The 144,179-nt window shown below is 45.2% G+C and overlaps 2 protein-coding genes and 4 pseudogenes across 3 annotated transcripts in view; 3 read left to right on the plus strand and 3 right to left on the minus strand.

The window, feature by feature from the left end:
- FRMD4A (FERM domain containing 4A) overlaps nt 1-4,693 on the minus strand; it is a 370,337-nt gene extending 365,644 nt beyond the window's left edge. The window contains exon 1 of the mRNA XM_066633493.1: nt 4,627-4,693. Within this exon, the coding sequence (XP_066489590.1) occupies nt 4,627-4,689 (63 nt within the window). The 5' untranslated portion in view covers nt 4,690-4,693. The remainder of the gene's footprint in view (nt 1-4,626) is intronic.
- A 16,401-nt stretch (nt 4,694-21,094) lies between these two features.
- LOC136658218 (5S ribosomal RNA) lies at nt 21,095-21,211 on the plus strand (annotated as a pseudogene).
- A 10,858-nt stretch (nt 21,212-32,069) lies between these two features.
- On the minus strand, nt 32,070-32,183 carry LOC136658017 (5S ribosomal RNA; annotated as a pseudogene).
- A 218-nt stretch (nt 32,184-32,401) lies between these two features.
- LOC136657758 (5S ribosomal RNA) lies at nt 32,402-32,520 on the plus strand (annotated as a pseudogene).
- Nucleotides 32,521-44,226: 11,706 nt separating this feature from the next.
- Nucleotides 44,227-95,570, minus strand: FAM107B (family with sequence similarity 107 member B). Of its 2 annotated transcripts, none has more exons than XM_066634252.1 (4): nt 95,366-95,570; nt 57,037-57,220; nt 50,747-50,900; nt 44,227-44,863 (listed from the first exon to the last, which is right to left on the minus strand). In XM_066634252.1, the coding sequence occupies exons 2-4, from the start codon at nt 57,162-57,164 to the stop codon at nt 44,747-44,749; spliced, it is 399 nt and encodes a 132-aa protein (XP_066490349.1). In that variant the 5' UTR covers nt 57,165-57,220; nt 95,366-95,570; the 3' UTR covers nt 44,227-44,746. The 2 variants fall into 2 exon arrangements, with proteins under 2 accessions (XP_066490349.1, XP_066490350.1); XM_066634253.1 differs by lacking the exon at nt 95,366-95,570 and adding an exon at nt 70,532-70,590.
- Nucleotides 95,571-133,538: 37,968 nt separating this feature from the next.
- On the plus strand, nt 133,539-133,655 carry LOC136657987 (5S ribosomal RNA; annotated as a pseudogene).
- The last annotated feature ends 10,524 nt before the right edge of the window (nt 133,656-144,179 follow it).

Here is a 144,179-nt window from a genome sequence, read left to right on the forward strand (position 1 = left end):
AGTTACTGCATCAATTCAATGCCCCCTGAATTGTATCTGTGTCCATGGGGACCTGTCAGCAACTACACTTTTTAACAGGGATGGTAGTAGAGATGAATGCTTGGAGTCAAAATGATAAGTGCTGAACTTACAAAAGCAGACCGATAGCTCACCTTGCTGAAATACTTTCTCACATCGGTGGAGCTGGTTTTCCACTCTAGCCCACATGGCACTTTTGCTGTATAGCTGGAAAGAACCCAGTACATACTGCCTGCTGCTAAAGTCTCCTGTTGGACCACCCATCATTTAATGATGACAACAATTCAGCACATACAGTTTCAGTGCACATTTAGGGATAGACAGCAATCCCTTGCACTTTGGCCCAGTGAGGGATCAGAGCACGCAGGAGAGTCAAAAATGAGTGAATGTCAAAGCAGAGGTTTAACTAGCTTGCAAATTTATTTTGGCCAGCCAAAAAATGTAAATAACTACACTATATATGAAATTGGACAAAAGAGGAAAGCACATAGACAAAATCTGAAATGTGGTTATGATTGAAAACAGTTGAAAGAGCAAAGTGATGAAAGTCAAGCAGATGAAAGTCAAGTGGATGAAAGTCAAGGTATTGCTCTACATTAAATGCAAAAAGAAATGTCAGATGCTACCGCCACAACCCTGAAACATTTTACCACCAACTGCAATCAGAAATGGCACTCGAACACAACTAAGAATTAAAACACACTCATCAAAATAGTAGGAGAGAACTCTGCCAAACACACCCTGTTGATACTGTCCCCTGAGAAAGTGGGTGGCTGTTACCACTTCTCTGCGAAGTACAGTTGTGACAATGGCGTCCATGGGGGTTCCATTCCTGGAACCCCCAAGGATGCCAAAAACTGTGGATCAACAAATCTGTGTGTCAGGGCAAGCCAGACGTCCGACTGTGACCAGAGTTATGCTCTGGACACATCCAGAGGCCTCTGGAAGGCCTCAGAAAGGCACTTCCCCCCCCCTCCCTGAAAAACCAGAAGTGCCTTTCTAAGGCTTTCTGGATGCCTTAGAAGACATGCTGGGGCTCCAGGAGGTCTCACACAGCCTCCCTGGGCCTCAATGCAATTGGGGGACCAGCATCGAGTCAAACCTGTGGATGCAAAATCTGCGGATGTCAAGGTCTGACTTATAGTCATTTTTTCTCCAGCTCCACTATTCTACATGTATATAAGAAAACCAGTTCTCACCACGGCCGCTCCAGTCGTAATCAAGAAAGAAAATCCCAGGATGGCGCTATACAGATAAAGGCAGCAGAACCAGGAAACACTGACAGGGTCCAATCTTAAGGAAACCCAACCTCATGCAATCCTTTCGTTTCTCCCATAGAAACGAATGGTTGCTAAGCAGCCCTGCGCTGCACTTGGGGATCCTATTGCAGACCCCCTTGACACTGGGTGATGCGAGTCCCCTGTCAGTGAGAACCACATGAGATGAAACACTGCACCCTCCCAGGGGTCCTGGCAATATGCAAGTCCTCCTCCACTCACAGTTCCCCCCTCCCTGCTTCACCTAATGACCGGCATTTTCTAGTTGCTAAGAAACGGCTACCATGACACGAATAGCCCATTTTGCTATTAAAAGCCATCCCCCCAGACCTCTCCCTTGGGTTAAGAATAGGATGCCCAGATTGCAGGAGAGTGACAAGTATAAAGAAATTCTGCAAGCAAATCTCACTTTAAGATGAATTCTAGAAAACAGAGGAAGCTATTCTGAGATGCGCTGGAGCTTGATGGGAATGAGGAAGATAAACAGAAAATTCTGTTCGGTGTTTACATTATATTAGGAAAAGATTCACGGAGAGAAAGAATTAGGCAGAATTTCCTCTTAGTGGAAAGGTGCAGTCTTTCCAGAGAAAAGGGACCATGAGCTTCCCAGAAACAGATCTTAATCCTATTTACACCCCAGTTAATTTAAATTGATTCATAGCCTGGTTCCAAACAGGTTTACCAAGAAGAAAATCCTTCTGAATTTGATAAGCCATACTTTCTAGTAAGTAGGCTTCACATTGTAAGTAGGCAAGTGGACCCAGCATTGGTTAACTTGTGCATGCCCATAGCCCAATCCTATGCAGGGGAGCCTCTACTGGAGAAGGAACAGGGGCCACAAAGCAGCCAGCACCTCCTCCTCCAAGGAGAACCTCAAAGTGATTGCCTTGCGCCACTTGTGGTGCAAGGCAGTCACTTCCAGCTTCTCCCTCGAGGAGGAAGCAGTTACTCTGGAGGCTTCACTCCACCTGTTCTTTCTCCTGTTGAAGCTCCCCTTGAAAGAGAAGGAACGGAGGGAGCAAAGCTACCAGTGCCTTCTTGGTAACTAGGGTGGAACCTAAGGAGCAGTCATGTTCCCCCTTTGGCGTATCGCCGGGGACAGATGCCCCTCAGGCTTTGCCTTATGCCTCTGGATATAAAACAGCACCAATTTTGACTCTGGCAGTCTCACTCCTTCCTCTGGATCTTTACACAAAACAAGAAGCGTGGAGGGCACTGCAGCAACCTCAACACACCCTGCATTTCCTGCTTTGATTAAAGAGCCGCACAGAGGAAGGGGCTGGTAAGGAGATCTGTTCCATCTGCGGCAGGGCAGGATGTGGTACATGGGTGTCCGCCACTTCCTCTGTTCCATCCCCATTCCACTGTCCAGGACAGCGCAGCTCTAGCATGAACACACACACAGGCACTCGTGCCTACTTATGCACAAAGTTGTGCCTTATTGTCCAGGTACCGCTCTGGGCACACAGTTTTGTTGCATTTCCCACGTCAGTGTGATTTACTAAACAAAAATAGCAGGTTTTGTTATAGTAAATTGAGAAAGATAGCAGGAATCGAGTTAAATACATGCACAGTGCGGCCTCAGTATCCATGGGGGGTTCACTGCAGGACCCACCCACCCCCCATGGATTCCAAATTCCACTGATTTTAACCCTTTTCTGCCCAGCCCACAGGTATACATATTTGGTCCCAACATTGGGCAGAAATAGCTTTAACACCACAAAGAGGCCTGGCCAGAAAAAAAAAAAAAATTGGTGCCATTTAGAAGGTGTCAGCAGGAAGTCACACATGCCCCCCCCCCCCACACACCTCAGAAGACCTCCTGGACATGACTGGAAGACACTTATGGTCACATCTGGAAATCCTCCAAGGTCCTCTAGTGGTGGGGCTAGCACCCATGGTTAGTCAAATCCACATATGTATAGCCTGTGGATAAGGAGGGCCCACTGTATTTTAAAATTTTTTAATGTAAGCAAGAAAAAAACAAGTGTGTTCATACCCAATCTGCACATTTAAATGAATGGCCAAGCCATTTTCCAAACCCCACCAGTGCTTTGCCAGCCTTGCTCGAGTTCACCAAAATTTATGCCAGTTTTGAGGGCCAGAATGTGAAAGACAGGATTCTTTGGCAGACGATTAAACAGGCAAAAAACAGAACATTGCCTTAAAAAAAAAAAAAAAAAGAGAAGAATCAAAACAAGGAAGGAACAAACTGCAGTCTGCAAGATATGAAAAGGCACCAATAAATATAATCCAAACCATCAGTAAATTTAATAGAGTCTTTAGCAATAGACATAAAATGTGCTCTTCCCCGTTTGACCTTTGCTAACAACTCAGGATGTCATTATACGTTAAGGCTTCTCATCTCGGCTACAAATGCTGTGCTCCTTCCATTTCTAGCTCCAACAGAAAGAAGAGATCAATACACGTTGCACTCCTAGTTGCAGTCCTCCTCCCACATCCCCAACAAGGAGATTTAAACACTGCAGCACTGAAATTATGCCTGATGATAGGCACCAAAAAAAAAAAAAAAAAAGCAATAGAGAGAAATTTAGACCCCAATCCCTTAGGACATTCAAGGCTGTATTTTAATTAAAAGCAGAAAGTCACTCCCTTCCAGGATTCAGCCTCCACAGGTGGTATAAAATGCCTGCTTTTGATTTCATAGCAAATCTGCAGAACTTATTAAAGTGGGTCAGAGGCACATGTCAAGGAGAATACCTGGAATGCAGCAGACACTGCCCTTTGCTTTTCCCTCTACAGATGTACAGCTGATTCTGCATGGTCATTAGGTATTCCAGGGGATGGAGAAAGCACACAGCAGCCCATTCTCTGGTTGCTAACACAGCCATCCTTAAAGGCCCCATTAATTGTTAATGGGCCACATATGTAGGCAGGCAAGACACAGGCCCTGAGTGTTTGCTTACTGAATAATGCAGAGAATCTGGCACAAGCATAAGGAGCACAGAGGAGTGTATCCAAAGTGGTCGGACAGGAGTAATAATAATAAATACTAGTATACGTGATAGCTTTTTTTAAAAAAAGAAACCAAAGTATCCAAAATAGCAACAAGCAGAAGGCAACACATTTTTTAAACAGTTCAATTAGAACATTATCTCCATGCTTCAAAGTTGGTGTCAATATTTTAGCAGCAGATTTGGTTTGGGGGGGGGGGCACAGAAAAAATACCATCACATCACTGTCTTATCTATTTGTCAGAAGGTCTGCCTGCCCTGACAGACACACACACACACACACCCCATGCCAAAATAATCCACTGCCGTTCCACATTTTCTGCACCCAGAGCACCACACCGCATTAAGCCACTTACCATCAACAAGCTCAGAGCAGATTCGGGCACTCGCTGGGCAGCCATCGTCGCGTCCTCTTGCATGGAAATCTTTCCCCTGGATTCAATCAGCGTTTGGCCCTCCGTCAAGGGCAAAGCATCTGCTGGCACCTCCTGCAGTCTACAAACATAGAAATCCAGAATTAAGTTCAGAGGGGAAAAAATCTTGGAGAGAAGGAGGGAGAGCTTAAGGTATTTTTTTTGGGGGGGGGGAACCTCGAAAGGCAGGCGTGAGCTTGAGCTAGGCCAAATTTTACATTCAAGAGAAGAGGGATGAAATGGAGAGAGGAAAGATCAGATGAGAATCTTGCAGGATATTCCAAAAAAAAAAAAAAAAGGTACACAGCAGGAAAACACAGCATCTAAATGTAACACACACCTTACATATCAGTTTCAAAATAAAGGAATGCTGCAAAGCCTTCCACCTTGCTGTGGGAGAAATAGAATTAATTGCTTTTTACTGTCAAGAGAATAATCTCCATCATGGATCAAGATTCTAGAGCCCAGATTTCATTACTGCACTTCAGCTCTCCCACCTCCCCTCCCATCCTGCAGAAATAAGGCAAAAATACATCAGAACATAACGTACCACTTGCAAGGAAAGGTCTTCTCTCTTCCCCCCAGCAACGTGCTTCCCTATTTGGAAAGCAGGCATCTGAATAATCCAAGCATGAGCAATGACTGAGCAAAAGCAAGGAGAAACCAGCGCCTGCGAGCAACAATTACCTTTATTATATTTGAATGACAACTGGGGTCTGCGTTGACCCTTTTCACCTTACTGAAAGGGGAAGGGGAAAAAAAAAAAACAACTATTTCTCCTGGTCTCCAAATGGGCTCGGCTCCCCATGGAGCTAACACACTTACAAGGAACATGTAATTACACAGCTGCCCTGTTAGTCTTCTGATCACGCTGTCTGTACCGCATGTCTGCAGCAGACCAGCTTCCCCGTTCCCCTCTGACTCCTTTCCGCCTCTGTGGAGGGATGCAGGTTACTACATTCCCCTGTGATGCTGAGATGGGCAACGCACAGCTAATTGTGGGGACAGGAGTCCATTAAGGCACAAAGGCGAATTAGCCCAGATAATGGGCTCCTTATTTAAAAGAGTGGGTGTAAATGGAAAACCCAGCAATGGGATCTAAATGCAGCACCTGGTTTGGAAAGTTAGTCTGCCGATTCTTCATTTCAATTATTTATCTAAAAAATTGCTCATGTCAAACTGATTACATTTTCGAGCATCCCATCAGGGACATCTGTCTGGGCGTGGAAACACTGGGGCAGCAACCATGTATCCTCCTTCAAGCCTGACCTTGTAACAAAATCAGGTGAGACACACAAAGCTGTCATCTGCTATGATTGGCAGAATCTCTTAATGCCCTGCTACCCAGGATCCTTTTCAAATGGAGGTGCCAAGGATTTGAATCTGGGGTCTTCTGCATGCAAAACTAAGCTCTGCCTTTAAGCAACAGTCTCTCCCTGTGTGGGAGCAAAAAGCAGAACCCTCATCCAATCCTAGGCTTCCCCTCCAACTGATGCAGCCGTGCCAGAAAGGCTTGTACTGCATCCCGAAGAGGAAGTCCCAGAAGTCTCACCTGCAGTGGCATATCTAGGGTGTGACAAGTCTGGACAACTCTGAGGAGTTGACACAGTCATTGAGGAAAAGAGGAGAGCTCAAGCAGCATACAAGGCCTGCCCCAGTGAGCGCAACCTGCAGGTCCTCCGAGCTGCTCGCAGCAAAGTCCAGCAGGCTGCCGGGAGATGTGCTAACGACTACTGGCTCCAGCTCTGTTCCCAGATACAGATAGCAGCTGACACGGGCAACATCAAGGGGATGTATGACGGTATCAAGCAGGCCCTAGGTCCAACACAGAAGAAAATTGCCCCTCTGAAGTCTGCCGCAGGCAAGGTCATCCAGGATCGGGCGCAGAAGATGGAACGCTGGGTGCAGCACTACTCTGAGCTATATTCCAGAGAAAATGTAGTCACCGAAGAAGCGCTGAACAACATTGAGTGCCTGCCTGTGCTGGAGGAGCTTGACAGTGAACCAACCCTAGAAGAACTTCACGTGGCCCTGGACTCCCTTGCCTTTGGCAAGGCACCTGGAAAAGACAGCATCCCTGCTGAAGTCCTAAAGTGCTGCAAAGAGATCATCGTCACTGAGCTGCATGAAATCCTCTGTCTCTGCTGGAGAGAAGGTGGAGTACCTCAGGACATGAGGGATGCAAACATCGTCACACTGTACAAGAACAAAGGCGACAGGGGTGACTGCAACAACTACTGCAGCATCTCTCTCCTTAGTGTTGTAGGAAAGCTGTTTGCCCGAGTTGTACTAAAGAAGCTCCAGGTACTTGCAGAGAGCATTTATCCAGAATCACAGTGCGGATTCCGAGCCAACAGGTCCACCACTGATATGGTATTATCCCTTAGACAACTGCAGGAGAAATGCAGGGAACAACAACAGCCACTCTTTATAGCCTTCATAGATCTCACGAAGGCTTTCGACCTGGTCAGCAGGGATGGCCTGTTCAAAATTCTCCCCAAGATCGAATGTCCACCCAGGCTCCTCAGCATCATCAGGTCTTTCCCCAAGGACATAAAGGGCACTGTGGTCTTTGATGGCTCCACATCAGACCCCTTTGACATCCGAAGCAGAGTGAAGCAGGGCTGTGTTCTTGCACCAACCTTGTTTGGGATTTTCTTTGCTGTCCTGCGGAAGCATGCCTTTGGAACTGCAACAGAAGGCATCTATCTCCAGACCAGATCAGACGGAAAGCTCTTCAGAGCAAAGTCCAAAGTCCAGCTGAAATGTCTGCGTGACTTCCTCTTTGCAGACGATGCAGCTGTCACAACCCACTCTGCCAAAGATCTCCAGCAGCTCATGGACCATTTTAGCAAGGCCTGCCAAGATTTTGGACTGACGATCAGCCTGAAGAAAACACAGGTCATGGTTCAGGATGTGGACTCACCTCCCTGCATTACAATCTCTGCGCATGAACTGGAGGTTGTCCATGACTTTGTGTACCTTGGCTCAACCATCTCCGACACTCTTTCTCTCTCTTTTGCACCTTTTCCATTTCCACTATGTCCTTTTTGAGATGTGGTGACCAGAACTGGACACAATACTCCAGGTGTAGCCTTACCATTGATTTGTACAACGGCATTATAATATTAGCCGTTTTGTTCTCAATACCATTAAAACGTTAAAACATTTTTAACCATCGTTGTAAGCCGTCTTGGGTCCCTGTGGGCAGAAAGGCGGGATATAAATAAAGTTAATAATAATAATAATAAAATAACACTCACAAATAGACAGGCTGACACACATTTCGCTATCTTAAAAGTCAAATCTTTTCCTAGGTATATTTGAGCTGCTGATTCCTAAAATGGCATCTATTTTGCCCTATTACGTCTAGTTTCAGAGTTACAGCACAGTTTCATTACTGAATGGTTCAAGCAGCTTTCACACCCCAAACTCATATTAGACCACCATAAACTTTGAAAAAAAGTTTTTCTGACTCTGTTTTCAGGCCTGTGATATTGATCATGGAATCATAAAATTGCTAATAAACATGAACAGCAGTTGCATAAAAGAAACTTCTATCCCAGTGTATAATTAAAGCACACCACCACTTACATTGGCTTTAGAGAATAAAGAAATTTTAACTGTATAGTGAAAAAGGCTCAGTGGGCATCCTTGAGACTAGATAACAAATAACAGAATAGTTTTTTTTCTGTACATGTTCGGCTCATGAAAAGCAATCTGTAAAGAAGGGAAACTAACCTACAATATCCACTAGGGGGAGCTCTTAAGAGTTCATATGTGGGAAGAGGGATAGAAGCCATTAATGACAATGGAATTTGGATTCATGCAATTATATATATATAATTTGCTGCAACAGCAAACAGAAGAAGACCAGGGCAAACATTTTTAATACACCATCAAATCTGATTTTTGACTTCTAAAATTTCCATCCAAATTGTTGGGAGAAACAACCAAGACTTTATCAGCCGGAAAAAAAACACATGAAAGTGACAACATAAATTTGCAGAACCACAACAGGAAAATCATTGAGTACGGGGGAAATTAATCAAGTTTGAGTTGAGGAAAATGCAATGATAAAATTCTTATCAGTCACATTAATATAATATAAAGTTATTATTATAGGACACAAATTGTAGGGCTGGACTATCTACTGTACTTCATTAGTTCTCGGTTAATTACCTGCTTGATGTTGTCGTTTGGGAGTTGAACCTGGAAGATCCAGGTTCAAATACCTGCTCAGCTCTGAAGCTTTCTGGGTGACTATGGGCCAATCACTACCTCTCAGCTTCACCTATCTCACGGGGTTGTTGTGGGGTCAACAGGAGGGAAGGAACCATGTACACCACCCTGAGCTCCTCGGAGGAAGGGTGGCCAAAAAATGTAAAATGACTAAATACGTTTATATGACACTCTGAGACCTTGACTTGGCTTCCAAGGCACTACAAAAAAATTGTGGATTGTAGCCAGAACTTGTGTGAGCAAAAGCAACCTCACCCAAGAGAAATATTCTACCCAGGTCTCTCCACGGCAGCATCCTGTGACACTCAAAAGCCATTCCTGAGTGTCAACAGACCTTGGGAAACAGGGTCTGTGCAACGGAATGTAGGAGCCACAGGAGGAGATTATAATTCGTTGTACAAATCTATGGTAAGGCAACACCTGGAGTATTGTGTTCAGTTCTGGTCACCACATCTCAAAAAGAACATAGCGGAAATGGAAAAGGTGCAAAAGAGAGCGACTAAGATGATTACTGGGCTGGGGCACCTTCTTCATGAGGAAAGGCTACGGCGTTTGGGCCTCTTCAACCTAGAAAAGAGACGCCTGAGGGGGGACATGATTGAGACAAACTAAATGATGCATGGGAAGGATGAAGTGGATAGAGAGATGCTCTTCACACTCTCACATAACACCAGAACCAGGGGACATCCACTAAAATTGAGTGTTGGGAGGGTTAGGACAGACAAAAGAAAACATTTCTTTACTCAGCGTGTGGTTGGTCTGTGGAACTCCTTGCCGCAGGATGTGGTGATGGCATCTGGCCTGGATGCCTTTAAAAGGGGATTGGGCAATTTTCTGGAGGAAAAAGCCATCACAGGTTACAAGCCATGATGTGTATGTGCGACCTCCTGATTTTAGAAATGGGCTATGTCAGAATGCCAATGCAGGAGAGGGCATCAGAATGCAGGTCTCTTGTTGTCTTGTGTGCTCCCTGAGGCATTTGGTGGGCCGCTGTGAGATACAGGAAGCTGGACTAGATGGGCCTATGGCCTGATCCAGCGGGGCTGTTCTTATGTTCTTATGAAAATTTCTAAAAGTCAGGCAAAGGCACCTGAACAGAAGTTTTCTGTTGCTATATTTTTCCCCATGGAAAATGTTGTATTTCTAAAAATACATTGCTTCGTAAAATTTATTGGTTGCAAAGTGTATTGATACATTTTTAGTAAACTTGGGATGTTTCCAAGTTATAATTAAATTTTGAGGGGTTGACAATACAGTACATAGAAAATATAACAATCCCCAAGCTTTGAGTTTAATCTGAACGAGCTATTTTACCCACATTAAATAAGCTTTATTGATTTTTTTCCCCCTAATAAAATGTCAGTTAAATACTTTTGACTATGAGAAAAACTTGAGATTTATGGAGCACGTAACATGAGTATTCTAAACTCTTTAACTTTTTCTTACTAAACATAAGTCAAACATGTTAAATCCCTGTCGATTAACGGAAAAAAATCCAATTTAAACTATGATATAAACTTTGTAATCCCCGATGGGATTTTTCCTTCAGAAATCTGTCTAATTCCTTTTTAAAGGCATCTAGACCAGACACCATCCCCACATCTTGTGGCAAGGAGTTCCACAGACTAATTATACAATGGATCAAGAACTATTTCCTTTTGCCTGTTAGTGGATGTCCCCTGGTTCTGCTGCTGTGTGAGAGGGAAAAAAAACATCCCTCTATCCATGCTGTCAATCCCCTGCAAAATTATGTATGTTTCAATTATGTGTCCCCTCAGGTGTCTTTTTTCTGGACGAAAGAGCCCCAAATTTTGCAGCCTTTCCTCTTAACGGAGGTGCCCCAGCCCAGTGATCACTCTCTTCTGCACCTTTTCCAGTTCCTGTCTGTCCTGACTAAAGGGGACAGATTTTGTCTTTCTGTATCAGCTACTCATACTGGTAAATGTTGAGATTTTCACACCCAGACGCTCCAATTTCATAATATATTCCAGGCAACTAGACTGTGCTTTTCTATCTAAATATAGTTTAAAAGAATTTTTTTCCCCATAAGTGAGCAAAGTGCTTTGTTGGCAGAGTGCCATCTATATGAAAGTATGTATGAATTAATTAATTATGATAAATTAAAATTCAAGTGATTGCACTGTGTTTACACCATTTCCTATATTCTGCCGGGGGTTCACATAAAAGATAGAGGCATCCGGTAAAGTGCACAGCAAGAATGTATCAGTAATCAGACATAAATACGGTGGCTGATAATTTGAAAATTGCTTTATTAAAAAACACCCTGGAAAATGAACGGATGCCATGATGGATTGTCTCAACACTGAAAACAATTTGCAAGGCAATGACTATGTTTTACATATTTAACTATACTACGAGGCATTTAGTAGTGATCATACTATAACACAGTCTTTTTGTGGCAAATGTTTCCCTTTATTAATTTAAAGTAATGCCTTTTAAGTGGGGGCCCCTGGAGTAATTTCACTGTAGAGGTTGCCAGTTGAGCAATTCTGTCTACTGCTATGTCCATTCTCATAACGGGGCATTAGGCTGGGGAAACGCAACATGTTACTGCGGTTGCCATTGGGACACACCATTTTCCAAGCTGTCTGATAGCTTAAGAACATAAGAGCCCTGCCAGATCAGGCCAAAGACTCACCTGGTCCAGCTTCCTGTATCTCACAGTGGCCCACCGGGTACCTCAGAGACCATACAAGAAAGCAAGATGTCTGTATCCTGTTTCAATTCCCATGCAACTGGCATTCAGAGACTACTTCTAGAATCAGGAGGTTGCACATATCCATCGCAGCTTGTAACCTGTGATGGACCTTTCCTCCATCAATCTGTCCAACCCCCTTGTAGCAGCACAAGATGCTGCTTTGGGGAGCACCCAAGACTTTTGGGGGCCCTGGTGCTTGGTGGGAGACACACAAGACTGTATCTTGTTGCCTGAAGGAGAGTGTTAAAGCAGAAGCACTCTGAGGGTTTGAAAGTTAGAACTTGAGGAGCAAAGAGTTAGAGCAATGAAGACAACAGACACGTATAGAAGTGAGATGCAGAAAGAAGGCTTGATGCAGAAGGAAGGCTTCTTGGATTCAGCCTTCTCTGGCTTTTATTCCCTCTCAAACAATACACAACAGGCTGGGGTTTTCCATTCTCTGATCTTGTTTACAATACTAAACCATGAGTCAGAAGTCTGCGTAATAGGGAAATTTACAAGAGGATGCTGAGATTCACACTGGCTATAACTAGCCGGCTCTCTAGCTTAACTGCAATACACATTCCTGAGATATGATTCTGTTGTTCACAGCACTGGGTTCAGAATCATCACCAAGGCCAAGAGTTTGCTCTTGTCGCGCAGGCGCAGAATGTGTTCTGCTGTTGCCACATTTGCCAAGGCATCTCAAAACCTAGTGCTTGTGCATTCTATATTTACTACATCCCCTTTTAAAGGCATCACCACATCCTGTGGCAAGGAGTTCCACAGATTAATTACACACTGGGTCAAGAAATATTTCCTTTTGTCTGCTCTAACTCTCCTGACAGTTTTAGTGGATGTCCCCTGGTTCTATCCATCCCACTGTGCATCACTTTAATAATCCTTGCAGCACCTTGATTACAGCCATTGCTTGCAGGTAGTAGGCAGTTGTTAAATCATTCATCACAAGAACCCAGGACTGAGCTATACCCAGAAGATTAGCTTTGGAAAGATACTGTTTGGTCACATTGATCAAATTGCTTTAAGGCCAGCCCTGAATATCTGGCTCCTAGTTATCTACATTCCATTTTTAAATAGAAAAAATGCATTTACTCAAGCAGATGACTAAACCTGTCCAGAGTCAGGTGTACTACCTCAGCTTTTGTTTAGCGGGCCAATTTCTCAGGTAGCTTCTCTCAAAACAACCACTACCAGAGATCCCATATGCATTGCCTTCCAGACAAAAAGTCTGCTACCAGCTTTTCAAGGCAGGGATTCCCCTGTCACACCTCAATTTGTTCACCTGTCTGCAGAATCCTTCTCACCAAATGATTGACTGCTTCAGACTTTCTGCTGTGCCACTGCTCTACAAATCCTTACACCAGGGGGAGTCAACCTTTCAACTTCAGGGCTCCTGGACAATTGTGGAGGAGAGGGATTTCAGCAGGTGCAGCTTGTCATGATCAACTGCACCTGCTTAAATTCCCACCTCTGCACAAATGTCAGAGGTCCAGGAGCCCTAAAGTTGAAAGGCTGGCCAACCTGCCTTCTCATGTCATCCCACCTCCAATGCAGCCCTCCTGTATTTACTTTTAAAGCAGGGCTGGGCTAACTTTCAACTTTAGGACTCCTGGACCTTTGACAGTTGTGTAGGAGAGAGAATTTCAACAGTGCCACTTGTCACCCTGCAGTTTGCGAACATGCGTAAAGGAAGATAAATGTTTGAGGTCTTTTTTTTCCTGGATATTATTATAAAGAAATACAATTTTTCTTTCTACATCTCCTTCTTTTAATGTCTGGTAAACCTAGGTGGGTCCCACTAGAGCAGGGGTGCTCAATAGGTGGATCGCGATCTACCAGTAGATCGTGAGGCAAAATGAGTAGATTGCGGAGTGCCGACCCCCCCCTTTTCAGGTGCCTCTGGGAGGAAACGCCGGGAGTAAGGCCCATTGTACTCAATGGGGCTTACTCCCAGGTAAGTGTGGCTAGGATTGCAGCCTCACAGCCTAATCCTAGGCATGTCTACTCAGGAGTAAGTCCTATTATACTCAGTGGGGCTCAAGGTACACCAACATACATTGTACACATAAATGTTATATGTTATGATGGTGTGAACATTGTAAAAAAAACTCTGGTAGATCTCTGGGCCTTGCTGGGTTTCAAAGTAGCTCTCGAGCCAAAAAAGTGTGAGCACTCCTGCACTAGAGTGTCATTTTAAAAAGTGGGTCCTGGTGCTAGAAAGTTTGGGAACCACTGCATTATACAGAAGTTAATAACTTTAACTTTAATAACTATAAGGCGATGATGAAGCTTTGGGAAAATACCCTGAAGTATGTTCAACACCATTTCCCTTCCTTTTTTTTCCTTTTTAAATGAATTGTGTTTCTAGCATGCTAGAGGCATGCGAGCTACTTCACCTCTGGCTATTTTTTAGCCGAAAAATGAACACACCCTCAATGGCTGTGACAAGCCCCTTTCACGTAGGTCCTCGTCCAAGCCACAGGTTCCATTCTCCTGCTTTGTCTTGCACACAGGGAATAGAGCAATGCCCCATGTTTACCTGAGGGGTGGCAATATTATTGTTATGAGAGCACTGCAAAAAATATTTCATCTCCCTAATGTCCAGTTGGCTTGAGCAAGCCAGTTCCTTCTCCCTCCAGCCCTGCCTCCCACTCTGCTGCTGTTTTTTTCCTCCTTTTTCAAGTTTGCTTTTTAAAATTTTATTTTTAAATGGAGGAGCAATCCTCCACTTGCAGTCCAGCAATCCTCCACTTGCAGTCCAAAGCAATACAGCCCCAGAACAATTCTGCCACTCTTTATCTGCCGTACCTACTAGATTCAGATAAGGCCCGATTGTGAACACGGAAGATCCAGCTGGAAAAATAGCAGTCCTGTGGATTTCTGCATCTCCAGGATAAGTAGACTACAATCTGGCCCCAATGGTTCAGAATGTGTTTTTCCCAGTTTGAAGAGACTTCAGAGGAGCCTGTGACCTTTCCGAGCAGTTGGCAGAGGAAAACTGAAATGACTGCCTTTGAATGCCAGTTCAAATAGCACTCGCTGAATGAAATAGTGATAATTTCTTCTAAAATGTCAGATGCAGTTAAATCAATTCTGTACTATGGGCCGGAATTAGGATTTTGTTCATCTCTGGCACAGGTTCTCAATTTAGTTAATACACTTGGTGTCTCGTTTGCCACAAGCAGTGTTAATTGTGGTCCTTTTTCCTGGCATCCAAGTGGGTAGATGATGAAAATATCTTACACTTATTCTACCTGTCACACACATTTTTAAATATCATGCCTAGAGCCAGGCCTTATCAAATGTTTGCACAGAGCCCAATTAATAAAAATGGCACAGTTGAGGAGAATATGAAATGATGTTTTTATTAGATTACATTTATTTTAGGGTCTTGGTTTACCACCAAAAGCCTGTTATTCCTGTGGGACCAGAGCTCATGTGTTTTCCCTTCTGCAATAGTCAGATATAATTTAAAAGGGAATGCCAACCTCTGTGGAGAATTTCTTAGGCAGCCTATGAAATACTGTATTGGGGGCTGTGATTTATTATTCAATTCCAGATGCAGGCTTAAAATAAATGGGCTATAGAGCTGTGCAGTAAGTACAGTGTTTAGCTAGGAGCCCTTAGAATATTTTCACATCTGGCAAAGGAGGGTGTCATGGAGAGCACTAGGGCTAGAGAAAATCTCGGTTCAGTTTCTCTCAGTTTAGCCTACCTCACAGGGCTGCTGTGTGAAGGAATGGGTGGGAACTGACTGTGAGAAAAACAATTAATCAGGGACGTGTGGTGGGTGGGGAGGCACCAGAGTCCTTTGAAAAGCACTGTGTGAGGCCTGCAAGCACTCACAACCCACATGCTTTTGACAACTGAGCCACATAACCCAAACAGCTGCCCTAGAAACAGAGCTGTAGAACCTGGAAGAGTTTTTCAGCCATTTTCAGCCACTGTGCTCCAAACTCTTGTAGCCCACCTGGGGACCTTTCAGGGCACACCAATGTGCCGTGGCACACCAGTTGGACATTGCTGCTCTAGTTCCCCTCCCTCAAGTGCAGATCCTTCCCAGAACACCCAATAGAAGTGCCTTCCAGTTCACTTACTGTTTGCGTCTGTGCCTTCTAGTCAGTTCCAGGAGGAATTCTGGGGGGCCTGTGGAGGCCAAGGGAGTGGGTCGTGGGCCCGGTGCAACCCAGAAGGTGACAAGGTGGGTTGCGGTGCTCAAAGGTTTGGGAACCACTGGGCTTAGATGGATCAAGCATATGACTCAATACCATAAATGTTTACATGTTGAAATTCATTTCATTTCTCTTCTGCACCCTGTCCTATTTTTACAGCATTGGCATGTGGCACAAATAGTGCAACAGAGGTCGACCTGCTTCAGTGCGCTGTGAACCTCGAATTCTTTTCCCTCATGTCTTCTACTTTGTACAGAGCTGAGGGTATCATGAAACTGCCAAGATAATAGTAGACTCCCTTCTCTTTCTTTAAACTTTAATATTATTCTGCATGCCAGCAGTTAAAGATAAACCGATGCAGCCTATTTTAACTCTGCCTGGGGTAATAAGCTTAATGATGCATTAAATTAAAAAGACTTGAAAAATATGTATATTATATGGACCCAAGTACAGCACACACGTCAGGGAAAAATGCCTAAAATGCTATTTCACAGAGAACCAGTGAAGAAATATATTTTGATGCATGCAGGAAAGTTTCACAGAGCCACGTGAAGTTGCCGGTGAGTGAAGGGCAGCTATCAGTTTGAGCAGACATGCCCATTTATAGTTCTATCTTGGCTGAGCCTGCTGACCAGAAGAGTTTCATTAAGATGGGCAGGCCGTTACCATCTGTCCACGCTTAGTTTCCAAAGGCCAATTTAGGCCACAGGTCACCTTCAGGCCTTATCAATACTGGGCTGCTCATCCTGTGTTTGATGGATACATTCCCGACACCATCTTTGCCACACACCAGATTTCAGTTCCATCGCATGAAAAAGTATAGGATGCTGCTGGGATTAAAACAGCTAATCACTCTTGCCAGCAGCAAAAAAGCAGTGTTGTTCAGAACCTCAAAGTTTGCCTTTGACTCTTGTACTGAAATCAGGAGATTAGGTCTGAACAATTTGGGATCCAGCCCAACCCATCAGTTCAATATTGTGGCTTGCCAAGTGCTTAACCCCCTCCTTCCCCAGCCACCAATTCTTTCAATCCTAGACTGGTAGAAGAAGCAGATGTCTTCGCTACTGGGCTACTATACATGGCTGGAGGGCTTTTTTGACACCAGTGAGTCAAGTTGCACAGACCTACAGTGAATGCTTGGCACCTCTTTAAGGAAAATATTTCCTTTTTATGACATATGCTCCAATGGTTCTAATGCACCAGCGAGAATCCCTATTTTTGGTACATAAGCTTGCTGAATCAGGGTCAGACTACAAGTTATTTTATTTATTTAGAACAGTGGTTCACAAACTGTGGGTAAGGACCCACTGTTGGGTCACAAACTGATTTTTGGTGGGTCGCCAAAGGGAGATGGAAAGATCAGATAATTAATTGCCTCAAACCCTGAGGCTATTGAAAAATCAGATACAGTAGCTGCTAATTACCCTGCAAAGAGCTCAGCTCCTACAGTTTGCAAGGTAGCTGCTAACTGCCCTGCAAGGAACTGAGCTCCTGCAGTTTGCAAGCACATGCAAATAGATATAAAGTTTGAGGGTCTTTTTTCTGGTCATTATTACTTTTAAAAAGAATACATTTCTTCTTTGATCTCCTTTTTATAAAGTCTGGTAAAACTAGGTAGGGCCCAACAGAGTGTTGTTTTAAAAAGTGGGCCCTGCTGCTAAAAAGTTTAGGAACCACTGATTTAGAAGATTCTATACTGCATTTCGTCAAGCTAAAAATATGTATTTTAAACATATATTTGGGATTGGTATGCTTGTAAACAACAGATTGGGCCCTCTATGGGTCAGGACTGCAGAATGGTGTGCGTGTGTGTGTGTTTGGGGGGGGGGGTTAACTGTCTATACCTGCCACCATTTCAGTCCTGGCAGAGGGCAAGTCTACTTCCCCCTACAATCCCAATCTGAAACTCTCTCTCTCTCTCTCACTCTCTGTGGCATGGCTTGTAACCTGTGATGGACTTTTCCTCCATAAATCTGTCCAATTCCCTTTTATAGGCATCAAGGCTAGATGCCATCACCACATCATGTGACAAGGAGTTCCACAGATTAATTGGGGAAAGAAACATTTTCTTTGGTCTGTTCTAACTTTCCCACCACTCAACTTTAGTGGACATCTCCTGGTTCTAGTGTTGTGCGAGAGGGAAAAGAACATCCCACTATCCACTATAAGAACACAAGAAGAGCCCTGCTGGATCAAGCCAACCTACCAGGGTGGGTCCTTTGAAAAGCTTTGGCCCTTGGCCAGTGCCCAACCTGCCTGGCCCCTGATACCACTCTGGTGGTTAATCTATGACAAGTACAACCACAACCATTAACCATATTTAAACTGCTTTCGCATTTTTCCAAGATGAATGTTTTGCGGTCTGTTTTTTACTAACCACCATTGCTTCTGTAGCCATTAAATGACAAGCTATTGCAGAATAAGTAAGAGAAATCACAGGCAGAAATAGTAGGGAGAGAAAAGCTTTCAGCCATATGTTGTTGTGATGCTTACGTTTCCATTAGTCACATCTGCAGTAGCACAACCAGTGGGGGGGCAGAGCAGGAACCACACAATGAAAGTAGACCCTCCCATTTGCCTTTGGAGCCATTCCAGGCACTGACAGAAACACACATGGCTCCAGTGGATGGGGAAGCTTACAAATTGTGGCGCCCACAATACTTACCCTGCTGCCTCTCTCCAGCTACACTACTACATATGTGGGGGGGGGGGGAAGGTATGTGAAATGATGACGATCGTAGCAAAAATCTAAGTGTGCATCTTCACGGCAGCCTTGCGTGACATATGAGTTGGGGTGTCCCGGAACAACGCCTGCAGTAGGAACAAAATTCCTGCAAGTTCTTTCCGCCGACTCGTGGACATTCATTAGCGGTTTGCCAGCTGCCCAAGCAGACAAACTTCATTAACTCTCCTTCCGCATTTGGGAATGGAAAGACCTTGGGAGTAAATCGCTTTGACCGAATTGGCAATATTCAGCATGGTTTACGGATATGCTCCTGGGAAAGCCATGACTGAATACCTCAAAAATATGTTCATAAATAAAAATAGCCCATCAGGCCTCTCTCAGCAAACTCTCTGTGGTGCCAGCGGCGGTTTTCAAAAATTATGTCAGTAGAAGCAACTCTAGAGCTTTGGGGAAAAGATTTCTGCCTTTATTAACTGCCACTCAAGACCGAGAAAGTATAACTATGCATAGAAAACGTGTAATTATTCCTTAAAAAAAAAGACAGTTTTTAAAAAAATAAATGCTGCCAGAATTTGAACCCAAGAGGTTCTTCTTCGTGTGCCTGAAGCAAAATCATTCTTGCATTTCCACACCAGGTGATGGTTGCCTGATGGTGTCTTCGAAGATGCTTAATTGTGGAAAATTTCCCTTTGGTTAGAGTGAGAATCAGTCTGGTATTTAAGAGTTTTGTCACCAGGTGGTCTTGGATGGGGGGGGAGAAGAAGAACCCTTTTAGAAATCAGAAAGTTTTTTTCCCTGGCTTGCAATGTGTGTTCAAGCCACACACCCATCCACCCACGTTTGCATCTCCACATTGCCCCTGTGGAATTGAACTTTGGTTTGGAACCATGTACCGTACGTGACTGAAGTTTCTCGAATGCAAATACCTTGGTGCTGTGGCCTGAATACCAGATGCCCATACATTTCCAAGCACAATTCAAAGTGCGGTGCTGACCTATAAGGCCGTCAATGTTGGAGAAGGCCCTTTGGATTCGCGAATTCCACAATCTGCAAGTGCTGAGCCTACAGCTTGATAGAGGGCCTCCAGTATGTGACCGGAAGCCACTTCCATCTACATCCGGGAGGTGTTCTGAGGTGTAGGAAGGCCTGTGACCCACACCACAGACCTTTCCCAGTCTCAGAATATCTCCAGTCATGTTGCAGAGGTGTTCTGAGGAAATGGGGAGGTTTGTGGAGTGGGCCACAGGCCTCTGGAGGGCTCAGTGCAACCCTAACATGAGTAAGTGCAGTGCTTCCCCCATCTGCTGATCTCGGTATCCATGGAGGTTCCTGAAACTGATTCTCTATACTTGAAATATTATCTCCTCTTAAAGGAGCCTGCCCATTCCAAGAGGTAAACACAGGTGACCTTGCTGTGGCTCAGACAGCACCTTTTTCAAAGATCTGGGTGCCACTTTCCTGACCAATATGATACCTTTTCATTCACCAATTGCCTCCTTTCAGTGACATCCTGCCTCTGAGTTTGCACTTTATTGTGCACACTCAGTCCTAGATAACGGCAATAAGCCTTGAAGCTATTGATTCAGATGGAAAGATAATTAATGCAGAGAGAGCTTATTTTATTAATTACAAGAAGGCTATGCACTGCTTTCAGGGGCTTGCTCACAGGAAAAAGGAGGACACTTTTCCATGACACAAGGCTTAAAAAAAGAGGACATGTCCTGGAAAAGAGGACGTCTGGTCACTCTGTATACACTGAACATATTCAACATCTAACCACCCCTCTTCCTGACTCTTGTTCTAAGTCTGCTTTGCTAGCTACTGACCCCTGGACATGTTTTGCTCACAGGGACAAAACCATAAGGTGAAGCAACACTAAAAGGGTTAGAGATGAAGCCATAACTAAATCAAACTCATTCTTTCATAGTGGAAACTACTTTTTCCCCCCACATCTGAGACAGAGGTAGATGGGGCACCACTGGGCAAGTGCTGGAAAGTCTTGAACTGGCTCTGAAAAAGCTGCAATTGCTAGACTTGTCTTTTTTTCTTGCTCAAAGCATAGGGGCATTGTCCACCTTTGGATCTGGCCACACCATTTCTCAGAAACTCTGCGCACGTCTCGTGTATTTCTGCTTTCATGCATGTGGTACACACACACAGAAATTACTATTTAAATGTGGCAAATTTAAGCAGATAGAGAAGGGTATGAATAAACCCCGAGTCTTTGAATTAACCTAATTCTGGTAATGCCTTACATCAAAGGGGGAAAAATAATGGAAAAAATGCAACCATCCTAATTTCACGTTCCAGTTTAATGTGATGTACAGAATTGAGCATTTGTCCTTTGAAGTTCCTTTCTGCCAAGTCATGCAGAAAAAGGTCACGTGAAGCAAGCAGAGCAACTTTGTAAAACTAAGGCCTTGACTGCAAGAACCAAGAAGCTGATTATCTCTCCCTCTAGTATTATCTTTTTTCTTCATTTTTAGCTCTTGTACAGAAACTCCAAACCTGATTACTTAATCAGTACTTTCAATAGGACATCAGTGCATATTTAAGTACTTATTGAATAAAGGATGGCCTTATGCCTCTCATGGCAGCAACTGTTACCCTGCACATGCCCGACCTCATCTGATCTTGGAAGCTAAGCAGGGTCAGGCCTGGTCAGTACTTGGATGGGAGACCGCCTGAGAATACCGGGTGCTGTAGGCTTATACCATGGTCTTTCGAGACTGAAGGTTGCCAACCAAGTTTAGAATACACTGTATTGGCAACCTTCAGTCTCGAAAGACTATGGTATCGCGCTCTGAAAGGTGGTTCTGGCACAGCGTCTAGTGTGGCTGAAAAGGCCAATCCGGGAGTGACAATCCCTTCCACACCGGGAGCAAGTGCAGTCTGTCCCTGGTCTGTCTCCCTGGCTATGGGCCTTCCTTCTTTGCCTCTTAGCCTCAGACTGTTGGCAAAGTGTCTCTTCAAACTGGGAAAGGCCATGCTGCACAGCCTGCCTCCAAGCGGGCCGCTCAGAGGCCAGGGTTTCCCACATATTGAGGTCCATCCCTAAGGCCTTCAGATCCCTCTTGCAGATGTCCTTGTATCGCAGCTGTGGTCTACCTGTAGGGCGCTTTCCTTGCACGAGTTCTCCATAGAGGAGATCCTTTGGGATCCGGCCATCATCCATTCTCACAACATGACCGAGCCAACGCAGGCGTCTCTGTTTCAGCAGTGAATACATGCTAGGGATTCCAGCACGTTCCAGGACTGTGTTGTTTGGAACTTTGTCCTGCCAGGTGATGCCGAGGATGCATCGGAGGCAGCGCATGTGGAAAGCGCTCAGTTTCCTCTCCTGTTGTGAGCGAAGAGTCCATGACTCGCTGCAGTACAGAAGTGTACTCAGGACGCAAGCTCTGTAGACCTGGATCTTGGTATGTTCCGTCAGCTTCTTGTTGGACCAGACTCTCTTTGTGAGTCTGGAAAACGTGGTAGCTGCTTTACCGATGTGCTTGTTTAGCTCGGTATCGAGAGAATGAGTGTCGGAGATCGTTGAGCCAAGGTACACAAAGTCATGGACAACCTCCAGTTCATGCTCAGAGATTGTAATGCAGGGAGGTGAGTCCACATCCTGAACCATGACCTGTGTTTTCTTCAGGCTGATTGTCAGTCCAAAATCTTGGCAGGCCTTGCTAAAACGATCCATGAGCTGCTGGAGATCTTTGGCAGAGTGGGTAGTGACAGCTGCATCGTCAGCAAAGAGGAAGTCACGCAGACATTTCAGCTGGACTTTGGATTTTGCTCTCAGTCTGGAGAGGTTGAAGAGCTTTCCATCTGATCTGGTCCGGAGATAGATGCCTTCTGTTGCAGTTCCAAAGGCCTGCTTCAGCAGGACAGCGAAGAAAATCCCAAACAAGGTTGGTGCAAGAACACAGCCCTGCTTCACTCCGCTTCGGATGTCAAAAGGGTCTGATGTGGAGCCATCGAAGACAACAGTGCCTTTCATGTCCTTGTGGAAAGATCTGATGATGCTGAGGAGCCTGGGTGGACATCCAATCTTGGGGAGAATCTTGAAGAGGCCGTCTCTGCTGACCAGGTCGAAAGCCTTTGTGAGATCTATGAAGGCTATAAAGAGTGGCTGTCGTTGTTCCCTGCATTTCTCCTGCAGTTGTCTAAGGGAGAATACCATATCAGTGGTGGACCTGTTGGCTCGGAATCCACACTGCGATTCTGGATAGACGCTCTCTGCAAGTACCTGGAGCCTCTTTAGTACAACTCGGGCAAACAGCTTTCCTACAACGCTAAGGAGAGAGATGCCGCGGTAGTTGTTGCAGTCACCCCTGTCACCTTTGTTCTTGTACAGCGTGATGATGTTTGCATCCCTCATGTCTTGAGGTACTCCACCTTCTCTCCAGTAGAGACAAAGGATTTCATGCAGCTCAGTGACAATGATCTCTTTGCAGCACTTTAGGACTTCAGCAGGGATGCTGTCTTTTCCAGGTGCCTTGCCAAAGGCAAGGGAGTCCAGGGCCACGTGAAGTTCTTCTAGGGTTGGTTCACTGTCAAGCTCTTCCAGCACAGGCAGGCACTCAATGTTGTTCAGTGCTTCTTCGGTGACTACATTTTCTCTGGAATATAGCTCAGAGTAGTGCTGCACCCAGCGTTCCATCTGCTGCGCCCGATCCTGGATGACCTCGCCTGTGGCAGACTTCAGAGGGGCAATTTTCCTCTGTGTTGGACCTAGGGCCTGCTTGATACCATCATACATCCCCTTGATGTTGCCCGTGTCAGCTGCTATCTGTATCTCGGAACAGAGCTGGAGCCAGTAGTCGTTAGCACATCTCCTGGCAGTCTGTTGGACTTTGCTGCGAGCAGTTCGGAGGACCTGCAGGTTGCGCTCACTGGGACAGGCCTTGTATGCTGCTTGAGCTCTCCTCTTTTCCTCAATGACTGGTGTCAACTCCTCAGAGTGGGCTTCAAACCAGTCTGCCGCCTTGTTGGTCTTCTTGCCGAATATGGACAAGGCGGTGTTGTAAACGGTATTCACTGTTTGTAAACGGTATGAACTGTTATCAGCACCAACTCTAGCATTGAAATCGCCGAGGATGAACAATGGCTCTTTTACAGGGATTTTCTTGACAGTGGTGGCCAGGTCATCATAGAATTTGTCTTTGGCTTCTGCTGGAGACGACAGAGTCGGTGCATAAGCACTGATGAGAGTGATAGGTCCTGCTGATGACTGGAGCTGCAGGGACAAAATTCTTTCACTTCCCACAGTAGGTGGGATGATGGATTTCAGCAGGGTATTTCTGACCGCAAAGCCAACGCCATGTTCCCTGGTTTCGTTTGGTGGTTTTCCCTGCCAGAAAAATGAGAAATTTCTCTCCTTGACAGATCCGGAATCTGGCAGCCTAGTCTCTTGAAGGGCGACGATGTCCATCTGCAGTCTGCTCAGCTCCATGTCGATGACAGCTGTTTTGCGTGCGTCGTCTATTTCTTGCAGGTCATCAGAGAAGCCAGGTGTCATTGTCCTAACGTTCCAGGTGCCCAGCTTTAGGGCAGTAGTTTTCTGTTTTCTGTTGCATGGTGCAGAGTTGTCGATCCGCTTGTCGGTTTTCACCCTAAACCCCACGCACCCCATGAGGTTAACGGACCATGGCGAGGCAACACCTTACTGGCTGGGGACTGCCCAGCTTAAGGCGGGCGGTAGCTGCCCAATGAAATGCAATGATCTCTCCCACCGTCGGAAGCAGCCCCTGGCGTCATGCTCTACGCCAATCGAGCAAAGACTTATAACCAGTAAACTGCTGCTTCCCGTGTTGTGCCGACGCCGTATGGTAAAGTTGGAGTGTCCTCTCCAGTGCGCGAAGCCTGGGTAAAGAAGGTATGGAGGATAGGCTGTTACCCATGCAGCAAATCCGCCCTCTCCACGTCGCTGGAATGGTCCAATGGAAAGGCAGAAGCCAATACGGTTGGTTCCAGCGGCGTCGCAGGAGTTGCCAGAACGTGACTGTGTTCAGCCATGAACTGCCTCAGGGACTCCGGCTCCTGATTTTGCCTCGAGGTTGACTCCTGAAGCCTTTTCCAGAACTGGATGTAGCCACAAGGCAGTGGAGGTTTGAGGTCAGAGTTTCCTTCTCTAAGATAAGCTGCCTTCCTAGGCTGACGAGTCCCATCTACCCGGTGGCTGTTTAGTCGCCTCTTACGACAAGTACAGCCAAACTGAGGGCCTATTCTTAGCCCCCAGCCCCCAGGGTATTATTCTTAAATAATGGCGCACTGAATTGTATACACTAACATGCTAAATACACTAACATGCTAAAACTGATTAGACTTGGGCATTGGTTCCCGAAGTGTGAGTCGTGGCACACTCACAGGAGTGCTGTGGGATGTCCTCGGCGGCCCCTCCTAGCACTTCCCACAGGGGCCGGCATCTTGGGTCCTGCGAGATTTTTGTTATTATTTTAAAGAATAAGGTGAAGATTGAAAGAAAAAAAGTTTTGGAATATGCCTTGGGAGAGACTGGTCCTTCTGTGACAGTAATCCTGGGCACATTGGAAATTAGTTTTAAGACAGCAATTCTGCAATTTATTTCAGTCATCACATATAACTCCATGTTCCACCAGCAGGGATGCTTTAAAAAAATGCATTTTCATATGCTGTTTCAAACACTACCCAGAAGACAAATAAGCATTTCTGGTAAATAAATCACTCCTAGCTCTCCCACTGAACTGTGCTGCCATGCACCTATGCGTGAGTACATCTTTTCCCCACCTTCCTCTCCTGTTATATCACTGTTCTTAACCACATCTCTTGCCTCCTAAACTCATGCACTTCTCCTATTTTCTCACAGACCTCCTTGCCAAAATTTCAAACAGGGGGAAATCTCAGTCCTCTGCAGTAAATCAGTTGATTTGTACCAATTTTCCAAGAGCAAACTGGACTTTTTTTTATTCTGCAGCTGAACAATTCTGCAGATATATTTTAATTGCAAATTATGCTACTTGGGTTTATCCATCAACCATTTATTTCCCTCTTCCCAGGATCCACCGCTGTCAATTATACTGCTACATCTGAACATCCATCTCCCTATAATGTGTACTTTGATTTATTTAAGCAGGCCAGCATCCAGTTCAGTGTCTCTTGTGCTGCTGTGCAGATAAATTAAGTTATACTACACAAGGCGCAGGGAAAGGGGTGTGTAGAAAAATGAGTGGTATTCCAAACTGATAGGAAGAGGAGATCTTTTATATTTGAATGTACTGTAAGGCTATCCATCATTTGGGGAGCAAAAACAGAGGGTTCAGAGCCATATTTCAAAAGCATCTGGGAAAGCTGGCCTTAGGACCTGTGGGGGGCCCAGGTTCACAACCAAAGTCTGTAGAATCTTAGGGATAGAAATATAGTTTATTAGAGACCAGTGGTTCCCAAACTGTGGGTTGGGACCTAATTTTTGGTGAGCTGTAAAGTCCCAAGCAGAGCCTCCAATGAAAACACTGGTGATGGAAATAACCGCCTCAAGCCCTGAAGCTATTCAAAAGTCAGATAGCTGCTAAATGTCCTGCAAAGAGCTCCGCTCCTGCAGTTTGAAAGTTTGTGTAAATATAGGAAGATAAAATGTTTGAACATTTTTTTCCTGGTTGGCAGCAACTGTTACCCTGCACATGCCCGATCTTGGCTGATCTCAGAAACTAAGCAGGGTCAGGCCTGCTTAATACTTGGATGGGAGACCGCCTGGGAATACTGGGTGCTGTAGGCTTATACCATAGTCTTTCGAGACTGAAGGTTGACAACCATGTTTTTTCCTGGTTATTACTTGAAAATAAAATTCTTTCTAGATCTTTTTTTATAAAGTCTCATAAAGCTAGGTGGGTCCTGATAGAGTGACATTTTAAAAAGCGGGTCCGGTCCTGAAAAATTTGGGAACCACTGTTAGAGATTGTATATCTCTGTGATAGAATGGAAAGCAATCAAAAAGTGCATGCGAGTTAATGGCCCAAATGGAGCTAAGCACATTTTAATAGAAAACCGCCCAGAAGACTAGAATGCTGTAGCTTGGGGCCCCCTTAGGCACGGGGCCCAACTTCTGTGTCGATATTTAACAATAATTCAAGTTTATCAAGACGATGCCCTGGCTAGACTCTGTCTGTCTATGACAGATTATCAATTAGAACAACCATGTTTTCATTATTAATTGAAATATGCTCTCAAGCTGTTAAATCTCATGGTCCGGTGATCACGTTTGACCTACATATGGAACTGTGCACAGCGTAATAAAATTTTGCTCTGTCCCTGCAGTCCCCCTAATTAGTGGATGACTCATGTACCTTGTGTGCAGTACAGAACCATAATTCTTGTATACTGTATTCCCAGTGAGGAGGAAGCATCTTCAAGTGCTAGATATTGCTGCGAATTGGCAACTGGGCATCAGATTGCAAGAGGGGCTCCACACTCAAAGCAAGATCTCTGAATACTAACTAGAGTAAGAAACAGACGCCGTTTGTCCTGCGACAGCTATTGCTAAGACTATGGATTTGGCACAATTCTGCAGGAGCGGACAAAAGAAAGGGATAGTGGGTGCAGAATTTCCCAGGTAGCTCTGCTTTCCTTTTTTTTTTTTTAATGTTTTAAAGCAATTTCTAGTCCTTATGGCTATGAATATTGTTAAACAATACTTTTCAACACTTTTGAAAACACAATTTTTCAACACTTATACTTTTCAACAACAACAAAAAATTCACAAAATCAAGTTCACATAGCAAAATAAATGAGAAAAATTCTAAAGAGACTCACATTAATAACAATAAGAGGCCAATAGGCACTGTTTTATTGTGCTGTGATGAACAGGGACAATTGTGCACTCTCTGTCTCTACTAAATATTAAAACAGCCACCTCTCTTTTTATCGTTTGGGGCTAAGAAGCCTCTTTGTCCAGCTATAAGGGCATAATTTCATACTAGATTTTGTTTTCAGTATGAATTTTTTTTTTTTTAAACGACAACTACCACCACTACCAATGAATATGAAATTTGAGGTGCAGTAATAATGCTCTTGGTTTTCCAGTCCTCTAATCAATTGGGTATGACAGTCATTCCCTTTTCCCTTGAAATACGCCAGCTGTAACTTTTGATTTTCAACTGCAAACAGAAAAAGCCATTACAGGAATACTATTTGTGGGACGCATTTGTGCCGTCCGATTTTGGATTTCCGCACCTTAAATTTGTTTTCTGCTTCATCTCCTTCTTGTCTCTTGCTCTGCCCACTGTCAATAATATCCAAAACCAGCTGCCTACAGTCAGTCTTACATGATCTCATTGAAGGGTTACTGCAGGATTATCGTAATTTTTAATGTGCCTTGAGTGCTACTGTGAGAATTTTTTTTTAAAAAAATCAATGAATACGCAGGCATTTCACCCATATGGCTATGGTAACAGTGTGTTTGGTGCTCAAGCATATTTGATGGAAGTGTGAGTGTTTGATGCCTGGGACACCTTCAAATGCACCTTTTTTGATCTGAAAAGAAGATGCAGCATACCATGACAACTCTACCCTTTGGAGAATTCTGTCCATCTCAAAACCTGAGCCTCCAACTGTTTGCAAAAGAAGCAGCTCATCAAGGAAAGAGCTGAAGCTCAAAATTGCTAGATAACTCTGGAGCCGATATAGATCTGGCAGCCTTCCAGCTCACCTACTGAGTAAGTGTTTGAGAAATGACAAATGCAGGAAGGGGGTCAGAAACCATCGACAGCCACTCTTTACAGGTAAAGGAAAACCACGGCTCTCACTCCTGCTTAATTCACATCTCTTCAAGCATATGAGATCTCCTGCAGCTTCTTTTATAGGCTCCTTTTGTTCCTTTCCTCCCTCCCACCCGGTTATTCCATTCTGTTTGTTCTAAAATATTCAACAAGCAAACTCTAACTTCAGCATCAAGTGTTTTTGTTTTTGTTTTTTAATTTCCTGGCAAGAGGCTGGCTTCGCACAGGCAAGAACACTGGTGGTGGAATCTCTTCAAAGAGAGAGAGAGAAACTGAAATCCACTAAAAATAATGCAAACTGGCAGCTCTGATGATGCAAACCCAGGGAAGATCTTCCTCAAATTCTTCTTTTATCTCTGTAACTCAATTTTTCCATTCCTGTCAATTAGGATCCTTCTCTTCCCACACTCCCCCACACATTTTTCAGGTATCACAGCAGGTTGGCTGTAAGGGGGCACTGTCAGGTAATTTAAGCTGAATGATGCATCTGATTTAAGAGATTCAGAAGTGCTCCCTATCACCTGCAGGATAATCTCTCTTTTTTTTTTTTTAACTGTTGCTAGGCTTTTGGTGGTGACTCAGGCCTCACTTAAAATGAAGGGGTTGTTTGATCTACCTTTAAAGTACAAGCTCTGCTACCTCAAATGTTAGACTTCATGGTCCTAAAGGAAGCCACTTTTAGCAAAGCCTGCCAAGATTTTGGACTGACAATCAGCCTGAAGAAAACACAGGTCATGGTTCAGGATGTGGACTCACCTCCCTGCATTACAATCTCTGAGCATGAACTGGAGGTTGTCCATGTCTTTGTGTACCTTGGCTCAACGATCTCCGACACTCTTTCTCTCGATACCGAGTTAAACAAGCGCATCGGGAAAGCATCTACCACGTTTTCCAGACTCACAAAGAGAGTCTGGTCCAACAAGAAGCTGACGGAACATACCAAGATTCAGGTCTACAGAGCTTGTGTCCTGAGTACACTTCTGTACTGCAGCGAGTCATGGACTCTTCGCTCACAACAGGAGAGGAAACTGAATGCTTTCCACGTGCGCTGCCTCCGATGCATCCTCGGCATCACCTGGCAGGACAAAGTTCCAAACAACACAGTCCTGGAACGAGCCGGAATCCCTAGCATGTATGCACTGCTGAAATAGAGACGCCTGCGTTGGCTCGGTCATGTCATGAGAATGGATGATGGCCGGATCCCAAAGGATCTCCTTTATGGAGAACTCGTGCAAGGAAAGCGCCCTACAGGTAGACCACAGCTGTGATACAAGGACATCTGCAAGAGGGATCTGAAGGCCTTAGGAGTGGACCTCAACAAGTGGGAAACCCTGGCCTCTGAGCGGCCCGCTCGGAGGCAGGCTGTGCAGCATGGCCTTTCCCAGTTTGAAGAGACACTTGGCCAACAGACTGAGGCAAAGAGGCAAAGAAGGAAGGCCCACAGCCAGGGAGACAGACCAGGGACAGACTGCACTTGCTCCCGGTGTGGAAGGGATTGTCACTCCCGAATTGGCCTTTTCAGCCACACTAGACGCTGTTCCAGACCCACCTTTCAGAGCGCGATACCAGAGTCTTTCGAGACTGAAGGTTGCCAACAACAAAGGAAGCCACTGACATGATATGGTTTTTGTACAGATTGTATTTAGGAAGAGGTATTGCCTCTATTGAACTCAGCACAGCACACAGCATCTTTCCAGTGGAAGCTGCTGGTGTTTCTCTTGAGCTTTTTACCCCCTACTGTGAGCCTTCTTGGGACAGGCAACCATTTTCACATTCCATTTGTTATGGAAGCTACTTGGAGAACTTTGAAACATGGTCTATGGCCTGAAACATAGGTAGGAGCTATGGTCTGGAGGCTAAGCCATCACCTTGCATGTAAAAGCTCAGCAGGATCAGCTTAGGTTTCACCTTGGATGGAAGACCGGAGATCACTGGCTAGGGATGAAGCAATGAGGACGCTGGCAAGAAATGGATACCAGCCTGAGGTGCGTTTTGCAGCTACCTGTGAAAGCTTGGAAAGCACAAGAGCTGTGCAGCCAGGATGATGACTGCACGATGAAAGGAAACATCTGGAGAAATGGAAAAGCCCATGAGTTTCTTTCACAGAATAACACTTAGAAAAACCCCATTTGAAAAAAAGAGGGGTTTATGGTCAGCTTGCCTATTTAAACCATCTTGATTCTATGTGACTCAAGTCTATGAGTCTTTGAGAAAGGTGGCATACAAATACTGTAATCAATCAATCAATATATGAATATTCTAGCCACTTTTATGTAATTAACCACATGGAACTGATCAATATACTGACCACTGCTGTTAACAAAAGTAAGTAAAGTCGGCGATACGAACAAGATGCCTGAAGAAATTTGTGATCCAGATATTCTGTACCTTCTGCTTAGCATTTGCTAGGTGAAATACATCAAGCATGTGACTTGACTCAGACAGGTGCCAGACCAGCTCAGGATAAGGCAACTTTCGGTCAGCTCAGAAAACGCAACCATCATTTCATTGCTCAACTGCAAAGGCGAGCTTTAAAAAGACAAGGTTTTTCTACAGCTGAAAGGTCAGCGTCTAAACAGTAGCTAAGAAAAACAAACAATCCATCAGAATTGCCATCAAAATAATTTACTTTGGGAGAAAAAAAGCAATTGCTTAAACCCACATCCAAGATATCTCTTGCAATCTCATCCTGGGATTCCGTTCATCTGGCAGTAGTCATGTTATGATCTAACGTACCATCACCCCTCCTTCTGGAGGTACAGCTGCAGTTTCCTATTCCATAATACCAATTTGAAGGTCACACATTGCTGGTAGGCATAAAGTGAATTTAAGGAAAAAAACAAAAACAAAGCACCGGGCATTTAATATATTTGGAAGGAAATGGCTGCACTGAGGTTTTAGCCCCTGCATCTTTCTTCTGGTTTTTTAAAAGTTATTTTTGTTCTTTTCACATTAACTGGACGAACAAACTGGGAGCAGGTGAGATAGCGGATTCAGATCCAGCACTCTTTTCTCTTAGGGTCAATGCTTTAGTAGTGCAATGAACCAGATAATTAATAAAAAGTGGGACTTGCAAATGATTGAAATAATCAGTGGAATCAATCAGTTGGTGATTAATTCTAGTGGGTCCTCGGTATCCAAAGGGAATCCATTCCAGGACCCCATAGTTGGTTGGCAACCTTCAGTCTCAAAAGACTATGGTATAAGACCACTTGCGGCCCTCGAGGTCTCTTAATGCGGCCCTCAGGGAACCCCCAGTCTCCAATGAGCCTCTGGCCCTCCAGAGATTTGTTGAAGCCCGCACTGGCCCAACGCAACTTCTCTCAGCGTGACGGCGACTGTTTGACCTCTCATGTGAGCTGTGGGATGAGGGCTCCCTCCACTGCTTGCTCTTTCACATCTGTGATGCAGCAGCGGCAGCAAAGGAAAGGCCAGCCTTGCTTTGTGCAAGGCCTTTTATAGGCCTTGAGCTATTGCAAGACCTTCATTCGTTCATATAAGTTCATCTTTAATATATTCATTTATGTAAACTTATGTAAATTTATTCAAATTTTAAATGTAAATTAATTCTTTTTTCCCCCCAGCCCCCGACATAGTATCAGAGAGCTGATGTGGCCCTCCTGCCAAAAACTTTGGACACCCCTGGTATAAGCCTACAGCACCCGGTATTCCCAGGCAGTCTCCCATCCAAGTACTGACCAGGCCTGACTCTGCTTAGCTTCCGAGATCATGGTATAAGCCTACAGCACCCGGTATTCCCAGGCGGTCTCCCATCCAAGTACTAACCAGGCCTGACCCTGCTTAGCTTCCAAGATCATGGTATAAGCCTACAGCACCCGGTATTCCCAGGCGGTCTCCCATCCAAGTACTAACCAGGCCTGACCCTGCTTAGCTTCCGAGATCAGACGAGATCAGGCATGTGCAGGGTAACTGAATTCAGCAGATAATGAAATCTACTTAGGCACCACAATCCCTGCACTGCAGAACACCTCTAGATGCGACTGGAAGGAACTTGCTTTGTGCCAGCTAACCAGAAGTACCTTCGGATCGTGTCCAAGAAGTCCTCTGGGGCCCTCCAGCTGTGGGCTCTGCATCTGCAGATATTCAAATCCACGGCTGCCAAGCATGTGGATAAGGACGACTCACCATACATTGACTTTTTAACTTAGTTACCCTGCACATGCCCGATCTCGACTGATCTTGGAAGCTAAGCAGGGTCAGGCCTGGTTAGTACTTGGATGGGAGACCGCCTGGGAATACCAGGCGCTGTAGGCTTATGCCATAGTCTTTCGAGACTGAAGGTTGCCAACCATACATTGAATATTGCAGCCTTGCAATCTAGTTCATAACAGCTACTGCCCTCTGATTTTTGTTGCTTAACAATGTGCACACGGTTTTAAAAAACCATACTTTTTGGGACAAATCTCATCTCCATCTTCAGAAAATACTGGTTTAAACACTCAGCTGTGCTGGAATTCAGATTATGAAATGGAAACCCAAGAGAAAAGATATTTGGATTTTTGTTGTTGTTGTTGAAATGTTAATTGGTTTGAAAAGGTGCAATAAGGAACTTGCACCAAATCAGGGCTACATCATTGCATCAAAGCCCTGCACAGTTTGTTCTCCTTCTAAAGGTTCTAACTTGCCCAAGACAACCAACATCCTTATTGTACAAACCAGCATCTGTTTACACTAGTCAGATCTGTTCAGATTTTGCAGGCAAACCATATCTTTTCTTTCCTCCCTTGCCCCTCTTTAAAGTGAGCCTGGATTTCCTCCAGCTCACACTGGAAATCATTTTCCCTGCCAAGAACTGGCTCATTATCAAGCAAAGTTCCAAGATGAGGAGCAGTCAAATTCCATTTTTATTCAGAAAGACTGTAAGCAGTCTTGTGTAAAGCCCGTCCAACTCCATAGAAAAGTCGTTTCCAGGCTATTTTCTCTTACAGCAGCACAGATGCCAACTGTTTCATTAGAATTCTCTTCACGCTTTTTTTCTAGGAATCAGGCTTTGGGCAAGGAAAAGATACATAGAAAGAGGAAAGAGCTTATTCTAAAGACGATAAATCTTTTTCTTCACATTTTACTGCCCTTCACCAAGGTCAAGGAGCTCAGGGTGTTACAAGTGGCAACTCAGCTGCCTTTTAGTCTCACAACAACCCCGTGAGGTTGGCTAAGCTCAGAGATGGTGAGTGGCCCAAGGTCATCCAAGAAGTGCAAGGTCACTGTTTCTGAATCCTATCATCCTCGTCTAGGTACTCTAAACCAGCCATTCCCAACCTTTGCTTGGTTACAGCCACTTTGGACAGCAATTTTCAACCTTTTTCATCTCATGGCACACTGACTATGGCTGCAATCCTAACTTCGCTTTCCTGGGAGTAAGTCCCATTGAACACAATAGGACTTACGTCCGAGTAGACCTGCTTAGGATTGTGCCCTAAGTTTGTAAAAAAAAATGTATAACGTGCTTTGACAATTGACAAGACACACCATGCTGCCGGTGGGGGAGAAGGGTTCAAATCATCCATTGGACCTACTAATAAATGACCCTTCCCCAAATTCCTGAGACACACCTGCAGACCATTTGTGACACACAGGTGCTACAGCACACTGGTTGAAAACCGCTGCCTTAGGAGCATTTCTCAGTTTCCAGGGCCTCCCTGTCAAAGAAGGATACAACATGGACATCATTTATTTTTGAACACCAAGAAAACTTGAACCTTCCAACAAGCAGGGCTCCCCAGATTGCCATATGGATGCTCTAAACCAGGGGTCGGCAACCTTAAACACTCAAAGAGCCATTTGGACCCATTTTCCGGAGGAAAAAAAACCTAAGGAGCCACAAAACCCTTTTGACATCTAAAATGAAGATAACACTGCATATATAGTTTTTTTCCCCCCCCCCCACCTTTATGCTCTTATAGGTCCCATTTTTATAATGTAGCCCCCTCTTGTAGCTTTTAGTTAGTTTTGTCATACATTCTTGTCCTGTGTTTTCAGACACCTGGTCCTCTATGGTGTTTTGCCTGATTCCAAGGCCATTCTCTGCCTGGAGAATTATGCCCACTTTAAGCAAATTAGCTTCCCTTCTTTCCCCCAACAAATGACCCTGGTTCTGCCTTGCAGTCCTGCTGGACCCCACCTCCAGGGTAGCTCACCTGTTCAACCTGCAGAGGTCCTCTCTCCTGCCAGCAGCCTCCCACCACTACAGCAGACCCTGGGTCCTCAGCAGGTCTTGGGCACAGCAGCCACACACCAAACTCCAGTGTCTCCAGCAGTCCATTAGTCACAAAGTCAGTCAGAGCATCCAGGGCAGAGTCCAAAGTCAATAAGAAAAGTCACAGTCTTTTCATTCCAAAGATTCCAAAGTAAGTCAGTCAAATCAGTCAGAGTATCCAAGTCAATCAGCCCAGCCTCCCTCCAACCTGCACTTCTCCAACCCACACCCCCTTCCTCAGGTGCTCCTTATATCCCTGAGGGCCCTATTGCCTTCAAGTGGCTGCAGCTGTGCAGCACACTCTGCTGGATGCCCAGGCCTTACCCTTAAAGGGGCCACTGCTGACACCACATCTACCTCCTCGCTAGATCTTCCAGGATTCCAATACATATGGTGGTTATGACATCTGCTTATCTTACATGGATACTAAAGAATTCCTCCCACTTTCCAGAGGCACCCTGCTGGAAGGAAAAAAGGACACAGACTCCAGAGGTGGGGAAGAGAAGAAGCCAGAGCTGGGGGGGAGGTGGGGGGGACAACCACAGGCCAGCTTCTGCCCTGCCTGCCTGCCCTCCCTCCCTCACTCAGGCTGCAACCCTCTCCACACTATCCTGGGAGTAAGCCCCATTGGCTACAATGGGACTTCTGAGCAGACAAGTTGGTTGGAGCTCTCAGGCTGCAGTCCTCTCCACACTTTCCTGGGAGGAAGCCTCACTGACTACTTGTGAGTAGACCTGCATAGGAGGGGGCTGAGGCTGCAGCCCTCCACACCTTCCTGGGAGGAAGCCCCACTGACTACAGCAGGGCTTACTTGTGAGTAGACCTGCACAGGAGGAGGCTGAGGATACAGCCCTCCACACCTTCCTGGGAGTAGCCCAGGGACTACATCGGGGCTTACTCTGGAACAGAGCAGGCTTCAAGGCTGCCATCCCAGGCACCCTTTCCTGGGAGTAAGCTTCATCCGATGTAATGGGGCTTACAACTGAGTAGACATGCATAGGAGCAGGCTCCACAGCTGCAATCCCAGGCACCCTTTCCTGGGAGCAAGCTTCATCCACTGTAATGGGGCTTACTACTGAGTAGACATAAGAACATAAGAACAGCCCCACTGGATCAGGCCATAGGCCCATCTAGTCCAGTTTCCTGTATCTCACAGCAGCCCACCAAATGCCCCAGGGAGCACACCAGATAACAAGAGACCTCATCCTGGTGCCCTCCCCTACATCTGGCATTCTGACTTAACCCATTTCTAAAATCAGGAGGTTGCGCATACACATCATGGCTTGTACCCCATAATGGATTTTTCCTCCAGAAACTCATCCAATCCCCTTTTAAAGGCGTCTAGGCTAGACGCCAGCACCACATCCTGTGGCAAGGAGTTCCACAGACCAACCACACGCTGAGTAAAGAAATATTTTCTCTTGCCTGTTCTAACTCTCCCAATACTCAAGTTTAGTGGATGTCCCCTGGTTCTGGTGTTATGTGAGAGTGTAAAGAGCATCTCCCTATCCACTCTGTCCATCCCCTGCATCATTTTGTATGTCTCAATCATGCCCCCCCTCAGGCGTCTAGGCTGAAGAGGCCCAAACGCCGTAGCCTTTCCTCATAAGGAAGGTGCCCCAGCCCCAAAATCATCTTAGTCGCTCTCTTTTGCACCTTTTCCATTTCCACTATGTCTTTTTTGAGATGCGGCGGCCAGAACTGGACACAATACTCCAGGTGTGGCCTTACCATCGATTCGTACAACGGCATTATAATACTAGCCGATTTGTTAGGAAAAGCCTCTCCTTGCACTGAGTGGGGACCTGCTCAGGGAAAGGCGGGCTGCAAGGGCTGAGGAGGAAGGCGGCTCAGGATTGGCTGGTGGTCAGCCAGTGAAGGGCCCTGAGCCATTCCAACAGAGAAAGCCAGGAGCCTGCTGGATGCTGATTGGCTGAGCCTGCTGGAGAGTTGGGGAAGGGAAAAACAGGGACCTTAAGCCTGCAGAGCGGCAAAATTGAAAAGGGAAACCAATGTGGGGCGGGTGGGGGTGAAGGGAGAGGAGGGCAGTGAGCTCAGGGGGCGGAGGGAAGCAGCCTGCCCTCCCAGCACAGGTGCCTCCTGTTAACCCCTTTGCCACTTTCACCCGGAGGAGCCGCAGCAGACGGCTGAAAGAGCCACATGCGGCTCTAGAGCCACAGGTTGCCGACCCCTGCTCTAAACAACTGTATCGCATTGGCGCTTTACTATACTCACAAAGAGCATGCAGGCACAAACACAGAGTGCTAGACCTTAATTGACCAGACTTCAAAGTTAACATGTCCATGTCCAATAGATCTTTAAGTATAGACTCACACTAGGGAATGACCTGCAAAAATCAATGGACCCAAGTTATTACCTGGTCAACTAGTAACACCTTTCTGGTGGATAATTGCAACACATTAATGACAGGCCTGTTTTATTGTTTAAAGTCATGTACAAATCAATGGCAAGGCCACATCTGGACGCGTTCAGTTCTGGTCACCACAGCTCAAAGAGGATATAGTGGAACTGGAAAAGGTGCAGAAGAGAGTGAACAAAATTACTGGGCTGGGGCACCTCTCTTACAAGGAAAGGCTACAGTGTTTGGGGCTCTTCAGTCTAGAAAAGAGGCGCCTGAAAGGGGATATGATTGAGAAATACAAAATTATGCAGGGGATGGATAAAGTGGATAGGGGGTGCTGTTTTCCCTCTCCCACAACACCAGAACCAGGGGACATCCACTGAAATGGAGTGTCAGGAGAGTTAGAGCAGACCAAAGAAAATGTTTCTTTACCCATCATGTAATTAGTCTATGAAACTCCTTGCCACAGGATATGGCGATACTGGCATCATCTTCCTTGCACTTGGAATTCAGAGATAATCTACTTCTAAAACCAGGCGGTTGCACTTATCCACCACAGCTTGTAAACCTGTGATGCACTTTTCTGCCATCAATCTATCCAATGCCCTTTACAAGGCATCTGAACCTTTAGGTGCCATCATCACATCCTCTGGCAAGGAGTTCCACAGATTAATGACAAGCTGGTTAAAGATTTCCTTCCGTCTGTTCTAACTCTCCCAGCACTCAATTTTAGTGGATGTCATTGGGTAAGGGGGCAGCATTTGGGATGCTGCCTCAGTTGTCAGGAGGTTTGGGGCCAGGAAGCCAACTCACCTCTCCCTTGATCACTGCATCTAAAAGCTAAATTCTTTTTCTCCGGGTGGCAAACCAGGCAGCAACAGTTTCCAGTCATTTGAAAGCAACATAACCAGCTATGTGAGGAACACAATGCTCATGTTCTGTACTGTGTAATGGTACAATTAAGTAATGGCGAGATACACTATGATTGGCAAAGGAGAAAATGAAACTTGCCCACCTCCCATCCCCAGCGAAAGACTGGCCATTTTAGGACTCCAAGCTGTCACTAAGAGGCAGGTCTTGTAGGAGCACTTTGGAGCACTTTAACCTATGCAAAGCATTCTGAAACAAGCACAAGTCTTATTGGAAGCGCAATACTGCTGGTGTGAATCCAGGCAGACATCTTTTTCCTCGGAAAGCAGAACTGAAATGTTATTAATGCACCTTGAGAATAACAGGAAGGCTTTTCCCCAGATTCTGATTTACCTAGTAATTTGAAAGACACAAAAGAAGTAGTCTGTGGAGGGGGTGTTGGTGGGTGAAAAATCTCCTTTAGTGGTAACCTGGTTTTCCCTTCCCCTTTCATCTAAATCCCCAAACACAATCACAAATGGCTGTGCTCTCAGGGTTGGATTTTCTGGCCAGAACTAATGCAACATATTAAATAAGGAAAGCCTCCAGGAAGTTAAGCTCTTGAGAGGTTCTGCCGCCCTGAAGATTTCCTGAACAGGGAGGCAATTTTCTTTACACATAACTTTGGCTTCTATGGTAGAGACAAGCCTAAGGGCTTCACAATGCAGAACCACACTTGGAGCAAATTTGAATCATCCTCAAAAGTGAGGAAGCCTCCATAGATAAGGCCAGTGCAGGCACTTTGTGGTTTCAAATCTGTTTCATGCAACCCTCCAAAATCATTATGATTATAATGACACCTTTCACTTAAAAATGCTTCTAGCCTTCTGTATCTGCACGTCCCATATTTGGGGATTCAACCAACTGTGGATTGAAAACTTTTTTTAAAAAAAGTGGTGTGGGGGGAGGAGGGGGGCACAGCAGGCAGGAAAACAGGTTGTGCGCACTGCTGCTGTGGGAAGGCAGCGTCCACCACTCCGGCGCTATTTCTTGTCTCTCTGCTCTGGCTAGAGGTGCTCACATGGGTTGGTGGTCCCACCATGATGGGGCTGCTATAGGTCTGCTGCAGGGCCTTCTGTGCCAGCAGCCTGTACCAGGTGTCAGGAGTGAGGTGTGATGCTTCAGTCAATGAGATCTACGGCGGCTACCATAAGGTCTCCCTGTGGGTGCATCCTGACCACACCAGAACCAGGGGACATCCACTAAAATTGAGTGTTGGGAGAGTTAGAACAGACAAGAGAAAATATTTCTTTACTCAGCGTGTGGCTGTCCTGTGGAACTCCTTGCCACAGGATGTGGTGACGGCATCTGGCCTGGACGCCTTTAAAAGGGGATTGGACAAGTTTCTGGAGGAAAAATCTATTACAGGATACAAGCCATGATGTGTATGTGCAACCTCCTGACTTTAGAAATGGGCTATGTTGGAATGCCAGATGCAAGGGAGGGCACCAGGATGAGGTCTCTTGTTCTCTGGTGTGCTCCCTGGGGCATTTGGTGGGCCGCTGTGAGATACAGGAAGCTGGACTAGATGGGCCTATGGCCTGCTCCAGTGGGGCTGTTCTTATGTTCTTAACTACAATTCCCAGGAGGCCTTGCAGGTCTCTTGTTATCTGGTGTGCTCCCTGGGGCACTTGGTGGGCCGCTGTGAGATACAGGAAGCTGGACTAGATGGGCCTATGGCCTGATCCAGTGGGGCTGTTCTTATGTTCTTATGCCCTAGGTGAGAAGGAGGCCTCTTTATATAGTGTTTGTTATTATCCGTAGTTCTGGACACCTGCAGTAGGTCTTAGAGCATATCACCCATAAATATTGGGGGGGGGGGTAGAGAAGAAGACTACTGTATATTTGAATGAAGCAACAATTTATGATGTTGCTCTCAGCACCCTCCGTCCCAACAAAACCTCAGTCCTTTTTTTATAAAACATCTACATAGAAGTATGGGCTATCCAAATGGATTTGTGATGCTGTCTATGACAACCCCATAACTCCATGTATCTTAACATGGTTTTTGACAAATTTATATCACAGCAACCCATGATGATTCAATTGGGGGTGCGTCTTTTCACAGGAGAGGATCACCACCCTGGGATCCACCCCAATATATTCAATAATATCAACACTTATGCTGCAGCCCTAATCACGTTTTCTCAGAAGAAGCCCATACATCATCTGCATTCAAAATTAGCAAAAATAAATTGTAATTGTGATGCGATTGTGTGAGTAAACTTAGAAGAATCCAGAATGGCAGTTCTAGAAATAATTCCAAATTTTTCTTCTCTTTTCTTTTGTAAAGATCTAAATTGCTCAATTTTTTTAAAAAATGTCATTTAAGATTTCAGGGTAAAATTGTTCTTCAAAACTAAATTTGGGGGGAAACTTAGGAGACATAGCTGCTTTGCTAAACTAATTTGTCACTCAGTGAAACCTTGTGTCTGAATAAACAGACTATTTTAAAAGGTCAGTCAGTGTGACCTTGAACTGTTTTCTGCAAGACAGAAAAAACAGAATTCAATTTTCAGTGGACAAAGAGAAAACGTTAAATGCAGCAAAGGTCAATACACACCGTTGCATACTCCAAGCATGTAGTAGAATTTTATTAAGAATTAACTTTGGTTCTAAGAATTCCACCTTCATTTTTGTAACACTGTTTAGTCAAAACAAATAGGCAAGAGCAAATACAAAAAATATTAAATTATGAAAACAAATCCCATTAAGGCTCCCTTTTTTTAATATGTATATATGTACACTCAAACAAGTGAAGACAGAAGATTAAAAACACAGTTTAAAGAATGGGGAGGAAACAACTTGCTACCATAACCAGCTAAAACAAATAATTCTAAAAGAACCGACCAATTAAGAGACAAACGGTTTAAAAAAATAAAACAAGTCAGCCATTTTTAATCATGGTAGTTCAATTGAAATATTCAACAGTTTGTTTCAACCTTTTGGAAAGGTAAGATTTGTTAACTCAACAGAAACTTAGCCATGAGAGTCGTCATTCGCTGCTGTAAATAAAGTGTTTGACAATCTGTCAGATCCTGATGTTCAAAACAATCATTTGCCTGTCATACCAACACAAAACAAAATTCTGGATTCCTACATGAACAGAAGTCTGGGAGACTCCTTAGATGATGGGCTAAAAGTATGTTTACATTCTAAAAGTAGTTCAGTATTGCTACTTTCCCACCCCACCCCCAAGACTACTACTTATTGTATCTACAAAGCAGTTTGTTTCCCTTGGGCGCTATAGAAAACAGCTGTCCTTCCTTGCCTTGCAAGCCAATTGATCACACCATCCTTCACTGCGTTCAGCTAAAGTAGAGGTTCCCAGACTGTGCACTGAGACACCGTGGGGCATCACGAGGCGCTCACTGGGGCATTGCAGGGTGCCTGACAGCGAGACCAAACAGCAACCCTTCAAACAGCGGTAGGAGGTTCGGCTTGGTGGACAAGCTCTTATGACCAGCTTTTGCCCGCCTAATTAAGCCCTCCCACCTGCCCTGAGCCTCTCACCGCTATTTGTAGGGTCGCTCAAACATCTCCAACCCAGAAGTAACTGGCAAATACATCATGTCACGCATCATTGCCACTTCTGGGTTGGTTTGCAGCATGGAGGGCGTTGCAGCAGAGGTGAGTTTGGGAAGCGCTGAGCTAAAGGTCTGACCCAGAGCTCATTGCAATCTATGGGCTTCTCCTCATTATACTCAGAGGGCTTTGGGACCAAAGGTATCATTTCATTTTGGAGTGGTGATCCCAGGTGAAGACTCCCCTCCTTGCCTTAATAGCCACTGAAACAGAGGCCTGGTGTGGATTCCAGAAGTGTGTCTAGTTGTCTAAAATGGGGGGGGGGGTATATATCAGAGGGTGCATGAGAGAACACGCAGCAGTTGATAAAGGCTTTAAGGCAAGATTTTTTGGGGTGACTCCACCACCCCAAATCCTTGTATGCAGAAAACTTAAAATTACAAAGATGGAGAAGGTCAGTGGCAACTCCAATTGCAGTGCACATATGTGAACAATGAGTTATGTGAGACGTCTCCAACCTCAGCCTCCAGAATAAGGAGAGGAAAAGAAGAAACTAGAGTACTCTGGAATCTGCTTTGCCAAAACAGCTCCAAGAGCTCACAACCTCCAAACTGAAAACAACAAGTTTAACCCTTAAAGGTGATCAAACAATCCAACAGCATGGCTTTGTCAGTGGCCTTCATGTTTGCTCCCCTAAAAATTCACACCTCCTCATCAATACATCAGGGATAAATATGTTTGCTCAGGATTTAAATGAGAAGTGAATCATATCACAGCAAAACCTCCTTATCATTGACTGGGACCGATAATGCGACTGTATTCTCAAAAGAGCTGCTTGGGTAAGTGACAATTTGAAGAGCATTGTGCAAAAGACAAGACTGTTCATTGTCAAACGTTCTATCCCAAGACCAACACGGAAATTGTCTTTTCCAATATTCAGGGCCTGCAGCAAATGACAAAAACCATTACCTGCTAACATGGCTTGTGTTGGCATCAAGCATTTTGCTTGGATGCCATTACAGAGGAATGATTTATTTTTGCTCAGCATTCCAAAGCAAAAAATATGTACCTGATCCCATCTAAATGGGGATGTAAACAGCATTTAACTGCAGTGACTGATGCTTACGTGATCTATATTTGTAGTGATAGTCTTCCATATACCCATTTTGATTTTATTGTGGGCCGTTAGTACCCATGGGGGATCCATTTCAGGATCCCATGTGGATATCAAATTCAGCAGATAATTAAATCCAGGGTTGGGCCTTAGAAAGCCTCTGGATGCAACCTCAAGTCTCCGGTGTGAACCAGAAGTCCTCGGCGCAAACTGCAAGTGCCTCCTAGTCACATCTGGGAGGATCTCCAGGGCCCTCCAGCTGTAGGCTCAGCATCAGATACTGAAATTTGTGGATAAGGAGTACCCACTCTATTGAGAAGCTGGTTTGGCAGTGGTGGGTGTTGCTCACTTATTGGCATATCCAAAACATAGGAAACATTCACATGTCTCTCTTGGACACGGTCATATATGTGTACTAAAATTAAGACTACGCAGGTCAAAGTTAGGATGTTACCATTTTTAGGTGAACTTTCATATCCGGTTATGCGGATGTGTAAGGACTTCTGTGACTCATGCACAGACTTAAAGTGACCTGTCCTAGATTGTGTAGATCAACAACAACAGAAAGACCTCTTAAGGGCCTTGTCCAGACTGTCTTGCCATAACTGAGACAACCCTGTAGACTAGGGATTCTTGCAGAGCACTAAAAGGTCATTAAAAGATGCCTGAACCCAGCTGAAGAGTTGGTGGGTGAAATACTGGCGCAAGCTCAAGTTTAATCAGTTCCTAAGAAAGCCCATACAGTAGGCTTGCAAATTAGGACAGCTTTTCTCCCACCCCCTCTCCAAAACACAGTGGGTCATCGGTATCTGAGGGAGATCCAGTTTGCTGACCCTCCATGGATGCTGAAATCCACGGGGGTGGGGATGACAGTGCTGCAGTAACTTACCTGGAGGCCACGCTGGGCCCTCTGGAGATTGCACCAGCTTCCTAAGAACACCTCCCGAATGCAACCCAAAATTGCTGCTGTGAACTGGAAACGGCTTTAGGTCACATCTGGGAGGCCCTCTGAGGCACAAGCTTGTGGCATCCACGGATAAGGAGGGCCCACCATATTCATTTCTGTATCTGGACTGTGATAGTATTTCCACCAATTGAGAAGAGCCTGCCACAGAATAAAGCTTCTGAACAAGCGAGTGGGGGGGGGGGGTTACCCTTTTAAAGGAACTCCTAGATGAGTTAGGCAATGGAAATGATTACTTCTAGCATCTAAATCTCCCAGTCTGTAATCAAGCCTTTGCAGGCACTTACATTTTTTTTTTTACAGTAGCACAGATGCTTTACACTTTTGTTTTATTTATTTTTTCACTGCAGAAAGCACAAGCAAAGGCTGTGTGGTTCAAGGGCCAATTTTAGGCACGTCCAAGCCAGCCCAATTCTTGTACTTTGCATCTTCTTTGAAAAGCAGTTCCCCATGCATCACCACAAACCGCTTTGGAAAGTCACCACGGCTCTGAGAGCAAGATCTGATGGGGTGGCCACATGTGGCTGACAAGGACGACAGCCACATGTGTACAAGGAATTAACTGCACAGTCGTTTGGGTCCTGGTGAAAGCAAGCAAGACAACAGAATCAGAGAAAGACCGACTGCAATTCAGACCTTGCAAGTGCTTGTCACACAGGAGATGATATAATGTAGCACAGCTTTAAAAAGGCTGGTTGCAAGAAAGATCAGCCACTCATTTATGTGAATTTCAGTGCACATGTGCTTCGCTGTGAGCACAGTGGTGACTGATAACACCTTTTAGCTGCTCACTGGAAATGAAGTTTCCAGTGCCAAAATTCCTTCTTGGTGATGGTGGTGTGTGCAACTCTTAGGCCCAAGCGCCAAGCAGTGGACAAGATCAATCCAACTTCAGGTCTAAAGAAATATATATTAAAATCACAGGCTGGGGAAAAGTTCTGAAGCAGGGTTTCCACACACAGAATGCAATGAGAAGCTGGGTTTCAGAACACTTTGTTCTTCTGCATAGCAGAACGCCACAAAGTCAGAAAAAGGAAAAAAAAAAAAACAAACCCAAAAATTAAAACACACACTAGCCTGAGATGCCCACTAACCTTGGATCAGGAATAAGCAAGCAATTCAACGACTCAAATCACTTCCCTGGTCATGTGCTGTGGGGCAGGGCTTTCCACCGACAACAGGTTGCTTGCTTACACCCTGATCTCCATATTTTATTGGCGAGAGTTTCCTCTGTCTATTGTGCAGTCATTCATCCACACAGGTTCCAGAAATTGACCTCGTATTGAACACATTTTACACTTAGATGCCATTTTAGATTCCCTTTGCAGGGCAAGCAGGTGAAACCACCTGCAGAAGCCTGTCCCCAGCAACCATGGAGGGAACAGCTTCTCAAGTCTCTCCAAGGCTCTTCTAGGAATTTTGGGCATCTGTTGCTTCTTGAACTGTCCTCCTCAAGTTGCCTTTCACTTTGACAAATTCTGGTGCATTTTCTTGCTCTTCTTGAATCTTCTGTTTCTCCAGTTCAAGCTTAAAACAAAACAGATTTTTTGGTTTAATTTTTGCATTTGTATCTTATTAGTACAATCCTATGCCTGTCTACTTGGAAGTAAGCACCATTGTGTTCAATGGTGGGGGCTGGGGGATAAGATTAGGCCCTCAGTTTGGCTGTACTTGTCGTAAGAGGCGACTAAACAGCCACCGGGTAGATGGGACTCGTCAGCCTGGGAAGGCAGCTCATCTGAGAGAAGGAAAACTCTGATCCCAAACCTCCACTGCCTTGTGGCTACATCCAGTTATGGAAAAGGCCTCAGGAGTCAACCTCGAGGCAAAATCCGGAGCCGGAGTCGCTGAGGCAGTTCATGGCTGAACACAGTCACGTTCTGGCAACTCCTGCGACGCCGCTGGAACCAACCGTATTGGCCTCTGCCTTTCCACTGGACCATTTCAGCGACGTGGAGAGGGGGGATTTGCTGCATGGGTTTTGCTGTGTATAGCAATAGTATTATTTGTATTGGCAACCTTCAGTCTCGAAAGACTATGGTATCGCGCTCTGAAAGGTGGTTCTGGCACAGCGTCTAGTGTGGCTGAAAAGGCCAATCCGGGAGTGACAATCCCTTCCACACCGGGAGCAAGTGCAGTCTGTCCCTGGTCTGTCTCCCTGGCTATGGGCCTTCCTTCTTTGCCTCTTAGCCTCAGACTGTTGGCAAAGTGTCTCTTCAAACTGGGAAAGGCCATGCTGCACAGCCTGCCTCCAAGCGGGCCGCTCAGAGACCAGGGTTTCCCACTTGTTGAGGTCCATCCCTAAGGCCTTCAGATCCCTCTTGCAGATGTCCTTGTATCGCAGCTGTGGTCTACCTGTAGGGCGCTTTCCTTGCACGAGTTCTCCATAGAGGAGATCCTTTGGGATCCGGCCATCATCCATTCTCACGACATGACCAAGCCAACGCAGGCGTCTCTGTTTCAGCAGTGAATACATGCTAGGGATTCCAGCACGTTCCAGGACTGTGTTGTTTGGAACTTTGTCCTGCCAGGTGATGCCGAGGATGCGTCGGAGGCAGCGCATGTGGAAAGCGCTCAGTTTCCTCTCCTGTTGTGGGCGAAGAGTCCATGACTCGCTGCAGTACAGAAGTGTACTCAGGACGCAAGCTCTGTAGACCTGGATCTTGGTATGTTCCGTCAGCTTCTTGTTGGACCAGACTCTCTTTGTGAGTCTGGAAAACGTGGTAGCTGCTTTACCGATGCGCCTGTTTAGCTCGGCATCGAGAGAATGAGTGTCGGAGATCGTTGAGCCAAGGTACACAAAGTCATGGACAACCTCCAGTTCATGCTCAGAGATTGTAATGCAGGGAGGTGAGTCCACATCCTGAACCATGACCTGTGTTTTCTTCAGGCTGATTGTCAGTCCAAAATCTTGGCAGGCCTTGCTAAAACGATCCATGAGCTGCTGGAGATCTTTGGCAGAGTGGGTAGTGACAGCTGCATCGTCGGCAAAGAGGAAGTCACGCAGACATTTCAGCTGGACTTTGGATTTTGCTCTCAGTCTGGAGAGGTTGAAGAGCTTTCCGTCTGATCTGGTCCGGAGATAGATGCCTTCTGTTGCAGTTCCAAAGGCCTGCTTCAGCAGGACAGCGAAGAAAATCCCAAACAAGGTTGGTGCAAGAACACAGCCCTGCTTCACTCCGCTTCGGATGTCAAAAGGGTCTGATGTGGAGCCATCGAAGACAACAGTGCCCTTCATGTCCTTGTGGAAGGATCTGATGATGCTGAGGAGCCTGGGTGGACATCCAATCTTGGGGAGAATCTTGAAGAGGCCGTCTCTGCTGACCAGGTCGAAAGCCTTTGTGAGATCTATGAAGGCTATAAAGAGTGGCTGTCGTTGTTCCCTGCATTTCTCCTGCAGTTGTCTAAGGGAGAATACCATATCAGTGGTGGACCTGTTGGCTCGGAATCCACACTGCGATTCTGGATAGACGCTCTCTGCAAGTACCTGGAGCCTCTTTAGTACAACTCGGGCAAACAGCTTTCCTACAACGCTAAGGAGAGAGATGCCGCGGTAGTTGTTGCAGTCACCCCTGTCACCTTTGTTCTTGTACAGCGTGATGATGTTTGCATCCCTCATGTCTTGAGGTACTCCACCTTCTCTCCAGCAGAGACAGAGGATTTCATGCAGCTCAGTGACGATGATCTCTTTGCAGCATTTTAGGACTTCAGCAGGGATGCTGTCTTTTCCAGGTGCCTTGCCAAAGGCAAGGGAGTCCAGGGCCACGTGAAGTTCTTCTAGGGTTGGTTCACTGTCAAGCTCTTCCAGCACAGGCAGGCACTCAATGTTGTTCAGTGCTTCTTCGGTGACTACATTTTCTCTGGAATATAGCTCAGAGTAGTGCTGCACCCAGCGTTCCATCTGCTGCGCCCGATCCTGGATGACCTCGCCTGTGGCAGACTTCAGAGGGGCAATTTTCTTCTGTGTTGGACCTAGGGCCTGCTTGATACCATCATACATCCCCTTGATGTTGCCCGTGTCAGCTGCTATCTGTATCTCGGAACAGAGCTGGAGCCAGTAGTCGTTAGCACATCTCCTGGCAGTCTGTTGGACTTTGCTGCGAGCAGTTCGGAGGACCTGCAGGTTGCGCTCACTGGGACAGACCTTGTATGCTGCTTGAGCTCTCCTCTTTTCCTCAATGACTGGTGTCAACTCCTCAGAGTGGGCTTCAAACCAGTCTGCCGCCTTGTTGGTCTTCTTGCCGAATATGGACAAGGCGGTGTTGTAAACGGTATTCTTGAAATGTTCCCATCTGTTGGATGCGTTTGCGTCGGCCGGGCCTGGAAGAGATTCCTCAAGCGCTTGTGCAAATTCCTCCACTTTTCTCTGATCCCGGGTCTTGCTGGTATCAATGCGAGGTCTTCCTTCCTTTTTCGTGTGATACAGTCGCTTTGTTTGCAGTTTCACTCTGCTGCACACCAGGGAGTGGTCAGTGTCGCAGGCAGCACCATGATAACTGCGTGTGATCTTGATGCTGGGAAGGCTGGAGCGTCTGGTGAGGATCAGGTCGAGCTGGTGCCAGTGCTTTGATCTTGGATGTCTCCAAGAGACTCTATGTTGGGGCTTTGTGTTGAAGAATGTGTTGCTGACACAGAGACCGTGATGACAGCAAAACTCTAGCAGGCGTTGGCCATTTTCGTTCATCCTCCCAGTGCCAAACTGACCTAAGCAAGTGGGCCATGAACTGTTATCAGCACCAACTCTAGCATTGAAATCGCCGAGGATGAACAATGGCTCTTTTACAGGGATTTTCTTGACAGTGGTGGCCAGGTCATCATAGAATTTGTCTTTGGCTTCTGCTGGAGACGACAGAGTCGGTGCATAAGCACTGATGAGAGTGATAGGTCCTGCTGATGACTGGAGCTGCAGGGACAAAATTCTTTCACTTCCCACAGTAGGTGGGATGATGGATTTCAGCAGGGTATTTCTGACCGCAAAGCCAACGCCATGTTCCCTGGTTTCGTTTGGTGGTTTTCCCTGCCAGAAAAATGAGAAATTTCTCTCCTTGACAGATCCGGAATCTGGCAGCCTAGTCTCTTGAAGGGCGACGATGTCCATCTGCAGTCTGCTCAGCTCCATGTCGATGACAGCTGTTTTGCGTGCGTCGTCTATTTCTTGCAGGTCATCAGAGAAGCCAGGTGTCATTGTCCTAACGTTCCAGGTGCCCAGCTTTAGGGCAGTAGTTTTCTGTTTTCTGTTGCATGGTGCAGAGTTGTCGATCCGCTTGTCGGTTTTCACCCTAAACCCCACGCACCCCATGAGGTTAACGGACCGTGGCGAGGCAACACCTTACTGGCTGGGGACTGCCCAGCTTAAGGCGGGCGGTAGCTGCCCAATGAGATGCAATGATCTCTCCCACCGTCGGAAGCAGCCCCTGGCGTCATGCTCTACGCCAATCGAGCAAAGACTTATAACCGGTAAACTGCTGCTTCCCGTGTTGTGCCGACACCGTATGGCGAAGTTGGAGTGTCCTCTCCAGTGCGCGAAGCCTGGGTAAAGAAGGTATGGAGGATAGGCTGTTACCCATGCAGCAAATCCCCCCTCTCCACGTCGCTGGAATGGTCCAATGGAAAGGCAGAAGCCAATACGGTTGGTTCCAGCGGCGTCGCAGGAGTTGCCAGAACGTGACTGTGTTCAGCCATGAACTGCCTAAGGGACTCCGGCTCCTGATTTTGCCTCGAGGTTGACTCCTGAAGCCTTTTCCAAAACTGGATGTAGCCACAAGGCAGTGGAGGTTTGGGATCAGAGTTTCCTTCTCTTAGATGAGCTGCCATCCTAGGCTGACGAGTCCCATCTACCCGGTGGCTGTTTAGTCGCCTCTTACGACAAGTACAGCCAAACTGAGGGCCTATTCTTGGCCCCCAGCCCCCAGGGGTAATAGCAATAGTACTGAACCACTATTCAGAGTGTGATTCAGAGTGCTATTCAGAGCACTACGTAATAGTGCTGAACCACTATTCAGAGCGCGATACCATAGTCTTCCGAGACTGAAGGATGCCAACAAGTGTGTTCAATGGGGCTTACTTCCAGGGAAGTGTGTATAAGATTGCAGACTAACAGCCCAAACCTATCCACTTACTCCTATCCAATCCTATCCACTTACTCCTTTCCTGGGAGTAAGCCCCATTGATTCAAATGGGACTGACTTCTCAGTAGACATGAATAGGATTGGGCTGTAAGGTTGTCAGTCATGGCTGAGCACTACTGAAATCAGTGAGACAAATTGGACACAAATACCTTTTCCATTAATTTCATGGAACTTAGACATGGCTGACTGTCTTAGTTCTGGTCACTACATCTCAAAAAAGATATAGTGGAAATGGAAGAGGTGCAAAAGAGAGCGACTAAGATGATTACTGGGCTGGGGCACCTTCCTTATGAGGAAAGGCTATGGTGTTTGGGCCTCTTCAGTCTAGAAAGGAGGGGGCAGGAGGGGGGACATGATTGAGACATACAAAATTATGTAGGGGATGGACAGAGTGGATAGAGAGATGCTCTTTACACTCTCACATAACACCAGAACCAGGTGACATCCACGCATGTTGAGTGTTGGGAGAGTTAGGACAGACAAAAGAAAATATTTCTTTACTCAGCGTGTGGTTGGTCTGTGGAACTCCTTGCCACAGGATGTGGTGACGGCATCTGGCCTGGACGCCTTTAAAAGGGGATTGGACAAGTTTCTGGAGGAAAAATCCATTACGGGTTACAAGCCACGATGTGTATGTGCAACCTCCTGATTTTAGAAATGCGCTATGTCAGATGCAAGGGAGGGCACCAGGATGCAGGACTCTTGTTATCAGGTGTGCTCCCTGGGGCATTTGGTGGGGCCACTGTGAGATACAAGAAGCTGGACTAGATGGGCCTATGGCCTGATCCAGTGGGGCTGTTCTTATGTTCTTATGATACAATCCAAAAATCAAGAAAAGTAGTAAATGGTTCTTAAGTTAATGTTTCTTAGTTATATGCAGCAAATAGCAGGATCACCTTGGGAATGAACACATTATACTGTATAACACAGAAACTGTTTATGTTGAATTTTAATATTTCTTGTATAATATAGAGGCACTGATTCCAATGGTAATCTTTGTAAAGCTAGGTGAGTCCTGATAGAGTGCCATTTTCAAAAGTGGGTCCTGGCTAAAAAGTTTGAGAATCTCTGTGCTTAACAGCTATTGGCCACTTTATCATCTATGAATTTGCCCCTATAATGTTTGAATCTAGTATTGCCAATTGTTTTCAAAAGACAACTTTGGAACTAAAAATTAAACATTATACCTTCCTATATGGTATACAAAACTATGTTACACACACACCCCTTTTTAGGATTCCAATTTTTTTAAGCTTTTCTGTGGCCACCTATTCTTTCTTACCTGTTCTAATTTCTGCTGCCGTTTAAGTAGCTCAATTTCCAGGTCTGATTTCTTCTTCTGTGCCTCCTCTTCCTTCTGCTGTTTGATAACCTGGTCACGTTTCCGTCTTTCCATCACCTTTTGCAGCTCTGGCTTATTCTGGGGAGCGAGACCCCTTGCAATGAGAGGAGAAAAGAAAGTCTTAGCGGAGCTGTAGATCTATGATGGACCTATTGCTGCTATATTACTGGGGCAGCCAATGCTAGAAAGTCAATCTTAAACCACAAGTAGATTAGACCAGCATATGAAAAATACAGTTTGAATAGAAAAGTAGCACCCACTCCAGCCTCCCAAGACAGATGTGCCTACAAACATATCTGGCTACATTTCAGTGTCAAATAAAGTGGTCCTCATTTAAGAAAATTCCCCCCCCCATTACTTATATTTCAATGATTTTTCATTGTAGCTGCTTTTCTTAATAGGACTACTGGATCTCTATTTGTAATTGTTTTATGGGAGATTGCATGTCTTTAACTGTGATTTGTGCATCACTTTAGATATTTTGGAATAAAAATGCAATCAATGAATTAAAAAATAACTCGCTAATATGGACAATGTTGAAAAGGAAGCCTGGATGAAGTTCGATGGGCAATGCAGACAAACGGTGTGAGTTACACCCCAACAGATCTTTGTAAACCAGTCGTAGGCCAGAGCAATGTATAGATATGAAACAGCCACCAAAAACAGCATGACGGTTTCTCCAGCTTCTCTAATTTCCCTTTTACAGGACATCACTTTGGGTCTCTCCCAGAGAAGAAGCCGGAAATGAACAACATGACGCAAGGTATCAAATGACACACTGCAGAGAGGGGAGGGGAACATGACAGACACATCACTTTTGGCAGCAGCCTCACATCAGCCTGGCTGCACCATTGTTTCATCCCAGTCCAAAGCATGGCCTTATAATCTCAACGAGCCTGTCTACTTACAGGGAGGGAAGAGGGGTGGAGGAGCGTCAGTGGGCCCTCCTTAACTGCGGGTTCAGGACCCATGGATTTTACTCAACCAGGGTCCCGACCCATGTCAGGACAGCCTTCGCTATACCTCCTGGACATGACCAGAAGACTCTTCTGGTTGTGTCCGAGAGGCATTCTGAAGTGCAGGAAGGCTGCATGTGCTCTCCCCACACTTCAAAAGGCCTCAACTAGGCACTTCTGGTTTTCACCGAAAACTGGAAGTGCCTTTTAGAGGCCTTCTGTGGCCCAGGGAGGCCACGTGCAGCCTCCCCAGGCCTCAGAACAACTCCCAGATGCAACCAGGAGTTTCAGTCACATCCGTGAGGTCCTTGAGGCCCTCCCCACTGATTCCATTATCTGCAGATATTGGTATCTGTGGGGAGTCCAGGAATGGAACCCCTATGGCTACCAAGGGCCAACTGTAACAAGTTTTGCCTCTGCCAGTCCCATCCTATATAACAATGAGAAAAATTAGAAAAAACCTTTTTCACTGTCATTTTTTCCATGACTTATCCTGGATATGCTTGGTTTTTCTCCAATAGTGATTCCACAGAAACCATAACATTATACCCCAATATCATACATATTTCCACATAAACATACTCATCTTGCTACAAATCTAGTACTTTGTTGAACAGATTAATTCCTTTTGAAGCTACAGAACCATTTCCAATAATTTTATCCCCTACTCTCTTGCAAGTACAGTCTGTTTATACAGTTGACTAATTCTTCTTGAAATCATCCTAGAGCCAGGTTTCCCCTATTTATTTTAATATAGAGCCTATGAATGACTTGATAGATTATACCATATTTCAATTTCTGTCTGTTATGCTTCTAGGGAAATAAAATATTTAAACAGTACTTAAAATGCCGTTTCACTGAATTCCATAATATATGTATTACGTTTTGCAAATGTATTTAAATCTCCATCATGCCTACTTCATTTTGCTATTTTCATTTATTACACACAAAATACCAGTGACAGTGAGAATTCTAGAGTGTCACCTTTAACTACTGTGACAAGAGAAACCAGTCATCCGGGCAACAAATCCTCATACGCTCCTAAACTTAACAACGTTATTCACTACGGTCATGAGTTTGGTGACTGCCGCGTTAGAAGGCTGGTAATGATGAACCTGAAAGTGCCAGCTTGCCCAACATCTTTTTCTTACCATGTGCAAATTTTGTACTAGGGAGTGTGGTGTATTTAGGCCACGCAGAGTGCAATCCTATTTCGATGCAGTGCTGGCAAAGCGACTGCTGTGCAGGTGCAAGATGTCGCAAATGTGCTGAAAGGCATGTTTGCAGCACCTTGTGAATAGGCAGCACTGGTGGGGAGGCCTGCACTGCCCCACCCACACTGCGTCCAAATGGATGGCCACCAGTTGAGGGAAGAGTCCCGTCAGGTGGCAGAGAGGTGGCGGGAGGGTGGATTGGACATTTCTGGGCAGGGGGAGGGAAGAACCAATGGCCTGTACCATCAGGGATAGGCAAGTAGTGCCATGCCCTCTTCCCCCAAAGGTGCTTCCCCAGGACCCCCAGCAAGTGGGCACTGACTAAACAGCAGGTGTATCCATGCTGTGGATAAATCATCATCATAATAATACAGGTATTTATATACTGCCTTTCTTGGTCTTTATTCAAGACTTTATTCAAGGCGGTTTACATAGGCAGGCTAATTTAAATCCCCGGAGGGATTTTTACAATTGAAAGAAGGCTCTATCTTTCAAGAGCCACAACAAATTCAGATGTTTCGTTCTGATCTGGCCTCCATCCTGGCCTCCATCCTCCCACGCTCAGAGCAGATGGAAATAGCTCGGCTTCAGCTTGTCAGCTGCTTCAAGGTTGCACGGTGCCGGTGGCCTCGAACTGGCGACCTTGTGGATGTTATCTTCAGGCAAATGGAGGCTCTACCCTCTAGACCAGACCTCCTGCCCATGGATAGCCATGAAATATTGGGACCCTTGATTGTTGACAAAACCAGTTTCTGTGGCGTATTGATGGTTAGTGGCTTAGTAACTTAGTGCTCTAATCCTGCATAACACTAGATGGTGCTAGAGTGCAAGATCAGATGATGGCATGCAAATAATAACAGCCCTTTAATAGTGAGGGGGAAAAAAGTACTGTGGTCCATTTAGCCTCCAACAAAAGACACTTGTCACAATTATCTATGGCAAGTCAAGCTAGTTGTGGGAAGAGATATCAGAAACACTGTTTAGGTTAATCAACAGAGATGGCACTTTACAGAACAGGTGACAAAACAACTAAATCTGGTGTGCTGAAAAAAAAATTTAGTGGTTGGAGGCAGTACTGTAAACAAAGGGGGGGTGGCACAGATGCCACAATGTGCCATGTGAGATGGTGGAGCCATTCTAGGCAGTGACAGCAATGTTCTGGAGATGCCTAATCACCCTAAAGCCAGTCCAGTGGCAGGGCTGGGCTGGTAGAAGTCGTGCTGTGTACACCTCACCATCAGAGCCTGGTTACTCATCACAGCTGACTTATGGGGGGGGGGGGGACAGAATGTAGAAAGACTCTTCCCTTCTATTAACAGCAGTCTGGTTATTGGGGAGAAGAGGGGAGGAAGAGTTACTTATTGAGGAGCACTCAACAAGGCAGAAGGAGCAGTTTGTTTTAAAAAGAATGTACACAAGAAATGGAAAAAATAGATGTTTTTTCCATCTATTTTGGAGATGTTCAGCTCCAAAATTCTGCAATGTGCTTCTCAGTACATTGGTAGTCAACTTCTATTTCGATGAAAACTAAGAGGAAAAAAATTGAACACTCCGCTTTCCAGCAGTGCCTCTCTTTTACTGTAATTGTGATTAGCAGTAGATTTATTGTAATAATAGGATATCTTTGTCTGGGGGAAATGAACAGGTTCCTTGAAAGGCTTCACACTTTTGTGTAGATTTAGAGTTCAATACAGTTAAATCTGATAACAAGAAAGAACATTTAAAACTGACTTTAATTACATTTTCAGAGGTGGTAGCTGGAATTTGATGTTTAATTCCATTCATTAAAGTAGGGCACATCACACTGCCAACTTTCTCTGAATCCTCTGGCACGGAACACAAGTGTACTTTTCATACTCTTTTTGTAGAAATAATACTGTATGTACTTAAGTAAGGTATTTAGAAAGGTCTGAGACACTGGGGAGAGTAGCACTGCCCAGTTTGGAAAGCCTTCTGGTGACATGGACAGAAAGAAAAAGTAGCTTTGGTTATGAAAATTGGAAAATAATAATAGTAATTCACTTGTTCCAGGTATCAAATTACACATCATGCTTTACATGCTCTGCTCCCCAGAAAGCAATGGGGATTCTGCTTGCCAAGCGATGATGTGTCTTCAATTCAATCTCTTCAGAAGACAGAAACCAAAGTTTCCACCGTATCCCAGAGTGAAAATTCTGCCACGTCCTCCATGATAAGCATTGGCTATCTATGGACCAAACAGAATTTCAAAAGGTCACTGTATCGATTTCTATACCATACAACACTTAACTGAGACGTTGTTTACAGAACTGCCTGCTTTATGAAGAGATGACCTTTTAACAGGTATGGAAGCTTCACAGGCAAACTTTATTAAAGGTGCTTAAATTCTGGTTAAGGTCACTCTATGTGGCAGAGAAACGCCAACTGCCTTGCAAGGAGAAAACGGGAAAGCCACCAAAGGTAGAGTCACCACTGCCACTTCTGCCTATTGGTGCCTTAAACTGAACAGTCAGCACAATCTTAATGGTTGCTAGAGCCTGCGCTGCAACTGCTACGTACGCCTAAGCTGTCACAAATGTGCCCTACAGCATGTCACAACACTGTGGGAGTTAGTGGCGCCGGCAGGAAGGCCTGCACTGGTCCTGGTTATGAAGGAACACGTGCCATTGCTATTTTCAGATGTTTCTTTGCACCAGCAAAGCAGGACCTCTACCCATAGGGGAGAAGCGATTTGAGCTTCTCAACCACAGAGAAAGAAAAGAGGTGACTGTTTTCCGAAGGTTCTCCCCAATTGTTCTATGAGCTCATTGTCACAAGCCAGACTCCTCCATGGCATTCTTCAAGATGGAGTAATAAATGCCACACATATGAAACGCATGGATAAGTGGATAGAGGGATGTTCTTTTCCCTCTTGCACAGCAACCGACCCAGGGAACATCAACTAAAATTAACTGGCAGGAGAGTTAGAACAGACAAAAGGAAATATTTCTTTAACCAGCATTTTAATTAATCTGTGGAACTCCTTGCCACAGGATATGGTGACGGCATCTGGCCTGGATACCATTAAACAGATTTAAAGGGGACTGACCATCCATCTCGGGTTAGAAGTCATGATGGGTACAAGCACCTACTAGTTCTAGGAGTAGGCCAGCTCTGAATGCCAGGTGCCAGGGAGTAGCAAGAGGATGCAGGTCTCTTGTGTGCTCCCCGAGTCATCTGGTGGGCCACTGTGAGATGCAGGAAGCTGGACTAGATGGGCCTATGGCCTGATCCAGTGGGGCTGTTCTTATGTTCTTAACTACAATTCCCAGAATCCCTTGCAGGTCTCTTGTTATCTGGTGTGCACCCTGGGGCATTTGGTGGGCCGCTGTGAGATACAGGAAGCTGGACTAGGCGGGTCTTTGGCCTGATCCAGTGGGGCTCTTACCTGCACATTAATTCACGTACATTAATTCACCGGGTAGGTGGGACTCATCAGCCTGGGAAGGCAGCTCATCTGAGAGAAGGAAAACTCTGATCCCAAACCTCCACTGCCTTGTGGCTACATCCAGTTATGGGAAAGGCTTCAGGAGTCAACCGCGAGGCAAAATCCGGAGCCGGAGTCCCTGAGGCAGTTCATGGCTGAACACAGTCACGTCCTGGCAACTCCTGCGATGTTGCTGGAACCAACTGTATTGGCCTCTGCCTTTCCATTGGACCATTTCAGCGACGTGGAGAGGGGGGATTTGCTGCATGGTAACAGTCTATCCCCCATATCTACTTTACCCAGGCTTCGCACACTGAAGAGGACACTCTGTTCTAGAACCACCATTCAGAGCGTGATACCATAGTCTTCCGAGACTGAAGGATGCCAACAATTCACGTACATATTGTGTTCATACAAACAGCCTGTTCAGGTGATATTGCAACCTGCACGATAGTACTAGGGAGCAAGAAGAGCTGGGTGCTTATTTTGCCCCATCACGGCAATTACAATCTTGCAGGAGTGGTGGAACACCACCTGGACAGAACCAAAGTACGACAGACGTAGTATGAAAACAGAGCTTGTGTGCCAACTGGAGAAGTTCACCTTATTTCTTACCTTTTCTGATTCATGCGGAGCTCTCTGTGAAGGTCTTGATGATTGCGTGATGATTTTACAGGATTAATTAGCTTCTGTGGTCTAATTAGCTCTGGATTATCTTCGTCTATGTAGTCCGGTTCAGCCATGATGTTTCTCAGAATGAGAGAAGGCTCTCGGAGTTCAGAATCCTCAATTACGTTATCTGTAATGCACAGGAAACATTTGAGCTTAATCAGCTTTATGCAGCAACAACAGGGTTCTGCACTTTCACCCAACATGTAAAGTGGGTCACCACCCTCCAGTAAGGGAACCCCAGCCATCCCTGCCCAGACAAAGAGATGAGTGGAGATTGCTTCTGCTGTTCTCGGCAATCTCTGGCCAAGGTTGCCCTCCACCTGCATTCCCCTGCACAGGTCATCCATCAGGGCAACCAAGTGGTATCTGTTCAATGACCAGATGTGAAGCCAAACTGTAAAAAAAAAAAATCAAAACAATCTGTTCCTTCCAGAACCACCTGGAGGTGCAATCTCAAAGAGACAGAGGCCAAGGGGGGCTCAATATTGTGGATCCTTAAACAAGTGTAGCCAAATAATCTAGAGCTACTAGGACTAACATTGGTCAGGTCAGCAGTGGACAGATTAAGCTAAGCATTTAAAAGGATGCATCAGAATAGAAACAAAGAACAGAGCATTTTGCTTTTCAAACTTTTCAAGAACTCCCCAGAGTCCTGGCTCTCACACCCACACACACTACTTCCAGGCCACCCCGTTTCAGACCTCTTTTCCTGCAGCACACGCAGAATAGACTCTGCAGTAATCTTGACCTGAAGGCATCTGTTCCTGTGCCAGGATGATAACAGTGTGTTTACTGTTGAATCCAGTGTTCCTGTTCAGAGATGCTCTCATATGACCAGTGGGGGAAGCCAGGCCATACTGCAGACCTGGACTTATCCAGTTTAAATCTCACTTCTGCCACTTCAAGTCACTCCATCACAGTCTCAGCCAATTTTTTTTATTTTCCAAAAACAACTATAAACAAATACACATCACACAAAAAAACACACTTCACTACACAAAAAACACAAAAGGTGCAGGAAATCATATATCATTATCATATATCACTAAAACTAATAAATCATTACATATCTTGATCAATTCCTCTTCTAAATTTACCTCTTAATATCATTTTTCATTCATCATACATGTATCATATCATATCAAAGATAATATATATGTACTACCTATAAATCTAAATGCAAATCTATATGTACTACATATAAATCTAAATGATATCATATCAAATATATATATGTACTACATATACATCTAAATGCCCTATCATATATTTCTAAAACTTCATTTTCAACCAAGCATAAAAGGGTTTTTTCCCTTGCTCAATTTGTGTCGGTTTTCGTTGTTAATCCAAAACTTCTAAAGTCTGTCCATTTCCGTCACATTCATTATTTTCTCTATTAATTCATTTTTCATTAATCAACCAATTTATCTTATAGGATTTCTCTAAAGCAGCAATTTTCAACCTTTTCCACCTCATGGCACATCACAAGGGACTAAAAAAACTGGACCAAAACTGGTACTATCAGCCTAAACACTTTTGCTTCAAATGCCTTAAAGGTGCATCTCCAAAACCTTTAGTGGTCCAACAATCTTTCAGCGGCCCCATTCTGCGCCTTCCAAATTTTTTCCATCATTTAAAAATCACTGAAGCACAAAGCCAGCAAGGTTTGGCTGATGCAATATGCACATAGAGAAAGACTCATTTCAAAAGGTAAACATTTCATTGCACGGGTGTCTTTTGGAGATAAGCAGAATAAAAGTTTGCTAAAAGGACTACAAACTCGTCTTGGTTCAGTTTACAGGAGTGTTAGCATTCTAGACATTTCTGTATAAAACACAATTTATAACAACTCATTTAAATGGTTTATTTTTAGCAGAGGGATGGCATCTACATTGAAAAGCCAAGACTGCGGTGGAGTTTCATTTATGGGTATCTGGGGAATCTCACTCTGGTTTAATTATTAAGCTAAAAACACATCACTTTCCACATAAAAGACCAAGCATAACCCAAGTCTGTTGAGCCCGACCCCAAAATCTAACAAAAGCTAAGAGATAGACTGCTTTGTTTAAAAAGCAGTTAAACAACAGAACAGTAGGAACTGCTATGAAAAGCACATCACAGAAGTTCCATCTAAATAGATAGCTCTTCTCTTAGCATGCGTGTAGTGAGTATAGCAATCTATGCACAATTTCTTGAAAGTAAACCCCATAGAAGAAAACAGGACTTGCTTTTGAGTAAACATGCCCAGGATTGTACCAAAAGAGACTGATCTACACCAGTGGTATAGCTAAAGTATCTAGCACCCAGGGTCACAAAAAATTTAACACCCCCCCCCCATTTGTTCCCTTAACCTTGGGGCTGAATTGTAGCTGCACCAGTGCTAGAAAGCTGAATAGGATTGGGCTCTAAATCTGCAGGGGAGCCCACAACTGAATGTGCCTCTGTAAAATGTGTGGGAAACCTTCCGAGGTGCTGCAGAAAGACACTTTTTGCCATAAAATTGGGCTTAGCACCTGTGTTGAGTGAAATCTGTGGATGCCAAGACCACAGATAAGGAGAGCCCACTGTAGTCATGTGTGAACATTTTTATATGCTAAGTTGCAAGTTCTGGACAATGAGCAATGCCAACCCAGCAGTTCAGGGTAGAGACTGTCCATTACAGCTGCCAGACAGAAGCCGTAGGACAGCGCAAGCCTCTTTAATCACCAAGTATCTCTGCGCAATTACTGTTAATTATTGTTTGTCTGCTTTTTCAATGCAGCAATGAGCTTTTCTCACAATTCACCCATTTCTTGTAGAATTAATGGGAGATAGCCAGAAAGGCGAACTTTATGGGCTTTGGAAACTGACGTGCAATTAGGTTAGCCATGCCTGAAACATAAAATCCGAAGATTATCACCGAATGTTCTGTTGATTAGATAGTAGCAAGCGCGGTCAGCTGGGCACTCCGTTAGATCTAGGAAAAGTGGTAATTCCAGCAGTTAATGGAGTCATTAATTACTGAAGAGCAGGGGGCAAAGCCCTGTGTCTACTTGTACAGGAGGAAAAGGGAAAGATATTTATCTGAAGAGTGGACAAAGATCCAGCCCCAGATTATAGAAATGTCAAATTTAGAGTCCAATAACTGTTTCTCAGTTAGGAAGAACCATTTCGCTGTAGGTGATGGACATCGACAATCCCTACAGAATTCTTCAAAGCAGTGCTGGTGTTAATACCATTTAGCAATCAGGAAAGAGGAAACCTCATCTCACTCCAGGTACTTTTGCACCCTGTAGGCAGACAATGTTAGAAAATGCAAGAAGAATTGCACAAAGTGCCCTTGGAGAGTAACAAACAGAATAGACTTGTGCACACACATTTTCCAAAGTTATCATTTGCACAAGCTTGCTTGGCTCACCTACTCACCTCTAGCCTCAGTCACACACCACCTCACTCAGAGTCACAGAGGGAACAAAGATGACTTTGAGTACATGAAGACTGCATTGTCCTTATTAAGCTGCAACCACACAGTCATGTTTCCTTGCTGAGTGGGTGAGATGCAAGCCTGGAGAGACAGTGCTAACAGTGTGGTGCAGGGTTGCTGGCTTTAGCTAGATCTGTACTGTTAAGCATACAGTAGTCCCCCAGGTATTCACAGGTGATACGTTCCAAGATCGATCATGGAGGCCCGAAACCAAGGATAGTAGCACACCCTATATACAAGTCATTTTTCATTTATATATACTTATGATAAAGTTATTTTCATCCCACTGTGATAACAGGCAACGAATGCCAACGGTGAGAATGCTAGAGGCCAATTGGACATGAGTAAAGCACAGGTACAGAGGGGGGAGAGAGAGAGCGAGAGAGAGAGAGACAGACAGAGACAGAGAGAGAGAGACAGACAGAGACAGAGACAGAGAGAGACAAGCCATGAGCATTCCAGGGTGGGAAGGTTTCACCATGTTACGCAGAAGGGCATGCAAACTGAAACTTATGAATTGTTTATTTCTGGAATTTTCTATCTGATATTTTTGGGCTGCAGTAACAAGTGGGAAACCCTGGCCTCTGAGCGGCCCGCTTGGAGGCAGGCTGTGCAGCATGGCCTTTCCCAGTTTGAAGAGACACTTTGCCAACAGTCTGAGGCTAAGAGGCAAAGAAGGAAGGCCCATAGCCAGGGAGACAGACCAGGGACAGACTGCACTTGCTCCCGGTGTGGAAGGGATTGTCACTCCCGGATTGGCCTTTTCAGCCACACTAGACGCTGTGCCAGAACCACCTTTCAGAGCGCGATACCATAGTCTTTCGAGACCGAAGGTTGCCAATACAATAAACCACAGAAACTGAATCCACGGATACAGGGTACTTATAAACCAATTTTCAACCCGATAATGGCTTCAGCACAGCGGCTTGAGCAGCTGACTTATCAGGAAATACTTATTTCCATACAGCAAAAAGCTTCAGCTGCTCATTTGGAGGAACCAAGGAACTTGGAGGAACCAACAACGAATCGAGTTTGAGGCTCAAGAAGTGGTTTTTGTGGGTCCTGAGCAAAACTTGGAGGTGTATCCCCAAGGTCAGAGCCCTAATTAAACAGCATATCACTTCAGGGATGCAAGGTCTCTAAACTATATGCAATTATAAAATCCATCCATAACCAAGAGTGCCTCAAGCAAGCAATGGGATTTTTTAAATAATGCATAACAGAATATACAGTAATCAGCAACACAATAATAAGAACCACATAACCCCAAATGATTGCGCCCTGGGAAATAAACATAAGTAATTTGCATGAATATTGTTTCAAAGAAAGTAATTAGAAACTGATTAATATGCAAGCTCGAAGTCAAGTCTGTAGGGTGCACTGTTCAAATTCTCTTTTAGCAGCAACTTATTTCAGTGACAAGAAAACTGCAGAAATGGCATCCAAAGGATTATTTGGACAGTTCAAAAATTAGAGCAAAGGGGGATAAATCATCATTGGCCTTTGCCTCAATGGCATCTGTAGTATGAATTCAAGTTTTTCAAGGATGCTTTAGCACTTTGCTTCCATGAGTCACAACAACATAGTCGAACAGTGTCACCCAGTGGTAAAGGGCTCAGAGACAGAAGTAGAAAAAGCACATTCAGGCAAGAAAAGAGGTTTCTGGTTCATCGGGATTTGAGTCTGTCAACACGCCTGAGGAATTCTTGCTGCAGTTCGCGAACCCAGTTTGATGGCATTGGGGAGTCAAACCAAAAGTGAGCCCAAAACCCCGTTCAGAGGGGTTGCTGCAACTGAACCCAAACCACAAATCAGTTGGATCCCTAAAAGCAGAACTGGACCCCCCCACCCCCCAATCTCCATATCTCAAAACAGGTTCAGGAATGACCTAATAGGTACTCGAGATGTTCCTTGGAGGAATGTTCCTCTCTCTCCGTTTGTATATAGAGAAATATTTCAGCCACTAGTGAGGTGGTGAAGAATATGGAGAAATAAGATTTCAACCACTGGTGAAGAGATGGTGAGGATGAGCAAGAGAAGCTGGTAGTTAAGGAACTGGAACTGACAGATCCCCAGTAGTCAGGTAGAAACTTGGCCACCCATATGTGGGATTGTTTTTATGACCTCCGGCGGTTACCAAATTCCACAGATGTTCAAATCTATAGATAAGGAGGGCCCCCCCTACAGAATACAGTGAGCCCTTCTTATGCGTGAGCTTGGCATCCGTGGATTTAAATATCCATGGAGACTGACCCCACAGCTGGAGGCCCTCAGAGACCTCCTGGATGCCAGCAGAAATCCCTTCCAGTCCTGTCTGGGACTCAGAAGGCCTCTTGGAGGCTTCTAAAGGGCACTTTAGGTTTGCCAATGTGCCCGCCCCCCCATGGCTTTTACTATCTGCAGAATTTGGTATCCGTGACGGTATGTGTGGGGGAGATCCCCCACAGATACCAGGAGCCCACTAAATCTCCCTTCTCTCCAGGAATCTAGCTTTTCTATCATGAAGTTCCATTAACAAACAAAAACAAAAGGCTGTGAGATTCAAGGTCTGTTAGATCAGTGGTTCCCAAACTTTTTGCACCGGGACCCATCTTTTCAAACGACACTGTAGTCTATCAGGACCCACCTAGGCTTTCACCCTGTGGTGAGGCTCCCTGCAAAACTTGGTGCTTTGCACCCCCTTCAGCTACGCCACTGCTAAGGACTTCCATGGCTTCCTAACACCATCCATAACAATTTTACTTCAAGAGTCTCCGGGAGATGCAGAAACCTGGAACTTGTTAGTTTGTACAAAGCCAACATGCGGAATGGAAGCATGTGAAATTCTGGTGGAAAATTAAACTCACAAAGGCTGTGTACAAGTTTACCATAATTTGAGCCACGGAGCTGCTGTGGGAGAACGCTCCCAAGTTTTGCTCAAACAATCTTCTCTCCAAGAGCCGGCTCAGGGGAAAACTGGCTCTGAATATTTATCGCAGAAGCTGCTGGCTTAAAGTGCTCTGACTGGTTGATGCCCACATATGCTCCATCTTCTTAGAGCAGTGGTTCTCAAACTTTTAGCACCAGGACCCACTTTTTAGAAGGAGAATCTATCAGGACCCACTGGAAGTGATGTCAGGACCAGAAGTGACATCAACAAGCAGTAAAATTTTTAACAATCCTAGGCTGCAATCCTACTTACACTTACCCAGCAGTAAGTCCCATTTACTATTATTGTTAAAAGCATATACATAGTAGCCTGTTTAAAGTACAGATCTGTAATTTTTCCACAATGCAGTCACATGCCATGGTAGTATCAAATCTAATATATAAAAAATAAAACATAGCAATGAATGGGGACCCACCTGAAATTGGCTCGCAACCTAGTTTGTCCTGACCCACAGTTTGAGAAACATTGTCTTACCACTTTTATTTATTTACTTCAAGGGCAGCAATGAACCCACCTTCAAATGACTAAACTTACAAGCTGAGCTAGAAAGTTAGTGGGAAGTCTGGGGAAAGAGCAAAAGTAAAAAGAATCAGCATTTAAATACTTAACAAATCTGTCAAACGGTCCAGAGGCTAAACAAAGTCAAACTCACCCCACAGGAAAGAAAGTCCCATGGTGTCGTGTTATGGCATATTTGGACTTGTACGCAAGACCTGGCTTCTTTAAGTGGAAGAGATTAAACCGTCTGTTTTTTACAAAATAGCTTCCTTAAAGCTATTTAAGAAAAGGCCTTGAACAGACATCTGGGTTTCCTGTATTATTTATTATTATTAACAGTATTTATATACCGCTTTTCAACTAAAAGTTCACAAAGCGGTTTACAGAGAAAAATCAAATAACTAAATGCCTTATTGTCCTGTACCTTCATGTCATTTTGATGCAGGTAAGTAGGTGGCCACCGGGTAGATGGGACTCGTCAGCCTGGGAAGGCAGCTCATCTGAGAGAAGGAAAACTCTGATCCCAAACCTCCACTGCCTTGTGGCTACATCCAGTTATGGAAAAGGCTTCAGGAGTCAACCTCGAGGCAAAATCCGGAGCCGGAGTCCCTGAGGCAGTTCATGGCTGAACACAGTCACGTTCTGGCAACTCCTGCGACGCCGCTGGAACCAACCGTATTGGCTTCTGCCTTTCCATTGGACCATTTCAGCGACTTGGAGAGGGGGGGATTTGCTGCATGGGAAACACTCTATCCTCCATATCTACTTTACCCAGGCTTTGTGCACTGGAGAGGACACTCTGTTCCAGAACCACCATTCAGAGCGCGATACCATAGTCTTCTGAGACTGAAGGATGCCAACAAGTAGGTGGCCAAAGAGAAAGTCAAGATGTTCTACATTAGAAGCCCATGCTGTCTTTATTCCAGTTCAACCTTTAAAGAGTGATGGGAACTGGTCTATGGAGAGGGTTGCTAGAACAACAAACCAGTTCCTGGAATGCAGATGTGTTCTCAGTTTTCAATTTCTGTCCCCCACCCCCTGTGGTGGACTTACCCTGCCCCGCTCCAGGGCATAGGTCAGTGATAGCACCCCTCACAGGATGCTGCCCCCTACCTCCAAAGCACGATGGAGTCTTGCACAACTGTAAGCCAGCCTGGGGAAGGCTTGCCCACGTTCCTAAACTGTACTTCCGGAAAACCGGAAGTACAGTTTCCAATAGTGTTGGGAGCCCTCAAAGAAGCTTCCTGTGTGGTCCTAGCATCACACAAACTCAGCACCCGGGCATTCGCTCATTTGACCAGTGCTAGGTCCGCTGCTATGACCCCACCCCACCTTCTCCTTTGAAGAGTACAAGGGATAAGGAGGGTGCAAAAATTCCACTTCCAATTACAGTGGGCCTGCCACATCTATGGATCCCATTTCCGTGGATTTAACCAACCGCAGACTGAAAGTGAATTTGGAAGAAACATTCCACGCACCCTGCTGTAGCCTCCCGCCATTTCACAGATCTCTCTCCAGCATTTGCGTCTCATTTGCGAGTTACACAATCTACACTTGCAGATAAAATTGCATTCAACTGCACAAGCGTCTGTGTTTTGGGGTATCTGCGCAGAGTCCTGGAACCAACCCCTCCCCGCTCCCCTACTGCAGATGCGGAGGGGCCATGGATTGTTCCAAAGCTTCCAAAAAATTATATCCAATACATTGCCAAGTTTAATGCTGCCTGGCTCCTTTTTAAGACAGTCCAAAAAGGAAGCTGCCTTATTTTTCCTGCAGCTCAATTACTATGAATAGCCTTTCATTCTTAAAAGAAAGCAGCCAATTATCAGATGTGCCCCTTCATTACCAAATTTGCTTCTCAGCACTGAAGAATAGACAGTTCAGTGGGCTACTTTTCAGGCCCTGCATGCACTCCCATTGAAGAGACCAAAAATTTAGGGAAACAGAGTATAGTTTGCCCTCTGAGGCTGGCAGCCTTCCAAGACTACATGGCTCAAAACCAAACTCTTGGTGGTTACAAGAAATTCATTACAATTACAAGAAGGATCGTCATAGTCTCCCCCAAATCAAGCCATTTAAAAGACCTCAATACAGCAGAACCTAGCTGCTTCAACTATACCATGATTGAAGCCGTTAGGGTCCAAGTGTTGAAGGGGCCCAGATCTTGAAAGGCAGAGCTGGCAGGGAATGAGCACAGGTGGGCACCAATAACTAACGTGGGAGTTTGAGAGTAGCTTGCCTCAAATTTCATCTTCCCTGAAACACCTTCACCTTCCCAAAAAAGAAACACACATTAATAGCACAACAATCCTCAGAGCTGGAAGAAGTCTTAAACAAAGACAAATCCAGCCTTTGGAATTTCAAAGCTCCACATTTGCTTCTGAAATTTGACTTCAAGTGATATTTCTATGGCTGCAATCCTACACCAACTTTTCTGGGAGTTAAGCCCCACTGAACACAATACCCATTTGTGTCTATGAAATTTCTATTTCATCATCAGGTCCCACTGTGGATATACGGAGCTACAGGAGGAAGGTGGAAATCCCAAAAGTATACATGGTATTGTCAAGTTTTGAGTGTAGTATTGTAGTAACAAAATAGAGCCTTCCTTCCTAACAATTCTTGGCCAAATTGCACTCCTAGGTGAAAGAAACGAACTGTCCTTTCTCAAGCTATGTAGAACTGATATTTCACCCTAAGTGAAGCAATTTTCAACAGCCTTTGTGGTTTGTACACAGTCCATTTTACAACATCTTCGGTTTCTTAACTTCTTTGCTAACAGGATGTCTCACTAGAACAACATATGATTGCTAAGTACATCAGCATAAACTTACTAATACTGTTAATTACATTATAATAAATTAAATATTTATTTAATTGTCTTTGAACAATGGCCAACAACATACAAGCTCCAAAATGCATTCCTATCAAGACCTTAAGTAGTTTTTAAAAGGCTTTTTCGAGTTAATTCTAAGAACCTCAAGGCAACTGACTTGTTAAAAAGCAAACTGACAGCAGGTAGAGTATAAGGAGGGGACCTCTAAGTTCCAGAGAGAGGGAGTGGAGATGTCATCACTGAAAAAAACTCTACAGGAATTTCTTTGCATAAGTGATGAAAGCTCACTTGAAGATCATAAGATGCTGGAAGGTATAAAGGAACCATTCACTCAGGATTGCAAGACCTATGAGGACTCAGTCGTATCCAAATTTCCAGCACTGTTGCAGTTGTGCCATAAGGGCATGTGCTGCATCCTGCAGCAGGAGTAGCATGTAGAACTCCTTGCCACAGGATGTGGCGATGGCATGTGACCTAGATGTCTTTAAAAGAGGCTTGGTCAAATTGTTGGAGGAAAAGTCCATCACAGGTGACAAGCCATGATGGGTATACACAACCTCCTGGTTTAAAGTAGGTTTAAAGTTTAAACCGGGCTACCTCAGAATGCCAAAATCAAGGGAGGGCACCAGGACACAGGTATCTTGTTGTCTTATACTCTTTGGGCCACTGTGAGATACAAGAAGCTGGACTAGATGGGCCTTTGGCCTGACCCAGCGGGGCTCTTCTTATGTTCCTATGTACCAACGCCTCCTCAAGGTAAGGGAACATTTGTTTGCTTACCTTGGGGTGCATAGGCCCTGGAAAATTAGATAGGATTAGGCCCTAAGAAAATTAAATACTTTATTGGTTCAAACCAGCATCTTGACTTTCTCTCTCTAAAGATAAAAATTTTTAAGTTGTAAGCTGCCCGGGGTATCCTTTGATGGGACCAAAAGCTAGCCAATAATACAACAATTGAAGTCAGGCAACACAATATTTACTATCAAGGTGTACAGACATTACACGGAAATGCACTGAAAAATGGGATATGAAAATTCTGTGCGATGAAACTCCATAGGACAAATCATTTATGTAATCTGCTCTCAGGGGAATTGCTTTTGATTCTGCCATTGAAGGAACAGCCAAAAATCAATAGCCACAAGATGTTATCTGCACTAAAAACCCAGCTCTGCTTCCTGCAATACACATATGCATTATAGACACTAAATGTATACTTTCAAATGCTCTGGAGATTGTCACTGGATCCCATTCTCCAGAAAAAAAGTCAACAAAATGAATTCAACTCAGGCTTTGTGCACACTTGTGAAGTGTCACAAAGAGCCATGTCTACAGGTATTTTGAGTCCAATTCTATTGTAAACTGTTATATTACTTTATAAAGTAATCTAACCTATCCAATGTATGTCTAAGTAAAGGAAAGCAATTATTCTAAATTAACTTTGATGGATGGCACACTCTTAACCTAACTCTTGAGTAAGCCTCAGTCTACATGTTGGCAACAGTAATGTACCAGCCACTTGAAAACAACTACCATGAGGTAGAATTCTACATAATTCTAATCTGTCTTGTCCCCCAATTGCCCCATCATGGGAAGAGTGTCCACTTCACTACCAGCAACACCTGTACCATGAGGTTGTTGGCAATAACTGGACTTGTCCAGCTCTAAGACCACACAGCATGCTCCACGGCGAAGCACCGATCTGAACCTTGGTTTCTTGCAACCAAGCACAGCCCTACTACACAGTGAACCACATTTAATGTGCAGGATTGAATAATGGGCTGAGGGTATGTGATGAAGTTTTGTTCCTGTAGACTGCCTGAATGGGAGGCCGCGGGGAAACTTGTGCAAGGCATTGTGACAACCTTATGAAAAGAATGGGGGGAAAGCATAGTTTAATTAATTAATTAGACCAGCGGATCTCAAACTGTGTGGCATGACCCACAAGTGGGTCATGACCTCATTTTTGACATTTGAGGTTCTGGGTCGAGCTGGAACACAACCTGCTTCATTGGCCATGTCACACCCCAAGATGCCTCTTGCATTCTGGGGCAAAACGTGGAAGCTGCAAGGCATTCTAGGGCTTGATGTGACTGCCACAGCCCATGAAGTGAGACACAGTGGTAAAAAAGTTTGAGAACCGATGAATTAGATTTCCCTAAGACAAGGATGAAAGCATAGAGTGTGGTCCCGCTCACCTGTTTTGAAAAACAATAAAGGTGACACAAAAGCTCTGCCACAAATCTTTGCCTTACCTGCAAATTATGTTTGCCGGCATTAAAGAGAAATGCTAAGAGGAAAAAGCATTCAGTGAAAATTCAAAGAGGGGATTAGACAGAGAGAGAATCCTCTGTTTGATGACGGAAGCCGCTTTTCAGTTCTGAAATGAAAATACTTGTGGGTAGTGTAGCCCATGCCAGTAAAGTGCTTTTTTTACTATGCTGGAGTCTTTTTTTTTTTTTAAAGTCACTACAACATTTCTTTTCCATTTTGTTTTATCTTCCCTGTAGACACAGAGTGCATTTAAAATGTTAATTTGCATTAATACACAGCTTTGAGGAATGGAGATTAAAGGTCATTCTCCAAAGCCATCAATAATGGACCAAATATTCAGGGGTTTTATACTCCTGATAGATTTTTTTTTTTTTAAAGATTGTTCCTTAGAGCAAGCTGTCTGCTAGATTTCCTCATTAGAACAGGGACATTTCTGGCTTGACAGAACTCTCTTCTCTTGGGAAGAGAAGGGAGAGCAAGAGAAAATAGCCAAACGTAATATATTTTAGACCATGGAGGTGTCTGCATGTTTGCTACTTCTCAAGGTTGAGACATAGATATTCTCAGACATGAACTCTGTCCCTCGGGGAAGAGCCATATGCCGACATGATACAACATGTGTGCAGGACCTCAGAGAGGATATTACCTCCTGTACACAATTTACCCCTGTACAATCTCTCACGGGCTTGCCACATCTGTTCCACAGCTACACAAAGTCGAGGCTCAGATACCATCAAGGTTCCCTCTTTCCCCACCCCCCAATCCATGAATTACTATAGTGCTTGACAAAAACAAAACAGAACAGCAGTGGCATAGCTAGAGGGGTGCAAAGCACTAAGTTTTACAGGGTGCCTCACGGCAGCAAGCAAGCAGCCCCTACCTCTCCCCTTTGGAGCCAGGTATACACCTCCGTTTTGCTCCCGCTGCCCGAAATGGCTCTGAAGAGGAGGGTCTACTTTCATGCTGTGGTGAGGTGCCCTGCAAAACTTGGTGCTTTGCACCCCCTCTAGCTACACCACTGCAGAACAGTGAGCTTGGTTCAAACTCTCTACTTCAATGAACGCACCATGTGGCTTTAGAAAAGCCATTCTGCAGGAGCCCTTCCACCTAGGGTTGCCAACTTTCTACTGAAAAGCTCTAGTACCTGGTTCAGGAGAGAGGGTAGAGCACGAAGGAGAAGCCAGCAGGTGAGAGAGCAACAGCTGCTGTATTTTTGTATTGTGTACCACACCTCAACAGAACTGTGGGGAAGCTATAGAAGAACCACATGTGCCTGAAGTCCCCCAATACAGCAGTATGTGAATGAGCTCACAGTACACTAATTTCACAGCGCTCTCTCTCTCTCTCTCTCTCTCACACACATACACACACACACACACACACACACACACAAACACACACACACAATGTCTGCAATGCAAAGTTATTAAAACTCGCCTACCTTACAAGCACTTGCAGTGAGGGTTGCCAAAATTATCTGACATGTCCTGAGCACTTGACATTACAAATGCGGGGATTTTTTTTTGTTCTGGAAAGTTTCAATAGGAGGGACTCGAGTTAACCACTTCCTGACTGTCGACAGACTCTTTTTATAGCGTTTCAAAGGACTGATGCAACAGCACTTGCTAGCTTATCTGGATGCTCTCCTTTCTCTAATGAACCTTTGCATAACACTGCTGTGGCTCTACAAGTGTCCTCCGACTTTTTCCAAGGACAGATAACACTGGATTCAGACTACTAGACAAATGCTGTTTCCGCAACAGGAAAGGGGAAAAGAACAAGGTACACCAATATCTTCCTTTATCTATTCAAACAACTAACAGGCAAATGCTATTCTTCCCCCCCCCCTATGCTGCAGTATCAAAATGGCTACCGCTGCATCCTGTGTGTGTGTGGGGGGGGGCAGTAGTGGAGGTCTCCTATTTGTAAGAGAACAAATGTTCCTTTACCTGGGTGTAAGCCTCCCTAGTGCAGGGAGACTGCTGGCACAGGTACGTATGGACCCAGGCCACAGGATTGGGTCTGGGAAGAGGGTTAGGATTTGGTGGCTGTTGCCACCCATGTTAAGTCAAATCTTCAAGTCCTGAACGTGCAGATAAAGAGAACCGACCTGTATTTTCGTTCCACTATGTCTTCGTAGTTCAATCTAGCCAGTTGCACCGAGATCCTAATTTCTTTTTATGAGGAATTTCAGTTCTCTGCTGCTATATATATATAAAATAAAAACACTTTCAAGTGAACACAAATTCATTACTGCCACTCTCAAGTCAAACGTAATGAAATTACATTCCATTCCATTAGCAGGCTGCACATACAGTTGGTTGATCGCTCTAAGATTAAAAATTATTTAAGCTCTCAAGAATAATTTAGAGGTGGAGAAGCGTCTGTATCTTCGGGGAAGAGATTACAACAAATCCTGCACAGCCACTGAATTTGCAAGGGAAAGACTGCGACACACAGCAAGGAGTATTCCTAATTATTTTATCCCTTTATGAACCACTGACATGTGAAAGATCTTCTGTGACTACCAGTCTGCACCGTATCAGGAGATGCTCAGCCCACTGTGGGACAGAGTTTTTATAGGCTGGCCGTTTCCCAGTTTCCATGGCTGGTTCCCACAGTTCTGCATCCCTGAAGGTCCCAGGTCTCTCAGACCTCCACAGTACTCATTCCCTTTCTTAGCAGGACTTGATAATGGCAATGACATTTATTGCAGTCTTCCAGCGGGTGTTCTGCAGACTTGCCCCCCTATAAAATATAAATCACCACTTTTCTATCTATCAATATGCCATATGGGATCTCAGTAGCAGGAACTTTCAGTCTTTTTTGTCTACGCATAAGCACAAAGTATTATTGTTCCAGAGTGCTTGACCCCAAATCCTCTTTAGGATTACAGCAATCCCTGGCACTTTCGCCTGATTAGGGACCAGAGCATGGAGGAAAGTCAAAAATGGATGAATATCAAAGCATCACCTTACTGAGCTTGCAAATTTATTTTGGCCTGCGAAAAAGTGTAAATAATTATATACAGGTGACCCGCTTTATCTGCAAGTTCAGAACCCGTAGATTTGAACCAGTGCATGTTCCAAACCCATTCTGGAGGGTCTCATCTGACCTCCCAGACAAAACTGGAAGTGACTTTCTGACACTTCTGGGGGGCTTTCTGAGGCTTAGACTTTCAGTCATGGCCAGCGGTCCTCTAACGGACCCCACTTTCAGGTTTCAGTATCCAAGGCGGTGTCCAGGAACAGATCCCATGCAGATACTGAGGTCCAGTTGTAACACATGCAAATGTATGTGAAACCTATACAAACAGAAATAAAATAAAAACATAAGGACATTGATGAACATGTGGAAGTTTGGATGAAATTGGACGAAAGAGGAAAGCGTGTGGACAAAATTTGAAACATGGTAATAATGAAAATGCTTGAAAGAGCAAAGCAATGAAAGTCAAGCAGATGGAAGTCAAGGTGTTGCTGTATTTCTTAAGATAGCTGTGCCAATAATCCACAACAGCTACTAGCCTGCTAAAACTTTTGCTACCCTGCCTCCCTATTTGTTGCACATTTAACAGCCCTAGAACTAGTGTTTGTCCAGTTATAAAAACTTTTGTACTGAGAGGCAATCGTTGCTCACCACAAGCAAAGGAAACTTCCAAGCTTATCTTAGTGCCAGACCAAAATGCTAGCAGAGCGGGCAGTGATCACAGTACACTACTGGACTTACTATTTTGGTTAAAAGTTTAGTTAAGTGGGGAGACAGAGCCTTCCCCCTTTTTCAGTATTCATATAAAGTCGAGAGGGCTACAGTTGAAACAGCATTCATTACCTAGGGAGGTTGAAGATTGGTTTGGTACATCACATGGTATCATTGGTTAATGACTTGTAACCACACACAGTAGCACATTTCACTGAAGAATATGGAAGGAACTGTAGCAGAGCATGTGATCACAGCAGAAGGTCCAGATTCAATCCCTAGGAATTCCTGGTAAGGTTGGGACACATGCCTATGAAACCGTGGAGAATCACTGCTGTGGAGAACCAGTGCAGACAGTACTGAACTAGATGAACCAACAGTTTGATTCGGTAGCCAACATTGTCATATACAGTGGGCCCCTGGTATCCGTGGGGGATTTGTTCCAGAACCCCTCCCACCAACACGAATACTGTTTTCTGCTGATAATTAAATCCATGGAAAGCCCTCAAAAGGACCTCCTGGATGTGACTGGAAGGCTCTTCCGGTTGCACCAGGGAGATCACGCAAGGTCAGCACTGTGTCAAACCCGTGAGTGCCAAACGCATGGATAGGAAGGCCCATTGTAGTGATGGCATGGTTTACTTCTGTAGCTTCCCTCCAGGGGCCAGACATGCTTGTGTAAACCAGTGCTGAGAACGTAAAAAGTGGGCAAGAACAAAGGATGGTTAACTGGGAGACGAAACAATGGGATGGGGTTGAGTGGAGCATTGGGGTTTACAAAATATACAACCCCAAGTTCTTCTTCCATGTATAGAAGAAGCTGCGTTTGTGCAGAGGGGAAAGGGCGATTTTCACTGATCACCTCTTCTTTCTACAGCAGCAATTTTCAACCTTTTTCATTTCACAGCACAAGGCACTAAAACTGTCAGCGCACAGCATCAATTTTTTTGACAATAAACACTGCACTGCTATGGGGACATCTCCCAATGGCCCTACCCGCCCAAACTTCTGCAGCACACCTGCGATCCCTTCACCGCACACCAATGTGCCTCAGCACTGATTGAAAATTGTTGCTGTACAGCCTCCTGGACCCTCCCCTCCAAAATCTGATCTGGAAGGTTGGGGAGCAGATACTCAGGGGGCTGCAGAGGGAAGAGGTCTGCCAAAATAATCCTCTTATTTGCATAAACAAGGGGAAAGGATGCAACCCACAATAAAGAACAGCCAATATCACAATTTTGTAGCTCACGCTGAGTAACCACACTGGCTGCAGTGCACTGAGAACAGGGATTTTCCTGCCAAGATAACAGGAAATATCTCTAGGTAACGTCCCTACACGCTGTCGGGAAGACACTGGTCAGATTTCTAATACACAGCAGTATGAATAAAGCCTTAACGATAGCACGGCTTCCCCCTGGAAATTCACAGAAGCCCAGGCATCTAGAGGCAAGACTTCTGGCCTCTAATAGGATTTGCTGAGTGCTAATAACCACAAACAGGGGATTTATTTTATTACTTTCTTAATAGCAACACACTCGCACCGACACTGACTGTCCAAGATAAAGACACCAACTTCAATATGCAGTGTATGGAATCCTTCAAGTTTCAGCACACATGTTCCTTAGGCAATGGGCTTGGCTTCATAGCAGAATTCTACTCAAGTTTACCATACTGAGGCCGGTGGACACTTAAGACAGCATTTCCCAAACTGTGGGTTATGACTTGATTTTTGGTGGGTCGTGGACCTACTGAGGCCAGGATGCTACACGTTAAAATGGAGGACAACCCACAAGTTACTTCTGGGTCACATGCATTATCAGCCATGGTGCAACATATTTTCCAAAGTGTATGTCGTGCTGGTGGGTCACAGCACACACTTTGGGGAACACAGCACAAAGCAGATAATAAAGCAGGGTGCACATGCACGACCCAGAAACAACTTCCAAGTCATCCAGCATTTTATCTTGTAGCATCCTGGCTTTGGCAGGCCCTAGAGTGCCACCACTGACAATGCAGTGGGTCACCAAGTTAAGGAGTTTGGGAACCCCTGCATTAAGTTATTAGCAGAGTACATCATCAAAAAGCAGGACAAGAAGGTTTCCTAGGAAAACTTGAGACCATTGCTCAGATTACTACATCCGCAATTTGAAATTGGGCAAGTTTACATTAAATGGGCTACTAAAGACAGCGTGAAATCTTCCATGTCTGAGTTTTCCCACCACAGCTGCAAGAAGCTGCATGTAGCCTTCATAGTTGCAAAGCAAGCATCCCTAGCTTCTGCTGAATGAAAGAGGGAATCTAGCTGTGCAAGTTGAATTCCTACATGTACGCAGTGCAATTTTTAAAAACTCAATGCATACTTCATTCAGATCAGAAATATACTGTTTTTCTTACTGATAAAATGGGACAGGAACAGGAGACAAAGAATTGCTTGGTTATGCCTATGGGCAAAGTGCTAGCAATACAGGTTACAAAATAGGACTTACTTCTGAGTAGACCTGGTTAGGATTCTGCCTTTAATGCATTTCCCATCATTAAGCGACACATATCTGCATCTACTTACTACCACACATTTATTATTGTTCCTCTATATTCCACAGAAACAATATTCTAAAATTATAGCATGTGGTCTATTTTATAACACAGGAGACAAAAATCCACTTTAAAAAAAAGAGGAAAAGGACATATTGGTCAATATAGGTTACATTTCAGACAAACAAGTTTTCTAGATAAGGAAATGTTATAACTATCCAATGTTACATTCTCCTTAAAGGGAAACAACACAAGGAGCCACACAATAATGAAATTCTTGTTCAGGATATTAGTAAGCAGATAAGATCTTCATCTTATCACTCACACTATTGATGGATGATTCATATCACCTGCTAGATATTGATTCTTTGCTGCACACAAGCTGGCTAGATTTCTACTGGACACAACAGCAGGTCCTCTATCCCAGACCACAGCCAACAGGCACTCTTCAACTTACTCAATTTTCTGTAACATTGGGGCCGCTTGAGAGGAGTCACCCGTGAACGCCACTTTACAACGCTTGCCACTTGCTTCGTCCTGTAAACTGGAGTCATTCCAAGCAAGCTCCACATTTCTTTTAAAGAGTCCACGTGGTAGAGGGGGTGAAACTGCTTAGCTCCAAGGACCAGAATGCAGCAATCTCATCCCTTCCACAACAGGGGCTCTTTAAACAAAAGAGGAAATACAAGGACAAAATGGGAAAGATTCAAGCCTATAGGGCAGCGGTTCTGAAACTTTTAGCACCGGGACCCACTTTTTAGAATGAGAATCTGTCAGGATCCATCATAAGTGATGTCATGACCAGAAGTGACATTATCAAGCAGGAATTTTTTTTTACAATCCTAGGCTGCAATCCTACACACACTAACCTAGGAGTAAGTCCCATTGGTAAAAAGCATAAACAAAACAGCCTATTAAAAGTTCACGTCTGTAACATTTCTCCAATGTAGTCACATATCATGGTAGCATCAAGTCTAATATATTAAAAATAAAATATTGAAATAAATGGAGACCCACCTGAAATTGGCTCGCAACCCACCCAGTGGGTCCCAGCCCACAGTTTGAGAAACACTGCATAAAGCAAGCAGAAATCCTCATTTAAGAGATTTATACCCCACTTTTCCACCACACTTAAGGACTCTCAAGGCAGCTTTACAAGGTAGCTTCTCCACTGTTGTAGCTAGAGGGGGTGCAAAGCGTTAAGTCTTGCAGGGAGCCCCCCCATTATGTGCTAGCAGCCCCTGCCCCTTGGAACAATTCTAGGCGGGGGGGGGGGGGCAAAACAGAGGCAAATGCCTCCCTTTTGCTCCCCCCACCCAGAATGGCTCCTAAAGGGAGGGGGCGGGGCTGCTCGCATGCCACGGTGAGGCTCCCTGCAAAACTTAGTGCTTTGCACCCCTTCTAGCTATGCCACAGAGCTCCTCTTGCTAATTCAGGCTCCAAAGTATGTAAAAATCAACTTAAGAGTGTCCAGAACAAGCACCCTTACATATATTTCAAGTGTTAAGCCATCTCATTTCGTTGACACCCCTTGTACCACCTGAACTGGGTAGAGCAGAGAAGCCAAACCATAAAGAATTCAAGTTTGAAAGGCAGCCAAAGCCAGAGGTCACTTGCTGTTCAGATTCCTTATGCACAGGGATTTGGCAAGTCCTTTGCTTTTACAGGTTTTTGCAACCAACAAAGCCAACGTCTAACAGAACAAGGAAATCACAAAGTAACACTAATGGGAGCCGTGCCACCAACAGCACTGGCGCTTTCGCTTTTCAGAGTTTCAAAAATGGGGTCAAACCAAACTTCAAATCATTCAAGAGGCATTCACATTTCAACTAGACAGGATCTACAGGTGGTGTAATGACAGCTGCACTGGGCCCAAGAGAGGCTACAGAACTTCCTTACAGAGCCTGTATGCAACGTTTAACAGTCACATTACTGTGGAGCTGAGTTTGACACTGAATTAGCCCTACAAATGCTGAACTCCAAGGGAGTTAACACCACTCTCTGGACACTCTCTCTCTCTCTCTCTCTCTCATTCCAAAAGCAGAACCAGATCCAAAGGGTACAAGAGAGATTTCAGGTAGACATCAGGAAGAAATTCTTGACATTCAGGGCAGTTCGGCAGTGAAACAGATTGCCAAAGGAGGTGGTGAATTCTCCCTCAATGGAGATCTTCAAGCAGAGGCTTGATAGACACCTGTTGGAGATATTCTAGGAGGATTCCCTTCTCCAGGCAGGGGGCTGGACTAGATGACCTTGTTGATCCCTTCCAACTCTATGATTCACACTACTTGTGTGTGTGAATCAAACAACCTGGGTGAAACTGCCATGGAACTTTCACTTGCTTTAAATTTAACATCTCCACCAACATCATATGTGCAGATTTCACCTTATTGGGGATTAACATGCTCAATTCACACATGGAGCAACCAAGTAGGCAGTAAACGAACTGCATCAACTGGGCTTTTGCATACAGTCAGCCTTCTGAGGTTACATTTTCCAAGCCAGACAAATCAGATTCAAAACACACAAGCCCAACACTCCCATTACAAGCGAGGATCATTGCCTGCTTCCCAACTAGACGCACCACACATTTGCATATTTCAGAAAAAAATTAAAAATGCCTGCTTTAATTTGTTCAGCTTGTGGTTCAGTTTTCCACTGCCAACACATTTCACTTCTATATTAGAGATTCTTACCCCACTGAAGTTCATAGGTTCTTCGAAGTTTATGATTTTTTTTAAAAGTTGCATAAAATACAATTAAAAAATCTCAGGTAAGCAAGCTAAGTATATTTGCTAACAATACACACAAAACCTACAGGAACCCCTAGCTAGGTGGAAGAACACACACACTGGCAAAGCTAGAGGGGTACAAAGCACTAAGTTTTACAGGCAGCAACATGCAAGCATATGCCTCTGTTTTGCTCTCCCCAAATGGCTCCACAGGTGAGGGGGAGGGGCTGCTTGCATGTTGCGGTGAGGCTCCCTGCAAAACTTAGTGCTTTGCACCCCTTCTAGTTATGCCACCTTGTGCATGCACACAAATCCAGAAAAAACCAGCCCCAACCATGTCCCTTCGATAAGAGCTTTTACAGAAAATGTTTTCCTAAACCCCTTGCTAGCTTGCTGATTGCTCCAGATTTTTAACGGCACTTCCATCACAAAATAAAAGAATTCAGCACAACAAAATGCATCCATTTGTGCAATTGGAGTTTGGAAGTGTCCTGAAAGGCTGTGCACTTCCACATATATTCACCTAAAATAAATACATGTTCACAGCCAGTGAGAGTTGAGGAAAAAAAAATAGATCTTTCTCCCTTCCTTGCCATCTGTAGAGAATGTGGTTTACTGGTCAGGAAGGCAGACTAAGACGGAAATATGGCCGATATGGCTTGCGATCTCATTTAAGTAGTTTAACATGCTATTTTATCCAGCACACGTTTAAAGCAAGCCATATTTAGAAGGAAAACTTCCAGACCGAATCTGACCCACTGAGAAAAGCACCAAGTCTTGCTTCCAAATCACCTTAAGGCAGTTCTCAATAGAATGCTTGGGGCAACATGCAAAACCTGGAAGAAGTACCGCCCAGAGGAAAACAAACGAAGTCTGATGAGAGCACACATGCAAATGAGTCAAGCTTGCCTTCCGATAAAATGCTTCCCTAATTTAAAACTAAAACTAATAAAGGTCACTGTTCTCGTTGATGATGGGACCAGAGGGGGGTGGGATGTGATGGGGAAGGATTTTTTTAAAAATGTGATTGTGGATTACAGATAGTGCAGTGGTTCTCAAACATTTTAGCAACAGGACTCACTTTTTAGAATGACAATCTGTGGAGACCCACCAGAAGTGATGCCATTAACCTGGAAGTGATGTCATGGCCAGAAGTGACATCATCAATTTAGGCTTCAAACCCAAGCCACAACCAGCCAAAGGTCCCATTCCACAACACTCTCGTGCTGTTATTTTGCATAGCTCGGAATTCAAACACTCCTGCTAGGAAGTCAAAGCAGAAGGTAGACTTGAATCCTTCTCCAACCACACAGCCCTCCCCCCCTTTCCAACACCCCATCTTCCCACCTGTTCAGGGTAAAGTACCATGCTTCTCTCCCCACAGGACCTCACCCTGCCCAGCACCTCTGTGCCTTGCATTTTCAGTGACAGCTAGATGCTGCTACATGACCCACCTGAAATTTGCTTGTGAACCACCTAGTGGGTCGTGACCCACTGTTTGCTAAATATTGCACTAGAGGCTAGAGTACTATACAGTTGTTTCTCAGCACTCATGGGGGTTCTGTTCCTAGAACATAAGAACAGCCCCACTGGATCAGGCCATCGGCCCATCTAGTCCAGCTTCCTGTATCTCACAGCGGCCCGCCAAATGCCCCAGGGAGCACACCAGATAACAAGAGACCTGCATCCTGGTCCGCTCCCTTGCACTGGCATTCTGACATAGCCCATTTCTAAAATCAGGAGGTTGCACATGCACATCATGGCTTGTAACCCGTAATAGAACTCCTGCAGATGCCAAAACACATGAATAAACAAAGCTATGGGTCAGCACACTGTACCCTACGCAAATGCAACAGAAGCAGAGGAGCTTCTGAGCTCAGCAGAGGTTGAGGAAGTCTGTCTTTGGACTCTGCTGGTCTCAGACTGAGCTTGGCAATAGGAATTATGCAACTTCTGGTTTCACAGAGAAACCATTAAGTGACTTTTTAATGCTTTATAAGGCATTGGGGGGGGGCCTGCAGAAGCCCTCCAGAGGGGGCACGTGCAGGGAGGCATATCTGATCTGCAGATAACTGAATCCATGGATAAGGGATCCACGGATATGCCCCCCCCCCGTATAAGAGTAAGAGTTTTCTGCCCTCAAAAGGAACCTAGCCCTGTGTTTCTGTACAAGTCACTGCTCTAGGCACGACTTGTGATTGGAAGGCAACAAGCTAAGATCAGCAACTCGGGCAGAGGTACAACAGGAATCTATCCAATGCACAGTGAAGCCCCTTTTTTTTTTCAGTAACCCAGCAGCTCTCACAGCACAGTTTGGGAATTGCTGTTTTGGGGACTGTTATATCACCTTGGCCCTTGTACTGGTCTGCAGAAAAGCATGTTAAAATGCAACTCCAGTTAAAGCTGTAAAACACACACACACACACACACACAATTTTCAGCTAATAAGCAGTTAGTAGGATGAGCAAGCTGCTAGTTAGTCACAGCCAGTGGCATAGCTAGAGGGGGTGCAAAGTGCTAGGTTTTGCTGGGAGCCTCACTGCAGTGTATAAGCGGTCCCTTCGGAGCCATTCTGGGTGGTAGGAGCAAAAAGGAGGCATTTGCCTTGTTCTGAAGAGGAGGGGTTGGGGTCCCTTGCAGGCTGCAGTGAGGCTCCTTGCAAAACTTAGTGCTTTGCACCCTCTTTAGCCACACCACCGGTCACAGCCATTGAACAGAGTTAAAAATGTGGCGTGTGCATCTGTTTTTGCATCATTGCACTTTGTAGCTCCCCATGATTTCTGTTGCAACATATATCAGCTTCCAGTTTTCCATTAGTCAAGTCCTGGCCTGTAGCCACCCAGTTTCAGTGCCACACAATCAGGCCAGAGGAATTTGAATTGTTTACTTATGAACACTACTTAAATGAGTATTAAAAAAATATCAGCACAGAGCAATAAGGCCATTCTCAAGATTTATACATCTTGAAATAAAAGTATTATACAACAGCACCCAGTGTGTGTGTGTGAGTGTGTGTGTGTGTGTGTGTGTGTGTGTGTGTGTGTGTGTGTGTGTGTGTGTGTGTGTGTGTCCAAGAGTTTGAGACTGCTCTGGCTGAGTCCGAGGTATGTGTGGAGACCACAATTCTTCCAACACACATGAATCTACATAGTATTGCAACTTTGAACGCTGTAAAGGCCGACGATGAAGGGAAGCGAAGAAGAAAGGAGTAAGGCATTTCAGAATACCTTTTAGTATCAAACTGAAATGCCCTTCAGCCCCCAGAGGCATCCAATTTTTCCCCAAGAACATTGTAACACAAATCCCAAACAAGAGATGGTGCCATTGTTGTGTGGGCAGCAGTGCATGTGCTGGCCAGCAAGCCAGGGAAGCGGGCTTTTGCCCCTTACTTGCACTACTATGGATACACCACACAATTGGGGAGGCACGCAAGAGGGGCATAAATTTTAGCCGGCCTTCGTAGCCAGCCAGGATTTGTGTTCATCACCAACCACCATCTCCAATGTCACAGTGAGCTTCAAAGACACCCAGAGCACCTATATAGAGCAGTCACAGAAATGAGCTCCCAGCTCCGAAGGAGGAGTGCAGAGATTCCTATCTGCTGTACTCACACTTCCCAGGCTAGGATCCTTTCCATGGGCATTTGCTTGTCAGGGCAACACACCGCATTTGAGCTGGCAGACCATAATCCTGCTTTGGCTCATTCATACGCACAAGTCTTTACTTGAACCATCATCAATGTCATCAATGGGTGGATTCACACAATCAGGAATGCGGCAGGTCCACACACCCCCCTCCTCCCCATTCCCACTGGAAACCTGCACAATTACTAGTTATCCTGGCTTGTGCACATGAGAAACCAAGGCTAATGAAAGAACAGAAGTGCCTGCTTGGATATAAGAAGGAGAAGTGTTCTAGCCCAGCCTTCCACCTGGAGTTTTCTACATACAGGGAGTTTCTGATGCTTGCAGGGGGCTCACAATTTTCCATACACATCAGGATAAGCATTTCAGCACTGAGAAATCGGAGCTGAGTCAGAGAACTGCAAGGCCAGGCTTTCAGACAAGCCAGATAAGATCAGCTGGGTCTGCTGTCCATTTTTTTTTTTTTTTGCCCACATATTCCTTGTCACTGTATTTGCATCACTTATTAGAACTCTTTCCTATTTAAAATGGCTGCTATTTTGATATTATAATATTGACTTGTATTGCTGGCCCTCCTGGGGGAAAAAAACAATTTCTAATGCAAATTTCAATAATAAAAATAAAATACTAAAGTATCCTTTGCATTTTCACCCCCTTTTCCTAACCCTGTTTTTTTCCCAGGAAGTCATTCTCTGAACTGGGCTTGATTTGGATCCCTGCCCTGCCCCCAATATTGTTGTTCCCTGGAGGAAGCCATCACAAACCTACCAAAAAAAACCACCATTTTTCAGTTGCCAAGGATGACTGAACAAGTTTACAATATTTTTGGAGAACTGAACTCTAAAATGGCACTGGTTTTGCCCAGTTGGCTCACATTTTGGGGGCGTAGCATAGCCACCATATATGCTAATTCAAGCAGCTTCCTCGTAAAGCAGCCAGGGCGTCAGCTTCCTCACAAGGAAGCTGCTTGAATCGGCATATAAGGTGGGTGCGCCGTACCCTCCCAAAAATGTGAACCAATGAGACAAAACGAATGTCATTTTGGAATTCAGTACCCCAAATATACCCATTAATAGGTCTACGTTTTAAGACAGCAAAATATGTGTAGACCTGTGCATTCCAAGTTCATCCCATCCTCCTTTAGATCATTCCTTCTACCCTCAATCAATAGGGAAAACTAGTAACATTACAAATTAGCTTTGCGCTTACATGAGCAACTATTTTTAAAACACAAAACTTTAAAAAAAAAGTTGTATCATTCTTTGTTCTACTCTGATGAAAGATTTCCAGAAGACTGCTCCGAGCTGTGTGTTTGGAAACCAACACTTCCTTCTTTTGATCAAGGTAACCATCATCTATGTGCAATTCATGAAGGTGAGACAAACTGTGTTTTCGAGCCATTGTGGCTTTTTTCTACATTTCCCATCTAGGGTGGAGAAGGTTTCGGTGGCAAGACAAACAGTCTAGCTAGCACAACAGTTTGCAAAAAGAGAAGAATGTGCTCTGCCAGCAGTCTGACAGCTGCAATCACCATAGCGCCGGAGAAGGTGCTGCAAAAGCAACACAATTGACACAGGAATGAGACTACAGGCAGGCTACTTCAACTTTTGGTTTAAAAGCAGCATGTGAATATTCTTAACTGGTGGGCCAGAGGCTCAAGGCAGACTCCATCTGGCCATCAACGCCAGCACTCCCATACAGCCACATTCAGCATTTCAACTCCCACGCAAGCCGACGCACAAAGGGTTCCTTAAGCCATTTCTGCCCAACGTTGCATATACGCAACAGGAATCAAAGGTGTACACCTGTGGGCTGGGCAAAAATTTTAAGTTCCTCTTCCCCAGCAAGAGGATAACAGAGGCTTCTGCAAGTTCCTTCCTGTCGCTAGCTATAGTTAGTCTCTGGAGAGAGAAAGCGGAGGAGCATTTTTTTTTTTTAATGAGAAGGTCCTGCCAAGGTCTTCACAATAGAGGAGAGAGGGGTGTACCGCCCTACTCATATGGGAACGAGTCAGTGGGTGCAGCCATTGGGGTGGGCACCGCTTCCATATGTTCTAATGGTCTGTTTTCCCCTCCATGCACCTGTGGTCAGTCCGAGAAACGCTACACCGCAGGACAAGAGCAGATCCAAGAAAGAAAGCGCAGCGTGTTAAACCAACTGCAGAGAAGGCTCACCTTGCAAAGACGGTGCGTTTTCATTTTCCTCTAACCCTTTTTCACACAAATCCTGCAACTCTTGAACCTGCCAGCAACCACTTGGCCCAAACCTCCCACTTCTGGGCAGCTATTAACTGCCATGAACTCACCCCCCTTTAATCTGGACAGCAAAGCAAAGAAAAAAACAGAAAGTTCTTCTCCAAAAGGAAATGTTTTCCTTTAAGTTTCAGGTGTGGTTAGCAAAGACATGAAGAATGCCACGTTGGCCATAAAAAAATTCTTAAAGGTGCCATTTTATTGCAAAAATGCAAATTACCAAAAGTACTTTCTGGACTCAAAATGCTCATTTTTAATATGAGCATATGTATGCGCATTGGGGGAGAACTCGTGCAAGGAAAGCGCCCTACAGGTAGACCACAGCTGCGATACAAGGACATCTGCAAGAGGGATCTGAAGGCCTTAGGAGTGGACCTCAACAGGTGGGAAACCCTGGCCTCTGAGCGGCCTGCTTGGAGGCAGGCTGTGCAGCATGGCCTTTCCCAGTTGGAAGAGACACTTTGCCAGCAGTCTGAGGCTAAGAGGCAAAGAAGGAAGGCCCATAGCCAGGGAGACAGACCAGGGACAGACTGCACTTGCTCCCGGTGTGGAAGGGATTGTCACTCCCGAATTGGCCTTTTCAGCCACACTAGACGCTGTTCCAGAACCACCATTCAGAGCGCGATACCAGAGTCTTTCGAGACTGAAGGTTGGGGGAGAAGTAGACCTAGAGCAGTGGTTCCCAAACTGCGCGCCATGGCACCTTAGGATACCACAGCACGCTCAGAGGCACTACGGGAAGTCCCCAGACGTCCTTCCTACCAACTCTCCTAGACACTGTCATCTTGGATCTCACAAAATCCCACAAGATCAAAGATGGTGGCACCCATATCTTTGAGATTTGGGTGTCCCCATATTGGATCTTACAGGATTCAAGGTGGTGGCACCTAGCTGAGCCAGGTAGAAAGGGCTATGGAGGCGCCATGACCCCAAGAGCTGCCAGTATACCACTCACACCATTGTCTAACAGACCCCCAACGACTCAATGTGAAACCAAGTCATTTAACAGAATCCCTAGATTGCATGTCAGGGCCTCTGTCATTCTACTGCCAGCCAGTAACTTCACACAGGGCTTTATGGGACAAGTGGCACTGCCTTCTAAGCAAGATCATTAGGGCCATCAGCTGCTGGCTGGTTCTCTCATTGAAAGCAACAAAAAACCTTTGTTCATCCAAGTGCCTTGCTACATGGTTCATGTTTGCCTTCAATTTTATTGTTGTTCCTAGCCAATGGATTTATTGTTTTATGACAATGACTGTTTGTTAAGTTTTATTGCATCCTTATGGATTGTAAGCCAAACTCAGACTCACAAAGAGAGTCTGGTCCAACAAGAAGCTGATGGAACATACCAAGATCCAGGTCTACAGAGCTTGCGTCCTGAGTACACTTCTGTACTGCAGCGAGTCATGGACTCTTCACTCACAACAGGAGAGGAAACTGAGCGCTTTCCACATGCGCTGCCTCCGACGTATTCTCGGCATCACCTGGCAGGACAAAGTTCCAAACAACACAGTCCTGGAATGTGCTGGAATCCCTAGCACGTATGCACTACTGAAACAGAGACGCCTGTGTTGGCTCGGTCATGTCGTGAGAATGGATGATGGCCGGATCCCAAAGGATCTCCTCTATGGAGAACTCGTGCAAGGGAAGCGCCCTACAGGTAGGCCATAGCTGCGATACAAGGACATCTGCAAGAGGAATCTGAAGGCCTTAGGAGTGGACCTCAACAAGTGGGAAACCCTGGCCTCTGAGCGGCCCGCTTGGAGGCAGGCTGTGCAACATGGCCTTTCCCAGTTTGAAGAGACACTTGGCCAACAGTCTGAGGCTAAGAGGCAAAGAAGGAAGGCCCATAGCCAGGGAGACAGGCCAGGGACAGACTGCACTTGCTCCCGGTGTGGAAGGGATTGTCACTCCCGAATCGGCCTTTTCAGCCACACTAGACGCTGTTCCAGAACCACCTTTCAGAGCGCGATACCATAGTCTTTCGAGACTGAAGGTTGCCAACTATTTCACAATATATATATATTACACATAGAGAGAGAAAAGTGGGCCCTTTTTATATGCAGTTCAGAACCCACAGATGTGACTCAATGCAGTTTCCTAACCTGCAGTGGGTGGCCCCACCTGACCTCCCAGATGCAATCGGAAGCACATCTCCAGACCTCAGAAAGCCTCCTGGACGTGAAAGAAAGATACTTCCAGTTATGTTCAGAAGTCAGGGAGGACCCAGACCCACGGATTCATTGATCTGCAGGTTTCGGCATCCACAGGGGTGCCAGGAACTGAACCCCCATGGATGCAGAGGGTTGAACGTATACTTTTTTCCTCCCAGAGGTCTAAAGGTGGCTCACAATCCATAAGGATGCAATAAAACTTAACATATAAATAGCCACGGTCATAAAACAATAAACACCATTCATATCTGTCGTAAGCTCACCTGGGATAAAACAGAACATATCAAACCATCCTGAGCGAGTGGCACTTCCTGGTCTTTTGGGCTAGGCTAATCAAGCAGGTATTCTGACGGCTGCAAATTGTTCAAGGGTGCGCAGGTGGACCAGTCGAATTATTTCATGCCGTGTTGGGACAAACAGTGTACATAACATTGGGCAACCTTATTATAAAGTTACCTATTAAGGGAACAGAATTTCTACACCTGGTCTACTTGCTGCTTACTGCTGATCACACTATACTGCAATGGAAATGCTTACCTCCTAAATGAATGATTGTCTGTTTATCTTAAAACAGGCATGCATGTCAACATTCCGGGCCAGTGTTTCTCAAACTGTGGGTCGGGACCCACCAGGTGGGTTGTGAGCCAATTTCAGGTGGGTCTCCATTCATTTCAGCATTTTATTTTTAATATTTTAGACTTGATGCAACCATGGGATATGACTGCATTTGGGGAAATATAATACATCTATACTTTTTAACAGGCTACTGTGTATATGCTTTTAACAATGATAACAAATGGGACTTACTCCTAGGTAAGCGTGGGTAGGACTGTAGCCTAGGATTGTTAAAAATGTTCCTGCTTGATGATGTCACTTCTGGTCATGACATCACTTCTGGTGGGTCCTGACACATTCTTATTCTAAAAAGTGAGTCCCAGTGCTAGTGCTAGTGCTACCTTTCAGAGCGCGATACCATAGTCTTTCGAGACTGAAGGTTGCCAACTAACTAACTAGTGCTAGAAGCTTGAGAACCACTGCTCTAGGCCACTGAGGAGGGCACTTGGCCTGGACCTCAGATTTAAGTTTGCCAAATTTTTTATGTGCAACACTATCAGACCAAAATGCAATACAATCATATAATTTCTTTAAAATGACAAATCTCTGTAAATTCCCTCTTGACTGTGTCTCTTTAAGTGCAACAGCTAGATGTTCCAATAACATAAGTGTTCCAACAGTGTTCCAACAAACATAAGAATGTTGATGAATGATGTGGAAGGTTGAATGAAATCAGACAAAAAAGGAAAGCACCTCATATGACAATTTAAGAAAGAGCCTGAGAGTAGCACTTTCACAAGTCTGGTGTTCCCATTGAGACTGGGAGCAGCGGAACACAGGTCAAGACAAAACAACAAGTGTATAGCACCTGGTTGACAGAATACTGCCCTCACCCATACGGCACCAAGAGGACTGAACAACAGGTATGCTGCAAAACAAATTGACAATTTAGGCATTACTTTACTGAGAATGCAATCAGCATGGCAACCAGGGCAAGAGAGTTTGGGGTTCATGCAAACGCTCACACACCAGGCCAAGCATAAAACAGAGTGTTCCAACGGGGCTGTACTACATTTAATTCTAGGTGTAAATTTCAGACACCAAACTGAAAAGGGGGATCTGGGGGTTTTCAAGCACAGGTAAACCCAATATGATCCACTTTGGGCATTATATTCCAACACAAAGTAGAGGAGCTGGGAACCACACATGTAAGTCCCAATCTCAGGACTACTTTGAGTAGGTTGACTCTACTCTCCATGTCACAGATAACCAGAGCCAATGCACCCCATTGTTCCTGCCTGGCCACTGTCAGAAGCCAACAGCTAAACCAGGTTCAAGAGAGTGTGTGTGCACGAAAGTCTCAATTTACATAATTTCAATTTCACATGATGCCATTTGCAATCACACTGCATACAAAAAACCTACGCACCATCAGAAAAACTGCGCATGAGAGAAGTGGGCTTCAATGGGTCTGTGTGCCCCAATTTGTCATGGCTATGACACGTCATTATCATGGCCTGCCAGCTGATATGAGATGAAGGCGTGGGTGTCCAATACTTGCTGATGTGGATGTTGTCACTGAGGTCTGTCCTTGACTGGCATGGCTCCTTCAGTCAGAATGTGTTGGTTTTTGTGTACAGGATAGGAATGACACGGTATCTCTTTCGTACAGTGCCCTTTCTGTATAACATTCATGTGACCTCATGTTTGTTCACTGTCCTTTGTCTGACTGAAAATAATAAAATCACATTGAATGCATGATATCCAGTGTGCTCACTGGTACGGAATGATACATGACCACACATTCAGCTCTCTGAATCCTGAAAAAAAATCCTAATATTTGGGAGACTTCATGCACTGAATATAAGAAACACCAAACCCATTCCCAGACCCCGGCTGTAGGATCCATTCCCAGACCCCCGCTGATACCAAAAACCATGGATAATCAAATCTGTGGGTCTGGGCAACAGAGGACCTTCAGAAGCAACCTACTGGTTGCGACCAGAGATTTTTGCAAGAACTAGAAGTGCTTTTCTGACACCTCAAGGAGGCTTTCTGAGGCCTGGGGAAGCGCAGAAAGTGCTTCTGGTCGCATAGGGGAGGTTTTGTGGGGCCCTCCAACACAGGTTTGGAACCCACACCAAGTCAAATCTGCAATTTTGACAAAACCCCTGCCAACTGTACTCAAAAGGGAAGGCCTTGCTTACTGATGCAGTCCTGGGTAGATGAAATGCCCCTTGCTTTAATATCTCAACTTGTGAATTGCCAATTATTGCGATGGGTTTATGATACATGAAGGAAGGCACGCGTGCATACTGCAGGGAACCTAGTGGAAGGTAAATTTCACCTCAGCATATTAGAGTCCAATGACAGCTATATGCCTTTTCTCCATAGGAATGAAGGCATTTGGTTATGCAGAAGAAAGGCTATAGGAGAAAGTTATGTAAAAGGAAAAAAAAACATGACTTGGGAAGAAGTTAAACCTGTTCCCTGTCCCTGGTGACCTCAGCCACTGAGAATCAAACCAGTTTCAATATGCTCAGAGTCCCACAACGGCTTCTGTTTCTTGGTTGGAGTGTGAGGAATGGTCAGAAACTGAGTTTTGGGTACAGTAGACAAGCTTTATAGACAAGCTTTATAAAAATCCATGTATCCAGAGCAGACCCCCTCACCGATCTAATTCCTATTTAAACATTTTTGAGTTATATTCTTTCCAGAGAGTTGGAAATGGTACTTCAGAAGGTCACTCTTCTGTATGTGCTTCCCAGAACAGTTTGAGATAATTTTAGCTACTCACGCTGTCCTCTGAAAGAACCAAAAACGTGTTTCACAAAGTGTGACCAGCCCTGCTGTGACAGAGAAGTGCACTATTTGGTAGAGCGCATGTTCGATATGCAGAGGGTTCCCAAGTGAATCAGCTCCAGGAAGAAAAAGGGATCAGGTAACAGATTTGGGAAGATCAATGGCATAGCTGGGGGGTGCAAAACACTAAGTTTTGCAAGGAGCCTCACTGTGACATGCAAGCGACCTCTTTCCCTACCCTTTGGAGCCATTCTGGGCAAAATGAATGCTTCTGTTTTGCTCCCCCTGTCCAGAATGGCTCCAAAGGAGAAAGGCCTCTCGCATGCTATGGTGAGGCTCCCTGCAAAGCTTAGTGCTTTGCACCCCCTCTAGCTACACCACTGGTTCAGTGCTTCAGTCTTCAGGTCAAGTCTTTGGCCTTTTTATCTTCTTTTTCTTTTTCTTTTTTTTAATTTCATTGCCACAGTGCACCATTAGCTGATCATGGCTGGGCCTGGACAAATCTGTCAGCTGACCCAATTGTTTGGGTTCAGAGAGAAGGGTATCTTTCTTTTGGTGGACTACAGGAGGGGAACCATTTTCTAGCCTGTGAAGAGAGGAAGAGGAGGAATCATCTGGAACAACGAAAGGCAGAAATGAGAAGCAGGATTCAAGGTCCTGGCGATGAAGATCTGTTAATTATATTTTATTGATTATAAATTAAGACCTAAGAATTATCACAGTAAGAGAAACTTTGGTTTGATCCAGCAGGGCTTTTCTTACATTCATATAATTCTCAATCTACTGGTGCTAGATCAGAATTCATGTCAGGGCAGGAAGGTGACAGTCATTCTGGACAGTACATGAATGTCTGCAATAACTGGAGAATGTCCTGAATACAGTGAATAATTAAAGTTAAGACTATACGAAGCAATCTCTTTTCAAAGATGCTGGGGAAAAAATTATTGAATAGCGTGCTGATTGCCAGACTTCAAGAAGAAGGGCCATTTTCTCACGTTTTCCTTCCCAAGCAAGGTATGTAGTTTTAGATCTCATCTCCTTTTAAGGCAATACAGACCTCCTACAGGCACCCAATAAAACAGCGCAGAACCTAATGAATCAAGATTCTTTCCTCTTCCCAACCTTAGCAATTCCATCTAGTCCTATAGAATTGCTTCTCTTGTGATGCATCAGATGGGATTAAGACCAGAGAAGGTTCGTGTGCGTGTTCACACAATTTAGTTTTAGGCCATGAAACTCAGGCCACCGGTTCTCAGCTTACATAAGACCTACTGGATCAGGCCAAAGGCCTATTTAGTCCAGTTTCATAGCAGCCCACCAGATGCCTCAAGGAACACACAAGACAACAGACCAGCATCCTGTCAGCATTCCCTTGCATCTGTCACATCAGAGATGGGCTTCCACTAAAACCTGGAAGTTACATACAAGTCATCATGGCTTATAAATTGTGATGCAATTTTCCTCCAGAAATCTGCCTAATCCCCTTTAAAAAAAAAGGCATCTAGGCCAGGTGTCACCAACACATCCTGTGGCAAGGACCTCCACAGTTAGCATAAATCTATCTCAAAGAATTGTTACAAGAATAGAGAGATGCATAAAGTCATGCACATCAGCCTCTGAATTCACTGGATAAGTACAGGTTGCGAGTGATAACTGCACTATTTGTCCTGTGATCGACCCTCAAACCACTTCCTCTGCCCTGTTGCCAATTCACTTGGAGACTTGATTTCATTTCTGAGACCCATTCCTTCCCTCCACCTTTGAACCTCTTCTCCCTTTTTCCCCTGGGCTGTAGGAGGTACACTGTAACCAGCTCTGTAAGACAATGCTGCTCTTTAACCTATCTGCCAAGTGTTGGACACCTTATATGCCAGATGCTAAAAATAAAAACACATTGCAGAAGAAAAAACACCTTTGCCCAAGTCAGCCAAACAATTCCTTGCCACTAAGGGACATGAAGCAACACCCTTACAGTACATTTCACTCCAGGCCACCTGTCACACAAACAGTGTTTCTTTAATCGCCAAGTGTCTCTCCATGTGCCGAAGTTTTCAGAAATGTAACTGTCGACAGGTTTTCCTCTCCATTTTTTTTTTAATCCAGCAGGGCTGTACCTTTATTGCTGGAGAGAGCCCCACTGGCATAGAGACTCCAGAAACTGCAAGTACTCAGGTTAACCACGGCAAAGTCCCAGTGCTTCCGACTGAGCAAAAACAAAAAGCTTTACCCTAGTTGGAAACAAGACACACAGTTAAAGGTTCTAAGAAGCAAACTGAGAAAGGCTGAGAAAGTTCAGGAAGCCTGATCAGATGACTGCCCAGGACAGCTCAGCTTTTTAGCCTCTGCACAATTCCCCAACACACACACAACATGAGTAAGGGAGATGCAAGGGGGGGCACCAGGATGAGGTCTCTTGTTATCTGGTGTGCTCCCTGGGGCATTTGGTGGGCGGCTGTGATATACAGGAAGCTGGACTAGATGGGCCTATGGCCTGATCCAGTGGGGCTGTTCTTATGTTCTTAACTACAATTCCCAGGAGGCCTTGCAGGTCTCTTGTTATCTGGTGTGCTCCCTGGGGCATTTGGTGGGCCGCTGTGAGATACAGGAAGCTGGACTAGATGGGCCTATGGCCTGATCCAGTGGGGCTGTTCTTATGTTCTTAACTACAATTCCCAGGAAGCCTTGCAGGTCTCTTGTTATCTGGTGTGCTCCCTGGGGCATTTGGTGGGCCGCTGTGAGATACAGGAAGCTGGACTAGATGTGCCTATGGCCTGATCCAGTGGGGCTGTTCTTATGTTCTTAGTACTCCAATGTGTGCTCCTAACTTTTTTCTATTACCTGCCACATCAGGCACAATTCATCTTCCCTTTGTGCATTGGTGCCTTCCACCAAGTTTGGGTGTCTTCTTTTTAAACTCTATGGGGAAGATGAACCTATACGAAGCAAGTTTGTGAGTTCAGCAAGTCTCATTCGGGTAATGCCACTATAATATGGCAGTACCATACTATAGGTTCAGTAGCAACACTGAATCAAACAGCTAATACCATCCCATAGGATCACTTCTTCGAAGACAGACTGTGGATAAAGTTATCCTGAAGATTAATAAATTATTTCACAGAGAAGAGATGGCAGAATTCTTTTGATTCAGCAAGCAAGGCATGCAAGTCACTTCCAAGAATTCTCCAAGATTCTCCATTATGCTCTTAAATTCAGAAGACAGCCAAGGGCAGGGAAGAAAGACTTACAAAATTATGAATGGTAGGAAGAGACTTTTATCCCTCTCTCAATAACAGAGCTCAGAGTCAACCAATAAAAGTCAATGCCATTTCTGAACTATTGATCAAGAAGTAATACTGATTTACTCAATACATAACTTACAGGATTCCATAGGATATAGCGATGGTCACTTGCATAGATGACTTTTAAAAAAGGATAGAGAAACTCCTGGAAAATGAATCTATAAGTTATAGACTATAGCTGTCATGGCTAGTAACCAATTAACCTATTTCTGCCTGGCCCACAGGTGTACACATTTGGTCCCTCTTGCATATATGCAATGCTGGGCAGAAACGCTTTAAATGAAACTTCCAAGCAGCATATCTGAAAAACTGACTGGCATCAAACAAGGGAAGGCCATTTTCTTGTTCTGCTTGTAAGCACCCACAGATATCTGAATGGTTAGGAAACGACAAACTAGACAAAACTTTAATCTCACTCAGCAGGGAAATTGTTAATTATTCATGGCAATAAGTTACACCATTCAAGCGGAAGGGGGAGAGTCTGTTTCAGATAAGACCCACAAAATGTTAATTATATGTATAAGCTTAATACGCCTCTTCTGGTTTAGAAGGTCATATACCATAAAGGCGACAGAAGACTAGTGAAGTTCACAACATTCTTATCCAGCACATATATTCAGTTACTGTGATACATCTTTGGCCAAATTCTATTGAGGGCCTGCACACATGTTCAACAAGCATGTGCTGTTGCAAAAGTGTCATAAAGTGCTTTGCAACAGCGAAAGGCCTAGGTGCACCAGCAGGAAGACCTTCTGGCAATGGGGTGGGCGGATCGGGCCTGGGAGGGGGCGTGATCGGTGATGCTGGTGCGCACCATATCTATACCACCTTCCTGGACCTGATCCTCCTGCATGGATGAACCTGGACTTGCACCAGTGATATTAGTAGTGCCTCCTTACACACAGGAGACCTCCAGCAACCAAAAATCACCCAAGGGATACAGCAGAAGCCATGCCAGCGCTGCTGCAACATTGCACAGGGATTTAGGTAGGATTGGGCTGTTTGGCATATTCAAAAAACAGTTCACACACCGTACATAGTAATCGATTGCAACAATGGAAAATCAAAACAACCCTTCCGATTGAGGAACAGACATCTCTTTGATCCCTCTGACATGTTATTGTAAAAAACCTCCTTGGAAAAGTTTGCCAGAAATGCACATGCACAAACTCTTACTGAGCCCAGAGCACCAAGCCTATGCACCGAGTCAGAATTCCACGGCTTAGACAGTCCATACCATGCAGTGGTTCACCATATGCAGAACATATGGAGCCGCTTTAGATTGATGACATGACACAGAACAACGTAATTAAGCCCTTCACATTCAAAGTCCTTTTACATACACAAATCGAAAAAACAGAAAGATGTGAGTAAGGAATAAACATACCCTTTGTACTCTCAGATTTGTACCGAGTTCCTGCCCAGATTCAATTTTTTCTAAAGAGCCAGTAAATTAAACTATCGAGATTGTTCAGCCAGGCAGAAATGCAGCCACTTCAGTGGTGGTGGAACAAATGCCTGGGCAGCCAAAGAACCGAGAAAGAGAAAAATCACGGTGTGTTTACTCCACAAATTGTGGCCAAGGGATGCCTCCAACACAATGCGCTGCTCATTAGAATGCCTTTGCCAAAGGCTGCCCATTTAAGGACAAAAGCAACATAGAGAATTATTATGCAGGGCTAAGGCAGCCCCCCTCCCCTCCCAGGATTCTCCATCCAACAGCCACAAAGACCCTCTTCCTGGAGACACCGAGTTCTCCCAAGAGCTGCTGTGAGTCTCTCTGCCTGCCAGTCCCTTCTGGTGTGCAAAAGTTGCATGGCACCACTGCACAAACTTTTCACAGCAGAAGAAGAGAGGACTTTGGAACCAGCCACAGGAAAATAGAGGAGAGATGGATGTGACCCAGGGGACTTTTTAAAGCGGCAGACAAATGCACCCCACTAAGGTGGGAAGGGAATGGGACCCAGAGGCAGGAAAGATGGGCTCGCCCCTTGCTCCAGCCACATTTTTTGGATGCACCTTCTGCATTCCAAACTGAAATGCATCCAGGCCCCCCCCTCCCCGAGGGGAGGCTCCTGGTGCAAGGAACTAAATAATTCACCGGCACACCTTTGCTTTGTTTTTAATTTCCTGCTTGTGGCATGCTGGAGAGAGAGAGAGAGAGAGACCCAATGAGTGAGGCCCCACTGCTCTTGCACCCATGTCTATGACAGCACCCCACAGTTGACAATGGGATAGCGGGTGGGGGGGGGAATCTCGCCTTCAGCCAGAGATCTGCTCTTGTGGATCTTGCAGGGACACGCTCAGCCTTGCAACACCAGGATGCATTGCTTTCCCATTGGCATCTGGTACTAACTTGGGGGTGGTGGAGTGGGGGGGGCGAGGAAAGCTCCTTTGCCACACTCTTGGCTCCTCTGCTGTGCGCACATCTGGAGAGGTTTATGCTCCATCCGTTTCCTCCCTTCATTCCTTCCCCCAGCAAGCGCACGTTGACTTCTCCACCCCCCCCTTTCCCCAGCAGAGGAAGCCTTTGTGTGCAAAGTCGGGGGGGGGGGGGAGAGATCCAGGCACAGACGGAGAAGCCCTTACCTCGCCTTCCAGGTGGCAACTTCCTTCCAATCAGCCACTGCTGGGCCGGCCCAGTGGAGGATCAGGGCAGCCTGGCCAAAGGTGCGCCTCTCCACTGGTTGGTTGGTTACTCTCTCAGCATCATCATCCTCACTTGCAGGGCTGGTTTGCCCGGCTGGGAATCTCCCCCTGCCCAGAGCGCGCACACCCAGCCAGCCAGCCGCGGCGCTGACACTCTCGCCTTGTAAGGGCTGCGGGGCGGAGCATGCAGGCAGCTGGGCTGCTGAGTCACCACTGCGGGCCCGCCCACCCCGCCTCTGCCTGCGCTTTGTGTCTCCGGCAGCCTCCTCTTTGTTGCTGCGGCGGAGGCGCCCTGGACGTGCCTTGCGCAGCCCATCCGGGGGGGGGGGAAGCCCTGGGGGTCGCTCTCACCCGTCGCAAGGGGGGCTCACTCTGGGCAGCAGCAACGAGGCCACTTTTTCCCCTTGGAGACAAGCAGCGCAGGGCGATCCTAAACCTGCCCGGCCCCATTGAGCGCAGGGCGACTTCCCAGTAAGGGCCATCGTGCACTTTGACAGTCCAGTGCGTGTGTTCTGGAAACAAAATCCCATTCAATTCAGTTGGTTGCAATCCTAGGCGTTCTTACCTGGGAGTAAGCCCTATGGGTTGTTTTCTTGAAACAAAATCCCTTTTAATTCAGTTGGACTCATCCCAAGCAAGTGCAGTTCTAAAGTGGTTGCAATCCTAGCAGTACTTACCTAGGAATAAGCCTCAGGGCCTGTTTTCTGGAAACAAAATCCCCTTTAATTCAACTGGATTTATCCCCAAGTAGGTGCAATTCTAAATATGGTTGCAATTCTAGGCGTTCTTACCTGGGAGTAAGCCCCATGGGCTGTTTTCTGGAAACAAAATCCCCTTTAATTCAGTTGGACTCATTCCCAAGTAGGTGCAATTCCAAGCTGGTTACAATCTGAGGTGTACTTACCTGGGAGTAAGCCTCATGGGCTGTGTCAGTGGTTGGCACTGGCCAATGGTCCACCTGGTCACACTGACCCTTGACCCTTCATTACAGTAACTATCGGAGCACTCAGTGTATCTTTGGGGATAAGTGGAAGTGCTGGGAGGGGGGCATGATGCAGTTTTGCCCCAGCTGCCAGCAAACTGAATGACACTGGTATGCTCCATTTAAAAAAAAAAAAAGCAGGCCTGAATTACATGGTTACTTCTGCCTCATTTCTAAAACAGCCTTTGGTGAGGCAAACTTTTCATGTTGATAAGTAATAAAGTTATCCCTGCACTAAGTATGTTCATCATAGAGACAGAAAAAGAGTTAGAGTGACAGACATGCTGAACTTCTAGTACAGCATTTCTCAAACTGTGGGTCGTGAGCCAATTTCAGGTGGGTCGCGTAGCACCTTTCTCAGCTGAAAATACTGGGTACAGAGCTGCTAGACAGGGTGGGCTCTGGGTGAAAGACAAGCATGGTGCTTTACCCTGAACAGGTGGGAAGATCTGTTGTTGGCAACCTTCAGTCTCGAAAGACTCTGGTATCACGCTCTGAATGGTGGTTCTGGCACAGCGTCTAGTGTGGCTGAAAAGGCCGATTCAGGAGTGACAATCCCTTCCACACACACAGTCTGTCCCTGGTCTGTCTCCCTGGCTATGGGCCTTCCTTCTTTGCCTCTTTGCCTCAGACTGTTGGCCAAGTGTCTCTTCAAACTGGGAAAGGCCATGCTGCACAGCCTGCCTCCAAGCGGGCCGCTCAGAGGCCAGGGTTTCCCACCTGTTGAGGTCCACTCCTAAGGCCTTCAGATCCCTCTTGCAGATGTCCTTGTATCGCAGCTGTGGTCTACCTGTAGGGCGCTTTCCTTGCACGAGTTCTCCATAGAGGAGATCCTTTGGGATCCGGCCATCATCCATTCTCACGACATGACCGAGCCTGGAAAGGGGGAGGGCATTCAAAGGCTGCGTGAAGTGCTTCAGAGTACACAGAGTACATTAGATTCAGACAATCTAATTATGGAGGAGGAGGAGCTGCCTCCTTCCGCAAGTTGTGCTCCTCCAGTATTACATGGTGCTCCTGTGAGCAGTCCACTCATGGGAGCACTTGCACAAGTGAGTCAGCAGAGACATCATCTGATTCTGAACCACCTCATAATTAAAGCTGATTCAGAGAGAGAGACACAGAGCATCTACAGTCGGTAGCATAACTAGAGGGGGTGCACAGCACTAAATTTTGCAGAGAGTCTCACCCCAGCATGCAAGGGGCCCTTCCCCTTCGGAGCCATTCTGGGCCAGGGGAACAAAACAGAGGCATTTGCCTGCCTGTATTTGCCTTCATTTTACTTCTCCCCCCCCCAAATCTGGAATGGCTGTAAGGGGGAGGGGCCCCTTGCATACTGGGGTGAGGCTTCCTGCAAAATGTCATGCTTTGCACCCCCTCTAGCTACGCCACTGTCTACGGTAACATTGCATAAATGGTCCCCGAATGACAAACATGAGACATTTTGTACTGAAGTGTATATGCTTGGGATTTGGAGAGCACCTAACCAGACTCCCCCTATTGCTTCAACCTGCCTAATAAAAGTGGGAGGGGGGAATAAGCACATAGTTGGCATCCTTCAGTCTTGGAAGACTATGGTATCGCGCTCTGAATGGTGGTTCTGGAACTGTCCTCTCCAGTGCACGAACTGCTCAAAACAATAAAGGGAACACTTAAACAACACAATGTCACTCCAAGTCAATCACACTTCTGTGAAATCAAACTGTCCACCTGGGAAGCCACACCAATTGACAATCAAGTTCACATGCTGTTGCACAAATGGAGTAGACAACAGGTGGAAATCATAGGCAAGTAACAATAAAGGAGTGGTTCTGCAGGTGGTGACCACAGACCACTTCGCAGTCCCTATGCTTTCTGGCTGATGTTTGGGGGACCCTTAAATGCTGGCGGTGCTGTCACTCTAGTGGTAGCATGAGGCGGAGTCTGCAACCCACACAAGTGGCTCAGGTAGTGCAGCTCATCCAGGATGGCACATCAATGCGAGCTGTGGCAAGAAGATTTGCTGTGTGTCAGTGTGGTGTCCAGAGCATGGAGGCGCTACCAGGAGACAGGCCAGTACACCAGGAGATGTGGAGGAGGCCGTAGGAGGGCAACAACCCAGCATCAGGACCGCTATCTCCGCCTTCATGCCAGGAGGAACAGGAGGAGCACTGCCAGAGCCCTGCAAAATGACCTCCAGCAGGCCACAAATGTGCATGTGTCTGCTCAAAGGGTCAGAAACAGACTCCATGAGGGTGGCATGAGGGCCTGACGTCCAGAGGTGGGGGTTGTGCTGACAGCCCGACACCGTGCAGGACATTTGGCATTTGCCAGAGAACACCAAGATTGGCAACCTCGCCACTGGCGCGCTGTGCTCTTCACAGATGAAAGCAGGTTCACATTGAGCACATGTGACAGATGTGACAGAGTCTGGAGACGCCAGGGAGAACGTTCTGCTGCCTGCAACATCCTCCAGCATGACCGGTTTGGCAGTGGGTCAGTAATGGTGTGGGGTGGCATTTCTTTGGGGGGGACGCACAGCGCTCCATGTGCTCGCCAGAGGTAGCCTGACTGCCATTAGGTACCGAGATGAGATCCTCAGACCCCTTGTGAGACCATATGCTGGCGCGGTTGGCCCTGGGTTCCTCCTAATGCAAGACAATGCTAGACCTCATGTGGCTGGAGTGTGTCAGCAGTTCCTGCAAGATGAAGGCATTGATGCTATGGACTGACCCGCCCGTTCCCCAGACCTGAATCCAATTGAGCACATCTGGGACATCATGTCTTGCTCCATCCACCAGCGCCACGTTGCACCACAGACTGTCCAGGAGTTGGCGGATGCTTTAGTCCAGGTCTGGGAGGCGATCCCTCAGGAGACTATCTGCCACCTCATCAGGAGCATGCCCAGGCGTTGTAGGGAGGTCATACAGGCACGTGGAGGCCACACACACTACTGAGCCTCATTTTGACTTGCTGTATGGACATTACATCGAAGTTGGATCAGCCTGTAGTGTGTTTTTCCACTTCAATTTTGCGTATGACACCAAACCCAGACCTCCATGGGTTAATAAATGTGATTTCCATTGATGATTGTTGTGTGATTTTGTTGACAGCACATTCAACTATGTCAGGAACAAAGCATTTAATAGGAATATTTCGTTCATTCAGATCTCGGATGTGTTGTTTAAAGTGTTCCCTTTATTGTTTTGAGCAGCTTAGATATGGAGGATAGGCTGTTACCCATGCAGCAAATCCCTCCTCTCCACATCGCTGAAATGGTCCAATGGAAAGGCAGAGGCCAATACAGTTGGTTCCAGCGGCGTCGCAGGAGTTGCCAGAACGTGACTGTGTTCAACCATGAACTGCCTCAGGGACTCCAGCTCCGGATTTTGCCTCCAGGTTGACTCCTGAAGCCTTTCCCATAACTGGATGTAGCCACAGGGCAGTGGAGGTTTGGGATCAGAGTTTTCCATCTCTCAGATGAGCTGCCTTCCCAGGCTAACGAGTTCCATCTACCCATCTATAAGCACATCTTGGATTGCAATGAAGAGAAATTACTCCAATAACAACCCAGCAGTGAAATGCTGAAAAGATGAAAAGCAAGTTTCTGGTGCGCAGGTTGTGACTGCCTGAGCTTCCCTGGATTGGCATCAGCCGCACAGTGCTTGAGTCGACTAAAACATCTGAAAAAGGAGAGCAAGTAATGGAAACAGGCAACCAGGGGCTGAGGAAATAGCAGGTTTGGGGACTCAAGAGGACCGTATTGTATTATTCCTGTTGGAACCAGCTACCAGGGGCTCCAGGAGCTGAGGCTGCCAACATTCCTTTTCTGGGTCTCCCCCTTTGTCCTCAACAACAGCAGAAATTTAGCATCCGAAGTTTTTCCTGTTTCGGGGATAAAATGATGAGATGTGCCAGCACCTGGCAGGAGGTAAGCTGTCCGGTGCTGGCAGGTTACAGGGAGCCCTGGCAGAAGCAAAAGCTTGCATTGGGCTACCCATGGCATACTGAGGCTCTGCTTCCCTCCCCCCAACTTATCGATGGCAGGTGACGGACGGCACAGGCCAACAAATTCTCTTGTCTTCCCAGCCAACCATTGGGAGCATCCCCTACAGACCCTACAATGACGTAAGGGCTGCTGGGAGATGCTTCCATTTGTACACAGGCACCCCCCATATCTGCGGATCCCATATCCACTGTTTCACTTATCCACAGTTCCCCCCCCCCTCCCTGTACGCTCATTACTTATCTGTCTTCCTATGCAGGGCTCTTTATTGGCAGCCATTCTCTGCACAGGGCCTCTCAGCTGTGCGCTGGCTATTTAGTCAGCACAGACTTGAAGAGCCCCATTGCAGGGCATGCTCCCTTACCAGGGGGAAGGGATGAATGCCCCCTTCCCCCAAGGAGCTGCTGGTGGCTGCCCAGGACTCTCAGGATGCAGCGGTTGCCATTTTGGTGCCTCTGCTCCTCTGGGCACTGGGCAGCTCAGAATTGGGCTGTTACTTGGCCAACCCCTGACATTTCTCCAATAAGGAGAAAATATTTACTTGCTTAATTTCTGAAGCAATAGGCTGCTGTTAAACGCCTAGGAGCATGGCCAAAGCAAGAAGTTGGCAACCCTATCAGGAGTAAACAGAAAAACACTAACCAGGCTGTACTTCTACCCTAATCATCCGAGGAATGACCAGTTGGTTGACAAGGGTGGGAAAAGAAAGAACCTCTTTAGACATATGATGGGGTGGGGGCCCTGGGAAAGTCTTGCAGCTCTGGAAACCCCTGGAGAGAGGAATGACCTTTGCACAATGTTCATGTTCCCCAAACTCTCTCCAGAGGCACTCAGCTCTTTCCCCGGAGGTGGATTCTGCTTTCTTTGGCAAAGTACAGAAAAAATCTTCTGAGATCTGTGCCTGGGCCTTTGCTGTCACCTCAAATAAAAGACAATTCTTAATTGGGCCCAAAGCAAATCTGCCCCTTTGCTTTTCTTTTGCCAACAGCTGAGAACGTTTTTGCTTTCTAGAACCTTCCTTAATTTTTGAAGCTGTTGCTGTTTTTCTTGTTTATACTTTAACTGGGAGGCATTTTAAACCACATTTCTAGTCACTGTTTTTAGTTCTCTTTTTTAAATTAAGAAGTGTTGTTTGCAAGCTGCATGAACTGCTTTGTTTAAGCAAAAAGTGATTCATACGTTGATGGCGTCTGGCCTGGACGCCTTTAAAAGGGGATTGGACAAGTTTCTGGAGGAAAAATCCATTATGGGTTACAAGCCATGATGTGTATGTGCAACCTCCTGATTTTAGAAATGGGCTATGTCAGATGCAAGGGAGGGCACCAGGATGCAGGACTCTTGTTATCAGGTGTGCTCCCTGGGGCATTTGGTGGGGCCGCTGTGAGATACAGGAAGCTGGACTAGATGGGCCTATGGCCTGATCCAGTGGGGCTGTTCTTATAAAATACTGTGAATTTGGGGGGTTTTGCTCAGCAAGCAAGAATTTAAAAGAATTTCAAGGAATGTCTAACACGTGATTAGAAATTGAACAATATAAGATCTTTGCTGCAGAGGTGAGGTGAGCCGCTTCAAATGCCCGTTTGGGAGAAAATGTGCACCTCCGTTTTGCTCCCGCTACCAGACATGGCTTCGAAGGGGATGGAAAGGGGCTGCTTGCATGCCATGGTGACGCTCCCGGCAAAACTTAGTGCTTCGCACCCCCACTAGCTATGCCACTGCTCCTCTCACTCTTGGTTTCTACCAAGTGAAGACTTTTCTGTTTAGAATTTGCCTTCTGTTCCTAGTGATAGTGTTTTTTTCTCTTTGCTTGTGTATCTTTTTATTAATTTTTGTGCATATTATAAACAATCTTGAGTACTCTCAGCATGGAAAGAGGGCATACAAATTCAGTGAATTATTTTGCAATGTCAACTGCTTTGTGCATTTAGTTGTCAAAAAGCAGTATATAAACATTCATAAAAATAATTTTAAATGAAATATAGGAAAATAAGCCTATATAAACATTGTCAAGGATGATCTATGATCTAGACTCTATTTTTTCTCATAATAATGGGCTTGCAGTCTAGGCTAGAGCCCCTTGAACCTCCAGACTTGGGCAAAGTATCCTCTTTCCCGCCTCCTGTCCCATTCTTGGGTCCTGCGGGGGGGGGGGGGGGTAATAATAATTTTTAAAAAACATTATGCAAAAATTGGAGTGTCTTTTTCATGGCCCATTTTGATTCTGGTTGAAGTGTGTCTCTGCTAACACACCCCCACACAATCAGTCAACAATGTGCAATTTTTTCATTCTTTCCCCAACTGATTAATGAATCTATGAATTCAATCTGCAAGAAATTCCAAATGTACGATCCTGATTTCTCTTTAAAATGGACTATCCTTCCCAGTGCTTTCACCCGGCTGCCTTCTCTCTTCTTTTAAAGGCACCTGAATCCAAATTTGCCTTTCGATTAGCCGGGGCTCTCTGTGGACTGACCGTACCACAGTTTGATGCGAATGGTGTTGTGAATTATGTATCTTCTGTCTAAAAGCATCAGCAACTTGGCTGCTGTAGCCTCATTATAAAACCTGACCTAATCCTGCATGCCTCATGCAATTAGCTACAGTTACAATTGAAAACATGGACTCCCTGGTGAGCATGAGTACGATAAAGTACTCATAAGTATGGTAAACATGAATGCTCAGGAGGAGTATGGAGGGGGGAAGTCAAGAATGCACAGATCTTCTCCTGGAACAATGTGTCACTACCAGTCCAAAAAAATGCAATAGGTATTTTTCTTTCCTGCAAAAGTTCCCATAGCGAGACCAGAACAACATAATTACCCTCAGGAAGAAGGGAGGGACACCTGATATGATAAACACATTAGATGAAGTGTGTTTTGTTTATGGAACTGGAATGTCTCCTTAGCTGTGGAAAATGACATCATCTTTGACGTCACTGCACATCAGGTCTTATTATTTATGGAGAATTTTGAACGTCAGGGAGAGATTAAACTGTGTCAGTTAAAAGGGAAAGAGCGCTGGACCAGTTCATTGCTCAGCTATTGAAAAGAAAATTTCATTTACTATCACCTTCCTTCAGGGCCTCCGAGAGGAATTTTATCAGGGGTTACAAAGTTTGCTTTGGACCCATTCCCAAAGGAGTTGGGAAGCGATAGAGGTGGATGGAACAGCAAGAGTAAGAGGAGCAGAGGCTGGTACATCATTGGGTAAGGGGGACAGTATTTCGCAGGCCACCTCAAGCTTCAGGAGGTCTTAGACCAGCCCTGACATCAGCTCTCCAACGTTTGAGAGAGAGGTCCTTCCCTGCCCCACTTGGAGATACCAGGGATTGAACCCAGCATCTTCTCTGTGAAAAGCAGATGTTCTACCACTGAGCTCCTCCCCAGAGGTTTTCAGGTCTTGGGATGGTGAAGCTTTTTTTCATGGGAGCTTTCAAAAAGAGACTGGATAAGCACAGTTGTAGCAGTGGTTCCCAATCTGTGTGCCAGTTTGCAATCTGGGGCACTGTAGCAAACTCACAGGGGTGCCACAGGAGGTCCCTAATGGCCTCTTCCAGCTCATCCAGCACCACCATCTTGGCTGGGCCGAGATCATTCAAGTTCTTGTGGGAGTGCTGGTGGACATCTTGTCTTCCCACTGCCGCAATAGGATGCCATGAAAAAAGCACTTGACCAGGGTAGGTTTGGGAATCACTGGTATATGATATCAGCGTTTAGACTAGATGTTCCATCTTGTTATTTACAACTCTATTACTTCTGCAAATCCAACTGTCAATGTGCTTTGCATGTTTATGATCTTTTATGATGAAAATCAGTAACTGGGAAATGGAAAGAACCATGCAAGGCAGCCTTTGATCACAAAGGAAAATGTTGCTTTTATAAGGAGTGATATGTAAATCTCCGTTGATCACAAAGAGAACTGGAAACAAAAAGCTTCCTGCTGGCTTTTCCCAGAAGGCCTTTTTAAAAAAAACTAAAATTAGCCATTTGGTGAGGGCCCTATGCAACTGAGGGCGCAATCCTAAGGGGGAGTTGGGCCAGCGATTTGTGCCAGCCCAAGAGTGTCGCAAAAGTGCCTTAAAGCACTTTTGCACCACTCGGAAGGGAGTAAGGCTGGTGCATGGATGTGTGCCAGCCTTTCCGCGCAACTGTGGGCCCCAGAGGATGGGTGAGTTGCGCTGGCTGAGCTTGGCTGGCGCAGAGGTCTGGGGGTTGTGGGGGGAGGAAGTGGGAGGGAGGCATTCCCGGGGTGGGCAGGGAGCAGAAGGCAGGGCTGAGGTGGCGCAGATTCGAGTAGACCCATTGGGGCCACTGCAGTGTGACACAGGGTAAGGGAAAGCAATTCCCCTCACCTTCGGCTGAGGTGCTTTTGGTTTCAAACTTGTGAGGCGCGCCAGCCTGCCTTTTTCCAAGGCAAGTTAGAATATTTACTCGGAAGTAAGTCCCACTGTGTTCGACAATGCTTACTCCCAGAGGTGAGCACAGAGTCTCAGCCTGAATTACGCAGTCATAAATTATTACAACGCAGAGGAGAATTCTACTCTGAATGCAATATTGTGATGAGGAATTTCACAAACGTACATTAAAATCCCTTTATGATCATTTTCAAGCTATATTTCAGGAGTTCATCGGAAACTTATAAGAGTTGTCATAATTAAATAAGACAATTAATGGCAGGCAACTGTTCCTGAAAATAAGTTTAATTGCTTCTGCTGTTCTTCCTCAAAGAGACGCGGCCAAAGGGGAGTGCTGAGTGTACTTTCTGCAGAGTGTACTTTCAGTTCCATAAGAAAGCCTGGCACACACATGAAGTGTGTGTGTGTGTGCACCCTAGAACAGGTCCCAGAATTCTCTGCAACCCATTGTAGTTCTGTGGCAGACGTACGAGCAGGGTGTGTATGTGTCATGGCTCACAGGGCAATGTGAGAAGGGTCCCTTGAAGGCAGGAAGTCTGAAAGCTACTTTTATTATACTACTGTTTTATCTATCACAGATAACGCAGTCTCATATGCAGCGAGCCAAAGAGGAAGTGGTGAAAAGGAGGAACAGCAAAACGTCTTGAGGTACCTACAGTAAAAATATTGTAGAATAAGCTGTTGAATACAACAGTCCACTTAAAGCAACTGATAGCTGACCAAGGAGGTTGCTAAAGACAATAGAATGACAAGGGTGTCAGCCTCTGTTTACCCCGAGGGTTCCCAAAGTGTGCCTTGCAATACCTTATGACGTCTCCGCACACTCAAAGGGGCGCTGCAGGATGTCCCTGCTCGTCCTCCTACCTGTTTTCCCCAGTGCCACCATCTTGGATCTCATGAAACCTTGTGAGATTTGGGCATCGTCATCTTGGATCCCACGAAATTTCATGAGATACAAGATGACGGCACCTGGCTGAGCTGGGAAGGTTGTGGGGGAGTCATGACCCAGGCACGCTTGGAAACCACTAGTCTACCCAAATCCGCTGCTCCTCCTCCTGCTGCTCCCTGGAATTGGAAAGAAGGACAGAAAAGGAGTGTGGAGGACAGAAGTATGGTAGGCTAGAATCTCTCCTCCCCCGTTCCATTTCAAATCCAGGAAGCAGGAGGCCGTAGAGGTGGTGAATCGGTCAGGTGACGGCATTTGGTCCACTGCCTCCTATGCTGCACCAGCCCTGGCTCCTTGTGGCTTACTCTGTAGGAGGAAAGGTTCCAGCCAAAGACAGAAAAGACACGTGGGCCTTTGGAATCCACTGCAGATTCATTTCACGACGCCCTGAGGATATTGAATTCAGTGGATGATTGAATCCACAGTGGGATAGGTTTGCTCCACCTCGGGGTCCTACCGCATCCAGGAGGCCCTCTGAGACCCTCCAGCCACAGGCCCAGCATCTGCAGATACCCAAATCCATGGAATGCAGAGCCTTTGAAAAAGGAGGGCCCATTGTATAGACTTGCATAATTCAGGAGCTCTATAATGACTATGCATTTTCTCATTTGAGAAACAACTGCCTTATGCACAACAGAACATGTTTGTTGGAGACCAGTACAAGCATTTGGGGACAAAAATACAAAATCCTCTGGCTCTGCCTCTCATTTCTGGACACCCATAATGCGACTCGGAATCTTGGTGAACCTACAAGTGGTCTAGGATATTCAGAACATTTGGTTCACGCTCACAAACATCTGTGGCCACTCCTTAACCATACACGCATGTCGGCAAACTTGTAAGGAAATGCCAGTGGGAATTAGACTGTCCCCAAACAGAGCTGGAAGCAATGTAGCAGTGCTTTTCCAACCACCTGGGCCAGGGAATCACTGCGCCGGTCACTGAACGCAGCCATTAACTCATGTTTGCAGTTTGCACATGACAAACTACTGGCATCTCAGACAAACTACGAACTGGTGCTGAATGGATGTAGAAGTGCATGTATATATTTCACAGACCACACATATCATAAGCCAACATCTAAAAATAGTGACTCTATCAATCTACCCATGTGGTTCAATGGCAGGAAACAGGATGCAGCACTCAAGTTTGGGAATTCAGGGTGATCGCTCAGATCATGGGAATGTGCTGAAGTGAAGGAAAAAGAGGGAGAGGGCAAACGGTGGAGGTGGAGGTGCTTGGACATCTGTGGCAGTCACATTCCCAGAGGGTTCCCAAAAGGGCTGCATAGCCCCCAACTCTGCCATGACCTTACCAGGATTTCGAGGGTGTGGGAACAGAAAAGGAAGGGGGGAAAGTTGGTGAAACGTTTTCAAGAACTTTGGAATCATACTGCAAACAGGCTCCCACAGACATGTCTCTAATAATTAGAAACAGTTTGAGAAAGGAGCGAGGGGGAGGGGGAAACTCCGCAACGCAACTATGGTGGAAATTCTGCACATGACAATACGCAGCTAAGTGCCACTACAGTCATTCGGATTTGAACAGGCAAAATTAGACGTTGCCTTCTTGAAATACGTTTCCCGAGAGCGACACCCGTGCTGTTGCCACATTGCAGAGGATAAACTCGTTTTACGGAAACCGCTGGGCACATGTGGAGCGGATCTACTCAGCATGCAAACATCTTGCTTGGGAAGGAAGAAGAAAATATTCAGAAATGTGGAATCGGGGGTGTTACTCCACTAACCCCCAGTGTCACACACATCCCAGAATTTTTATTTTTATTTTTTTGCTGCACCAGCAGCTTGAAGTTAGCGCCACGGGGCAAACCTCTCTTTCAGTTTGCTGCCTGTCCATTAGTTGACAGCCCTCCTGGTTGAATTCCTAAGGGAATGGGGCGGGGAAACCTCATTGAGAATAAAAATGGGACAAGAGAAAAGAGACAAATTATGCGTATGAGATCAGAGGCACAGTTCAAAAGAAATAATAGTTTCTACATAAAAATGTCCCTGACTGAAAGAAATCAGCTTAAAGTCAACATCCCCTGGCCCCAGAGAGAAAGATCTTCTTAGGGATTAATCCAGTCCTAGCAGCAGGGCCCAGCCAAGACTTCCCAGTGTCAGAGAAGTTGTACCAAATGCCCATTCTCTTCACCTGGTGCTATGCCAAAGTCTGCTTCTACCACTCTCTGGTATAGAAAAAGAAGGGGGTGGACAGGAAGAAGAAAAGTGGAGGCAAGGAGAATAGTGGCTGGAGCTCTGTTCCCCTCCTCCTCTGTGCCACCAGCAACCTGCTGCCTGAGGCAACCATCTCAGTTGGCCTCATGGATGGGCCAGCCCTGCCTGGCTGGGCAGAAGCATCACTTTCATCTTGGCTAGGCAGGCATCTTGCAACTTAAGCTAGCTTAAGCTAGTTAAGTTTAGGTCAAGCAGGGCCGCTGAGAGCTGACATTGGGCCTGAGGCAAGATGCCTGATTGGGCCCTTCTTCCTAAATTTGTTTTGTACTGTGTAGATTATCATGGTCCAGGTCCCCTGGAAATATGAACCCCAGGATCTTGCCCCCTGCCCCCCTTAAGCATGGGCCCCAGGCCTACTAATAGAGAAAGAAAAGGAAAGAGAGAAAAAGAAAAAAAATTTCTTTACCCAGCATGTAATTAGTCTGTGGAACTCCTTGCCACGGGATGAGGTGATGGCACGTAGCCTAGATGCCTTTAAAAGGGGATTGGACAGATTTCTGGAGGAAAAGTCCATCATTATAAGACATGAGAGGTATATGCCACCTCCTGGTTTTAGAAGTAGGCTACCTCAGAATGCCAGATGCAAGGAAGGGCACCAGGATGAAGGTATCTTGTTGTCTTGTGTGCTCCCTGAGGCATCTGGTGGACCTCTGTGAGACAGGAAGCTGGACTAGATAGGCCGTTTGGATCCAGGGGGCTCTTCTTATGTTCTTACTATGAAGACCACAACATAAGAGTGTGCAGAAAACTCAAGTGTGCCACACATTTCTTTACCTCCTTCCCTGTGATGCTCACATTTAGTCTGGCACATGGTGTTACAGCTGCAGAGCAGGGCTGGTCCCTCAGGTCTTGCTGCCACACATGCTCCCAGCAGAGCTTTCAGATCAGAAATTGATTTTTTAAAAGACAATTTGTTTGGAACAGCTAAAAAAATCTTCATCCGAGAGCAAGAAACTAATGTCTGATGGGCTCAAATGTGTAATCTGAGTGCAAAGGAAGAACAATTAACTGTGAAGAGCAAAAGTAAAATAGGGTATTAAGAAAAGAAAAAAATAGAGTATTTCAACAACTTGGGAGGGCATAGACTCATTTACAGTCAGGAAGCCACTGCAAAACACCAGAATCTCAAGCTGCAAATCTCAGTTTGCAAATCTCAAGCCACAAATCTCAATACTGCTGAAGTAGCTTGCCAGAGGAACCTGCTGCTTGCCTGTTGAGCTTCAGCACCACCATCACAAATGGCCAGTGGGTGCTACTGCAGCTAACTGTTCAACAAGGAAGAGTTGACCCAAGGGCAAACGGAGGTCCACTTGACCCTGTAGAATTGCTGTGCCTGACCTGGCTCTTCTGTGTGAGGAGTTACAGTCAGTTCTTGCTATCTGCTAAGCTTAGGTTCCTGGAAAACCCAGTGGATACCAAATCAGCAGATACCAAAATGCTGACTCTATCAGAAAATGGGGTTAAGGAAAAAATCCAATAGGCACTCCTTTTTCTCATGATGATCTCAGCCTCAGGAAAAGGTCCAGCCTCTGATTCTGTACAGAGGGAGGGGTAGCTAACCTGGCCAGGTAGCTTCAGATAGCTCCAGAATGGCTGTGAGTGGCTTCAGAATGACCACTGCAGGTTCCAAATGGCCACCATGGATTCCAAATGGTTGTTGGTTGGTTGGCAACCTTCAGTCTCAAAAGACTATGGTAAAAGCCTACAGCACCCAGTATTCCCAGGCGGTCTCCCATCCAAGTACTAACCAGGCCTGTCCCTGCTTAGCTTCCAAGATCAGGCATCTGCAGGGTCACAGTTGCTGCTTAATGTCCACTGCAGATATCTGCAGACAGCTGCAGAGGGGCCGCCAATATTCAGGAACAGCCGGTGAATGGCACGACGTGCGTTACGCTTGTGTTCCCATGGATAAGCGGATCCGCGGAAATGGAGTGTGCGGTTACTGAGGATTTACTGTATTTGCTCAGGCACCAGGGCCAGCGTATTCACAAAGCGAACTGAGGAAGTCACCCCAGATGGCAGATTAATAGTGGGGCAAGGGGAGGCACTGTCAACCACTGCAACTGCTCCCATGTTTGCAGAATTTGAAAAGAAAGGCAGGGATAGAGAAGATAAGTGGAAAAGGCAGGAAATACCCTAGCCACCTCTCAGCTCTCCTTTCCTGCTCTTTTTCCTTCTTCCTTTTCAAATCCAGCAAGTGTGGGGGGGGGGGGAGAGAGAAACAGGGGCAGCTCTTTGTGCCTGCTAGACAGCAATAGAAATCAGCTAAAAACATCAAAGATTTCATCAATGAATGTGAGAAAACGAAAACTGTTCTGTGGAGAACTGGCTTCCTCTTCTTCCACCTTTCAATGCACAGTTTCCAGGTCACTATCCATCCCGCCTTTCCTTCCAGTTTGCCTGGAAGGAAGGCAAGGGCAGAATGATGAGGTAGCAGTGCGTGCTGATTGGGTGGGATTTGAGGTGGGTTTCAAACTCTTGGCAAGGTAAAGACCACTGATGTGAATGAAGCACTTGGAGAAAGTCCAAACCAAGCACCGTGTCTTTACTGGAATGCAATTTTGTCTGGTGCAACATTCAGGGCATTTGGAAAACAAATTAGTTAACAGTTCCAGACACTGTTTTTACAGTGTCTTGAGATACCGTTCTTGTGATACTTTAAAATTAACGACTGAAATTCTGATAGGGAAAAAATGTACTTAATTGCAGTCTCTACAAAGTATTCCCCCCCCCCCCACCCATAGATTACCTCTGACTGTGACAGTATAGATAGTATGTTGGACTTTGCTCTGCCTGGGTTAATTCCAGGGCAGCAATGCACTTCGGCTATGGCACTATTTCCCAAACTCCAGGGCCAACCAAACAAGTCACTGAAGGTCCAGAACAGTATATTTTAATACTTTTAAAATAGAGGTGAATTGTAATTAGTTTAAGTTTAAACCCTCCTGATCTGAATGCCCCTTTCCAGCTTCTAATCGCCCCTTAGAGAAATAGTATATACAGTTTTAATTCTAATTGCCCCATAATTGTAATTGTCCAATGATTCTGAATTGCCCCCTAGAGGAAAAAAGCAGTAAAGAGGACCCATTCACATTGGGAATTTGGTGTGGGAGAGTTAACCTCCCCTTCCTCACTTTCCCCATGAGCCAATGGCATTTGCTTATATATCCTGTGGCTCAATCTGATACTTACCAGTTGTCATCACCCCTTCTCCATTGCCATTGACTGCTGTAAAGCAGTCAGTGCCAGTCTAAAAGGCACTCCAGCAGTGCGCTACTCAGTGTGCTGCTGGGGATGCTGGCAGGAAGGCCAGTGTCTTCCTACCCATACCATCAGCTCTCCCACCACCCACCTGAGTAGATAAGTTGGTGGGAGGGGTGGGGCAGGGTAGAATGGGGTCAGGGAGAGGCATAATAGGGTAGCAGGGCTGTGGGAAGGGCTGAATTCAGTGGCAATAGCATGTACCAGATCTGATTCCCCTTTTCCTGCAGCTTCTTCACCTCCTTTCTCTTCTGGGATTTGCACTAGCAAAAGTGCTAGCGCAGGTCCAAGAAGACCCATTGTGGTTTGGGAGGCTTACAGCTATTTAAGGCAATTTAAATCCCCTTTCACTTCTGAAGTGCTCCCACCCCGTTGGATATAGCATGCCCTTTTTTGGCATGGCTGTACCAGCGGATGTAGGGAGACAAGGATAGGATTGGGCTTGCAGTTTAAGAGGAGGAGAGACACACAGATGAAGAAAGTTTCAATGGCCAAGCATACCAAATGAAAATGTCAATTATTTTGGAAATGTGGCCTCACTGTACTTCTACATTTTAAACATATTCACAACTACAAAAAGGTTCTTTTATTGCCTGCCTCGCACTTTATTAATCGGTTACAGGATGTTCTCTCTAGTGAAGGATAAGATTTTTTCGTCGTACTTGAAGTCCCTGAAGGCTTGTCAATGCATTTTAATTAAGAATGACTTTCAGGAACACATTATAATCCCCAAACCAGGAATAGAGGAACTTTAAGGGAAGCTGATTAATTCTATAGTCTTGTTTGCAGATTAGGCTATAATAGTAGATTGCCTAACTGGGACCTGCTCTCTATGTAATGAAAATCTACAAAAGTTTGATCCATCAAAAAGACTGCAGTCCACCGGTTGTAGATCGAGGCCTACAAGGGGATTGATAGCTGTTGTTGCTGCTTTTGGGACAACAGCAACCATTGCCCTACAACACATCTTGATGCTCATATCTATTTGCATGCACAGAAACCAACACATCTTACAGTGACGGAAAGGGACAACGCTTGCAAAACTGCCTAATTAAACGTCAAGAATGAATGTGGGCATTCAGCAATAAGCAACCACCAGCTACTTCATCCACATTTGGATAAATTTGTGGGCATTTCACCACAGTACACATATTTTGCATGCCATTCAAAATAGGGGTTCTTAGGCAAATGTTAGAGTACAACTGTGCAGAGGATGCAAATCTCTCATTACACTGCATACTATATTCATCACTGTTTAAGGTAGTGGTTCTCAAACTCTGTTACCTTGCACATGCCCGTTCTCGTCTGATCTCGGAAGCTAAGCAGGGTCAGACCTGGTTAGTACTTGGATGGGAGACCGCTTGGGAATACTGGGTGCTGTAGGCTTATACCATAGTCTTTCGAGACTGAAGGTTGCCAATCAATCATAATACCAGGACCCATTTTTCAAAATGATAATTTGTCAGGACCCACTGGAAACAATGCCACTGGAAGTGATGTCAAGGCCAGAAGTGACATCATCAAGCAGGAAAATTTTTAACTCTCTCCATACAACAAAACCAAAACAATTACTTAAACTAAAAGTTTACAATAAGTTTAAAAATTTATTTAAAATAAAGAAGGAGCCTCCTAACTCACCCAAGCAGTTGCTGACTGTTTACAGAAGAAATTCCCCAAACATCCCAAAAGCTGCAATCCTATCCACACTTACCCAGGAGTATACCCATTGACTATCTTTGTTCAAAGCATATACAGAGTAGCCTGTTAAAAGTACAGATCTGTAACAGTTCCCCAAAAGCAGTCACATAGCATGGTAGCATAAAGTCTAATAAATTAAAAATAAAATACGCATTGAAATGGATGGGGACCCACCTAAAATTGGCTTGAGGCTGACTTAGTGGGTCCTGACTCAACAGTTTGAGAAACACTGATTTAAGGCATATGCCGTAGAGACATCTGCAGTTGGGAAGTGGGTCCCTGAAGCCTGAACCAAGTGTTACAAGGGGAGCTATCCCCTCCCACCAAACAAACACAAATACAGGTCATGATAACAAGCATAATTGCTTGGGTCAACCCTTTAATGACAATAAAATATACTATAAAGTGCTAATTAACACATGCACGTTGACTGTCATCTGGTGATGCCTTACATGTCACAGATTAATCAGCACAGATAGAAGTTTCATATCAACTCGGGCATAATGCTTATAGTTGACACATTCTGCAAAGAGTGATCAAGGGCCTGTTAAATGACGTAGCGACGAAAGACATCCATACATGTGTGTGTGGACCAGTTCTCAGTGTAACTAGGCTTCCATTGTTTATGTTAACTAGAGCCATAGCCAGCCAGACAGCCTTCCTTACTATAGGTGAGTACCATTGTTCTAGATATGTATTCAAAGAAGTGAATATACAGTGGTGCCTCGCAAGACGAAATTAATTCGTTCCGCGAGTCGTTTCGTATTGCGAAATTTTCGTCTTGCGAATCGCGATTTAAAACAAACCAAAACCAAAAAAAAATGCAAAAAATTTGTCTTGCGAAGCACGGCCATAGAAAAATTCGTCTTGCGAGTCACCAAAAAAATCACAAAACGCTTTCGTCTTGCCAGTTTTTCGTTGTGCGAGGCATTCGTCTTGCGAGGCATCACTGTATATGGAATATATATTCTATGGAAAATCTCATAGAAAACAGAAATTTCTAATCATCCTATCTATACATCCAATCCTATCTCTTCCAATTCTATCTTATCTTCTCCTGTCCATCTGCTCCCCTGGCACATGTTGTTGCAGGTAAATTTGGTGCAGGGGTGGGGGGAGGGTGGGGAGGGGTGGATTGGGTAGAGGGAGGGTGGTAATGGGGGGAGAGGCGGGCAGATCAGGCACAGGAGGGGGAGAGATTGGTGGCACCAGCACATATTGAATCCTATCCCCCTTCCTAGTCCTGATCCCCAATATGGAACAACACAGGTTTGCGTTAGCTAGAGAGGTGGTACAGGTACGAGTTGACCTGTTGCTGGGGCTTACCCCAGGGCAAGGGGACAAATGTCCCCTGACTTCAAGGAGACCTCCAGCTCCTGAAAACTGCCATTGGAGGATTTGCGCTGGATTGTACTGCAAATGTCTATGTATATTCTAATATCCATGCCCTGTTAGAAAACATAACTTGAATAACTACTTGATTCTATTGAAATAAATACCCCTCCCCCCATGCATCTGCACCACTGGAGCACATGCTGAATCCTGCTGGGGGAAACCCAAAATTGCTGGCACAGGTCCAAGTAGACCCATCAGGGCAGTGGAGGCTTAGCTCAGGCAAGGGAATTTGGTGGGGGGGGCACCTCTGCCCATTCACCTCCAGTGCTCTTCCTCCTCCCCCCACTCCTTGGACCGGAGGACTGCATGGTAGAGGAAGTGGGGGAATCCTAGGACTGAGAGGAACAGAGGCAAACACATCACTAGCTTAGGAGCGGGCCTCATTTGGCACATTCTGGCAGATGCCAGCTCAGTCCTGTTCCACTGCATCTTGTCACCCTCTTTATACCTTGACCAGAGGCACACTCAGGAGCAGCTCCACCTGGGGTGGTGACATCATGGCATTACACAGCATCACGACAACACATGATGCTGCAATGTCACTTCCGGGTTTGGAAGAGGTAAGTGGCGGCTTCCTAATGTGGCCGCCACCCCCTGTTGGGCAGCAGTTTGGTGAAAGCTGAGAGTTGGTCAGGATCCTGCTGCTCAGGGGCGCTCCCTTCAAGTGGCACCCAGAGCACATGCCCTATTTGTACATGCCTAGATAGATCTCTGGCTTTGACGCCAGCTATAAAGTCATCACATGAGACTTAGAAGACTGTGAGTGCTCTTTGGATAGGCCCCGAAAACATTTTGTTCACAAATGAGACAAGCCGTTCTTTGTACAACATCCTGGTGTCACAGGGCGAACTGTAAAGGCTACTCAGCGTATCCTACCTGCTAGCAGCCCGTTGTCAGAGGCCGGTAAATGCGATTTCACTTGATTTCCATCTTGCTGTTCCTTGTTAAGTTGCATTCCCCCAGGGGGTAAAGAGAAAAGCAGGGGGAAAACTGAATTAATAACCATGAGTTGAACAACAAGAAACAGAATATTTTGTCACAGCTCGAGAATCATTGGGGGAAAAGAAACTGTACTTACTTCCAGAAATGTAATGTGCTTTATTTTTTAAAGATAAGAAGATTTCCAAATATTTTATTCAATAAAGGACAAAATAAACGTTTAGGGGATTTGAAAAAGAATTAATTTTTAATCATGAAAAAACAGAACGATGTAGATGTTTTAAAATAACCCACTTCTACTCATTTTTAAAAATTCAGAGACACAGCCGAAAGAGAAAGTTGGAGAGAATGTGAGAAATATGGGACATCTTATTTTTAAAGGGGAGGCGAGAAATTTACATGGCTCCTACTTTTAACTCCCTTTTCTCATTTGTTACAGGCTTATTTAAAAGTGCAAATCATTCTCTTATAGTCACTGTCTTTAATTATCCAATCCTAAGAAGTCTTTATACCACTGGAACTAGCATTCTGGCGGCATAAACCTCTTTATGGCTGTCACAAAAGCGACTGTTCCTGCAGACATGGCCTACCTGCCCCCACAACTGACAACTAGCCACATCCATGCAAAGACTGACTGCCGCAGGTAAAGTCATGCAGGGGGTGGGCTGGAGGTGAACAGAGCAAGGAAGGAATGGGTGGGCAGAGGCAGCACCCACTGAATTCTATTCCCCTTCCTGGGCCTGATCCACCTACATGGGTCAACACAGACTTGCGCCAGCAGTAACACTGGCACAGATCCAAATTGACCCATGGTGGCAATGGGGGGCTTAATCTGGGGCAAGGAAACAAATGTTCCCTTACCTCGAGAAGGCCTCCAGATGCTGAAATTCCCCCACAGGATACAGCGGAGGCCACATTTGTGCCACTGTGACACTGTCCAGGGGAATTCCATAGGATTGGGCTGTCAGGATGACATTGAGCTGTGGAGCAGGTCTAAGACAGACTGGTAAGACAGAGAGCCATGAGGAATAAAACAGAGAGGGTTTTCAGACTTTCCAAAATGTTCTCATGTAGTAACCACAGCATTGCAGTAAGCTTGGCTAGTTAGGTCCCAGTTTCGGATTTTTCAAAACAAAATGCAACAATCATTTTCATCATAACAGAAGAAACCAAATGACCACTATGGATATGACTGTCGTACGAATCAAAACATGGAGTTCTGGACTGTAATTTCAGCGCTGATCATTTTGCAAGAAATTATTTAACCTTCAGTCCCTGAGTTTAAAAAATGGTAGTAAAATACAGTGCAACCTCTGAGATTCTGGAAAACCCATCAAACTGGCTGGGTTGTTTACTTCTTCTTCAGTGGTATGCAGTATCAATTTTTGCAGAAGGCAACAGAGAAAAGAATAAATGTTCTTCCAAATACACACTTAAGAACATAAGAACAGCCCCACTGGATCAGGCCATAGGCCCAACTAGTCCAGCTTCCTGCATCTCACAGCGGCCCACCAAATGCACCAGGGAGCACACCAGATAACAAGAGACCTCATCCTGGTGCCCTCCCTTGCATCTGACATTCTGACATAGCCCACTTCCAAAATCAGGAGGTTGCACATACACATCATGGCTTGCAACCCATAATGGATTACACTTAGTAATATGTTTGCAAACATTTGTAACATTCACCAGTTTTTTGTTACCTTAGTAGTACGCGATGTTGCATCAATGCTGAGGTTAGTTCACATCTGAAATCTAGATGCAATACTGTCCTATAATCATCCTTTCACCCTGTTCTGAATACATTTGTTTCCTGGTGTTGTCACTACACTGATGATGTACTTAAGCAAAGGAACCACTATAGAAGTCTTCACCAAGTGTCCTGCTGGATTATCTTTCAAATGTTCCTTGTTGGAAAGCCCATCATCTTTTGGCCAAATCATCACAAAACTTCATTGTTTCTCTGTAAAGTTTGTGCTTTTAATGCTCAGTTCTTTCAGGAAGGCTTTGAAGGGTGTGTGTAAGAGCATCACAGGAAGTGCATGCTACACCACCTCTAACCCTTCATACACTACCTAGGAAACATGGAAAGAAGCAATCCAGCTTATCCACACTTCACAATGTTTGAAGCCACCTCCTGATTCAGTGCCCAGAGAGGTGTTCCGGGCAGAAGCAGTTGCCTGGCACAAGGTTCTATCAGCAGCAAAACGGGAATGGGGGGCTGTGTTGCAGAATCGAATGCCCTGGATCCCTTTTTTGAGATGCTGGATCTGGACCCATGGGCCATGGTTTGGCAAGCACTGCCCTAAGGCATCGTGACACACACTTTGGGAACCCCTGGGTTAGGGGAATGCCTCATTCCCTTCCCTGTGCATCAAGGTTTTTGACTCGCATCAGTCTCTCCACCTGTGTGGCTGCTTTTTGTGGAAAGAGAAGCATTTCCAGTTTAAAGTCAATCTCTTAATGATGGACTTAATAAAACTGTTTAACTTGCTTCGTGACATCTCCGGAGAGACAGAGTTATAATAAAGCCCAGGTCAGCCACTTCCTGGGAACTAACTGTTTCATGTGGTAGCAGTGACTGCTGTTTTTAGTTCAGGTCACTGGGAATACAAAGCCAACCCATCAAGCACTGCAGAGAGATGGCCACATCTTTTTATATTTTGTATTTTTCAAGCTTATTTCACATGTCATTCATTTCCTGCCTCCAGGGGGAAATGTGATGTCAATGGAAACCCTTTGTACAGTTGGAGAGAAAAATGCTCAAATCAAGCTCTAGCAGACTGTTTCAAAAGGAGGGTTTTACAAGTGTGGTTGGAAACTTAAAACACACACACACGGGGGGGGGGAGAACATTCTAAAGAGAAAGGATATTTGCTTGCTCACAAAAGACTTCCTGTATGAACACCTCTAGACAAAGGAATGCTTCTGAAATTGACAGGCAAGCTCCCACATTCCTGTGTTACAGATCGGCGGTGTAGCACTACGTTTTGCAGGGCATCTGGCCTGGACGCCTTTAAAAGGGGATTGGACAAGTTTCTGGAGGAAAAATCCACGACGGGTTACAAGCCATGATGTGTATGTGCAACCTCCTGATTTTAGAAATGGGCTATGTCAGAATGCCAGATGCAAGGGAGGGCACCAGGATGAGGTCTCTTGTTATCTGGTGTGCTCCTTGGGGCATTTGGTGGGCCGCTGTGAGATACAGGAAGCTGGACTAGATGGGCCTATGGCCTGATCCAGTGGGGCTGTTCTTATGTTCTTAACTACAATTCCCAGGAAGCCTTGCAGGTCTCTTGTTATCTGGTGTGCTCCCTGGGGCATTTGGTGGGCCGCTGTGAGATACAGGAAGCTGGATTAGATGGGCCTATGGCCTGATCCAGGGGGGCTGTTCTTATGTTCTTAACCTCACCACAGTGTGACATTTGCTTCCCTGCATTCCATTTTGCCCCCCCCCCCGGAATGGCTCCAAAGGGAGGTGGGAAGGGCTGCACGCACACCATGGTGAAGCTCCCTACAAAACGTAGTGCTTTGCAGGGGAGTGCGGTGGGTGGAGAGGCGCATGGGTTGTGAGTGCTTGCACACCTCACACAGCAGAAACGCTTTCTGAAGGACTCCGGTGGGGAGGCTCTGCCTCACCTGCTTCCCCACCCTCTGCATGTCACCGGTGCTTTGCACCCCCTCTAGCTACACCACTGGTAGCAATGGATTTTCACCTAACTGCAATTCCTTCTGCAATCAACTTTCATTAGAGAACACACAGAGATAGGTTCACTAACAACCTGCAGGCATTTCTTTATGCAGGTAGTTCTCCTTGCAGTTTCAGAATGCAAACTTGGATAAAATTTGGGAGAATGGGAATTCCTACATCTCAAGAGCGATGGATATTTTTTCCCCCGTCTCATCCTTTCCCGCCTTAGAAAATTCTCCTTGATGCACTAGCTGAGAAAATGGGAACTACAAAGCTACCAAGACAGCCTCTAAAGGACATACTCGTAGCTTGCCTGTAACCAGCTTCCTGATTAGCTCACTTTGCAGGAGGTGCCTTTCCTGAAAAAGCTAAGCTGGATCAGCCTTTGTCCAGAAGCCACTGGCTAGAGATGAAGGAGAGTGGTCTGGCAAGAAATGGATCACAGCCTGAGAACCAGCCTGAGGATAGAATAACACTCAAAGGGTAAGATGGTAGTCTATTGCCCCCCTGCTCCAAGAATTAGCTCCTCTCCAAGAAGTAGTTCCTCTCCAGCCTTAGTGACTGGAGTTCGCCAGCACTCAGATTTGATTACCCAATTACAGAGCAGGAACTCTTGTTCTGCACACATTCAAGCCCTACAATCCACAGAGGGATAATCACATGCCACGCCCCCCCCAGGCCGATCATGGCACATGAAAATCCCTCTAAACGTGATTAATAATAAAAGTATCTTGTAAGTGAAAGCAGAAAGAACAAAAGGACAGTGACCTGGACTAACATAGCATTCAAGTTTTCAAATTGGGAGTAGCTGCATCTACCTAGCAGTACGAGGCAGCATAGTTGTCATCAGAGGGCCAGGGTGCTGTAGTGGTTTGGGAGTGGAACTTAGACCCGGAAGATCCAGATTCAAATCCCTGCTCAGTCATGAAGCCTCTTCAATGATCTTGGACCAGTCACAGCCTCACCTACCTTGTTGTGAGGGCAAAAGGAGGGAAGCAACTATTTAAACCACTGTGAGCTCCTGGGAGGAAGGGCAGTATAAAAAATTGAAAAAATGAATAATAAATCAGAAGCAAAGTGGTTCTGCTTAGCGTTGGCAATGACGCAGAGGGCAAAAATGGGACGCTTTGGCAGTTCTACCTCCTTTCATGGAGTACAAGGACAAGGAAAGGGCAGGGAGCTTTGCGATGAAAAGCATGTTCTAGTCTCCCACCCTCCCCCATCTATACCAAAGGTGGCAGGAAATCTGCTCCTTCCTTGGAATCCTAAGGCAGGCAGACAATATGCAACATATCAGTTTAGATGGACACTCTGTTCCTGTCATCTGTCCATTCCCTCTTCCTGCGAAACAGAAAAGGAAAACAGTTTTGTTTCCACGCCCTTGTCTTTCCCCACACCCTCAGAAGTGTGACAGAGACATCCTGAATTCCGGCAAGTCGAGCTCATTGGTTGGGGCAACCCATGCCGGCTCTTCCTGCCCCATTCCCACTGAAGTTATGCACAAGGCCTGGTATTCAGATGTTCTGCAAGGATGTGACCCTTTTGCTGGCTGCAAGAGAGTTCATGCCCCCTCTGGGACTCGAGTTTCAAAGTCACCAAAAAAAGCTGTCTGACAAAGGACGTTAAGCTGAGCTAGGTTTCCAAGTTGGTGTTTTTGCCTTTAAAGATCTAGCCGGCGCAGACTTTGCCAGCTCCCCTTGTGAGTCGAAACCGCTGCCTGTGGCCTCATGAATGTTAAATGCTCGTGGGGAGGGGGAGTCGAGTGTTTAAAGAATTACAGCAAATAATAGGGCTACATCCTTTCATTTTGGCTGACTTCCTTTGATTAAAGCTGCTCGGCAAAGAGTAACCGCCTACCGAATCCTCCGGGAGTTCATCTCCTGTTATTCATCAAGCACCCACGATACCAGATGATGGTTTGTTGTGGATTTCTGTTTAAAGCAAAATGTTGGTAACGGAGCAGACCATAAGATCTGGAGAGATCCTCTTTCCTCACAACCAGGATTCCCTTTTCAAAAATTGTTCCACAGAGAGTTTGATCTCCCAAGAAGTAAAAGGCCTTCAATTTGAATGCATTTCAGTGTAATTTAAGCAGGTGTTTCCAGAAGAAAATCCAGACAGATAATGGGGATTGCTTTCTCAGCCTGTCTTATTGCAAGAAAGCAATTAATTTGCACCATGCTTCTGATGCCCCCTTTGGCAGCTATCGCACCACGTGAAATGCTGCTGGAAAGAGGATGCCCTGGGATGACCAGGATTTGCAAATCTTTTATCAAGAAGAATGGGAAGAGGTGATTGAAATCAACACTAGGCACTCCACAGACGCAGAGTTGGGAAATGTGTTTTAATTATTTACTTAGTGAATTCGTTTGCTCCTCTCTCTAGCCAAAGACACTCAGCTATGAATAAAAATATACCCATTTACAATGGAAACATGAAATCGAATCAGCAAAGCAGACATTTTAATGCTCACAGCCCTTTTTATAGGGCAACTAGCCGCAGATCTAGAACAACTGCCCCTGTTTGCTAGTTAGCACCACACACTGGTAAAGACTTTCCTTTGACAGCCTGCTGGTCAAAGGAAACAAACCCCACAATGAGATCAGAGATAACATCATCTTTTTTTTGCCTGAACGCAAAATGCTTTGTCAGTGTTCTAGCGAGATGCACATTGTTTTGGCTTTGTTTTCTCTCTAAAGAGAATGTTCTCTGACAATGTAATAGTTTCCCATCCCCAACAGCTAATTGTTCTTCCTCCCTGCCCATTTTCCGGAATCATCAGGCTGTCCTTTGTTCAGTGCAGGTCACTGAATGCTTCAACATCTACCCAAATCAGCACGGATCAGTCAAACTCACATTCACAAAATGTGCCAGAAACACCATCCGGTCACTGGGTGACAGAATCATTTGTTTGTTGACATTCAGACTGAGCAAGCCTTTCTCCAGGGTCTGCGTTTTCTGGAAAACGGCCTCGTTTGCTGGAAACTGTCTCCCAGGTTATGCATTGCCAATGGAATATTTGGGGCTTCATACTGTGCTGTAGTTCAGCTGATTTGCCGAAGCACATTTTTAAACCTATAAATCCTATCAATTAAACCATATTTACCAATACATCAGTCACCTTGTCAATCTGAAATCTTACAAGGGTAGTAGGGTATTTGCAGTCTGGATGATTAAGGGTGCAATCCTAACTATCAGTTAGACCAGGGGTGTCCAAAGTTTTTGGCAGGAGGGCCACATCGTCTCTCTGACACTGTGTCGGGGGCCGGGGGGAAAAAAATTAATTTACATTTAAAATTTGAATAAGTTTACATACGTTTATTTAAATGAATATATTAGAGATGGAACTTATATGAATGCATGAAGGTCTTGCAATAGCTCAAGGCCTATAAAAGGCCTTGCACAAAGCAAGGCAGGCCTTTACTTTGCTGCTGCTACTGCATCACAGGCGTGAAACCATAAGCAGTTGAGGGAGCCCTCATCCCACAGCTCACGCAAGAGGTCAAACAGTCGCCCTCATGCTGAGAGCAGTTGCATCAGGCCAGTGTGGGCTCTAACAAATCTCTGGAGGGCCAGAGACTCATCGGAGACTGGGGGCTCCCTGAGGGCCACATTGAGAGGCCTTGAGGGCTGCAAGTGGCCCCAGGGCCGGGGTTTGGGGACCCCTGAGTTAGACCGTAAAGCATGTTTGCACCTCCTCATGTGTCAGCTGGGCTGGCACAGGGATATACTATGGGATGCCAGTGGCCCAGTAGGTCAAGGGAACTGCCAGTCGAAAATGTTTGGGAACCACTGTGCTTATCTCAGCCCTAATCCTACCTTTGTGTTTTAAAAATAAAAAAATATATCCCTATATACGTAAATTGGGACACCGGCGTCCAGGATGCAAAACGAACAGATGCAAATGTCCAGGGACTCCAATGCCCAGGATGCTTTTGGCCAGGCTAGTTGTCCAGCACGCATTTCTTTGTTCTGCCTTGCTGTGCCACACTATTTCAAACCATAGAATGGCACAGAGAGGGGGATGAAGTAAAGGAATAAATGGGGCTAAGCTGCAGAGATAGTTGATGGATGCAGAGAGATGCTAGAGGTATCCCAAGTCACCTTAGCTCATGGCTGAGCTGGCCCTGCTGGTATATCTGTTGAACCTGGACTACTAGATTCAGGCTGCACACGAACAACACCAGTTTTCTTACAAGGCTGTACACAGCTTCAGGACTCCTAATTCAGGTCTGTACAGTCTTTCTCCCAGTCCAAGAGAATAGAAGGGTGTTTTGGATGCAAGTTGGACTTAAGAAGGTCGAGCAATTTTCACTATCAGCCCAATCCTAAACAACTTTCCAGGGCCAATACTGCCGCAATGAACCTCCAGGGTAAGAGAATAAGCATTCCCTTATCTTGAAGAGGCCTCCGTGGATGCCCCACCACCACTCCCACACATGATGTAGCATATATCCCACAGGCACAAGCTGCATCAACACTGGAAAAGTAGTTAGTATTCGGTTGTGTGTCTGAATACAGCACATCTAGAATGGTTTGGTCATTGAAATTCACCAATATAAGAACATAAGAACAGCCCCACTGGATCAGGCCATAGGCCCATCTAGTCCAGCTTCCTGTATCTCACAGCGGCCCACCAAATGCCCCAGGGAGCACACCAGATAACAAGAGACCTCATCCTGGTGCCCTCCCTTGCATCTGGCATTCTGACATAGCCCAATTCTAAAATCAGGAGGTTGCGCATACACATCATGGCTTGTAACCCGTAATGAATTTTTCCTCCAGAAACTTGTCCAATTCCCTTTTAAAGGCATCCAGGCCAGATGCCATCACCATATCCTGTGGCAAGGAGTTCCACAGACCAACCACACGCTGAGTAAAGAAATATTTTCTTTTGTCTGTTCTAACTCTCCCAACACTCAATTTTAGTGGAGTTTCCCTGGTTCTGGTGTTATGTGAGAGTGTAAATTCTCTCTCTATCCACTCTGTCCATCCCCTGCATAATTTTGTATGTCTCAATCATGTCACTTAGCAAAAAATAATTACCTTTCAATTTCTTACTGTAAATGTACATTATTTTAGCCAGTCTTTGCCACATCATTTTCTTGGTCTTGGGAGCCAAAGTATGTATGACAAAGATCAAATAATTATGCAATGAGAGCTATCATTTTTCATATAGATTATGACTAGAGGTGTTTGGAAGCGGTGTTGTTTATTTTACTCAGAATTAAACTCATTGCAGTCAGTGACAATTAGGTTGTAATCCTATCTTACTTACCAGAAACAGGCACCTCTATGACTGTGCTTTGTTTAACTGTGTGCATAGAGTAACTCTTGCCACCTGACTAGAAATGTAATTTTGAAATCACATATGGTTTCTCCTCAGAGAAGGATCCAACTCATCCTTGGGAGTTAGTTACCCACTGATGTGTAAATACTGACTCGAGTTTGGTAATCCAGATTACTATTGAAAACTAATCCCTGGAGATCAGTGTCTTGGCCCAGTGCCAAAGACCAGAATGAATTTATATTCTACTTTGAAAGCTGATCAGATTTTCCTCCAACAATAGATAGAGTTGGGCCAAGTTTTTTTCTAAACCCAGACATTTGCCCTGCTGAACCTTATTGATTTCTTCCTCAATAAAATCCTACCCAGCCTGACTTCTGGGTTCCCAGTTTTACTTTATATTTACAAACTTAAGCATTTTACACAGTATTTCTACATATCCTTCCTACATAACAGATGGGGCTAAAGATTAATTACTGGCATACCCCAGTATCCATGGACCTGGCATCTGTGGCTTCAATTATCCATGGTTCCATGGATACCAGGGGACATGCGAAGCTATTTTCAGCTGTTATATTTATTTTTGGTCTTTTTTACAAGTGCCACCGCCCAAGGAGGTTCGTGGGGTGGCGGCAAGAAATAGGACCTTCTCAGTAGTGGCACCAACATTGTGGAACTCCCTTCCCCTTGACTTGAGAATGGCTCTTGAGTTTTTTTGGCGAGGCCTGAAGACCCTGCTCTTTAAACAAGCCTTCTGATTCCATGGCCTTTTTAACACTTTTATACATCTTTTAGTTTCTTTTTGACAGGCTGGATTCCTCTATGATTTGCTGTTTTATGCTCTTTTTATTCTGATTTTATTCTGTTTTTATGGCCTCTGTTAATGTGTTTTTAATATGTTTTTATCTGTTTTAAATCATGCTTTTTAAAATTGTTTTTACATGTTGTAAGCCGCCCTGGGTCCCTTTCAGGGAGAAGGGCGGGATACAAATAAAGTTTATTATTATTATTATTATTATTATTATTATTATTATTATTATTATTATTATTATGATATGTTTTAAAAATGCACCCCTTGTATCTGTGGATTCACATTATCTATGAATCCGTTGGGGGGATGGCAGTCTGGAACCTCCACAGACAACACAGAATGCCTGCCTGGCCCAGGGATGCTGTGAGGTCCATGCCCGGGGTCAGTGCAGGGTGGCCATTGACTTACCCCAGAGAGAAAGGAAGCACTGAGTCCTAGAGGTCAGCTTGCACAAACGGTTAATCTGGTGAGAGTCGTTACATTCATTAGGGCCTCGTTGCACCACAAGAGCCCTGGTATATAATCCTCAACAGGAGTTGTGCCTCCACACAGATACAGGTAGACTGAACAGTTCAGGTTGGCTGCCTGTCTGCTTGGTTTCCCTGGAATTACACTCCTTGTGAGGGGGTTGCAGGAAAGGCTGGGCAGTTGAAAGTGACCAGTCGGGCCACCCCCTGGCAAGGTTGGGGCTCCCCACGGAGCTATCAGGCCACAGCTGGTGGTGCCAGTCCGCACCTGGGTGCCTGCGCCTTTCCCCAAGAACTATGGTCACCTCTCCGCTGAGGGAAACTCACTGAGTTGGGCTTCCAGGTGTCCCCAGAGACTCCCCAAAGTCTGCAGCACCCTGGTCCAGGTGTGCCCCCTGGAAGGGAGGGGCCAGCTGCCCCCACTAGGGACCCTTTCAGCCCCTTCAGGGACAGGTAGAGGCAAAGGGTTGCTTACCCTTCCCTTTCCCCAGCCACTTCTCCCCAGCCAGAGCCTCAAGAGGAGCAACTGCTTCTTCTACCGCCAGGCTCCTTATGAGCCCAGCATGTGATTGCCTGGAGATCTCTTGAAATCTTGGGCCCTACTCTCTGGGAGATACTCTGCCTGGGAGCCTGGTCCGGGCAGTACTTGCAGCTTACCCCTGAGGAGACCCCTGGGTGGGCCCGGGTGGGCTCCTGAGGAGACCCCCAGGCTGGGCCCAGGTGACAAATGCACAGCAAAGAAAGGCTTAAAGAGCCATTGGTATATAGAGCAAAACACAACATACACAGATTGGTTTTTATTTGAAAGTGTCAATAGCCCGCATACTGATTCATGGCTCCTCCATTTTTCTGAGCAGAAATTTCTGAGCTAGAACCTTCCAGGTCCGTTGGTTGGTTTTTCACAGGATTTGTTTCCCTGCAATGCCCTTTATGGCATTTTTTATAATATCTGCTTATTTAGAAATACTCTGACTGAGCAAAGTGGATCAGCAAGCACCCAGATGGGCATGCTGGCTTGCAAAACTGCATCCGTTTCCCCGAACAGTGTGTGGAGACATCTGCAGAACCTCACACATCTGTCTCCTTCACAGATCACGTTCCAAATCCCGACTATTTCTTACTAATGGCATCTGCTCAAGCATGTGGGGTGTTTCAATAGCTAGCATCCCTCTACAATAAAAAATACCTGAATGCACATCTTCTTGCTACAAACTCCCATTGAGGAAGCATCTTTAGTAGCTATTAGGTTACTGTTCACCTCTCTAGTCTGTTAAAATATACCGTAATGTAATCGCTGAGTAGCTAAAACAAAATTGTCCCAAATATTCAAATGGATAAAAAAAATAAGACTAACCAGAACAAAATATAAATTAAGAAGAAATTAAGGAGAAAAAAAACTGAACCTCATGAAACAAAATCTAACTCACTGTTTCTCAAACTGTGGGTTGGGACACACTAGGTGGGTCACAAGCCAATTTCAGGTGGGTCCCCATTCTTTTCAGTATTTTATTTTTAATATATCAGACTTGAGGCTCCCGTGGTATGTGACTGCATTTGGGGAAATGTTACAGACCTGTACTTTTAAAAAGCTACTATGTGTATGCTTTTAACAATGATAGTCAATGGGATTTACTCCTGGGTAAGTGTGGGTAGGATTGCAGTCTTGGATTGCTAAAAATTTACCTGCTTGATGATGTCACTTCCAGTCATGTCATCACTTCCAGTGGGTCCTGAAAGATTCTAATGCTAAAAAGTGGGTCCCAGTGCTAAATGTGTGAGAACCACTGATCTAACTGATCTGAGAGTGATTCTGGTCAGTGGTGTAGCTAAGGCACTTGGCACCCAGGGGCACAAATTTTTAACACCCCCCCCCACACGCACACACACCATACCCCCATAACACCCCCCCCCCCCAAAAAAAAATTTTTTTTTAACATCCCTATATGACATCCCAAAAGGCACTTCCAGTTTTTGGCAAAAACCAGAATTGTATTTTGGAGGTCTCTAAGGCGTGGTACTGGGTGTGTTACTGGGGGTACTGGGGTTCTCAAGGTGTGGTACTGGGGGTAATGTACCCACTGCCCCTCCCCCCTACACCACTGATTCTGGTATGGAAAGATTTGTTCTTTTGCTGAAGCTAAATTATGACTGTAAACGTCTCTTGCTTGAGAACCTTGGATTCTTTTTTCCATTCCCTCTAGTCCACTTCCTTCAGCTTTAGCAAATACTTGGCACCCAATCAAAGCTAAAACTAGCATTGAGTACTGAAAAGAATTTAACAAATCTCTAGCACATTTCCTTGGAAGAACTACGAGGGGGAAAACTCCCTGATTCCCTCATTTTCACACTCCCTAGTTTAAAGAATGAGCAATCCCTTGCGCACATATTTTCAAGGAGGCAAAAAGATACCATGACTACATCATTCTTGTGGCCTAGTCAATATAACAAGCTCCCATTTAGCATGCTTTATGAGTTCAAGCTGCATTTTCCAAACTTTTGATACTCGAGGCACATCTTTTTCTGGATAAAAGCTCAAGTCAGAATCACTTTACCATCAAAAAGATATATAGGTGTCATCTCCCCCCCCCCCCATATCCACAGGGATATGTTCCTGCTCCTCCTGTGGATACTGAAACCACAGATAAAAACAAACCCTAAACTTACAATTGCCTTGATTTAAAAAAAACAAATCTATTTTTCAAGTATTTATGTAGAAATGTCATGGAGAGGATTAGTTAGAGTATCTTCAAGTATGTAGGAACTCTGCTTTGTCTTCAGGTGACCTTATGTCACTGCCCAAGGCTTGAGCTTAGAAAATGGGGCCACCGAGTTTGCTATTATTATAGACCAGCAGTTTCCAAACATGCTGTAGTCATGGTGCCCTTCTTTCATAGCAGCTTCTTCTTCCTGGCTGCACTGGGCACCACCAACTTGGATCACAAGATCTCATTTGATCCAAGATAGTGGCTCCCAGGAGAGCCAGGAAGAATAGTTCCCTGGAGCAATCCCGCAACACTCCTGTGTGTTCATTGTGGTGTCCTCAGGTCCCATGTCACACAGTTTGGGAACCACTGGTGTAGACAATCAGGGATCCACAACCAAATGTTGCAGTGTCTTCCCAGCTAGGAATGCCAACCTCTACAACTCCCTAAATTTTGTGATTCAGATGAAATAGCCAGCTAAAAAGAACTGATGGTTCCTTCACTCCTTATTTAATTCAATGGAGTTTGATGCCTCCATCTTTTACGTTAAACAGGGAGTACATTCACATCCTACTGGGGCAAAAATTCAAGGGCATTGGGAGAAAGCCAGTCCTCAGTGGAGAAGCTGTGGGCTGGGTTGGAGAACTGGCTTCCTCTCCAAACCCTCAAGTTTTGCCCTTGCAGCATCTGAATTCTGCCCCAATTTAATGTAATGAGACATTGCAGCCAAATGGGGGCTACTGGAAGAAGCTGGAAAACTGGAGCAGAAGATCAAAAGGCAACCCCCAACAGGGGAACCTCTGACCCTGAGTGCCGTCTCCTTGGGGCCCTTGAAAGAAGACTTGGAGAGAAGCAGCAGAGAGTTTGCTGTCTTGCTCCAAGTCTTGTCCACCCTGGAAGGATGAAGAGGAAAGATAATCCCATACAGAGGACCCCCTGACCTTGAGAGGTGTGTGTGTGTGTGTGTGTGTGTGTGTGTACACATACCTTTCTAACTCCCACAGACTTTCTAAAGGAAGTTAAAGATCAGTTGTTTTTCCTTTCAGAGTGTGGCTTTTGAGATTATTTGAATAGTCTGTTCCCAGCTGAAAGTTTTTTAAAAGCAAACAAAAATTTAGCAAACAAATTATCGTTCAGCATTTTGCTGCCTCTGGCTACAGCTGCATTTGTTATTGCCAGCTACATCAGATACTTTCCCTTGAAACTTAAAATAGGACAGGCAGGCCTTTATAAATTGCATTTCTACGTCCTGGTTAGGAAGACAGTTTTGTTGTCTCCTTTGCATATTAAGAAAAGCTCACATGCATGATTTATGGGGGCAAAACGTACATTCTGGTAGGGCTGTGAATGGTGGTTAATACTTCTGGTCCAAGTATTTGCAATTATTTTGCTGGTGTGGTTTCTTAGAAAATGAGAGTGTAGTGATGAACTGTTCTGACAGAATTAGAGTGCAGTAGGGAACAGTGGTATCATTAGGGGGCATGGGGGGTGCAGACTGCACTGGTTGACAGCCTCGGGGGGGTGACTCTACTAGTGGCCAAAATTTTGGAAATCTTTTGGAAAATTTGTCTTTATGAATAATACCATCATGTTATATATCATTGGAGAAGTGCTTTCATGCTGAATGTAAGAAAGCAACTCATGTTGAATTATCTGTATTCTATCAAATGTTATGGCCAATTAACAACAACAACAAAAAACACAATTACCTTATGTAACAAAAAGTGGATTTGCTTCACTCAAAAATGATCAATGATTGTTTTGAGAGCCAATAAGGTGTTATTATGACCCAGCAGGGAACCAATCAGGTGTTAGTTGGAGTCAGCTCTCATTTCCATGCATCGGAGCTAATACTAGAACTTTTATTCAGTTGTGTCATATATATATATATATATATATATATATATATATATATATATATATATATATATATAAATAGACAAATAAATATATATATTAAATATATAATATAGACAAATAAATATATATATTAAAATAGACAAATAAAGTTAAGGGGTTTCACACCAACCATAGTGATGCCCTTGCATTAAGGCTGTGTTTATAATATTGTCATTTAATCTGTATGGTCTGGTATGGGAGGAGGTACATCATAGGTGTGACGCAATGAGCTCTCGCACCAGAAATGATACACCCTCGTGATGTCTCTGTTAGGGAATGTCAGCTAAGGCTGTTAAGCCCTCTGTTTTATACAAGAGAAATGTATCGGAATAGATTGATAGAAATAATACAAAATGAGTAAGTGGTGGATAGCTGGAAGATTCATGTGTTTTATAGTGAAAATGGAAAAGCTGCACATGACCTATAAAAAGGCAGGCAAATCAATTGTTAGTAATCATAGATTATAGTCTATAGCAGAGGTGCCCAAACCCTGGCCCTGGGGCCACTTGCAGCCCTCGAGGCCTCTCAATGCGGCCCTCAGGGAGCCCCCAGTCTCCAATAAGCCTCCGGCCCTCCGGATATTTGTTGGAGCCCACATTGGCCCAACGCAACTGCTCTCAGTGTGAGGGCGACTGTTTGACCTCTTGCATGAGCTGTGGGATGAGGGCTCCCTCCACTGCTTGTTGTTTCACATCTGTGATGCAGTAGCGGCAGCAAAGGAAAGGCCAGCCTTGCTTTGTGCAAGGCCTTTTATAGGCCTTGAGCTATTGCAAGACCTTCATTAATTCATATAAGTTCATCTTTAATATATTAATTTATGTAAACGTATGTAAATTTATTCAAATTTGAAATGTAAATTAATTCTGTTTTTCCCCAGCTCCCAACACAGTGTCAGAGAGATGATGTGGCCCTCCTGCCAAAAATTTTGGACACCCCTGGTCTATAGTGACCATTACTTTTATGTACTTCTAAGTTTTTGTTACATTCCATATTTTCTGTTTTTCAAGCTGCATGTCAGGCCATACATACCTTTCAGTGGGACTAGGATTTTGTTCTAACTGAAAAGTAAACCACTCAATCTGAACCATGTGATGATAGCCCAAAAGATTATTAACCCCCCAATTTTCCTTTCCAGCTCAATTTTTATAGGGAATCAGCCTATACCCTAGTCTCTTCCCATTCCAAATACAATTTAACAACACTCTTTACCAACTCAGGATCTCCTTATAATCCACAAAAATAGTAAAGCTAAAAATAGGAATATAATTAACATGAAATGTGTCTGAGCCAATTTCTGTTAATGTTCAGGTACAGGAAAAAAATGGCTCAGTCGTTTGGACTAAATTCATCAAAGGACCTGTTTGATATTTGGGTATCAGGTTTGGAAAGAATACAGAGGCATTAAAGAGGTATAATTATGAACTAATGTTAAGGAAAGTTAAGGAGAAATGTGATACATGGGGGAAACTCCAACGATTCTGGTTCACAAGGGTGTTGGTAATTAAAATGACTGATTTGCCAAGATTTTGTTCCTGTTTGTAGATGGAGATGGCTTCCTTTTGAGTGTGCTCCTTGTTCCGTCACAAAAGGGGTTGGGTGAACATGTGCTTTTCTGGAGTCTCTAGAGAAGAAAATGAATGGGAAGTGGGGATCTGGAAAGGTGTTTGTGAAACCAGAAAACCACAAAGGAGTGTTTTGGCACCTTAAAGAAGAACACATTTGTTTTACTGTTGTTTTTGTTGCAACTTCCTAAATGCAACAGCTCTCTGGAAGTTGTTGCAATGCAAAATCATAAAGCCTTGTGATTGTGCTACCAGAGTTCAGAAGCACCATGAACAAAACCCCAATGACTTGATACAGTCACAGTTTGCATATCCTGCTTTGCCAAGGCAGCTTTTTCATATATGTAAAGGAGGGAGGGTGTTGCAGTAAGAGGTAGCAGGAGAGGCTGTTTGGTTTGGTGAGAGGATGCACATTGCCGTCACTGCTCAGAATGGCTCTGAAAGTGAGTGGGGGGACCATTTATATGGTGCATTGCCCACCCTCTAGCTATGCTGTTGCATCCTTTGAAACTGACCGGTGAGAGATTTAGGATGGATGAAAGGAGGTACTTCTTCACATCACATAATTAGTTTATGGAACTGGTTACCACACGATGTGGTGAAGGTTGCTTGCTTAGATTACTTTAAAAGGGCATTGGACAATGCCCAGGTCCAATGCCCTTGTCCTTGACAATGGTGGAGATGGAGCTGTGTCAATGACTGCTAGTCATGATGGCCCATGTGCTACCTCCAGTTCAGCAGCAGTGTGCCTGTGAATATCAGTTGCAGGGGAGAAATGGCAGCAGGAAGGTGGGCCTTCCTCTCCTGCTTGTGAAGTTCCCAAAGACAGTTGGTGGGTCACTGTGGGAAACAGGATGCTTGCCTAGATGGACCTGTGGTCTGATCCATCACAGCTCCTCTTACATTATTGTGTAATTTAAAAAAAAAATCCCCAGCTTTATTTTTTCAGTGGTTTTAATAAGCACTAGCTCTGAAAATTAACTCACTACAAAAACTGCCTTTAATTACACATGGCTAGGAAAACTTTCTTGTGATCTTCAGTGGTGCAAAGAAGGGTTCACTTGCACGTAACCAAAGCAGGCTGCTCTTGGATTCAAGCATAAGAACAGCCCCACTGGATCAGGCCATAGGCCCACCTAGTCCAACTTCCTGTATCTCACAGCAGCCCACCAAATGCCCCAGGGAGCACACCAGATAACAAGAGACCTGCAAGGCTTCCTGGGAATTGTAGTTAAGAACATAAGAACAGCCCCACTGGATCAGGCCATAGGCCCATCTAGTCCAGCTTCCTGTATCTCACAGCGGCCCACCAAATGCCCCAGGGAGCACACCAGATAACAAGAGACCTGCAAGGCCTCCTGGGAATTGTAGTTAAGAACATAAGAACAGCCCCACTGGATCAGGCCATAGGCCCATCTAGTCCAGCTTCCTGAATCTCACAGCGGCCCACCAAATGCCCCAGGGAGCACACCAGATAACAAGAGACCTGCATCCTGGTGCCCTCCCTTGCATCTGACATGTGAAGTGAGACCTTTCAACTGTGATTGTGCACACCAAAGTGGTAAAGCCAAATGCTCCAGAGGTGTGCTGTAGGAGTTTGGATCACAGCAGCTGAAAAATTGATTTTAAAAAAGACCTGTCTTGGTTCTACAGCTCTGTTTTGGGGGTAATTGTTCTCTTACCCAGGGGTAAAAATTCATGGCAAGTAGGACTCGGATCTACACTAGCTAAAAAACTGGTGCAGGTTCACGTGGACCTGTACTGTGGGATCGGATTTGAGAAGGGGGTTAGGTTCAGTGGCTTCCACTGCCACTGCTGAGTGCTCTATTGGTGGCCATTTTACAGCTGTTACCCTGCACATGCCCAATCTTGTCTGATCTCGGAAGCTAAGCAGGGTCAGGTCTGGTTAGTACTTGGATGGGAGACCGCCTGGGAATACCAGGTGCTGTAGGCTTATACCATAGTCTTTCGAGACTGAAGGTTGCCAACCATCATCTTACAACAAGGGGACTCTGTTCCACTGTCATAAATGGCTGCACATGACAGCCAATCCCAGATAGACTTGGGCTGTAAGATTATTCAAAGAGAGTGAACTCTTTGAATTTAAGGCAGTCATGTCTATATGAATGTTCTGTATTAAAATATTAGAGGCTATATTTGCCATTAACTGATTTCAGCCTAGCCCACAGGGGTACACATTTGATCCCTGTTGCGTATATGCAGTGTTGGGCAGCAATGGTTTATTAATACCCTAAATAAAAACTACATAATCCATAATGCATTGTGGAAATGTGACTTTTCTTGGATTCATAAATTGTCTATGCACTTCTTTGCATTAAAATTTTGTGCAGCCATCAGGGGCCCCACGATACTGGTGACTTCACTAGCCCTGACGTACTTTATTCCTATCGAGTGTGCCATTAATCAGTGACACACAAGTTACACTGCCCCAGACAGACACAATGGTGGAATATTTTATATGATAAAGAGCCCCAACACCAGAAAAAGTATGTATCCTTTGGGAATTCTATCATCCTTTTCAGCATTAAGAAAACAAATCTGATCATAACCGTAGCATTTTTTAATCCGTTACACAATTGGCTGAAATGTTTTCCCCTTGTTTTTCGAGAGGAATTTAACACCCTAGTTTAAAAAAAAAAATAGGAGAGATTATAAAACACCAGTTCTGTTCTTTAGTCTGTGCAGAGATTTGTAAGTGCATATTTACACTTATTTACATATTCCCAGGCTACAAAGTCTGTGGCTGCCAAAAAGAGAATGAAAGAGAAAATTGAATAGTAATTGAATAGTTATTTATGTAAGCAACTGCTAAACGGACATTACCTCTCAAGAGAACGCGTGCATTTGATCTGCCACTTCTCACATTTACATTGCATGTGTGTTAGAGAGAGGAATGCTCAGGGTGACACTTGGATGACCTTCGGAGTACACCTGGATTGAGTTTAGAGTTAGTGATGAAATCCAAATCCAGGCAACCGTCCAACAGTTTCCTGTTTCATAATGATAGCTTTAGAGGAGCACATAATAATGATTCCACATACATCTGCCACAGAATGCTTCCAGAATTATAATTTATTTTTAAACACGAATGGGGTGCACCTCTTGTGAGGTCTCCAGTCCTTTTGTGTTTGTGTTTTGACCATGAAGAACGTCATTCTTTTATCACCCCAAATCACTACTTAGTAATGAGAGGTTTGGTCATAGCATGATGCAAGTTCTTCTGTTGTGTACAACGGCTTTTCTTGTAATTGTCACTTGTGGAAAAGTTGTTACAGTTTATTATATGCTAGCAAAATGCTCATCATTATGGCAGATGGGATATGTGTGGGGGGAGGGCTCCCCCTGTTGGGCACTCAGTACCAGGAATAGAGGGTATTCTTTTCTATCACAAAAATCACCCCATAGGGTAAATTCACTTACGGCCCAATCCTATTCATTCTCCCCCTCCACTGATGCAGTGGCGCCACAATGGCTACCACTGCATCCTGTGGTGGTGGGGCTGTTCCGGAGGTCTCCCCTGGGCAAGGGAACAATCGTTCCAAACTGTGGCAGTGTACCCAGGACATGAATAGTGCTGGCTGTGTTCCTTTGCTTTTCGCCCCCAGTTTCTCATTGACCAATGCGGAATCTGCTTGGTTATAAGAACCTCCAGGTTAGATCTTGGCAGATGCCTTCATACTTCTGGACTGGGCCCTCAAGAGCCCATTTATTTCAGGGACAAGAAGGAGCCCCAGTCCTATCCCCCATCACTAGAGGTGTTTGTTTCTGGTGAGTAAGATAGGAAATGCCACAAACTTTTTACAATCCGTTGCAAATCATGGCAAGCTTCAAACTGAGGAGGAGGACAATATATTACTCCATGGGTCATGAGTATTCATCAACAGACCCCCTCCAGATCCGGCTTTCCCAGGTCCCAGCTGAGACATGCTGAAAACTTTGCAGAACTCTTTTTTTCAGAGCTTGCTGTTGTAAGAGATATACATTACTACTGAATTCTGTGAAAGCGCTTCAACTTGCCCTACGGCTCTTAAAACATTAATGTCTAGCTTCGTCAGAAGATAGAGAGGAAGTGATGAGAAGCAGACATATTACCATAGATACTCAGGTATAGTACGTGAAATTTTTGCCAAGTAGTCAAACTCCAATTCTCATTTTGACTTATCTCAGGTCAATCAGAGGGCAGAGCCTTTCAACTCTAAGAACATAAGAACAGCCCCACTGGATCAGGCCATAGACCCATCTAGTCCAGCTTATTGTATCTCAGGCAGCTGATTAGTTGCTACAGTTACTTTCCTGGGATGTTCCAGCCAAAGTTAACCTTTTATTCCCCTCCGTTCCCTTTTGCTGCTGCAACCTGATTTCCTTTTACAAAGGCTTTGCTTTTGGCAGAGGTCTTTTTTTTTTTTTCCCCCAACACCAGGATGGGATCCCCTTTTCATCTGAAGCAACAATTCCCAGGCTACAATTCAATGCAGCATTACTTAAGAATAACACCCATGGAAAGCAGTGGGTCTACTTCTGAGCAAAAAGGGTTGCAAATATATGCAGCTGCATCTCTTTGCTGTGAACTGACTTGCACAGTCCCAGTTATGTGTTATGGGTTGTATGTTGTACATAGAGCTTCCGGCTTAAAACACCAGACACCTTAAAGGTGGATTTGATTCCTGGTTCTCCTGCAGTGGTTCCCAACCTTTTTCACTTGCATATCCCTTGGCAGCCCATTTCCATAAATTGTACCCTTCATATTAGCAAAATGTTTGTAATTAATAATACAAGCTCTCATCTCCTCTCAGACTTCACGTATTCAGCACATATTTTCTCTTTTCATCTGTTTGAAGAACAGAAGACTCTGCCTTTGCACTGTTTTGCACCAGAAGTGTGCTGAGAAATTCTGGGTGATTGATCACTTTCCATATTATGTTTCAGCTTTTTTACTGTGCTGGTTTTCAATCACTGGTTCGTAGATGAATTGATGACCAAAAACTAGCTATTGGTGGGGCTTTCACAGCCAACTAGCTACCTCCCTTCCTGCCTTGCTGGTCCTTGCAAGGCATTCCTGTCTTGCAAGGCATTCTGGAGCAGGACCTGCCTTTTCTGCCATTATTCCATTCTTTTTCAAGTACCCCTAAAGGTCCTGTTGAGTGTCCCTGGGAGTACATGAATACCAAGCTGGGAACCACTGTTTTACTGGTATGTTGTTTACAGTGCACTTACTCTGATAGTGTTTACAAAAAAAGTGGTGAAGACCAGAATTTAAAAAGAATAAAAATGTATCTTATGATCTTTTACTATGTTTTTAATAAATTGGAGGCTACAGTTCTTAGGTAACAATTAGTGGCAGGTTATTTTTCAGGATCTGGCCTGGGGTAAAATCAGACAAAACTATAGTCAGACACCCCCCTAAGTTTAACCCCCAACTTATCCGAGGGTCATAGAAAATTCCATGATTGTTGGCTCAAAACCTGCCCTCGACTTATCTGTGGGGTCGACTTGTAGGCGGGTGTCTGCAATATTTCAGTTGTGTGTGAGGAAGGAAGCCCTGTGGCAAGGCAATTAACAACTGGAGTCCGGAAGAACAATTCTATTCCTAGGTTAACCCAGGTTTCCTCTCAGACTTTGACCATGCAAATATGGGCAAAATTCTCCAGTCTGTTTACAAACTGTTAGATTGTAGAATAAAACTTGGTGTTTTATTCAAGCCACCCAAGTATACACTGTCTTTTCAGAAGAGATCAACTAACCACAGGGTCTAAGGAAATGAAACAGAAAGAATGCTAGGGCATAAGCCTAACCAGGTCTACTCAGAAGTAAGTCCTATTTTGTTCCATGGGGCTTACTCTCAGGAAAGTGTGGTTAGGATTGCAGCCATAGTCAGATAAATCCTGCTCTTCTAGACCCAGTTCTTCCACCATATTGTAGAATGCATTCAATGGAAGCAAACTATGGTAGGTGTAGCCATGACATCAGTTCCGGGTTCAGTGGAGGGCAGCAGTGGCTTCACCATGTGGCTTATGCCCCCTGTTCCTTCTCCAGCAGCTTCCCAGCTGCCTTTTGGCTTCTGCAAGTCTCTGGGATGTGCTCTGAGGTCTGCAGCTGCCAAGAGTCAGCTGCCAAGCATACTGCAAGCTCAGACCCTCCAGAGGAGGAGGAGGAAAGGGATGAAAGCCACATTGCGAAGCTGCCACCACAGTCAACGAAGTGGAGAAAAACACAAAGAAGCCACTCAGCCCAGTTTGGTGGCCATATCATCGCTTCTGCACACACACCCTTATGGCACCCCCTTTTGGCTGAGCTGCTCTCAGAACACGAAGAAGCCACTTGGCTGAGCTTGGAGTGGCTTGGCTTGGACACATTGGCTGGTGTCCATAACTGCTCCCTCATGTGATGCTCTGGGGTGGTACCCAGGATGGCCCCCCTCCCACACCTGCTATGGGAAGGTGAATGTTAGGTAAATGCAGGCATTCCTAAGACTGAAGCCTTCTGGGACAGAACTGTTAAGCTAGTATAGAACAATGCTGCAAGTTTCTCTGAAATCACGGGAAAGAGCAGGATATCAATCAAACAAAGAGCAGGATACCAAACAAACAAAATAGGTTGTTTTGAGGATAAATAGGAGGAGGATCAGAGATGTATCCACACCAAATCTAGACTTCAGCATTCTAGAAAGAGATTAAATAACAACCCTGAATTGTGACTTATTGTGGTCAGACAGGCAGCCCAATGCTTAGCTGCCTAGAGCCTAGAGGAGCAGAGGTACCAAAATGGTATCCAGTGTTTGCTGGGCAGCTGTTGGTAGCTTCTTGGGGGAAGGCCTAAGTTCTGCAATGGGCTACTCGACTCTGTGCCAGCTATTTGGCCAGCACAGAGTAAAGTGGCCCTGTGTCGGGCTGGGAGGCCCAACATAGGGGTCTAGAACAGGCAAAACGGAGTTCTGCTGGTTCCACCCCTCCCACCCTGCTGCCTCCCCCATTTTGCCTTCCCCTTGCCCCCCCCTAGAATGTCTCCCCCCACCTCACTCACCTCTCTGCCGCCCTGAGCAAGGGATGAGCTCCAGGCAGTTTGCGAAAGGCCTCCGGCCAGTGCTGGCTCGGTGCAAACCGGTGCCAAACCAGCACCGGTGAGTGTTGCAAGTATGTCTTATGGGACATTTGCAACACTGAGCATGAACAGAAGGCAGGTGCTGGGTCCATAGAATCAGGCCCTGAATTTCCCTCCAGTATAATTAACTGACCACTTTAAACAATAAAAAGATTTTTTTAAAAATAACATCTGCCCTCAGTTGCTTTTTCTCTAAGGAAACACAGTTTAAACAATAGACTCATGACTGATGTTTCAAAGCAAAAGGTTAATTTGTGACTTAAGAGATTTAAATTGGAGGCTGTCTTAACATTATGTTTTGCTCTACTGATGATCTAGTTTGTCTCAGATTTAGCCTGGATACTACTCATGACAGATGGACTTTGATAGCAGTTTAGCTAGAAGAAATAATTGGCCAAATCTTGAATTCATTCATCTCCATTATCTTGAGAAATAGTTGAGAACTTGTCCCTGTGGGGTGAATCAGCTGGAAGATGGAGTTAATTAGTTCATTATCCTTTCAAATTTGAATTTTATTCCCCCCATTAAAATGGAATTTTATTCCCCCATTAGTTGAATATGGAATAGTAGCTTTTGGAAGAAGATTATAGCGGACAGGCATGAAGAAGCTGGGCTGGGGGTGGCATCTCTTGATAATGGACATGCCTCATGGACAGCAGCCTCAATCCTCATAAACTTTTTTGGCTCAAATTCTCTTTTTATATGGATTTTTAAAGATGCTCCTTTTCATCCCCCCCCCCCCACGTATTTTATTTTCCTCTATTTGTCCCTCTATTTTTATTTTTAAAGGCTTCCTATTTAAGGAACACCGCTGGAGTTTTTAATGTTTGCTTTTTGGGGTTTGTATGTGGATCAAGAAAAAAATTTCTTGTATTGCCTGAGATACAGTTGAAAGAGATTGATGGACAAAATGACCTCAAGGGTTACACTTGCAGCCCAGTCGTATGCTTCTCCTCTCCCACCGATGCAGCAGGGCCAAAATGACTACTGCTGTAAGAGTGAGGACCCACCTCTTGTGTGGCTAAACTCCTCGGACTTCATCTCCTACAGAAATTAAGTCAAAGCAAGCATGACTGCATTGGCATGTACCCATGCTTCTCCTGCCTTCCAATACTCACTTTTTGGGTGGAAAAGTAAGGGGGCCCTTAATAAAATTCACCACTTCCTGACTCTCTTGATGTCAGTTGAATCATGTCTCACCTGCCTTTTAAAAACAGAAGCTGTGGAACAGTAATAAAAGATATGTTCTTGTTCAGGTAGGCATTGGATACTCTTCGGGCCCGATCCTATCTGATGTTCCAGGGCCAATGAAGACACAATGCAACCTGGATGTAAGGGGTCAGATGTTCCCTTACCTTAAGGAGGCCTGCCCCACTACCACAGGATGCAGCACACACCCTATTGGCACGACTGCATCAGCACTGAAAAGTTGGATAAGATGTCACCTTTGTTGATGTCACCCAGTTTGATTTGAAGTCATGTTTTATACGGTGAGCTTTTTGCTGGTTTGTATAACTATCTTTTTATTAGTGGCTTATAATCTTCCCTGGGCTTCCTTTTGGAAGGAAGGGTGAGATATCAATTTTAAAATCAGTCAATAAATTGGTCCTGAGGTTTAGTTTAATCTAAAAACAAACATCCATCCCCCCCGAAGGTTTTCTTTAATAGCCCAGAAAAGCAATAGCTGTCATGTTCTATTATTTAAATAAGAACTGCTCTTGGTCTGGCCTCAGCCACAATCCGATCAATATGAGCTATGGATGTTTTCTTTTGTATTGTACACTTTGGCTTATTAAAGAGCCGCTTCTCTGATCAGTGCCCATAATGACATTTTCTAGCACTCACCTTTGGCACGCCAATGATGGATGGTCTGGGGATGTGCGTATGGATGGCGAGTGTATCGCGGCCCAACCCTTCAGCAGAAGAATCGGGCACGACAAACACAGGCTGGGCCACCACATGAAGCCTCGAACTGCAATTTGCAATTTCACTGCTGCTGTGTGTTTCTGTGCAGGAACCGTGCCGGCAGATGGTTTCTCCAGCCTCTTTCCCCTGGGGGTGCAGCAGCTTGGTGACTTTCGCTGATGGTTGCCCATGTATTATGGAGGTTGCCTCTGCCTTTTGCACTTCTGCACCTAGGCCACTGTGCTCTGTTTGGTCAAAACGAGCGCTTTCTCTTCCACTTCCAAAACAGGTGAGCAGTGCTGAACAAGGAAACGGATGCATCTTTGAGTACCAAGCTGCTGCCACGGCTTATCCCATGTTTGGGACTGGCCTTTTTATGGTAGAACCATCACATCTTAGAGGGAAAGCTCAGAAGATGACAGCAGGTGGTCATGTTACGGCGATCGTCCCGTTAGCCAAAGTCTGGAACGTTCCGTTGCTGTAGAGGCGGTGGGCTGGCAAACCATCTCCCTCGGCTCTCTAACAGAAACAGACAGTGAGTGCCCAGGTCCTGCTGTGGGCAGAAGAGATGCAGCTAGTAGCCAGAAAATGTTTTGAGATGGATTCTCGCTCTTCACCAAAGCTGTCAGCAACTGAAAAAACTCTCACAAAAGAACCATCTCCACTGCAAGCTACGATTACAGTCTGCGGCCAAACAGATGCATCCTGGTGATGTAGTGCTAAGTCAATAGGGCTGTAGCCTCAAGTTACCTGGCCTAAGCAGCAAAAAAAAAAAAAAAGAGAGAGATAGTGTAGCCTGATCTGCCCAGCCTATAATAGTGTCAATGTGTGTATCAGCGACATCATCACAATAGATAAGTGGCTCTAGTTACGCAACTCGGATATTTGTTATTGAAATAAATTGAAATCTTTGTCTGCCACTAATGAAGATCAAAAATGCATTTTTCTAACCCCTGCTGGGCCCATCTATTATTAAAGAGGAGAGTTTGTTCTCAAACCTCTGTCAGGAGGGAGTAGATTAGATTAGCTCTGCTACCCCAGTGACATCAAAAGCTCCTTCCAGTTCCATGTGTGTGTGTGTACACAAGAGTCTGATCTTTAGAACTTTACTGCTTTCTATGTGTGCTAGAGACTATGAATAATGCACTGCTCATTTATTTTTATGAATTCACCCATAACTCTCTCATTCATCCCTGAGCACGTCATCTCAGACTGAATGTTGGTTCCGTAGAGGTACAGATAAAAGAAGGATATCGTTTAGCACCAACGACATTGGAAAGATCAGTGTGGTGATTTGGAAAGATCTGCATCAATAATGATGACCTTGCTTTCCCATTTCTCTGGCACATGAAAAGATCTCGTCTTTTGAACGGGGAAAATGAATGATACGTTATGGTATGCGCATGACTGCCCACCAGAAGCAGGGGTTTTTTGCTCTTCTCCTAGTCTTGCTCCCATCACACCTAACAATAAGAAACACATGACGGGACAACATTGTGTTGAAAGCTTTTCCACCCCTACCCTGCTTCATTGACTGCTGCTAGAGTGGCCAGAGAAACACTCAGTGTGATGACATCGAGTAACGTGTCCTGTATTATTACATGTGCTTGGGGGGGGGGATGTGGAGCTCAAGGTCATCTAATATGAGAGACTGATTGAGCTAGTTGCCTCAAGCAGTAGATAGGTGGGGGGGCACCTACTGCCTGCCATTTTCCACTATCTGGATTTGAAAAGGAAGAGGTGAATGTGATGCTCTAGCCCAGGGGCGTCAAACGCATTTCATACAGTGAATTCAGCATTCGTGATGCCTGCTGAGGGCTGGAAGTGACATCATTAAGCAGATGATGGCCAGAAATAAGCATTTCCTTCTCATGTAGAAACTCATCAGCTGCAAATGGTAGAAGAGAAAACATGCATATCTTGATTATGCATATCTCAAGGTTTGAGAGAGCCCAATTATCATGTGGGCTGCCCTTTCAGCAACGCCACAGTGTCACTTGGCAGCTCAGCAGCTGAGAGGTGGTCTGCAAAGGGACACATTGGCAGAAGTGGCACTGCTGAAAGGGTGGCCCATGTGATCATTGGGTGCTCCAGCACCTCATCAGCATCGCCCCCTTACCTTGCTTGGTCTGCTGCTTCTCCCATCATGTTTCTTATCTTCTGAGGCCTCCTTCCATCTCTCCCTCCTAGAGCTTCAGCAAAGGCAACGCTGCTGAAAGGGTGGCACTGGGAGAGCCCAATCACAACCAGACAAAGAGCTTCCATGGACTGAACAGTTTTCAAGGAAGTTTGGATGTAGACTCTGCTTAGCTGACATGCCCTGGCTAATATTATATAGATTCACACACAAACTTACACACGCATGTATAATCAGACAGGGCTCAACGGAGCTATGTCAGTGTAAATGAGACTAGAACCTGACTCTGTTTGGGTGCAGAACAGGTAGAACAGCTGAAGTTTCAAGTAACCTTTATATGCAGGTCAGCTTCAAGATGTAACATCCTGGGGTTTTTCCCTTGAAAGCTGTTCTTTGGAATTGCAAAGTGATAAAAAAAACACAACAGTTTGGATGTTTCAAGAACAACAGATTTTCATAGACTTAAACAAGTTTGAAGGAAGAATTTAATTTACAACGGATGTCCCCCAGTGGCGTCACTAGGGTTCGCGTCACCCGGTGCAGGATGCCAGTGCATCACCCCCCCATGCAGTGGGCGGGGCAACACCCCAGGTGGTGGGCAGAGTGATGGTACATCACCATGCCCCCATTGGTTTTTTGGCTGTACCTTTCGACAGAACAAAGATAGAACACATTTTGCATGAAATTACGCATTGATTGATATATAACATTATGGTATTATTCCTCCAAACTGTGATTTTAGTGATTTTGGTCACACCACCACCACCCCCCGCTGGGTGTCAACTTACCAATACCTTATTGCAGCAGTTCTCAAACTTTTAGCATTGGGGCCCACTTTTTAGAATGACAATCTGTCTAAGACCCACCAGAAGTGATGTCATGGTGGAAGTGACATCATCAGGCAAATTGAAATAAATAAGTATAAAAAATTAAAGTAAAACAAATATTTAAATAAGCAGAAGCCAGCCCTGGTCCACCAAGTGAATTTCCTCTGTAGCCTGCCTGCTAGAACAAAACCAGTAAGGTTTTCCAAAACCAATAAGGTTTTCAGCCCTACCCAGTGCCCAGTTCAATTTAAGAACTTCTGTTCAAACCAGATCACTGTCAGGATCGACCTGGCTTTGCAAGTTTCAAAAAGGTTCATCTTATCAGCTGAAGACTCTGTTTTTATCCTTTTTAGTGGGGGGGGGGGGAGGCTGCCTTCTGGAGCATTTGTTGAGCTCCAGTTCCATCAGATCAGGACCATTCCGGTGGCTTCACATTCCCCTTTGCCTGACCTGACCACCAGCCAAGGCACGTCTGCTTACTTCTAAGTAA

This window comes from Tiliqua scincoides, chromosome 7 (assembly GCF_035046505.1).
Source record: "Tiliqua scincoides isolate rTilSci1 chromosome 7, rTilSci1.hap2, whole genome shotgun sequence".
Lineage (NCBI taxonomy): Eukaryota > Metazoa > Chordata > Lepidosauria > Squamata > Scincidae > Tiliqua > Tiliqua scincoides.

Bases quoted from the DNA above. Each gene is read 5' to 3' on its own strand.
- FAM107B (XM_066634252.1), bottom strand. From the start codon at position 57,164: ATGGCTGAACCGGACTACATAGACGAAGATAATCCAGAGCTAATTAGA. The intron at 50,901-57,036 runs GTAAGAAATAAG...TCTCATTGCAAG, and splicing joins CTCCGCATGAATCAGAAAAG to GGGTCTCGCTCCCCAGAATA. The intron at 44,864-50,746 runs GTAAGAAAGAAT...TTTTGTTTTAAG, and splicing joins GGCAGCAGAAATTAGAACAG to CTTGAACTGGAGAAACAGAA.